The 143,427-nt window shown below is 37.8% G+C and overlaps 10 protein-coding genes and 2 pseudogenes across 15 annotated transcripts; 8 read left to right on the forward strand and 4 right to left on the reverse strand.

The window, feature by feature from the left end:
• The first annotated feature begins 28,887 nt into the window (after positions 1-28,887).
• LOC110761595 (uncharacterized) lies at positions 28,888-29,916 on the forward strand. The gene has a single exon (XM_021964093.1). It carries the CDS (start codon positions 28,888-28,890, stop codon positions 29,914-29,916), a length of 1,029 nt encoding a protein of 342 aa, XP_021819785.1.
• Positions 29,917-30,140: 224 nt separating this feature from the next.
• On the forward strand, positions 30,141-30,914 carry LOC148294917 (uncharacterized). Its single transcript, XM_088252303.1, has 2 exons — positions 30,141-30,482; positions 30,600-30,914. The coding sequence occupies exons 1-2, from the start codon at positions 30,141-30,143 to the stop codon at positions 30,912-30,914; spliced, it is 657 nt and encodes a 218-aa protein (XP_088108429.1).
• A 9,822-nt stretch (positions 30,915-40,736) lies between these two features.
• On the forward strand, positions 40,737-41,635 carry LOC148294918 (uncharacterized; annotated as a pseudogene).
• Positions 41,636-61,131: 19,496 nt separating this feature from the next.
• On the forward strand, positions 61,132-66,639 carry HY2 (phytochromobilin:ferredoxin oxidoreductase, chloroplast / phytochromobilin synthase (HY2)). Its single transcript, XM_021964056.2, has 8 exons — positions 61,132-61,534; positions 63,194-63,310; positions 64,482-64,576; positions 65,040-65,133; positions 65,244-65,375; positions 65,572-65,676; positions 66,150-66,200; positions 66,267-66,639. Exons 1-8 carry the CDS (start codon positions 61,328-61,330, stop codon positions 66,453-66,455), a joined length of 990 nt encoding a protein of 329 aa, XP_021819748.1. The 5' UTR covers positions 61,132-61,327; the 3' UTR covers positions 66,456-66,639.
• Positions 66,640-66,740: 101 nt separating this feature from the next.
• Positions 66,741-72,184, reverse strand: LOC110761570 (NAD(P)-binding Rossmann-fold superfamily protein). Its single transcript, XM_021964055.2, has 9 exons — positions 71,838-72,184; positions 71,337-71,449; positions 70,974-71,027; positions 70,774-70,858; positions 70,444-70,549; positions 68,766-68,852; positions 68,519-68,616; positions 67,486-67,595; positions 66,741-67,055 (listed from the first exon to the last, which is right to left on the reverse strand). The coding sequence occupies exons 1-9, from the start codon at positions 72,130-72,132 to the stop codon at positions 66,990-66,992; spliced, it is 1,014 nt and encodes a 337-aa protein (XP_021819747.2). The 5' UTR covers positions 72,133-72,184; the 3' UTR covers positions 66,741-66,989.
• A 122-nt stretch (positions 72,185-72,306) lies between these two features.
• LOC110761602 (protein FAR1-RELATED SEQUENCE 5-like) lies at positions 72,307-76,434 on the forward strand. 3 transcript variants are annotated; one of them, XM_021964099.2, is made up of 5 exons: positions 72,307-72,464; positions 73,573-73,702; positions 73,843-73,925; positions 74,040-75,993; positions 76,125-76,434. In XM_021964099.2, the coding sequence occupies exons 3-5, from the start codon at positions 73,868-73,870 to the stop codon at positions 76,246-76,248; spliced, it is 2,136 nt and encodes a 711-aa protein (XP_021819791.1). In that variant the 5' UTR covers positions 72,307-72,464; positions 73,573-73,702; positions 73,843-73,867; the 3' UTR covers positions 76,249-76,434. The 3 variants fall into 3 exon arrangements, with proteins under 3 accessions (XP_021819791.1, XP_021819790.1, XP_088107891.1); XM_088251765.1 differs by adding an exon at positions 72,631-73,144 and having other exon boundaries at positions 72,321-72,464; positions 73,843-75,993; XM_021964098.2 differs by having other exon boundaries at positions 73,843-75,993.
• Positions 76,435-77,515: 1,081 nt separating this feature from the next.
• LOC110761605 (indigoidine synthase A family protein) lies at positions 77,516-85,292 on the forward strand. Its single transcript, XM_021964104.2, has 14 exons — positions 77,516-77,711; positions 77,842-77,938; positions 78,313-78,423; positions 78,754-78,836; positions 80,327-80,386; positions 80,518-80,578; positions 81,997-82,103; positions 82,207-82,284; positions 83,008-83,053; positions 83,160-83,280; positions 83,386-83,471; positions 83,672-83,755; positions 84,929-84,978; positions 85,064-85,292. Exons 1-13 carry the CDS (start codon positions 77,637-77,639, stop codon positions 84,949-84,951), a joined length of 1,032 nt encoding a protein of 343 aa, XP_021819796.1. The 5' UTR covers positions 77,516-77,636; the 3' UTR covers positions 84,952-84,978; positions 85,064-85,292.
• A 3,025-nt stretch (positions 85,293-88,317) lies between these two features.
• LOC110761589 (uncharacterized) lies at positions 88,318-102,462 on the forward strand. 3 transcript variants are annotated; one of them, XM_088252052.1, is made up of 21 exons: positions 88,318-88,646; positions 88,819-88,878; positions 89,509-89,565; positions 90,538-90,672; positions 92,129-92,191; positions 93,929-94,105; positions 94,884-95,015; positions 96,002-96,068; positions 96,201-96,400; positions 97,058-97,242; positions 97,853-97,925; positions 98,135-98,209; positions 98,297-98,407; positions 98,572-98,614; positions 99,841-99,934; positions 100,635-100,737; positions 100,839-100,934; positions 101,086-101,118; positions 101,577-101,694; positions 102,046-102,130; positions 102,216-102,462. In XM_088252052.1, exons 1-21 carry the CDS (start codon positions 88,563-88,565, stop codon positions 102,337-102,339), a joined length of 2,115 nt encoding a protein of 704 aa, XP_088108178.1. In that variant the 5' UTR covers positions 88,318-88,562; the 3' UTR covers positions 102,340-102,462. The 3 variants fall into 3 exon arrangements, with proteins under 3 accessions (XP_088108178.1, XP_021819778.1, XP_021819779.1); XM_021964086.2 differs by having other exon boundaries at positions 90,601-90,672; XM_021964087.2 differs by lacking the exons at positions 88,318-88,646; positions 88,819-88,878 and adding an exon at positions 91,159-91,246 and having other exon boundaries at positions 89,506-89,565; positions 90,601-90,672.
• Positions 102,463-102,562: 100 nt separating this feature from the next.
• On the reverse strand, positions 102,563-103,602 carry LOC148294919 (uncharacterized; annotated as a pseudogene).
• A 1,532-nt stretch (positions 103,603-105,134) lies between these two features.
• SCL3 (scarecrow-like 3) lies at positions 105,135-107,674 on the forward strand. The gene has a single exon (XM_021964091.2). The coding sequence runs from the start codon at positions 105,975-105,977 to the stop codon at positions 107,397-107,399; it is 1,425 nt and encodes a 474-aa protein (XP_021819783.1). The 5' UTR covers positions 105,135-105,974; the 3' UTR covers positions 107,400-107,674.
• A 689-nt stretch (positions 107,675-108,363) lies between these two features.
• On the reverse strand, positions 108,364-112,946 carry LOC110761604 (wax ester synthase/diacylglycerol acyltransferase 4-like). The gene is made up of 5 exons (XM_021964103.2): positions 112,626-112,946; positions 111,807-112,376; positions 110,442-110,792; positions 109,807-109,944; positions 108,364-108,868 (listed from the first exon to the last, which is right to left on the reverse strand). The coding sequence occupies exons 1-5, from the start codon at positions 112,809-112,811 to the stop codon at positions 108,707-108,709; spliced, it is 1,407 nt and encodes a 468-aa protein (XP_021819795.1). The 5' UTR covers positions 112,812-112,946; the 3' UTR covers positions 108,364-108,706.
• Positions 112,947-131,126: 18,180 nt separating this feature from the next.
• Positions 131,127-139,560, reverse strand: LOC110761586 (wax ester synthase/diacylglycerol acyltransferase 4-like). Of its 2 annotated transcripts, none has more exons than XM_021964077.2 (5): positions 139,294-139,560; positions 138,469-139,038; positions 135,482-135,835; positions 134,345-134,482; positions 131,127-131,514 (listed from the first exon to the last, which is right to left on the reverse strand). In XM_021964077.2, the coding sequence occupies exons 1-5, from the start codon at positions 139,477-139,479 to the stop codon at positions 131,353-131,355; spliced, it is 1,410 nt and encodes a 469-aa protein (XP_021819769.1). In that variant the 5' UTR covers positions 139,480-139,560; the 3' UTR covers positions 131,127-131,352. The 2 variants fall into 2 exon arrangements, with proteins under 2 accessions (XP_021819769.1, XP_088107518.1); XM_088251392.1 differs by having other exon boundaries at positions 134,345-134,500.
• Between the last annotated feature and the right edge of the window lie 3,867 nt (positions 139,561-143,427).

A 143,427-nucleotide genomic window follows, 5' to 3' on the forward strand; every position in this document is an offset into this window, starting at 1 on the left:
TCTTGCTAATTTACCCATACTTTATCAATGAATTTGTTCATGCTGCAGCTTTGGCCATTGCGAGGGTGTGCCACCATGTTTGGGTCTCTAGACCCCCTCCCTCTTTGGTCGGTGTACTATCAAGAGATGGCCTACTACACTACCAATTTGATTTTATTTTTGGCTTCCATTATCTGTCTTGGAAATTGTTGTTATGATGAGCCGTTTCTTTCTTGTTTTTTTCTTTTCAATGCTTGAAACAATTGCCACGTACTAAGAGCTATGGTGGGACTGCATTGGTTTCTTCCATAAAATTTTTTGGCCTCCATTTGCAATTTTTAAGCCCTATATGTAGGAACATATGATTTTGTTATAAAAACCCACATTCTCCAACAACAATTTAGCTAGCATCTCGGGGTTTACAGCTAACCCCACATTCTGGTGTTGTTATTTGGCTTGGCTCTATCACCATGCCACTTTACTGGTATCTCCCACCCAAATAGAGTATACTTCTAGAAGGTCTTGAGGATCTCAACTTCGTTCCAACAATTGGATAATTTGTCCCTTCTTCCCCAAGACCCAGCTTTACCCATTATCTTTTTTAATTCTAAAATATATATATATATATATATATATATATATATATATATTTAAAGCCTTTCGTAGGGGCGGAAGCGCGTGCGAAGAGGCTATTAAATTTTTTTTTTTTAAAGTAGATAAAAGTATGTAAAACTCTGATAAAAGTATATGAAAGTATATCTAAGGGTCAATTTGGCATTGCTGTGCTGTGAAAATAATCGTTGTCAGATTTGCTGTGAGAGAAATCAGTTGTAAGAGAAAGCTGTTTGGCGTTTGGTAAACTTTTTGTTAAGAGTGTTAATGGTACTAATTCCCGCCTAATCAGAAAATGATTCCCGCATAATCATTAAACCTAGCGTCTTTTCGAAACTGATTCCCGCATAATCAGAAAATGAAAGCACCTCATTAGCTGCTTTCCCTGATAGCCTTCTCTCACAGCAATTTTTAACAATAAGTGATTTTCTCATAGTTTACCAAACGGGCTGGGCTTCCCAATTTTTTTTAAAAATCACTTAGAGCATCTCCAGGAGCATCGCTACTCCCTTATCCCTAGCTATTTTAGCGAAAAAGAAGGAAAAACAACCCTCCAGCAGCTTCGCTACTTCTCTCGCCATTTTGGCTATCGCTATTTTGGCTCGCTACATGTAGAGAGGAGGAGAGAGAAATTCAAGGCTCGCCAAACCCAAAACTTCATCGTTTCTCTCTATTCTCTATGTCAAAGTCTCCATTGCCATCTCTATTCTCTCTGTCAAAGTCTCCATCTCAATCTCTATTTTCTCTGTTTCTCCACCCTCTTTGAACTCTGAAGTGGTGTTTCCAGGTGAGATTTGAAAATTCCCATTTAATTACTTGAAATTTGTATATGGGTTTCTGGGTTTCTAGGTTTGAAATTTGATATGGGTTTCTAGGTTTTTGCTTGGAAAGGTTTGGGTTTGTGCTTCAAATTAACAAGTTCGTCTGCAATTTCTACAATTTGGGTTTAGGGGAAAGTATTTGGGTTTGTATATGATACAATTTCTACAAGGGTTTAGGGGAAAGTATTTAAAAGTACTTGAATTGTTGGATAAATTCTGCTGCAATTTCTGCAAATTGTGCCATCATATGTCTTTAATTATTTTGCTTCTTTGTAATTTTATTTTTATGGTTTCTGTTTTCCTATGCCCAATTTGTGAATAGATCAAGGAGAAGGAGAAGGCCGTAGCAGAGGAGGTTCATAACTGGGAGCAGCAAAACAATGGCCTTAACCTGCTACAACAGCCGCTTCCATGTTTAAATATGAGGTGATTAATTTGCTAGGGCCTATCTTTCTCTAGATTTGCAAATTGTGCTTCTGTGAAAAAAAATAAAATTAATGTGCTTCTCTACAACACGACCTTCAATAGAACCACGACGTCTTGATGGTCGTCCTTCATTGGCTAGATTCGCTGCTTCTATACGTGCAAGCAAATCATCTTCATATTGGTCATCAAGGACATCGTTGTCGAAGACAATACTACGTAGAAAACGACTTGCTATAGAACGACGTGCCATAAATAATAGTAAGAACTAATGAGAAAATGGAATTCAAATAAAATAATGAGAAATGAAGAAGGAATTTGTTTTTTGTTTTTGGTAGATGAAGGAAAATGAGTGAAGATATGTTCTTATTTATAGTTAGACAATATGTCATTTTGGAAAGAAAAAAAAAACTAGCCGTTAAAAACTAATCGTTAAAAACTAGCCGTTGGAAAAGTAGGTATGCTTAAATGTTTAAATTTTAAGAAATAATAAAATATTTGAGGTTAGCTAAAATAGAGAGTCTGCTGGAGGAACCACCTTTTAAGTGGTTAGCTATTTTAGCTTTCTAGCTACTTTAGCTAGAATTTGGATAAAATTTGGAGAGTCTCCTGGAGATGCTCTTATTACCCCAAATAAGCAATGCCAAATTAGCACTTAGGGCCAGTTTGGCATTGCTGTGCTGTGAAAATAATCACTGTCGAATTTGCTGTATGAGAAATCAACTATGAAAGAAAGCAGTTTGGCGTTTGGTAAACTTCTTGTTAAAAGTGATTTTGGTACAATAATCCGTTTTCAAGTGTTTGGTAAATTTTTATGTGAAAGTGCTGTGAGCTGTGCATAATGACTCAGAAGGGCATGAGGTTATTATTTAAGATTGCAATACCTAAACTCTGAATGTTATGACCGGACTCACAAATAGATATAATAACAACTCAAAATTGTTATGACCAATTGAAATTCACATATGGATATAATAACTCAAAATCTTCCCATCATGCCGCTAGTATTCAATGCCCTCCTTGCCTAGTTATCCATCAATTAATGTCCAATTCACTTTGACCCCTCATTATCACTTTCCAGATGCGTTATGTGTGCTCATACTGCCTTGTTTTTGTTTTTGTCAATTAATATAGCATTTTATTGAAACCCAGAAGGAAAGTAACAAAATACACAAAGATCCAAAAAAAAAACAAGGAGATACAATTAATATAGCATATATGCACTCCTTTCCATATATTTTAAGTAAATTTAGAGATTAAAAGAGTATAGATTGATGATGTTTTCAATAATCCTCTTTCAAGAAGGTATGATGAGCCCCCTCTTTCCAAATGCGATATGTGGTTCATCCATTAGAACCCAGAAGGTAGGATGAGTCCCCTTTTTTTTTTTTTCTTTTCTGTTTTTATAAAATCAATTCATAGCATTCCATTGAAACCTAGAAAGAGCGTAAAGAAAATACACCAGTGATCGAACAAACCCAATAAATTCATAGCAACCCGCCCTGAGGGTGATGCGGAGTAAAACCTTGTTTGAGAATACAACCTAGAAATGAAGGGAGAAATTTTTTATATTTTAAAAAAAAAAGATGAGAAGCAAACCTTAGATCTAGGTAGCAGGAATCGTGGAGACAAAAAGGTGTGAAGAGAAGATGAGGAAAAAAAAAGAACAAGATGAAGAAGAAGAATAACTAGGTACTGATCGTGAGGGAAGAGAAAGGAGGGTTCAACAAAAGTGAAGAGGACACTAGATGTCATTTGTAAAAGCCTGGGAGGATAATTTGGGCATTTACGAAACATTCATTAAAGAGCAAACTGCTTTCCGCATAAGCGGAAATGAAATCACCCTCCTAGCAGCTTTGTCAAATCGTTGTGGCTGACAGCAATTATGCTTAAAATCAGATTATTTTTTCATTTACCAAACAGGTAGGTGGACGAAAACTTTCCAAGAAAGTGATTTTTGCTCCAAATAAGCAATGTCAAACAGGCACTTAATGTTATAAAGTATGTAAAAGTCATTAAGAATCTGTCAACTCTATAAAAGTCACTTACTTACAAAAAATCTTTAAAAGTTAGAATTGGATACACCCCCCTAAATCATGAAGCTATAAACAAGCCCCACTTCCATGTTGACTTTTTGACTCCCCAATTCAAATTCTAGATTTTTTTACCCTTGTCAGTCGCAATTGCCCTAGTAGAGGAAAGAAAATTTGGAAATTTTCTTTTCTCCCCTCCCCTCCCCTTAACTTTCTCAACAACCAAACATAGGAAATAAGTTAAAAGCAAAATTAAAAGGAGATACATACATGAATATATTACAATTTGATTAAGGACTTTCTCATTCTCTGCAAATATTCCATTACAATTTATCTTCCTCAACCCTTAGCATCATCATCACAATTAACATCAACAATAACATATTAAAATTACACAAAACTAAAAAAATTTAGAGTTGGTTTAATTCAAGAAGAAGATGAACTTGGCCGAGATCTTTGGATCCACTAAAGTCTCCCTTTTCAGCTTCAACCCTAGAGATTTCTGTCTTTGTACCTCTCAACCTTGAAAGTCCTTGGTATCCAGAAGGAAGGTGATTCTATCTACCAGCCAAAAGAAACACAATATCAAATTTAAACAAAAACTCACACTAACAATAAACAAAATCCAGCTATCCAAAAAAATTCCAAAAACCAAAAGACAAAAGGACTAGAAAAAGCAAACTGACCTTTGATATTGGAAGAATCCCCAATTTCTAGGGTTTGAACTGATGAGAGAGAGAGAGAGAGAGATAGAGAGAGAGAGAGAGAGGGATGAAGAGAGATGGAGCAAGAGACCTTCAAGCTTCTGCCATGGAAGCTTGAGCGAGCTCGAGGGAACTAGCAGCGAAGCGAGCTTGAGATCGATCGAACCAGTAGTGAAGCGATACAAAAATTCAAGAAAAACTCATTTATTTTGTTTTCAATAACAAGGGTCTTTCTGAGTTTGTTTTGGAATTGGATTTTTAAAAATGGACCTACCAAACGAATTTTTTGGACTTTAAACAAATAATGGGAGATTGGATTGGAGTTGTGAAAACTTTTAAATAGTTTCAATGATTATGCATGTGTTTCTAAATTTTAAAAATACATATTAAAAGCCATGCACTTTGTATGAAAACCTTGTGGATATGCTCTCTTTCTCATGCTTACTAGCTTGAATAGCTTAATCCCTTAAGAAGTCTCCCTTTATTATTATTTTTTTCCCTTGATATTCAATTCTTTTGAAAAAAAAATTCTGTCTTTTGAGTTTTCTTGTTTTGATTGCCTCATGCTCAGTCATGTAATATTCAGACTCGAAGAATCACGTAATTATGCATTCAAATTCTCGCCATTTTCATTATATATATATAGGATATTGCTATTTTATCAGACAGTCGGATTGTTAATGAATTTGTAGTTGTAATTGACATTCTAAGAACCTAATAGTGGCTGGTAGCATAATGATAAAGAGAACATTAAATACATATATTGTGTGTGTTGCATATCTATCGATGTAGCAAACTTGAATATCCATGATGAATCTATTGTTGATCTTCATCTTAATTGTAAGCCTCATTTTCAGCTATTGTTTGAAGTTTCTCACTTGTTCTTCTCCATTGAGTCTTATACATTTGTTTAGATACTATGTTGTTATTTTTGGGTTATAGTTTGTGTTTTTAATTAACACTTGTAATTATTTATTTGACAAGTTCTGAATCTTGCATTCAAGCAAAACCTTTGGCTAGTGATGCTTCTCATACTTTTTTCCTCAGGTTCAAAGGCCTTAACCACCACCACCTTATGAGGAAAAGCTTCTCTTCAACCCAAACGAACATCGGTGTCCAAAGAGGAGATTGAGGCCATTTTGAAATGAGGAACTTTTCTTTTTTGTCTCAAGAATTTCTACACTCATGATTTGATTCATCAAATTTCCGTGCAATGAATTCTACAGTGTTAAGTGCTTCCTCTGTTTTGTGATTTTAAACACTATTGAGGGTTACAAAATAATCAACTTTGTAAAAAAGATAATGCTTGCCTCTTGACTGGCTATTGGTGCGGCATGCATCTATTGCTATAAAGTGGTAAAAATGGCTAAAGTGGCTAATGTTGTGAAAGTGGTGGATTCACGAGTTTCACCAATAGTTAATAAAATTATGCTAAGTCAGCAGTCGTGAGGAAATTTCTCCTCACCGTTTAAGAGACAAGTATTGTTTACCTAAAAGCTATGGTCTATGATGAATGGTGATGTTTTTGATCTATGAGTTATTAATGCTATGGTCTAAGAGACAAATTTATTGTTTGTCTTTTCTTTAACCTATAATGCTTATCTTTGTTTACCATGTTTTTCTTATTCCTGGTTATATTTGTCTTTTGTATAGAGGATGGACTCAAATGAAGTTGACAACACTCATTCAAGTTCTAAAAGTGATTCATCATCTCATTCAAGTTCTGAAACTGATTCATCATTCGATTTGGATGATTCACTTGGAGAATTGCTTTTAATTATAAAACTAAATGAATAGTACTCGCGTTTACATAAAGAGCCATGTATGACTTCAGATAGGTTGTTTGATTTTCCTAGAATGGATAAGAACACATTTACGAACTTGTGTTCGACATTGAGGGGCTTGGATTTCTTACAAGATGATAGATCAATTTGCGTCGAGGAGTCAGTGTGCATGTTTTTGCATACTATTGGGCATAGAACTCATAATAGGATGATTGTTGAGAGATTTCAACATTCTAAAGAAATCGTGTCGAGACAGTTTAACAGAGTTCTCAAAGCAATATGTCAAGTTGGTACTCAGATAATTCAACCTCCAAATATGAATGTGACACCTCCTGAAATCATGGGGAATCCTAATTATCACCCGTGGTTTAAGGTAAATGTGATTAACTTAACTACTTTTTTTCTTGTTATATAGTTAAGTACTGACATATTATGGAAATCGAACCAATCTGGTCAGACCGGTAGCCAAACTGCTTTGAATGGTAATGGAAAAATCATGACCGTCGTAGCCACCGACAGTGGTGGTTTACCAACTTTCGATATCATCAATTACGACAGTCAATCCGGTTCGATAATGGGCCAATTGTTGATGAGAGTATTTGGCTTTTAGCCTAGTTTTTTGAGAACTTTTTGGGCCAGTCGTGGCCCTTTTTTTAGCCTAGTTTGAGGAAAATTTTGAAGCCCAATTTATGCCAGTTTCTGGGCAATTTAGAAGCCTCATTTTAGGCCAGTTTCAAGTAGCGTTGCGCACAGTCCGGTTTGGCCCGGTTCTCACCCAAAACTGAAACTTAAACTGCGCTATTCATTCAGTCTGGTTCAGTCCAATTCTTCATTAAGTTGGCTAAAATGATTGAACCAATCCAGACTTGGTTGATTTCGGTTCGGTTTCTACTCAATTCTCAATTTGGGCCTGAGCCTTTTCTTTTTGGGGGTTTCACTAAAACACCCAAAATGGGGGCTGAAATTATAAAAAAAACCCAACACTCAAAACACTTTATAAACACACCAAAAACCCATCATTACACACACTCAAAATCCATTTATAAACATACCCAAAAAATATACAATTGTTGATTTTGGGGTTGATTTTGGGTGTGTTTCTATGTTTAAATAGTGTGTAGGTTTTTTTATAAATACATGCCTAGGATTGGGTTTATTTATAATAATCTATTTCTTTTTCTGTCTTTTTTGGTTTTTCAGTGTTAACATCCAAAGCCCATTTGATTCAGTTCTTGTTTGTGGGCTTTTTAAAGCCTACTACATTGTTTATTTCTTAAAAATTGAATCCAACTACTTTTTAAGTTACACCTCAACAAAAAATAACACAATAAATTCAACAACGATAAAATACATAAAAAAAATCCATCAACAACAAAATACACAATAAAATCTTGCTGGAATTGCTAAGATAGACAAAAATTGAATTGCTGCTGGAATTGCTGGAATTGACCTCTTAAAAAAAACGTAATATTAAAAAAAAAAGCCAAGTATAGCAAGAAGAAAAATATGTCAATCACCCACAGCAACATGAAAAAACTACAAAAACACTACATAAGACATGACTTAATGACAATCCAATTCTCATATGCATACCTCTAATACATAGTCTCATTGGAAAGTAACATGGGTTGAATTGTTTGGTGCGAGTGAGCTCCTAAGATCTACAAAATATTAAACAAAAGTACATTAAAACATTATGCAACTATATATACATCATTAAATCAAATAAAAACATAAATTAATAGTACCTGACTCAATCGATTCATAAAACTCCTTCCCTTGAATGGTTGGCTCATACTCTAAAGAGGAGATTGCATATGATTTTAACTAATTTTTAGCACAAATTAAGGCCTCCACATTCCTAGGAGTCAATGAAGCACGAAAGGAATTTACTACTCAACCACATGTGCTAAAGCATGATTCTGAAGCTACTGTTGATACTGGGATAACAAGTACATCCTTTGCAATACGTGACAACCCCAGATATTTAATCCTATTCAATTTCCACCACTTCAAAGTATCAAACTCAGGAACTAATTTTTCAATAGGATCGGTTATGGGATAACATACTTTTTATAGACTTTCATTATAAGATCTTTTACCTCATTCTTCTTCTTAGTAGCATCTTCTTTTACATATTGACTTTTCAAGACAAACTCTAAGTTGCCTAACTTGAATCGAGGTTCAAGCACAAGTTCTACCAACAAAAGTTGTTTCACTTTATCAATGTCACCCCAATACTTCTCAAATTTTTTCTTCATGCTTTTTGCCATATCATTCAATACCTTGGAAGTGGGTTTCGATTTCCATCATATCATGTCCAATGATCAAATCCACATTCTCATCTTCCATTACAATCAAGTTCTGAAAGGTGGTGTGGGAAGCCGAATGTAAAGAATGACTCATCTTCAAAGTGGCTTCATAAAAAACCTTTAGAACATTGACAAAAATAAGAGCATTGCTCCAATCTTCATCATTTGGTGGTCTTACCTGCTTTTTATGTTTATGAGAAGCAACCATTTCCTCATCTTCCTCAGCCGGTTCCTCTTCACCAAACCAATACCTAAATAGGTCATCATCATCCTCTCCCATTCTCACAAAATCTATTTCAAACCTCAAAGCGGCATCCAACATCATATATGTAGAATTCCACCTAGTTGACACATCCAACACTTCAAGCCATTTGCAATCAATTTGCTCATTCTTGACACAAGTCTTAAATTCCTCTAACCTTTGTGGAAAGGATCTTACATACTTAACCGCATTCCAATTAGACAATATACTTTTGTCTAAGCTTTTTAAGCCATCTCTAACAATCAAGTTCACAATATGAGCATAACACCTAACATGCAAGTACTTGCCTCCTAACACAACCTTACCATTTCTCCAATGAAGCATATTCAACCTCAAGTATTCTAAGGCCTTTGTGTTTGTAGAAGCATTGTCGGCCATGATTGTTAGTATCTTTGTCAACCCCCAATCAAGCAAACAAGTCTTTAGGAGTTTAGGAGCAATGACACAAAAATTCAAAACTCCCTCGTGCAAGTTCCACTCACCATTAATAAAGTGTGTCATTATCACCATGTAGTTGGTGTTTTAAACACTTGTTCAAGTGTGACAGGACCCGCCCCGAGCCTCGAATTCCTCGGAACTCGAGACGAATCCTGTGGAAATTCCAACATCACACCGATGCCGGGCCCACTTACTAAGAACCGAGAATTTCTGCCGAAAATTTCGACAGTCTCTCCCCTGTAAATTTGACTTTTCCCAAATTTTCAACATGTTAAAAAATAAAAAAATAAAAAAAATCACAGTTTATATCCCAACAAGCAGCACACACAATGCATTACACACAGTTTACAGAATAGGCTTCCAACCTCCAAATAAATCAAAGCAAAACCACTATTTAATAGAATTCATTCGAATGATAACTGAGAAATAAACAAGCATTTAATCTTGCTCAAGTTTAAATCAAGCTTCAGGCATACCAACATATTCAAAACCGAACCCAACGATAATGATAAATAGGGTTCAAATCCAATAACCACCTCAAAAATCCATTCACATACTCAGAAACGATCAAACCTTTTTAATTATAGTTTATTTCGCGGGTGCACCTAGGTGAGACCCCAGGCTACCTACGTACCCTTGGGTAAGGGATCAAGCCACACGTAGTTCTTTCATCCATATTCACGAACCCGAAAATATACAATCAATTTCAGTAGTACAAATAAATTATATTCTCGAATTATCTTTTTCCTTTAATTCAAATCACATCACGCCAAACATAATTCTTTTAAAATATTAATATTTTCCCGACATAGTAAAATAATCCATTTTTCCTCTCTTTGTTACTTTATTACACGCCGGAAAGTCCAATGCCACGCGTAATAAAGTAACAGGAAGCCAAGTATACGAATTCTTTATCACACGCCGGATAATCCAACGCCACGTGTGATAGGCTAATAACATAATCACAGTGTCTCATACGCCGGAATATTACAACGCCACGTGTGAGACCCGATAATCACATGCCTTTCCCACACGCCGGAAATTTCCAACACCACGTGTGGGAAATTCATAATAAGTTACAGTGTCTCACACACCGGAATATTCCAACGCCATGTGTGAGACCTGGTAATCACATACGTTTCCCGCACGCCGGAATTCTCCAACGCCACATGTGGGAAATCCATTATCACACGCTGGAATTCTCCAACGCCACGTGCGATAATCCATAACAAAGCACAGTGTCTCACACACCAGAATATTCCAACGCCATGTGTGAGACATGATAATCACATATTCTTTCCACACGCCGGAAATTTTCAACGCCACGTGTGGGAAGTCTAGTATTTGAGAGATAAACCGAATTCACAATTAAATAATACTAATACAAATATATTTAAATTTCCCAAATTTTCATTCGAACAATATTTCATGAATATTCATTTACTTACTGAAATAATGCACATGTAAAAACAAAGTTCACTCACAATCTAGAAATCTACTTATAATTATATATATATATATAAATATTCCTTCCATCATCGTATAAATCCCTAGTAGATTGCATGGCAATTTAATCAATGAGAATAATGCTATTTTAAACCTACGATCATTCACATGAGCATAAATTTCATAAAGATCCTAAAACAATTTAAATAAAAATCAACACTTATTTCACATAAATTCCATATTAAAAGAACTAAACACCCTTGAAGACAAACGTCCACTTAAATACTAATACTCAAAACCGAGACTCTAGACTCGTTTGCAAGTTTATCCTAATACCTTTCGAAGGGTAAAACTACCTCGGAAGACTCATGGTCAACCAAGACTCAAACTGTCCAAACTTGGTCAACCGGGCCCGCGGGGCCCACGACCTCCGTTTTAAGATCCGAAAGTTCCTATGGGTTCCACAACGTTTAGGATACACATCATGCAAGTTTGGTCCAGATCGGATAGTCGGATCACTCGCGATCGCACGATCGGACGGTTATCGTAAAACGAAAACTTTAGCTTATTGAATTGGAACATCCGGGGCTCCGATTCATGATCCGCGAAATTCTACATGATCCTAGGAATATCTAGATCAACACTTATTAAATTGGAAGCGATCCAACAGTTCTAACATATCGAACCCAGAAATTACACAATATGTAAAATCCATTCGGGGTTCATACGTTATCCGAATTGAGATCCGCAAATTTATACGCGCTTGTGAGAACCAGGAGATCATTTTAGGACACAATGACAGGCCAACACATGGCCCACACCCCACCCCACGTGCCGGCAATGCGTGAGTGTCCAAAGAAATTTCCGGTGATTGGAAAAACTCCAAACCACCGGCCAAGCTTCCTACTCTAGGTAAAACACCTAATTTGGAACCACTTTTATTCTTGGACCTACCCCAAAAAGTGGCCGGAAGTGGCCGGAATCGGAAGCCGAAACTGGTAGATTTTCTATCGCTTATCTAACTGCCAAAACGCAAAAATTTCTCAAACCTAACACAACCAGCAGCTAGAACAGCTCAAGAGGTTCAAAATCCATACCTTGATCGCCAAAAATGGAGGCCGGACGGCGGAGATCGAAGCCGGAGAAATTCTGTCAAAACCGGCGCGATTCCGAGTGTTTTCCGGTGACTAGAGCGGCTGGTGACAACAGAAGAGGGCTGGGGTTCGACGGCGGGGCTAGGCCGGTCGTTTTGGGTCCGGTCCCGGGGCCATTCGTAGCCTGTAGCGGTAGCGGTGGCTCGCTGTGCAGAAAACGGGAATAGGGGGCTGCTTGCGGGGAGAGAGAGAGAGAGAGAGAGAGAGAGAGAGAGAGAGAAATTCTTGTTTTAAAACCAGTTTTTGCCAAAATTACAAATTTTGCCCCTAATTGAATTTTGCTCGTATCTCTCGTTATAACTCGGATTCGAGCCTGTTACATGTCTACAGACTCATTTTAACGTGCTCTACGCAATAGTATAACCGGAAGTCCCAAATTCCTTCCTGAACTTAAAATGACCTTTTTGCCCCTTTTAAAATTACGTAAATATTTATTATTTTCAAAACCTTTAATTAATGCAAATCATTTTATTTTTATTGTTTATTTCAATTTATTTTATCATTCAAATTTATTTCCTCTTAAATTAATTAATTTATTTCTTTTTCGGACCGGGATGTTACTAAGTGTCTGTTGTGAGGCACACCCTATGCGGTGCTAAATCTTCCTTCAATTTTTCTTTCATGGCATCATACATGGTCATAAAATGTCTCACAAGTGTCCTACGAGATGACACTTGGAAATGGGGGTCCAATGAATCACAAAACTTCCTAAACCCTCTACCTTTGACCACGCTAAAAGGCAACTTATTCATGAACCAAGGTGGTTGATGTGAGTGGTTCGGCACTCTCATTCCTTATGAGAGGTCAGGGGTTTGATCCTTGCTCTCGTATGGAGTCACCACTTTGGCCAGCACTTTACTCCTTATGGGCCGACCCGGTGTGAGCGGGGATTAGTCTGGGTTGTGGTTAAGGCTTAAAGGTGCCACCCATAGTTGGGGCCCATTTAGGACCACCACGTGGTTTCAGACCAAAAAAAAAAAAAAAAAAAAGGCAACTTATTCATGACCACCCATTCTACACAACTCCGTAACCAATACTCCTTAGTATGGCCCATTGATGTAAGAGACCAAGTGCCTGGTTGAAAGACAAGGTCCTTTGCCTTTTATCCTTACCAACCCTCCCAAGGTACTTCTTACATTGAGTTTCAATATGCTTCCTCAAATTTGAAGTCTCATTTAAAGTGGGTTCAGCGACATAATGACTAGTGCAATATTTGCACCTAGCTCTCCTTTTTAAAGATTGAAAATTTAGTCCCATCTTCCTTGACAAACTCTACTATGTCCTCATACTTCTCAAAGTGATCCCATACATACGATTTTTCTTTGATTGATTTTCTCCCTCGGAAAGGATGTAACGGTGGAAGACCACCATGTTTAGGTGGTGTTTGTGTTTCAGTTGGTGTCTGAGGTTGAGTTTGAATAGGTATAGTAGGTGACGGTGATGATACAGATGCGGAAGAAGAAGCTACTTCATTACAAGTCGGCATCTCAACAAATTGGTCCATTACAACCTAAAAAATGAAAATTAATTAATTAAAACAATTAAAACACCCATTAAACATGCCATTACAACCTAAGAACAAAAACTAATTAAAAAAAATAGAACTAAATATGCTATTTCAACTTAAAACATAAACTAATAAAATGTTATTTCAACTAAAGAAACATAAACTAATAAAAACTGAAACTACAAGTTGGCAGCTTAACATGCTTTTTTACTTAAAAACATAAACTAATTAAAAAAAAAATTAAAACATAAACATGCTATTACATAGATGTACTCAATTTCCAGCAAAATCAAAGAGATGTAAACATGCTATTTTAGCAAAATCAAAATCCCTAAACTCTAACATCAAATCTGAAACCTCAATCACCCTTGAACTGAAGCTAACTCATCAAAATTTCAACTTTACAATAATGCATCAAGACCTGCGTGCAAGCCAAACTTGTTTCATATGAGGCCTCTGAATAATATTTTGAGAAAATGGGTCAAAAAAAATGAGGTGCTCATAAAAGAGTGTTTAGAATCAAAAATCTGAACCACGTCAAGCAACACCTCCCCCCCCCCCTTCCCCCTAATTTCCAATGGGTACCTAAACAAAGAGAAATTAATTAACAAAAATGTAACAACCCGATCCTTAATTAATTTTTAATTAATAAATTATTATAGGAAAAGACTATTTTGCCCCTAGAATATTTTAACAGGTATAAAAGTTAACTTTTTGACCGGGAAGGAATTTGGAAATTCTAATTGGACCGTTGTGTAGAGCACGTCGAGATGAGTCTGTAGACACGTAGTGGGCTAGAATCAGAGTTGCAACGAAGAAATGAAGATCAAGAATAGGGCAATGGCATAGCCCTAAATATTATGAAATTTAGAATTTCTTTTTAAACCCAGAATTTCTTCACTTGGGCAGCTCGACCAGCCAACTTCATATCGTGATTCCTCCCAGTCCTGGCCTCTGTTTCAAGCAAGACCGATCCCAAACGAACCACCACACTTCCCTCTTCCCACCTTAGCCCATCGTCGCCGTTATAGTTGCCGGAATCAGCCACGAAACATGCGATTTTGGACAGATTTTTCTTAAAATTTCACCGGCCGTTTCTCCCTCCTCCGGCCACCAAACAGGTCGATTAAGGTATGCTTTTCCACCTATTTTTCATGCTCTAACTGATGGTTGGGTAAGGAATTGAGCAATTTCTAGCGTAGGTAATCCGATTTTCGAATTGGATTTTGGCTCGTTTTGGGATCGCGATTCTGGCCACTTTCGCTTGTTTTTCAGGGTAGGTCCAAGAACAAAAGTGACTCCAAATGAGGTTTTACACCAAGGGTAGGAAGCTTGGCCGGTGGTTTGGAGTTTTTCTGGTTGCCATAATTTAATTAAGGCACCCACGCACTGCCGGCGCGTGTGGCGGCGCGTGGGCCAAGTAATGGACCGGCAATGTGTCCTAAAGTGATCTCCTAGTCCTCACGAGTGTGTAGGTACTTTCGAATTCCAATTCGGATATCATTTGAACCCCGAACGGATCTCGCCTATTGTGCGATTTCCGAGTTCGATACGTTTGAACTGTTGGATCGTAGTCAATTTCGTATATGTTGATCTAGGTAATTTTAGGATCATATAGGATGCAACAGATCGTAAATCGGAGTCCCAGATACTCCGAAATCACGAACCTTAGGGTTAGGTTTACAGGAACCGTCTGATCGTATGATCGTGAGTGATCCGATCGTCTGATCGAGACCAAACTTTTGGGACATGTGTCCTAGGCATATTGGAACCTTTAGGGACTCCTGGATTTGTGATAGGAGGTCTTGGGCCTCGCGGGCCTGGTTGAACAAGTTTAGGCATTTTGACCCCTCAGTTGACCTTGAGTCTTTTGAGTCAGTTATATTCTTTGAGAAGGGTTAGAAGGACCATGTAAACGAGTCCTGACCGGGAATGAGTTATTTGAATCAATTTATCAGAAAGTTGATATAGGGGCTAGGAAATAGATTGTGAAATAAAAGGAAAGTATTGATATAAGTTTGGGATACGGTTTTTCAAACCCATCACCAGGGTACCCCTTAGTTGCTTGAAACAGTGTCAATTATAAATAATGCCCCACGTGTTTTAGGGACCCTTGAACCATGTGGTGCGAGGATTGCGGCTTGGATAGAAGTGGTATCTCCGAGGCCTGCGAGGATTATGGCTTGGATAGAAGTGGTATCTCCGAGGCCTGCGAGGATTGCGGCTCGGATAGAAGTGGTATCTCCGAGGCCTGCGAGGATGGAATTGACAGTATTAATGGAACTGATGGATCAGGAACGGGGGTATGCCTAGTTGGAGAGAGTTTCAGTTCTGAGATACTCTTAAACTAAAATAAAGGGAGTTCAGTGTATGACATATTTATATTCAGTATAGGATTTGATATGAATATTTGGAAGAACTACGTGTGGCTCGATCCCTCGTTAAGGGTACGTAGGCAGCCTAGAGTTAATAGGTGCAGCCACAAGATCAAGTAATAAAAAGGTAGTCCAGTTAAGTTATTATGAAATCTAACATTGTTTTGGGGCTGTTCTAAGAAAATGGATTGAATGTTTATTCGATTTATTGAGGCCTGAGGCCAGAATGATATGATGCTTGATTTCTGGATATAATTCGATACATGCTGGCAGTTGGGTTATATATATTATATATGCTTGTTTTACAGGTGGAAATTTTTGGGAAATGTTCAATTTACTGGGGAGACTCTGCCGAATTTTCGGCAGAAGTTGCACTTGAATTTCATTGAATTTTGGTTAGGGTCCTATAAAAAAAGGTAAAAATAGTTGAAACTTAAGAAGAGAAAAGACCAGAGAATAACAAAGAAAACATACTGATTTGTGGTTCTGGTTGGTGTCAAAGATTCAAAATTGCCCCTCCAAAAACCGCTAGAAGAAGGTGGTCTCAATCAACAAGCGGCGATGAGACGACAACGACAAGACGATTCCCACCACCAGCGATGAGACGATGCGCATCGGTGGTGACAATGATTGGCTTCTTCAAAGAATGAGGGTTCTGTTGGAATAGAGGAGTTGATGTTATGAGCCATATGTTCAATGACAGGACCCGACCCAAATTCCACTTTGGAATCCGAGCCGAACCCTATGTGTGTCCGACACCTAGCGGGTGCTGAGCGCAAATGACTTAATTGCCATTCTACACAAAATTCAATCTATTTCAAGTTTGACTTCTGTCGAAAATTCGGCAGAGTCTCCCCTATAAACTAAACATTTCCAAAAACTTGTCAACAAAACGTTACATAACCCAAGCGTTCAGCATGTATCGAATTATATCAAGCATCATCACATTCTGGCCTCAGGCCTCAATATTGAAAAAATCACTCTACTATCAAAATTCGATTCTAACTCTTAGAACATCCCTAGAACAGTATTAGGTTTCAAATAACTTAAGTGGACTACTTTTCAATCACTTGGTCTCGTGGCTACACCTGGTAACTCCAGGTTGCCTACGTACCCTTTTACGGGATCAAGCCACACGTAGTTCTCTCACTTTTGTATTATACTTGTTATACTTGTACAGAAACCGAATATGTTCGTTTATATTTATATATCATTTCATATGTTTGCATAAGTCTTCACACCAGTTTAAAACATTGTAAAACAAACCTTCCTCTTCCACCTAGTTGTGTCTATTATTATCTGTCATTTCCTCGTGTCTCAGTTCGTGACACGTCCTCACAGGTCTCGGTAACACAAGGTCACTCGAGCCGCAATCCTTGTAGGATTCAGGGGACGTTTAGTCGACTTGATCTGCATTCCTCGAAATAGTTCATATTCAAACATATATGAGTCACTTATTGAATTTCCTCTAGTTCATTCACCAATATATATATAATTTATACGTTATTGGCTTAAATTATATATATATATAATAAATAAAGATGAAGATAAAGATAAATTAAGGTAAAAACAAAGATAAAAATAAAAATAAAATCAACAAGCTCCGAAGACCCCTTTATCTTTGCTTCAAAACTTACTTAAGACTCATATATATATATATATATATATATATTCATCTTCATTTGTAAAACAATTTATCGCTTAAAAAAATAATAGTGCTGTATAAAATCCTCCATTTTAGTTTAAAAGCATCTCAAAACTTAAATTCTCTCCACCTAGGCGTACCCCCGTTCCTGATCCGTCAATTCCATCCTTGTAGGCCTCAGAGACACCAAGTCTATCCGAGCCGCAATCCTCACAGGCCTCGAAGATACCAACTCTACCCGAGCCGCAATCCTCGTAGGCCTCAGGAGATACCAAGTGTACCCGAGCCGCAATCCTCGCATGCCTCAGGGGACCGTTGGTAAGCCTGAGCCACATTCCTCGCACCACACGGTTCAGATGTCCCCTAAACACATGGGGCATTGTTTATAAATGACACTGTTTCAAAGCAACTAGGGGGTACCCTTGTGGTGGGTTTGAAAAACTATGTCCCAAACTTATATCAATACTTTCCCTTTATTTCACAATTCATTTCCCGACTTTTATATCAACTTTCTGATAAATTGATTCTCAACTGTACTTAAAATATATATATGCCACAATATGATAAAAACCAAGGGCCATGATTCATCATTTTCAGATACTGGGTACATTAGTAATCTATAAATAACTATCTATACTCAATCCATAACATGACCCAGATAACTCATTCTCGATCAGCACTCACTTACATGGTCATTTAAACACTTCACAAAGGATATAACTGCCTTAGAAGACTCACAGTCAATCGAGGGGTCAAACCGCCTAAACTTGGTCAACTAGGTTCGCGGGGCCCACGACCTCCGATTCCTGATCCGGAAGTTCATAATGGTTCCAACATACCTAGGACACATGTCCTAAGAGTTTGATCTCGATCGGACGGTCGGATTGCTCACGATTGCACGATCGGACGGTTCTTGTAACCCTAACCCTAGGGTTGGCATCTTTGGAGTATCCAGGACTTTGATTCACGATCTGTCGAATTCTACACGATCCTGGAATTACCTAGATCAACATATATGAAATTGACTATGATCCAACGGTTCAAACGTATGGAACCCGGAAATCGCACAATAGGTGAGATCCGCTTGCAGTTCAAACATTATCCGAATTAAAATCTAAAAGTACCTACGCGCTTGTGAGAGTACAAGGATCATTTTAGGACCGAAAGTGGTCCCCGACACCTGGCCCACACGTCGCCCACGCACCGGCTGCACGTGGGTGTGCACAGCAATTTCCAGCGGCCGAAAATTCTCCAAACCGTAGGCCCAAACTCCAACCCTAGGTGTATAACCCTGTTTGGAACCACTTTTGTTCTCGGACCTACCCCGAAAAATAGCCAAAAATGGATGGAATAGAGCTTTCAAAATTGGCCAAACCCTAACTCGAAAATTAACCCACCAAACCTAAAAATCTCTCAAATCCTATAAAACCATCAGGTAGAGCATGGAAAATGGTCGAAAATCCATATCTCACTTGACTGGATTGGTGGCTGGAGGATGGCGAACAAAGGCCGTGAAAATCTGTCAAAACCGACGGGTTTTGCGACTATTTTTGGCGGAGTCCGGCGGCGGTTGGCGTCGGGGTTGGTCGGTAAAGGTTGAGAGAGAGAGAGAGAGAGAGAGAGAGAGAGAGTGAGAGAGAGTGTGTGTGTGTGTGTGTTTGTTTTTTTTTTTTATTCAAGAAAAACAGTTTTGAAAATTACCATTTTGCCTCTACACTATTTTTAATCATATCTCTCTCATTACAACTCGGATTTGAGCCCACCACATGTCTACAGACTCGTCTCGACGTGCTCTATGCAACGGTCCCCTTAAAAATTTCCAAATTACTTCCCGAACTTAAAATGACATTTTTGCTCCTTTTAATATTAAATAATATTTTAATTTTCAAAAACCTTAATTAATTCAAATCATTTTATTTTATTATTTATTTCAATTTATTTTCTCATTTAAACCTATTTCCTTTTATTTTAATTATTTAATCATTTCCGAGGTAAAATTGTCTTTTTCCGGAATAATTTAATATTTAACTATTAATTTAGGACCAGGTTATTATTTGATGATATCGATAGCCCAAGTGTTACAAAACACTTATGGCTATAATATGTGGCACCTGATTTTGCAACCTTGTGGAAGCTCCAGTATTTTTGCACCATGTGTGATATATAAATAAATAAATAAATAATTTTTAATTTGATTGGTCCAGTTTGGTCTAGTTCGATTTTTTGAGGTATAGAATTGGAACCAGAACCGAATAGAATCGGTTTGGTTCAATTTTTTTGGACTGGATTTGACTTTTTGGTGAAGACAATTTTGTTTGTGCCTAATAAATCACGGCCGTGAGCTGGCTGAAGAAGCCCCTTTTCTCGGCCCTGTCACTTACTCGTAAAACTGAAACGCAGCGTTTCGCCAAGGTACTTTGCCTTCCTGAAGACAAAAGAAAAACGCCAAAGCATGTTCATCTCGGCCTCGGTTGCGGGCCGAGGCCGAGGCCGAGCAAAATCGCGGCCAGAAATATTCAAGTCAGATCATCACGTGATAGTAGGGACCCATGCTTCATTTAATGAAGTAGTGCCTGTTTAATGCAGCAAACCCACCGTCCACAAATAAGCATTTAATGCGCGAGGGAAGGTGGGAAGTGACTGAAGTCAGGATTTGGTGATGAGGATCAGAGTGATTAGACGTAGACATTCTCACAAGAATTCTGACAGCTTGAGATATTAGGTCACCAGCTGTCAAGGCCATAAATGCGTCTCCACGGCCAGAAGCGCAAAACCCACGATCAAGAGCGGCGGCCGAGATTCACCGGGATTTATGGGGTCACAACACCATGCTTCACGATCCCAAATGTCGATTGGACTACCCACTTGCTCTAATCAGGCTCCACCATGCAGATTTTCAGCCTCGATTACTCCTCCAGGAACTCTTCCTATAAATACAAGGCTCAAGCTACATTCAACAAGTTCAAACACCAAACCAAAGCCTCCCACGGAGCAACTTATTTTTTCCTGTAATGCACTTTCAATATCTTTACTTGCTTTCCTAGGAGTAGTGTTAGACTGTAAGGAAAATTCATTCATCAATATATCATACGACCCTTGATTTTCAAGGCGCCGGAGCACCATCTCTGTTGTTCGTTCCCTCACCCCATATATCATACGACCGTCGCTCCCTGAGCGACGCGCCGGAGCACCGCCCAAAACCCACCACCAACACCATCACTCAACGGCCTTGTAGTTCAGGCCGTGAACCTAACAGCCAAACTAGTTCCTCTCTCGGCTACAATCGTTTGATTAGAAGACGAGTTCAAACAGGCGCACCACTTATCCATCCTACACTCATCAACATCTCGACGCACGGTAGACCGTGCTAGCACGCCCGCGCACAACCGCACCGCACCCAAAAGCAGGAAACCGCGTGTCAACGCATATCCTCTCGGCCCGGAACTCCAGGCCGTGAGATTTGCGCGGCAGACAAATTTTTTTTCTATTTTTTCAGCTCGATTTGGTTCGGTTGTCTGGTGCTTCGGTTCCGATGCCCATCCTTGGTTTCTGGGCAATTTAGAAGCCTAGTTTTTAGGTAGGTTTCTGACCTGTTTAACACATATGGATATTATAAGCAAAGCTCATCATATATCCAATCCATCATAGACTAGTCACTAGTGCAATGAAAAGTTAGTTAAAGTAATCACCCAATGAACAGTAATTGAAGACCGAATTAATTATCCTTACAACTCAAATGTAAACAAAATACAAACTAAAGTTAATTCAATTAGAACCCAAAATAAATTTGCCTTGCAAACCAACCAACCACAAGATGGTTGTTTTGTCCAGTCTTCAACTCCAAGATAGTGAAGAAAGTGGAGGAGGAGTTGGATGTTGTGCTTGTGATGTAGAAATAGAAGCTTGAGTAGTTTCGGTTCCCATAACATCTACAAATAAGAGTCAAGTAAACAAACTCATTAATTTAATTTTTGAACAAATAAAGTACCTAAAAATACAAATAAATTAACATTTACTTACTTGCTTCAATTTGTTCAAGCTCTCTATAGAATGCAAGCTCATCTTCTGTTAGTTCATTGAAGAAGCAAAATTCCTCCACCCTAAGCCAATCACTTGAACATACTAATGCCTCCACAATTTTAGGAGTAAATGAACTTCAAAAAGGATCCACAATCCTCTTTCCTAAGCTAAAAGAATTCTCACTAGCAACGATTGAAGATGGGATTGCAAAGATATCCTTGGCAATCTTTGCATGCAAGGGTTGGATATCTTAATTTATTACCTTTCCACCAATACAAGAGTTTGAAGTGCTTGTTCAAAGGGTTTACAAATGAATCGATCAAATACTTTTCCACCTCATTGGATATCTCCACAAGTTGTTCCGCTTTCCTTTGTTGCACAAGTTCTTGCAACATATGAGCTTTTATAAAGAGGAGATTGCTTGCATCTCTTCTCTAGGTGAGTTTTTAAACCAATTGTCCCATTTCTCTTAGAATGAGCCGACATCTCTAGCTTGCAATAGTTGCATACCCCAACTACCTTATCTACCCCTGTTTCATCCCTCTTCTTCACCTTCTTGAAGTGTAACCTGAAGGGAATATTGTGAGAACAATGTTGTGTAGAGATTTCTAAAAACTCTACAACCAAACTTTGAGAGTATAAACCACCTAGCATGCCATATCTAATATGAAATCAAAGTAAGAGCAGATGCATTAAATAAACTAGGGATTCATGCAAGTCTCATTTGGTCCCAATCTTTATAAGTCTATGAACGTGTGCACCAAAGACTCTCTAAATCCTATTTGAGAGAGAGATAAGATGGTCATACCCTTGGAGCGAATCTTGAAACCAAGAATGGTGTTCAAGTAGAGGGAATGGCCCCTTTGTTGTTGTCTCTCCCTTTGATGTTGATTCTCCACCTTGTATCTCTCCCAATAGGTACAAAAATATGCACCTCCCCAAAGCTCTTCACCAAGGATTGAATTGGATGAGAGAATGAGTAGACAACAAGTGAAGAGTGGTGCTAGCACCCTCACTTGATGTGATAGATTGAAGGGGTTAGGGAGAGAGAGCTAAATGTTTTCCCTCTTCCAATTTTACCAACTTGAAAACCCTAGGATGATAGGATTCCATAGCTACACACTCATTGGATAAAAAATGTCACAAGAGTAACAAAAATGCCCCCAAACCCTAGTGTAGCCACACCCCTTTTTGTTTGTCATCTTTTGCTATCTTGGTCCAACACATGAATCCTATAATGTGTCACATATGTGCCTAAGTCCATATGGTCAAATCCCTTTTGAATTTCCAAGTCATATGGGACCTTTAATTAAAGTTTCATAACTTTAATTGAATAATTAAATAAATCTAATCAATTTAATTACTCTAGTGACTTAACTAATTCAATCACTCACTTGTCTAACAAGTGTTGGTCCCAGTCATCCTTAGTTGACTGTGTCAAGTGTCGAGTCAACCATTTGACCTTTGACCTTTTACTTATGACTTTGACCTTTGACTTTCACATTGACTTTGACCAAGTCACAAAATCATTCATTCTCTTCATAATTTCCCAATTGATTCTTTTTCAGTGTGCGATCTTATAGGTTCTAATTAGCGAGGTAGTGGGTATGAATGATTCACTATGAATCAAGTGTGAATTGTATCCCTCCATACAATTCTCCCTATTGGCGAAGGCTAATTATAATTAGTCCTTACAGGGCTTCCACAAGCCATGAGTGACACCTAGCAGTATGTCATGGCTACCTAAGCTAAAAAGAATTCATTTAGAGAACCTAGTCAGTTTGTGATTAAAATGCAATTCGATACTTCTCTAATTCAATACTCTATGTCATATTCTTGGGATATGGTAAACTTGTGTCAAAATCCCTAATATGACATCTCTAGATTATATGATTCAATTTGATGAAATTGCAAACGTTCTTGTTTCAATTTCCATCCAATACTTTGGCCAAAGATTCATGAATCATATCTTTAGAGTATTCTCTCTTCTTACTAAGAGCAGAGATTCCTTGTTGTACATTCATCTCTCTCTGTGTACACGCTGGGAATCTTGAGGAACACCTTTAAGTCACATCATTTTGATATGACCATATAGTGCTCTCAAAGAGAAACAACATATACACAAGACAACTATGATGTCTCAGGTCTAAGGATTAATTTCCATAGAAGAAGTCTAGAGTTGATCGCGTTGTGTGAACTCCATCTTCTATAGAGCACCCATACATCTGTCTCAGTGTCTCTACACGAATGACTTGAGACTAGTCATCCTCCCAATTGAGCTGACATAATGTGCACCAGTCTTTCGGGTCACCATTGTCCAATTGGTGATCCTATAACCCGGAACATTTTAGGATACAATATTTTTATGTATGGAAAGGTCTCGTGCATCTAACTTCTTTAGACCACTTTCCATTTATATCTTAATCCATGGATGTGGGAACCAAATTAAATCATAACCCTAGGTCAAATAATTCCTTCCATTTGGGGATTATTTGACCTAATTGGGAATTATTCAACCTAATTGGGGGGAGCGGATCCGCTGTCCCCAAATTGGTGTCCCCTCCATGTCCCCTCTCTAATTTGCTGACACGTGTCAACTAACATAACAGGGAGTTAACTCTGTTAACTTTTTTATTTGACAATTTTAACAATTAAAAAAAATTAAAAGCTGCCAAATAACCCAGCAGCCAACGACTTCCTTGCTAAACCCAGCGAGCGTCTGTCTTCTCTTCTCCAATTGCAGCCAACCCAGCAGCCAGCGAGCGTCGTCTTCCTTGCTAAACCCAGCCATACCCTCTCTCCTCCCTCATAATCTCTGCATCTTCTCCACCATCAACTCTCAAACGCTTGCAAAACCCAATTCTCCTCCCTCCTAATCTCCTCCATCAGCTTCAACTATTTGTGCAAGAGACATGTTCCTATGTGACCTAAAAAAATGGGTCTTACAAGGACCAGAAGTAACATGCGTATGCTCAGGCACAAACTCAGTAACACAATACTTATCATTTAGCCGACAACTAATTTTCATCCTTGCTAGACATCCAAATCTTGTCTCAGCACGATGAGATTTCACACTGCCATCACACTTATTCTTTTCACGCTTACCTTCAGCAGAGCAAACAAAAAGTCTGTCTCTCAACTTCCCACATTTCTCTTTATGAAATTTACTTCATCTAATACTAAAACCAACACCATATGCATATGCATTGTAAAATTTAAAGGCTTCTTCTTCTGTTTCAAACTCCATGCCTGTTATAGGAATTAGTTTTTTCTGCATGTTAGAATGAATCAACTCTATGTTTTCGTTACCTTGTGTAGTTTCTGATAACTTTTCTTCATTACTTTCACTGTCTGCAAAAGCATTGAAGTCCACACCTGTTTCAAAAATTAGCTTCGGACTTGCTTGAGTTCCATCATCGTCTCTGTAATTATTTTCCCCGTTCATGTCCTTGAGAAAATTGGCAACACGTAATTTATAAGATTTAAATTTCTATATATAAAACAATAATAATAAAATAACAATTAATTTAATCGAGACAGGGATTGATTACTATATATGACTGGGTTTGATTCCTATGAAATCAAAAGGTTGATTCCTATGAGGGAGGAGAGTGGGTATGGCTAGATCAAAATAGCTACTGCAACCTATATATATATTGAAATTTGGACATGTAAGTAATCATGGAACAAACGATACATATACAGTTGGTTTTAGTGGGACAAATATGGCCAGTCAGTCAGATTCATAGGCACGTTAAGTACGACACCACACCACACCCCCATGTTATATACGAAAGCATCAGCATAATTCCCACCTACAAAGCATGTGTACTTCTACAAGGAAGCCATATTCTCAAAGACTCCCCAATAAGATTAGTCACCATAGTTTTGAGTCCTTCAGTGATTACTATGAATATGAAATCAAACATATCATGAAGATAAAACCTAACAAAGAAAATTGAACAAATATTATATAAGTTTCCAATACACAGCGCTTTGCTCACCTCCATCCACGCTTCAACAAAAGGTATAATAGATTGGTTTAATGGTGCTGCAATTTCCAAACAGAGATTAGGAGGGAGGAGAATTGGGTTTTGCAAGCGTTTGAGAGTTGATGGTGGAGAAGATGCAGAGATTATGAGGGAGGAGAGTGGGTATGGCTAGGTTTTGCAAGGAAGACAACGCTCGCTGGCTGCAATTGGAGAAGAGGAGAAGACGACGCTCGCTGGGTTTAGCAAGGAAGACAACGCTCGTTGGCTGCTGGGTTGGCTGCAATTGGAGAAGAGAAGACAGACGCTCGCTGGGTTTAGCAAGGAAGTCGTTGGCTGCTGGGTTATTTGGGCAGCTTTTAATTTTTTTTAATTGTTAAAATTGTCAAATAAAAAAGTTAACAGAGTTAACTCCCTGTTATGTTAGTTGACAGGTGTCAGCAAATTAGAGAGGGGACATGGAGGGTTTGGGGACAGCGGATCCGCTCCCCTAATTGGGAGTTACTCAATTTAATTGGGGATTACCCAATTAAATGGAATGTTACCTAATTAGGTTGAAGATTGATTTGATTTCTACAACGATTCTCAATTAAAGGAAGAGTTACCTAATTAAATTAGGTATTGATTTGATTGATTACCACAATTAGGGATTCGATTTATATCCCTAATAAATCAAATCCCTAATTAGTCAAATCTCGCCAAATTGGGGAGGAATAATTCCATTCCATCTACGGAATTATTCCTATGAAACCCTAGCTCCCGAGACCTCTATAAAAGGATGGCCACACACAAGGGTTGAGGTACGTCAGAATTACTACTAAAACTCTGCATAAATTTTCCTCTCAAAAACCCTAGCCGCCTCCTCGCTCCCCCTCTCTTACAAAAAGCTCCGGCCGCCCAGTTTACACCACAAACACATATATCTCCGTACCCTAGTTAGCTAGTGTTTTTCTTACAAAACTCTTGAACTAATTTAGGCATCGGAGGGCCTTTGGTGAACACCCCCCGGGTGTGGCCCTCTCATTTGTTCTATTTTGCAGGGAGAAAGAGGCAGCGAAGAAGAAAGAGGAATCTTTCCAATCGAATATTCTCGTGGGGAAATTTGCTCCCACAAATTGGTGCTTTCATTGAGAGATTCGAGATAGACTCAATGCAATGCTCTCGAATCCAAATTAAGGGAAATCTGTTTTTCCCCCTTCATTCATTAATTCCATCACCGATTCAAAGCCTAGAGGAATATCTCCTCTCCGTTTGGCGCGACTAAAGAAAGACACGGTGACAAAAATATCACCAAAAATAAATCAGAGTTTGGATGCAAGGCTTTGGGTACGAAAAATACCAAAAATATGCTTTTGGTCTCATCTCCAAATCAGCAAATAAAACAAAAAACAGAAAAGTTGGATGTGCGATGGGCAGTCACCACATGAAGGTCCTATGCAAAGAAACAAGTTGTTTCTTCTCCGCGTGATGCAACAAACAAAGAAAAGAGAATTTTGTTCTCTTTCAAAACCGTTTGGGTGCCTTGATCAAATTCGAAGACACCTATTTTTGGAACCAAACCAAAAATAATGCAAGGAGACCGACCTTCAATCTCCAACCACAGCAGCTCACATCGACTGCCAACGCGCAGCTCAGGCTGCGTCGAAGAAATTCTCCAGCCACTGCCATTCACGAGTCGACGACTTCCGTTCATCGCTTGGCCACACAGACAACACCATCGCACTCGTGGTGTCCAAACTGCAGACTCTAACGGAAAACTCCATGACCAGACGCTGGGACCTCACTGACAAAGCTTTGGAGAAGATGACAGCCACAACCCAGCATGGTTGGGGACCTTCCCGGCGTTGCCTTGCGTCATCGCTAACACCAGTGATTTCCCCGGCCTCCAATCTGCACAAACCCGGAGAAATGATGCAGCTCGCACCAGAGAAATGGCTGACGGGCAGTCGGACGTTTCAGCCGGAACTGGCCAGAGTCGTCGACACCGCCGTGCTCATCGGCTCGCAACGTCGCTACCACCATTGGGACTAGGAGACTCGGGTCTGTCGGTTTGTTGGGGAACCCAGCCTCTTCATCGCACGGTCGGCAACTGAGCTCCACGCCTACGTTGTTCCCTCTCATCCATTTATTTCCTAATTTAAATAATTCTCAATTATAATATTAGTATTTAATATTCAATTATGAGTTAATGCACTTTCCTAATAAATATTAGTATTTGATATTTATTTTGATTTAGTGTATATTCTTAATAAATATTAACCATTAATATTTTATTGCTTGAATTATAAAACATGCCTTATTTAATAATTTTATTATTTTATTAAGGCGCAAGTAATATTACAATGAGCATATAATGATGTTTTTATTATGCCCGCTAATTACATTCATCATTAATGATCAGGAAAATACCAAATGAGTTGGTGGCTAACCTACGAGTCCTTGGTCCACCCGATCAACGATTCTCCGGTCAACCTGATCCACGATCCGTCGGTCAGCCTGACACATGGTCCTTCAAAGCGAGGCCCGCAACCTCCTATCACGGCTACCTCAACGTCGCCATGTCAACCCAAGGCCCCGTGGCCGGATCTAGCCACCCTCATGGCACCACCGCCGAGCATGGTGGAACCTCCCATCAAGGTGGGCTCGTTACCACCGCCGACTTTGGCCCAATCTTGGAGCAACTTCAAGTGTTCCCTTTGTTGCCTCCACGCTCGACGCACACTCCCGCGTACACCTCCCTTGAAACCCCAGCCCGTATGCAATTGGGCTCCACACACTTCTCTCCTCCCGATCTACGAAGTCAAGCAGACCTTAACCTGAGAGTTGACCAGCTAGCTCAGAGAATGGATGACCAAAGCAATTTGATGAGGCAGCTCCTCAACCAAATAAATTTGGCTCAAAACCTTGGCCTTGGACCACTGGGAGAAGAGAGAAGGATGGACGAATACGCCGACAAGCAGCTCGACGGGTGCCGAGCAGGTCGAGCAGGAATGAGCAGACAAGGAGAGGGACAACAACGTGATCAGCTTGCCAACATGTCACAAGCATCCGCAAGCCACACTCAGAGCAACGTGCGAGAAAGGCTCGGTCCACAACTTGACATCCGCGCCCGCCTGGGCCTGCTGGGAAATGTTCTTCAAAGGCTAGGCTCCCAGGGAGGTCAACATGACAACCCTCACAGTCATGATCGCGAGGAAAGGCGCTCCGCTGCTCACTCTCGAAGAGCCGATTCTCGTCGACAAGCTACGGAAAATCACTCGCAAGCGCAGTCCACCAACAAGCCGCCTTGGCAACGCAGTCGAGAAGCTCGAACCTTGCGAATCAACTAGGAGGTCAATCAGCGTCGCCCAAATCGCGAGGGTCACCAACGTGTCCAACCAGCAATGCGTGTAGAAGATGTTAAGAAGCTTGTGAATGACCAACTTCGAGACTTGAAAACCGACGAGAACTTCGAAGATGCACTACGTAAGGAGATGGACCAGGCGAACTTTACACCTTTCACCCCCAAGCAATTCTCCACGCCTTCGTTTACACACTTCAAAGGGGACTCATGTCCCGAGAGCCACATAAAACACTTCAAAAGTGACATGATCCTCCACAAGGCTGACGATGCGCTGATGTGCAAGGTGTTTGCAATGACCTTGCGAGGAGCAGCCCAAGACTGGTTCCATACTTTACCATCTGGGTCGATCAACAGCTTCAAGGAGCTGGCATACGTCTTCGTCAAAGAATACACGTCTTACCGGACAATCAAGAAAAACCCTGACCACCTGTTCAACCTACGCAAGAAGTCCAACGAATCCCTTCGAGACTACATCAAGAGATTCAAAGCAGAAAAGGCCAACATCGTAGGATGTGACGACCGGATCGCGTCCTTTGCTTTCAAGAAAGGCCTTCCAGCTGAACACGACTTATACTGCGAGCTGATTATCGCTCCCAACCAGACTCTGGCAGAGGTCTTCGCAACCGCGGAACGCTATGCGCTCTGGGATGATGATCGAATTGCTACAAAAAAGTCTACTAAGCAGGAAGATCAACCAACCAAGCGGGCAGGCCAAAAGAGTAACGGGTTTGGCAACAGGAACAAGGACAAGCGCAGGTCGCACCCAAAAGAGGACGCTACGGCAGGAGAGAATTACACCAAGTTCTCCATCCCCATACACCAAATCTTATCCCAAGTGAAGGACAAACCTTGGGTAAGAAGGCCGCCGCCCTTGAAGGGAGATCCAGACAAGAGGGATATCAGAAAATACTGTGCCTTCCATGAGACACACGGACACACAACAAACAACTGCTTTGCTTGGAAAACACACCTTGAAGAACTCGTGAGAGAAGGTCACTGCACGGAGTTCATTGCGAAGCAAGCCATCCAGCGGATAGAGGATTGCGACACCACCAAGGAGCCACCTTAGAAGGCATAAGGATTAACATAATCCTAGTCGACTCCGAGGAGTCTAGGCTGACCAGAAAAGAAAAGAAAAGGGAGATCAAACAGGCCATTGTGATCTCCCAAGTATCGACCGACCTTCCACCAGCGGAAGACGACCTTGTGATCGGCTTCCAGAAGAAAGATCTGATCGGCCTCGACAAGCCACATAACGACGCCCTTGTTATCAGCATTCAAATCGCTCAGGCCATGGTCGACCGAATCCATGCAAACGAGGGCAGTGCAGCCAATATCCTACAGTTGGCTGTCATCCAACAGATGGGCTTGGAAGCAAAGATCAACAAAACAGCCAAATCGCTGACTGGCTTTCATGGTGCAACAACGGTTACCGTGGGCATGATAGACCTTGACGTCTACTCCCCACCTGTAATCAGCTCGCAAACATTCATGTTCATCAATGAGGTCTCACCAAATAATGACATTCTGGGTAGACTATGGATCGGCAAAATCAACCCCATCACCTCCACCACGCATCAGAAAATCCGCTATCCAATCCCTGGTGGCGGTGTTGGCCAAATCAACAGCGATCAAGTAATGGCGAGAAGATGCTCGGCTCAAGGGCTGAAGAAAAGCAAACAAACGCAGTTCATCCCTGTAAGTCAGGCAGATCTGAAGGAAGCTGAACAACCGAATCTTGCTCCTTTATAGCAATTAAATGGTCAGGGCCAGGCCAAGGAAATTAGTCCAGAGATCTCGCCAGAAGAAGAATGGAAACCCGAAGAGGACGTCGAGCTAATACCATTGGATCCTGACCAGCCACATAGAAAAGCGCAGATCGGCTCGCACCTAAGCCCAGATGAGAAGGTGGAGCTAACCACCTTCCTCCAGAACAACAAGGACATATTCGCATGGTTGCCACCTGACATGCCCGACATTGACCCAAAGATCATCTGCCATCGACTCCACATCAACCCTACCAGCAAGCCAGTGGCACAGAAGAGATGCAACTTCGCTCCAGAGTGAGTCGCTGTCGTTGAAGCCAAGATCGACAAACTCCTAGTGGTCGGCTTCATCGAAGAAGTCTCCTACTCGGAGTGGCTGGCCAACGTTGTTCTTGTGGCAAAACAAGAAAAATGCAAGTGTAGAGTTTGAGTCGATTACACTGACCTCAACAAGGCATGTCCTAAAGACAACTTCCCATTGCCGAGAATCGACCAACTTGTGGATTCCACCTCCGGCACTCAGCTTCATGGACGCCTACTCGGGCTATAATAAAATCCTGATGCACGAGGATGACAAGGCGAAAACCTCTTTCATCATCTAGAGAGGGACCTACTGCTACAAGGTTATGCCTTTTGGCCTGAAGAATGCTGGAGCAACCTATCGAAGGCTCGTAAATAAAATCTTCAAGGAGCAGATTGGCAGAACTATGGAAGTCTACGTGGATGACATGCTGGTCAAAGCCCCCAAATGTGCAGATCACATCGAAAACCTCACCGAGGCATTCAATCTGCTACGCCAGTAAATGCACGTTTGGTGTATCGTCCGACCGATTCTTGGGATACCTAGTCACGCAACGAGATATCGAGGCACACCCACGACAAATCAAGGCCATTCTCGAGATGAAGTCACCTTCCACAGTGAAGGAAATACAAAGTCTGACGGGCAGAGCAGCAGCCCTCAACCGATTCCTCTCGAGATCTACCGACAAGTGCAGACCATTTTTCAAAGCTTTGAAAAAAGGACAAAAAGACAAGTGGGATGAGGAGTGCAAAGTAGCTTCTCAGAATCTGAAGACTTACCTCACTTCACCTCCCCTGCTCTCAAAACCAGTTCCAGGCGAGGACTTGTTCGTGTACCTGGCAGTGTCCAACTCGGCCGTTAGTGTTTGTGCCTAATAAATCACGGTCATGAACTGGCCGAAGGAGCCCTTTTTCTCGACCCTAGCACTTTCTTGAGAAGCTAAAACGCAGCGTTTCGCCAAGGTGCTTTGCCTTCCTGAAGACAAAAGAAAAACGCTAAGGCATGTTCATCTCGGCCTCGATTGCGGGCCGAGGCCGAGGTCGAGCAAAATCGCGGCCAGAAATATTAAAGTCAGATCATCACGTGATAGCAGGGACCCATGCTTCATTTAATGAAGTAGTGCCTGTTTAATGCAGCAAACCCACTGGCCACAAATAAGCATTTAATGCACGATGGAAGGTGGGAAGTGATTGAAGTCAGGATTTGGTTATGAGGATCAGAGTGATTAGACGTAGACATTCTCACAAGAATTCTGACAGCTTGAGATATTAGGTCACCAGCTATCAAGGCCATAAATGCGTCTCCACGGCCAGAAGCTTAGAACCCACGATCAAGAGCGGCGGCCGAGATTCACCGGGATTTATGGGGTCACAACACCATGCTTCACCATCCCAAATGTCGATTGGACTACCCACTTGCTCTAATCAGGCTCCACCATGCAGATTTTCAGCCTCGATTACTCCTCCAGGAACTCTTCCTATACATACAAGGCTCGAGCTACATTCAAAGGGTTCAAACACCAAACCAAAGCCTCCCACGGAGCAACTTATTTTTTCCAGTAATGCACTTTCAATATCTTTACTTGCTTTCCTAGGAGTAGTGTTAGACTGTAAGGAAAATTCATTCATCAATATATCATACGACCCTTGATTTTCAAGGCGCCGGAGCACCATCCCTGCTGTTCGTTCACTCACCCCATATATCATACGACCGTCGCTCCCTGAGCAACGCGCCGGAGCACCGCCCAAAACCCACCACCAACACCATCACTCAACGGCCTTGTAGTTCAAGCCGTGAATTTAACAGCCGAGACTAGTTCCTCTCTCGGCTACAATCGTTTGATTAGAAGACAAGTTCAAACAGGCGCACCACTTATCCATCCTACACTCATCAACATCTCGACGCACGGTAGACCGTGCTGGCACGCCCGCGCACAACCGCACCGCACCCAAAAGCAGGAAGCCGCGTGTCAACGCATATCCCCTCGGCCCGGAACTCCAGGCCGTGAGATTTGCGCGACAGACAGTTAGCTCAGCTCTCATTCGAGAAGAACTAGGGGCCCAACATCCGGTATTCTACACGTCAAAAGCTCTCCTCGATGCAGAGATTCGCTACCTGAAATTGGAAAAGCTTATTTTGGCCCTTCTAGTTTCCGCAAGAAAGTTACGACCCTACTACCAAGCTCACCAAGTCATCGTCATGACCGACTTTCCTTTGGGATCAATACTTCACAGCCCTGACGCTTCTTAGCGACTCGTGAAGTGGGCTATAGAACTAAGCCAGTATGACCTCCTCTACCGGCCAAACACTGCAATAAAAGCCCAGACTTTAGCGGACTTTGTGGCAGAATTCACCTCATCAGCTGAAGAAGAGAAGCTGGTGAACCATAAGAAGGAAAGTTAAAAAACAGACGGCACATCCATTGAACCTGGCCAACCCACAGACATGTGGCAATTACGCGTAGACGGAGCGTCGAACCACAAAGGAGCGGGAGCAGGCGTCATCATCATCACATCAGATGGAACCTTATTAGAGCAAGCCATCATGCTTGGTTTCCCGGCCTCGAACAACGAGGCAGAATACGAGGCATTGCTCGCTAGCCTGCGCTTGGCAAAGGAGTTAGCGATCAAAAAGCTGGCCATCTACTCAGATTGCCACTTGATCACGAATCAAGCCTCAAGTGCCTCAGGCAGAGAACGCGCATGCAAAGGCCCGGGCAAGCCTAGGATCAGCGCTGGATACCCAATTCAGACACTCCATCCCGGTTGAACACCTTGATCGACCAAGCATTGAAGAAATAGAGCCAATCGACGCAATGCAGATTGACGAGGACCCCAGCTGGCAAGACCCCACCATCGACTACTTGATGAATGAAAATCTACCAACAGACAAGTCCGAAGCCAGAAAAGTCCAGCAGAAGACCGCGAGATACTACATGCACGGCGACAAGCTCATTCACAGATCATACTCCGGCCCTCATCTCACCTGCATAAAGTACCCTCAAACACTTGAGGTTTTTTGCAAGATTCATGACGGCGAGTGTGGCAACCACTCTGGGGGCAGATCACTCGCCCAGAAGGCTCTAAACATAGGCTACTTCTGGCCTACCATGTGCCACGACTCCATCGAATATGTCAAGAAATGTGATCGCTGCCAGCGATACAAGCCAATTCCTAACCTGCCAGCCAAAGTCTACCATCCGCAAAACAGTCCGTGGCCATCCATGCAATGAGCCATTGACCTAGTGGGGCCATTGACCTAGTGGGTCCATTGCCACTGGCGCCTACTAAGAAGGACATAATGATCGTTGCCACCGACTACTTTACTAAATGGATCGAGGCCGAAGCTCTATCCTCTACTAAAGAAGCTGTTGTGGAACGATTCATCTAGAGAAACATCATCTGCCGGTTTGGCTGCCCATAATCACAAGTTACCGACAATGGCTCACAATTCATCGACAAGCAAATGACTGAGCCCTGCACATTTCTGAAGAAGAGAAGCAACTACTGCAAATTCCAGAATGTGCCACAACAAAAGACGGTTGCCCATAAGCAGCATCCTTCGGGAGACGCAGGACGACGACCAGAAGCGTCCTTTGGGAGACGCAGCCTGCAAAGAAGCATCCTCAGGGAGACGCGGGGTGTGCCAGAAATTTCCTAAGGGAGGGTATCCAGGTTCCTATCCGTTTCCTAACGGAGGCAGGATAGTCACATAGTTGCCCATAAGCAGCGTCCTTCGGGAGAGGTAGGACGACGACCAGAAGCGTCCTTCGGGAGACGCAGCCCGCAAAGAAGAGTCCTCAGGGAGACACAGGGTGCGCCAGGAATTTCCTAAAGGAAGTATCCAGGTCTCTATCCGTTTCCTAAGGGAGGCAGGATAGTCACACAGTTGCCCATAAGTAGCGTCCTTCTAGAGACACAGGGTGACGACCAAAACATCCTATGGGATATGCAGAACATGCCCGGAGTCCCTCAAGGGGGGCCCTGGCACTTATAAATCTCCAAAGAGGGATGCGCAATCAAAATACAGGCTGATTACACAAGCAGTTCACAAGGCAGTATGCAAATTGAAGTTGAAAAAAAAATAATGGTAACTGAAATTTCCATAGCAAGCTGACCAACCGGCCAAGTTCAACAAGAGGAAGACGGTCGAATAAGACCAATTATTCTAAACAAGAAAGCAGACTACAAAAGCTGAAAAGAGATAAAGAAGTCCCCATCTACTCTGAGACGCCGGCAGGAGACCCCTGATTTGCAACCTCTTCGGCATCAACTTGATCAACCATGCCTCCAGCAGCTTCGCCTGCTTGCTCTGCAATGTCTGCCATCATCTCATCTACTGCGTCCTCCTCAGCTCCATCCACTCTAGGTGCCTGCTCTTCAATTCCTTCTTGCACATGGAATAAGTCAGGGCAGAGCGTCTCGATGTCTGCATCTTGAATTGCATAAAAGGGAGTAGTCCCATCCGCACAGTGCAGGTAGCCCAACTTGTACGCATATATGACGGCTTCAAACTTGGATTTTTCAGCAGACTTGTGGTGAGCATGGAACCTAGCCAAGAGCTTGTCATAGCTATGGGAGATGTCAGCATTCTTGCGCTCAAGACGGAAAAATGCATCTTTCCGACTAGCCAAATCAGCAGCAGAAGAGCTGAGCTCAGAATCCTTCTTAGGATGGGAGCTTTTCAGCTCCGATATCATCGCCCTCAAATCAGACATCTTCTTCTCATAACGGGCCAGCTCGACAGAAAGCTTGCTAGCCAGCTCGACATTCCTCTTCTCCAGCTCGTTGAGCTGAGCAGAAAAGGGGGCAACAGCAGATGAGTTTCGAATAGTCTCAGCAGCAAAAACTAATCCTTTTTTAAGCAAATGGAGTGTCGCTTCCCTTTGTTTTTCCAAGGAAAGACTCAAGAAGGTGCCAAGATTGCCGGCCTGGCGGACGTGGTTAACCAATTCAGCATAAGTGGACGAGCTTGACCGAAAGTTCGTCTTGAGCAGATCAGACACGCCTGCACCTCCTGTGGGGTTGGGCTTGTCAACCTTGGGACCAACAGCTGACGTTGCAGAAGAACCCTTCGCCCGGGCAGATGACTCTCTCATCTTCTTAGCCTCTGCCAACCTCGCCTCCAAAAAAGTCAATGAGGCAGAATCAACTCCACGCTTGACTGCCCGTGTCTCAACAACCAGGCCATGAGCAGACCTCCCGCTTCGATCTCCATCCTTTAACTAATGCGGACGACTCGAACTACGAAGAGGAATATCTGCATCTCTTTGACGCTCGGCAGAACGGGATCGAGCACGAACTACCTTACGAAGTAGATCATGATTTTCAAGCTTGTCAGCAGGAGGCTCGGATGACGATGGAATAGACCCCACTTGAGTCTTCTCAGCAGAATTGGACTTTGGCTTCTTCCTCAACAGAGACACATCATTCGCACACGAAGTCGCAACTCCATTCCTTGAAGACTTGACATCATCTTTCCTTTGGGCAGATCATCAGAATCTGGACCATTCTGCTTCCATCTCTCAACATGACAGACCACCAACTTCCTCCCGATACTTGCCCAGCTGAACAGGCTTGCAACGCATGAGGCCAAGCATGCTTCAGCCTAGACCTGCGACGATATGCAATAGCTAGTCCACCTACGCGCACCTGCTCTACCACGGCTACCATACCAGCCGTCGCCTGTCACGATGACAACTAGCCGGACTTCCCCCAGCTAGCCTTCGCAGCAAAAAAGAAGAAAAGACGAAGAAAAAGAAATATACGTGCTCGACTTACCTTTGGATGCACGGCGACTCCTCTCTTCGACAAGTAGTACAAATTCTCCAAGATCTCTCTCAAGCTAGAAAGTAGAGAAGTTAAGTTTGCAATGTGAAGAAGAGTGAAGAGAAGCCCTGCATTTACACAGGTTGGGCATCCTAGGTCAAGAAGGAATCGCAAGCACATTCCTACTGGGAACCCAACTCCAAGAACAGTCAAAAGCTCACTCCAATTGAGAACCCAATCTGCAAAAGGAGTTCAAATCACTGAAGGAAGCCCAGTTACAGCTGGACAGCCTAACAGATAATTTACATCTCCTACATGCCACCACGCGCCATGCAGAAGCTGGGGGGCATTTGTGGGAACCGAATTAAATCATAACCCTAGGTCAAATAATTCCTTCCATTTGGGGATTATTTGACCTAATTGGGAATTATTCAACCTAATTGGGAGTTACTCAATTTAATTGGGGATTACCCAATTAAATGGAATGTTACCTAATTAGGTTGAGGATTGATTTGATTTCTACGACAATTCTCAATTAAAGGAGGAGTTACCTAATTAAATTAGGTATTGATTTGATTGATTACCACAAGTAGGGATTTGATTTATATCCCTAATAAATCACATCCCTAATTAGTCAAATCTCGCCAAATTGGGGAGGAATAATTCCCTTCCATCTACGGAATTATTCCTCTGAAACCCTAACTCCCGAGACCTCTATAAAAGGATGGCCACACACAAGGGTTGAGGTACGTCAGAATTACTACTAAAACTTTGCATAAATTTTCCCCTCAAAAACCCTAGCCGCCTCCTCTCTCCCCCTCTCTTACAAAAGGCTCCGGCCGCTCGATTTACACCACAAACACATATATCTCTATACCCTAGTTAGCTAGTGTTTTTCTTACAAAACTCTTGAACTAATTTAGGCATCGGAGGGCCTTTGGCCAACACCCCCTGGGTGTGGCCCTCTCATTTGTTCTATTTTGTAGGGAGAAAGAGGCGGCGAAGAAGAAAGAGGAATCTTTCCAATCGAATATTCTCATGGGGAAATTTGCTCACACAATAGACTTGTTACTTTGTGTACGTTATGTATCTGTTTGGATGTGATCACGAAATTTTGGCCAAGTCAAGTGGTCTCAATTCCAAGCCATGTCAAGGAGACCAAATATCAAACCTAGTCAAGTGGAAACCCAAGAGTCTAGCCAAAACAAAGATATTGTTATTCATAATAGCAATAGTCAAATAATAAATAAATAGAATGGCAAGACCCACAAGCTTGGCTTGGGGCTAGCCAAGGGGTTTAAGAGAATGAAGAATTCTCACCACCAAAAAATAAGTTGGAGTTTAGGTTTCCTTCAACAACAATGGCAGTTGGAATAGTAAAACGAAAATGAGTTATTAAGCTGAGATTTTTTTATCAAAATTATCTATGTTCTTAATAAAGTGTGAGATTACCTGTTTGTTGGGTTTGTTGGCTGTTCCATAAGAATCTGCTGTTTGATTAACCCCTTCGTTGCTACAGCAGCTGGGTTTCAGACCCTTGTGTGATATCAAGAAGGCCAAAGTTGGCCCCCACGTTGATATTTGTTTGAGTTGCAAAGTTGGCTAGTCAAACAGCAAACTTGTTGCTGATCAAATTGCAAATTTCAATGACATTTTTTGGATATATATATATATATATATATATATATTATAAACTAGTTCCCATAAAAAGTTGGCTATATATATATATATAATGTTATATCTATATATTATAAACCAATTGACCTTTTTGACTTGGTTGAGGGAGTGGCTTTTAAAAAGGTAGTTGTGGGGATGGCCAAATAGTTGGCTGAAACCAAGTCAAGATCTTGGCTTCCCATGTGGTGAGTTGGCTGCAAATGGAAGTCTTGGCTGAAAAGTTGGTGTTTTGGCATGGGTTTTAAAATGGCCTACGAGCTCTCTTTCTATATACATATATATATATATATTAATATTGAAAGCTAAGAAATCATGTAGACCTTCGCCAAGTTTCTTAGATGGACTCATTGAAATTCCAAGTCACCCAACATCGATGGATTATGTTCAATCAAAATTAGAGACTCCGGAAGCCACATCGTCTCACCAGATGTTAAGCCCCAGTCCTCGGAGGTCCAAGCCCGACCCGCGAAAGTGGGCCCAAAACCTCCGAATGTTTTCATGCACGTGACCAGATCCATCCAAGGAAAGCAATCAAAGAGGGTGATGTCAATCTGGAACATTCCTAAGGAGGAGATAATCAAGTGATCAGATTTGCAATCCGATGATCTCATTCGAATCAATTTTGCGAATTTAGGAAGCCACACAAGGAAATATTTTGAACGAAGTTGACCTTTGGCCATTTAATGGCCAGCACATGGGCTGACGAATGCCCCTATATAAACTACATCAGACAAAGAGCAAAAGACCCCCAACATCAGACACAAAACCTACTTTTTGTCTTTCAATTTTCTATCCCTAGACTAGGTCTTTATTTTCCAAGCAAGTAGACTAGATCAGTTCTTCACTTCCGTTAGTGTAAGTTTAATTTCTAGCATTTTTCTTTACGTTGTTTTAAGATTCAAGCTTACCGCTTTATTTTTAATTGTTATCGAATTCTCTTTAAGTTTAATTTAATTTCATATTGCTTTCTTTTATTGTCTTTATCATTTATATCACTCTTATTTCGTTCTTCATTTAATTTACGTTTATCTATTGGTTTGATTTACTTTATCGCACTTTAATTCTTGTTTTTAAGTTCAATCGCATCTTTTAATTTAATTTGCATCATTAGCATTAAAATCTCATATACAGGACTCTGATTCTTGATCCGTGAATTCCTACATGATTCTAGAGATATCTAGATCAACATATTTGAAAATGGAGTCAATCCAACGGTCCAAACATATCGAACTCGGAAAACGCCTAATATGCGTAAATCCGATCGACCGTCAAACGATATCCAAATTCAAATCCGAGTATACCGTCGTGCTCGGGACAACATGGGAATCATTTTAGGACCAAATGGGTCACCCACACATGCCCCACGCCCAGCCACACGCGCCGCAGCGCCCGGGTGTCTTGAGAAAATTCCGACGACTGAAAAATTCTCAAAACACCCATCAATACCTATACCTTCGTGATCAGGACAACGAGTGGGGCAACTTTTGTTCTTGGACCATAGCCAAAAAGTGACCAGAACTTGCTGGAATCTCGAGCCGAAAACTGACCAAACTTTGGATTGTAAATCACGTTTCAAAACTCAAAAATCAATCATAATCAACCCAACCATCAGCTAGAGCACGTTGAAAGAATGAGAAAGCATACCTAGATCGACAAAAATGGTGATCGGAATCATCAAAATGAACGCTGGAAGTTTTGGGTAAAAACCAGTCGGTTTTTGTGACTTTGTCGGCTGTAGTAGCGGCTGCTACGGTGGGGGAGGGGCGAGATGGAGAGAGGGAAGTGGCCCATTCATTTTGGGACCGGTCCCGACGCAAGTGGTGGCTGAATTTGGCGGTGGTGGCCCAAAATAGTGGCGGCTATTTAAGGGGGATTTGTTCGTGCGAGAGAGAAGAGAGATCGTGAGGGAGAGAGAGAGAGAGAGAAATCTGATTTTTTTTAAACCCAACTTCGAAATATTTACGGTTGTGCCATTGCACTTCCATTGATCGTAACTTTTTCGTTACAACTCTGATTTAAGCCCACTACATGTCTACGAACTCACATTGATGCGCTCTACGCAATGGTAACATTCATTTCCCTAAAATCCTACCATATTAAAAAGTGACCAAAATAACCCTATCCCCAAGGGCAAAATTGTAATCTCATAATTAATTAAATTAAAAAATTTGAACGAATAATTAAAAATTGGGTAGTAATGTTACATTCTAGGTTAGCAACAAATGCAAATGAAGATGTTGAAATGGAAAATGTCTTTTTTCCCAAAAGCGTAGATATGGAAGGTGATGGATATGAGGAATTCTAGAATGAGTTGTATGAGTTCATGAATGTCATTGATGATGGAGATAATCCCTTGTATCCTTGTTGTCAAATACACATGAAGTTTCCTACACTTGTAAGATTGTATAATTTGAAAGCTAAGCATGGGATGACTGATTCGTGTTTCACCCATTTGTTGATAAAGATAAGGAGTCTTCTTCCCGATGGTAATCAAATACCCTTATATGTGTATGAAGCGAAGAAAACTATGCGTGCTTTGGGAATGAACTACAAAAAGATACATGCGTTCCCTAATGATTGTATCTTACATTGAAAAGAGTATGATGATTGTATTAACTGTCCTACTTTTGGTTGCTCAAGATGGAAGTTAAGAAAAGATTCAATTGTACATATTCAATCTTTTAAGACAACAAAAAAATTAACTTGGCATGTCGATAGAAGAGTGAGTGATGGTATTATGCATCATCCAGCCGACTCCTTGGCTTGAAAGTTAGTCGATCATAAGTGGCCAGGCTTGCTCTTTCAACTAATGGATTCAATTCGCATGACTCTCTAAGTTTCAAGTTCAATTGTTGGCTAGTTATACTTGTGAATTACAACATTTCTCTCTCCTTATCCATGAAGAGGAAATTCATGATGCTAACCTTATTGATTTCTTATCCTAACCAACCAGGAAATAACATAGATGTGTACTTGGCTTCTTTGGTAGAAGATTTGAAAACTCTTTAGGATGGTGTTCGAAGGGTGTATGACATGTATCGAGGAGAGTACTTTATGCTCAGTGTTGTTCTAATGTGGACTATGAATGATTTTCCAGCATATGGGAACTTATCGGGATGCATTGCACATGGTTATAATGCATGCCCAATATCTGGTGATGAGACCAAGCCCCACAAGTTGGTACATGGTAAGAAAATGACATTCATTTGTCATCGAAGATTCTTGCCTTGCAATCATCCATATAGGAAGCAAAAGGTTACATTTAATAACAATTAAGATTTCATGCCAGTTCCATTAACTGGAATTCAAGTATCGGAAAGGGTTGAAAGTATTAATTGGCCAAAATATAGGAAGAAAGTGTCGCCTCTTAGATTTGATGATGATCAACGTCCTTGTTGGAAAAAGAAGTCAATCTTCTTTGAACTTGAATATTGGAAGTATAATCATGTTCGACATATTATTGATGTAATGCATGTCGAAAAGAATGTATGTGATAGTATTCTTGGTACGTTGCTGAACATTCTAGGGAAAACCAAAGATGGGGTTGCGGCTCGTTTAGAATTGTTGAAAATGGAAGTAAGTTCTGATTTAAAACTTGAGGATGAAGGAATAGGAACACGCTTACCATAAGCTCCATGGAATTTTTTGCAAGAAAAGAAGAGAGCAGTATGTAATTCATTTTGTAATATGAAGTTACCTGAATGTTATTCATCAAATATCAGTAGCCTTGTAAAGATGGAGGAGCTCAAATTGATGGGTATAAAGTCTCATGATTGTCATATATTGATGGGTCTAAAGTCTCATGATTGTCATATATTGATGCATCAATTGCTTCATGTGGCTATAGGTTCAGTGTTGGATAAGCCAGTGAGGTATGCAATAATCAGATTTTGTTTGTTCTTGAATGCCCTGTGCAAAAAAAATGGTTGATATTTCAAAACTTGTTAAAATTCAAGAGGATTTAGTAGTTACCCTTTGCTGCCTTGAGAAGTACTTTCCACCATCGTTCTTCGTCCCATAGTACATCTAACCGTGTACCTTATTAGAGAAGTTCAATTATGTGGACATGTTTATTTTAGATGGATGTGTCCATTTGAAAGGTTTATGAAAGTGTTAGAAGGGCATGTAAAGAATCGTAATTGTCCCAATGGTTGAATGGCAAAGTATTATATTACTGAAGAAGCATGTGAATTTTGCACGGAACATTTATTCAATGTTATTACTATAGGCATCCCATCAAGTTAGAATCTGAAAAATTCTAGTGATTGCAAGCCTTTATCTTGTGCTTCCATAAAATTAGTAAATCGTGTGCTATTAGATCAAGCTCATTTCTATGAAGAGGTTTCTGTCAATTCAATTAAATTTCTTGAGAAAATGAAAATTTGATAGTGAAATAGGAGAACATGAAATGAGAAGGAAAACGGTCGTTTGTCCAATTTTACTCTTCACATATTAGTTTGAATGAGTTTTCCAATTTTACCCTTCAGATATTATATGATACCCAACCTATTTAATGATCATTTTAAGTCATCCATAAGTGATTTGTACTCAATTTTAATTTCAATTATTCTTTTCCCACATTCTCCACTCTGAGTCACTTACCCTCAGTCACCACCGACCATCTGCCTTTGTCTTTCTCTCTCTTTATCCATTAGTCCCTCCGACGACATCACCCTTATCGAGCACTGCCCCTACCTCTCTCTCTCTCCCCCCCCCCCCCCCCCTCTCTTCGACAATGTACATCACATGAACAACATAGGGATGGAATTCTGTTATTGAATTTGGGATTAGACATTCAATGTCAAATGTTATAGATCAACACAGGGATGGCAATGCTCGTTTCCAACAAACAGCGCCAAATTGATGCTTGGTTTTCGCACCACCAATAAGAGTGCATCCAAACCTTTAGGTCAACCATTCCTCAAGAGTGTTCCCTCATGTTTTGAAGAGCACACTTTTGTAGATTTCCTTTTCCTTGCACTTGCAGCAGAGCTGTGCAGGGGATGGCTCTGATTTCCTATAAAGGAAGATAGGCATAGGTCATTGCAATGGTGGTGGTGGATTCACCAACCACCATCCGATGCCTAATTCAAATTCTTCCTCAAATGAGGACTATAAAGTTTTATACTTAAGTCTGAAGGGATTTTGAGTTATTACATCTTTAGGTGAAAAGTACTACTTTTTATATTGGAAGTGAAGGACCTCTTTTTCGTCCTTTTTCGATGTGGGCTGTTGGTCATGTGATGACGTGGCATCTTTGGATTGGATGGTTGGTGGGATTCTAGCATGTGTTTATTTCTTCTTGGGAGCAACGCGCGCTTCATGGGACACATGGTGGGCCTTGTCCTTGGTGTTATTGGGCCCATCAAAGGTGAGGTGCTTGGTTCAGCACGTCAGGCTACAGTTATGTTTAGTTGGTCTGTTAGGCCAAAAGGAAACCTAATGGTATGTGTAGAAGCAAGAAATTGATAAACCATGGATCTTGTTAACTCATTCAAATTCTAAATTCTAAGTAGTTTAGTTAATATCTAATGTTGTGCAATCCCCTTGTAACTAAGGATTTGTTTGTAATTCAAGTACTTGTATAGATATGGGTCACACAACAGTAAATAGAGCACAATAAAATGAGGGTAAGGAGGGGGCAAGATTAGATGCTTCATTAGCTTAGCTTTTGTTTAGGTAGTAATATTTTTGTATAAATGAAAAAAACTAAAGAGATTCATTCCTTGTTTGCTTTACGTCTCCAAAAAAAAAAAAAAAAAATACCTAGCATGTCTTCCCTCCCTTCTCCATGTCCTACAATTTGTGTGGAGCAACCTCCTTATGAATCTCAAAGAGTTGAGTCCAAAAATGTGAGAGTCAAGTCTCAATGAGTCTATTGTGATCAAGAAGTTGATACTAATTATCTTGAGCGTGCTTCGGGATTACGTCATCAAATAGACACCCTAAACCTACTCAACGTGATATTGTTTGAATAGCATAGATTTTCTTAAGACCATGTCAACCAAAAGAAAATGAATATCCATCCCACTTGGTTTTAGTATTCTATTCATAATAAAAGCATCGATTTAAAGAGGAAACACAAGCATCGATTTAAAGAGGATTGTTATAAGTAATACCCTTGGCTTGAGTTTTTTTTTCATAATAAATAAAGTGTTTCGCTTTCCATACTTTATTTTTACTATTGATCATGCACACAAGGCATTCATTGTAGATGGGTTTAGAAGTTGGAGAAGAGTTCATGACGAAGAGTTTGTTTTCCTTACTCATGTAGGCATTATCAATTCACCACATCATTTTGCTATGCAAAATTAGATGGATATAAAGAACCAAAGTCACCATATTGACAGAGTAGTGCAACCCCCACAAGAAATTGCAAAAAATCGGTTGAGGCTTACAACCACAATTGATGCCATTAAGTAGTTAGCAAATCAAGAAATGGCTTTTAGAGGTGATGATGAATCTTTTGCCTCCTCTACTCTAATAAGGGTATTTTCAATAAGTTGATAAAGCTTTTACAAGAATGAATGAAAAAGTTGAAAAAATTTGTGTTACAAATGGCTATGCTAGCAAAGTGAGGAAGATGATACACAATGAAATTGGGGAAGATGAGAAATTTTGTATTCTCGTTGATAAAACACTTGACTACTCTAAGAAGGAACAAGTGACTATTATTCTAATGTTTTTTTGGTTGTGATGGGCATAGTCGAGAAAGGTTTTTTAATATTGTGAGTGTTCATAACACCAATTCCTCAATTCTTAAAAGTGATATTTGTAAAGGGCTTGATAAACTTACTCTTTTAGTAAGCAACATGCTTGGTCAAGGATATGATAGTGCTATCAATATGTGTGGTGAATCAAGTGGCTTGTCGATTGTATGTTACGTCACATTGGAAGAGAATTTGCTGATAATATCGATAATGAATCGACAATTAGTGATTTTCACTCTGTAAAGACTCGAAGGGTGCAACTTATGTAGTGTTGTTTGTATTTGCAATGCATGTTTGTTTTTTTGTCATTTTTATTTTTACTAGTTTATATCTATATCTACTATATGCATTTTGAGGGGCATGACTCATTATGTCCCCAAACTAGGTGTTAGTCTTTTCTTATCAATGAAATTCACTCGTATAATTGAGTTTTCTGTCTTTTTAGTAGGTTTGTCCCCTGAACATATAGCGAATCACCTTGAAGGCATCAAGCAAGGTGCATTCATTATCTTCCATCCAATTCATAACAAAGAGGTCGCAATCCTATTCATTATCTTAGGTTCGGGCCTAGTTCAGTAGTACAATGTTGAACTTTGTGAACTCCCATCCATTTCGAAGTTTGTCATAATTTCGTCGATGTGCATGTTGTCAAGCGCTTTCACCTAGAAACAAAAGGAATGAACATTTCTTGTTAGTATGAAATGAGATTATCGCATATGGGTTTCTTTCTTTGGTTTCCTTTCCTTAAGGACATGTTGCATCTTTGGTAATGGACATCACTGGATTCAATAATTTTTCACCAAATTTTGACATTGAACGTTCAACCTCAACAAATAGTTGTTTGCCTATACTATAACCACCTCCTCGACCATCGATTGAATGTTTACACCAGAAACTTGCACATTCCTAACATGTTTTTAGACAACCCCAACAGTAGAGCCTTCAAAATCATTGTGCTTTGTGACCCATTTAATTAGTTTTAGTGCCAACCTATCATCCTATACGACAACATGATGCACTAATCTATCAACATATGTATCGAGGACAAACATAACAAACCCCGACTATGAAGTTATCATTATGGAGTTTTGCATTGTGCCAGCTTCCAAAAGATGTCAAAGATTTGGCAAATGAACATCCCCTCTGATGTTCGGAAGCCCCATCACATGTTCAAAGTCAGCATCACTTACTTTGAGGAATTCTTCATGTAGTGGGATGGAAGAACTATTCAGATGAACCTTTCAACAAGAAACTTACAGAATAACCAGTGCAATCAAGTGCAAGACATAGTTGTTAGGGTACCAAACTGAAATTGATTTATTGCTGCCCTCTTCCCTACCAAAAATTTTAGACCTGACTTTGTGAAATCATTCTAGACTACTGTTGGGGTCTTTTTCCGTCGGAAGGCTCATTCAAGCTTGTTGATTCTCAGACCACCATATAGTGGTGAATCAGGCCTTCATTGGCTCTTTTTCTAAGTTAGTGAGAACTAGGCCCAAAGCATCCCGAGGGAGAAGCAAGCCTAGGGGAGTACTCTGTTCTTCTTCCAACGGGTGCGTGTTTTGTGCTGATATTTCCGACAGCTCGACGAAGAGTTGAAGATGACTTGCTGATGTTTCCGGCAACTTGACGAAGAGTTGAAGATGACTTGCTGATGTTAATATGAGATTATATGAGCTCGGCATGAGAGCTTAGAGTGTGGGAGCTAAAGACCCACAAGTTTAGCAAATGAGAATGCTTGTGCTTGGCTTGGTGTTTGATATGCTTAAGTTTGGGTGTTGAGAACTTATTGTTTGAAGCTATGGCTATGGTGGTTTGATTGTTTGGCTGTGATGGTTGTTAGGATGCTTATAGCAGTCAAATAAATGAGGTTTCAAAGAGTATGGCTGAGGAAAGAAAAGCTTACACTATAAGAAAAACACCCTTTAGTGACGGCTAAAAAGTGTCAGGAAACATAATACTTGACGGCTTAGAAAACGTCAACGATGCCATTGTCAGGAAAGGGGTACCTAATTTATTGACACCTTTGAACCATCAAGTAATTGTTCCCCTTGACGGCTTTTAACCGTCAAGTAATCTCTCTTTTCTTGACATAGTTTAGCCGTCAAGAAACAAAAGACTAAAAATAAATTAAATAAATTAAATAAGCTTCTTGACATAAAAGGCTGGAAATCGTATACTCACTGTAATAATATGAAATGAATGTTACAACATTCAAGTTATCTATAAATATTATTACAATTACTATATGAATTAAAATTAAATATGCTAAAAGGAAAAAAGATATCTAGTAATAAAGTCTCAATTATAAGGAATTTGGCCCTTAGAAGCTTTACTTTCCTCACAACACTTCCAAGTAAGCCCATTACCAGACTAATACTTCCTTCACGGTTGGAGCCACCAAAATCATACCAATCTAAGAAAATATGAATTTATGGATCAAAGAGTTATCAAGACAAAATCAATTGACTAAATGAATTTGATGAACAACCTGTTTTCAATTAGTTGTCCCTTGCTTCAGACATGTTGTACACAATAAGAAAGAAGAAAACCCATATTACCTTGATCAACATATATCACAAGAAAATTGCGTCTTCCCCCTCTTCATATATGGCTGCAGAAGTTCGAATGGGGCTGCTGATTTCGGTTGCCCTATGATTAAATTAAACAAAACAACCATTGCAGTAATTTTTCTTTTGTAAATAAAATACAAAATAAGGAAAAATGGTGAGCTCATCACTCTTTATGCAGTACAACACCAAGTGAACATCCAATTGTCAGTTAGTTGCTTTTATTTGCCTTGCACTTGATGTACACCAAAAACAGAAAGCACAAGGCCAACCAAAAATTTCAGAGACTAAAAGGAAACTAAAGAAACTAACAAATTGGGAATTCTCTTAGATAAAGACAAAATGAATTGACTAAAACATAATTTAAAATACAAATAAATATTCACATGCTTACCCAACAAAAAACAAAGAGATAAATCTGCGTAGAGATCATTAGATTTGTGGGAAGAAAATAACAGTCTCTTGACAAAACAAGTCATGCTAGCATCTGCAGGCTCAAATGAAGCAAGAAAAACAGTTTAAAAGTTAATGTGTAAATCAATCATAGCATGAAAACATTGTACCCGACATAGAAACAAGACAGGAATAACAAGAAATTATGAACTTTAACTCCTGGGTGTATAAGAAAACCAAAATTTGTAGTTTGACTCCTGTTGCAAATGATGATGCATAATTAATTTTAAAAAATTACATACCATTTTCTTTTACATTTCAAAAGAAGAAAAGGGAAGGATGAGCACAAATGCCTCATTAAAGGGTTAGTGGCATAGTATTTGGTTTCTTTGAGTCAGTTTAGATCGTGGTAACAAAGACATGATATTTTAAGTAGTTACATATCCTTTACAATATGGATCATAAAAACATATCCTTTACAATATGGATCATTGAAAAGTTATTCATCTACACAAGGAAAAAGTAATGTTTTGATGGAAAGCAAGGAAATTAACTCATTAAAACATATATTTACCTACTTTTTGGTTTGCTGAAGGTTTAAGACTGACATCGGGGTCGCACTTCTTGTTTGACTGGCTCAAACTTCACAATCCTCATCATCTAAAACTTGTGAAAAAATCATAGTAATAAAAATCTTCATTTATTAGTATAAAATCCTCAGCCATACACATGCTGCACCCGAGAATAACTAGTCCACGAGTATTGTATGCTTTCCCTAAATAGAAATTGACAAACTGAAAAATCTGCAAAAATCTCAGCTAGAGACTGAAATCTCATATCAAATTATAAATTAAAAAACTCAAACCTAAGTAGTAAAAGTTGTAACATGTCATATCATAAATTAAAAAAACAATAACATTATAACATGCCTAAACAAATATGTTTGACCCCAAACACATAAAAACTCAAATAAGAAGAAGAAACAAAGAATGGTACAATCTTAGTTCCTAATTATTTTTCATCTCCTACATTATTAATATATAACACAAGGCTCAGAAATAATATTGACTACAAATGAGAGAGCAAAAACACACATGCAATGGAACAGAGGATTCTCATGACAATATAAGTAAAGTAATATAAAAATCATAGGGGTTTCAGACCTCAATCATAGGAAAGCCAACAGACAAATCTAAGTATGGAAGATGGGACAATGATGTTTAAGAACTCAATTATACAGGTATACAAATCATAACAACCACTAATGTCTGTATGTCTCTCCAAATGCAAAAACCTTAGTGGATCCAATTTTCATAAACCAAAGGCGCAAGGCTTTTGTTTTCAACAACCATTAATCACATTCCACCCATGTTCCTGCCACAAAATTTTAAAAAACAAATGGAAATAAAAGAGATATACTTTGATTGCACAAAAATAAAAGAGGAGTCAAATTCCAGCGAAAAGGAAAAAAAATTAAAGAAATAGAAACAAAAAAGGAGATCCAGTTTTGTGGTGGGCTGAGATGGAACAAACAAAAAACAAAGGGAAAAATAGTTTGATGTGGTCTATTGCATAAAAAAAGAGGGAAATCAGCCACTTCTGTAACAACCCAAACCTTAATTAATATTTAACTATTAATTTAATAGAGGAAAAGACTCAGTTACCCTTGGATTATTTTATTTGATTTTAAGTTGACTTTTTTACTGGAAAAGAATTTGGGAAATCTGATTGTACCATTGCGTAGAGCGCGACAAAATGAGTCCGTAGACACGTAGTGGACTCGAATCGGACTTATAACGAAGAAGTTACGAGCAAAATACGAAAAAGGGCAAATTGGTAATTTCTGAAAATCAGATTTTTTAAAAAAATCTATTTTCCCTTCTCTCTCTCCTCACTCTCTTCTTCCTCACGATCAGAACCCCTCCCCGCCTCCTTCTTGCTCCAGCCGATCACCCAGCCACCTCCAGCCGCCACCACATCGCGCCGGACCGGTCAAGACTTGACCGGCGTTACCCCCGCAGCCCGTCCGACGTCTTCCCCGACCTCCAGCCGCCCTAAGTTCATCGGAAACAGCTCGGATTTGGCTGGTTTTTCTCCGAATTTCAAGCCTCTCGTTCTCCCTCCTCCGGCCACCAAATCGGACGAATTAGGCACCCGGGCACCAGGTGACCCGCAGGAGGGACCTTCAAAGGGTCCAGCTAGCTCAGAGTATCTGTGAGTGGACTTTTTGTTTTATAAACGATTTATGCAATATAATTTCATTATTTGATCTTGAATAAGTTTTACTGAATACAGCTTTTCTAGCATGACTTGATAGATTTAAACATTTCTGTTTATTTGTATGCTGCCTAGTTGAACATGATTAAAGGGATTTGGAGAGTCAGAATTGAGGTATTACCAGATTAAATGGCAGCAAGATTTAAGGAATAGTTTTATAAACTTTAATCTTTTTCAGAATCATTTATATATATTTATTTTAAACCACCATAGGTACCCAAGATTTATTAAGGTTGCCTTCAGTATAATAAATGTTGCCTCGGAAATAATGTTGCCTTCGGAATAAAATTATGTTGCCTTCGGTTACATTGATGTCGACGGACATCCAGTTTCCTTCAGATATGTCAGCATGCTTGACACTGCCCCACGAGTTGCGAGGACGCCCGGACCGTGAGGTGCGAGATTGCGGATCAGGGTGACCAAGTGTCCCCTGAATCCTGTGAGATTGCGGATCAGGTTGACCAAGTGTCCCCTGAATCCTGTGAGATTGCGGTTTGGGTTGACCTTGCGTCACCGAGACCTGCGAGAATGTGTCACTCCGGTGGCATGAGAATGGAATTGACGGATTATAGAGGAATTGACGGATTGCTAAATGGGTACACCTAGGTGGTAGATTATAGTTGATTTCAATGCTTTCAAGATTTCATGTTTGATTAAGTATTTGAATGATTCTATAGATATAATATGAATGCATTGATTTCAGTATGAATATATATAAAAGAAATGATTTAGTTTTATAACTGATTTTATAGTGGGGTTAGTATGTTCTTATATTATTTTCTAAAGCTTGTTTTTGGTCCACTCACCTTTTCAATGTTTTGCGCCCCCAAGCAGTAGCCGTGCGTCAGTGCGCCACCACTGGGCCGAGACCACCTTCCGCCACCTCCTTTGCCTTTGTAGGACTTTGTATAGTTATTTTATCCTTGTAATCGTTTCTGACTAGATGCTCTGATATGCCCTTGAACACTTGTTTAACTGTTAGAATGTAAATATTTGCATGCTGGCAGTTGGTGTTTATTCTTCTGTTTGTTTGACAGGTGTAATTTTGGGTTTGGTCCGATTTCATAGGAGACTCTGCTGAATTTTTCGACATAAGTCAAACCCCAGTTTTGGTTGAATTTTGACTAAAAGGGCAATTAGGTCATTTGTGCTCGGCACTTGCCAGGTGTCGGACACGCATAGGGTCAGCTCGGATTCCAAAGTGGAATTTGGGTCGGGTCCTGTCAACTTCTCCCATTAAAAGGAAAGAAAAAGCAAACCTAAAATAGAATGAAGCATTTCATACAACCAAAATAACAAGCAATTGTGAGAATACCTGGCCTGAAGTTTCTGGACAATAAAGAACCCAGTTCTACAAGGTAAAAATGGGTGTTAAAAGTTTCAGATTTTCGCCATTTTCAAGACCCTCTGGTTCGGTCTTCCTAAATATCTAGAGATTGAGACAGATTTGAGGAATGAAGGCTTACCCATAAAATTGTATGAGATTGAGATAAGAAAAAAGCTAATTGTTGTCATCCAAGAGCAAGAAGCCCTTGAAATTTGTGTGTTAGATCGTCTACTTTGAGTCTCTAATTTGGGAATTGAAGAAATAGTGGAAGAAGTTAGGGATTCTGATATTTGGGTTTGAATTTGAAATGCACGAAATGAAAGAATTAAATTTTACAGCTTGTGATATGTGGGTTTCTGAAGAGAGAATGAAAAGGCACGACACTTAAGAAATATTTGGACCAAAATAGAAAGATGCCGCGCACGGCTCTAGCCTCCATAGTTGATGGTTACAAATAAACGTCAAGTATAGATAGTGTAAATTGACGTTTTCCTTATAAACATCAAGTATATATAATGCGAATTGACGTTTTCTAATAAGTGTCACCATAACATGATGTATAATTGACTGTTTTTAAAAAGCGTCAAAGCATAGTAACAAAGTTGATGGTTTTGACAACAACGTCACTAATGAAGTGTCAACTAAAGCATGTTTTCTTGTAGTGTTAAGACTTTGAAGGCTATGGTGTTTGTGACTATGATTCTAGAGAGATTTATGAGTTCTAGAGGTAGGAGGATGGAAGGAAAAGCTTGAGGCTTGAAGGCTTGGAAGGGTATGAAGAGGAAGGAAAAGTTTGGAGTTATGCTTGGTGAGGCTTTATAGGAAAGATGGAGGATTTCAAGGGTGAGAAAGTAGAAAACATGGTTGTGATGGTTGAGGAATGGCTGGGATGGCCGCTGGAATACTTGCAGTAGCCGAAAGGAGGAAAGAAAGTGGTTTGATGGTTGCTGGGGTGCTTGAGCAACTAAGAGATGTTGGTCGATGGCTGCTGGGATGCTTGCAACAGCCAAAGGATGGAGGTTGATGGCTGGGATGACCATTGGAATGCTTGCAGCAGCTGATGGAGGAAGGAAAGTGGTTTGATGGTTGCTGGGGTGCTTGAGCAACCAAGAGATGTTGGTTGATGGGCTGCTGGGATGCTTGCAGCAACCAAAGGATCGATGTTCATGGCTGAGATGGCCGTTAGAATGCTTGCAGTAGCCGAAAGGAGGAAGGAAGAAGAGTTCTCGTGGTTGCTGAGAGGGTTGCAGCCACCAAGAGAGGTTGATTTTGCCTAGCAAATGCCTCCCAATTTATAGAGGGTATGGGTTTTCCTTTATTTTCAATAAGTAAAGGGAGGTGCTGGAACCAGCCTATTTCCAATAGTTAAAAGGGAGCACTAGGGCATGCTATTTTCCAGCAGGTGAAGCTAGGTACCATGAACTGATTATATCCTATGGGTAAAAGGAAGCGCTGGAATTGGCTTGTTTCCAACGGGTAATAGGGAGTGCTGAAAAAGACTTGTTTTCAACGGGTAAAGCTAGGAATTTGGAAAATGACTATTTCCTATGGGTAAAAGGAAGTGCTTGAAAAATATCTCATTTGCTCACCTACATTGGAGAACTTTACGTAATGAGCTTGGACTTTGGTGCTCCCAAGTAGCTAGCCCAAAGTCTCTATTATCCAAGAGCTTCCATGGGCCTTGTGGACCTCCGTAACCTTCCACACCACAATCCCTCGTGCAAGCCCCGTAAACCACATGACTTGGGTTCATATGAGCTTGATAGGTTATTGACATATGAAAAATGTATTATTGGCTTCGCATGGCATGGAAACTATTATTTATTTAATGAATTAATTCCCAAAATACAGCTTTGATTAACGCATGGCCAACATTATATGTTATATTGGGCTTAAAATGTCTTTGGGCTTGTGATTTTTTTAGGCCTCAACATTAGCCCCCTTGATTATTGGGGCCAGGAAGTGGCAGTGAGATGGGGCAAATAATCAATTTCAGCCCAAAATAATTGGCAGTGGCATGGCATGGTTGGTTCTTCAATATGCATGAAATATCCATGCTGCTTGCTTGGGCGTAGTCATTTTGTTTTTCTTGGCATGAAGATTAGCATGGTTTCAGCAACTATTAGCTTGGTCATATATATATATATATATATATATATATATATATATATATATATATATATATATATTAAATGTAACGATGAGCAACTCAAGGATAACCAGTTAAGAGTCTTTGAAATCACAGCCAGGTTTTTTTCGGGAAGGTTGGAGGGGTCGAAATGGTCCCGCTTAAAACCCAATCTTCTTAGACACCGAGGGTGTCGCCTTGATGAACTTCCTAGACACTTTAATATCGGAGTTTACTTACTGGGGTTACCAAAAGTTGGCTTATTTTGCGACATGACATAGGAGATAAGGCTTGGTTGAATTTTAACCCAAAATAAGTTAGCTTGCATGATTGATGTGCTGATTTGGGCATTGCTAGGGCATGATCTTGAGCAATATTGTCGTGAGAGCGTGATGTTGTATGGTATTGTCGCAAGAGCATGAGTTCTTCAATTTGCTTGAAAAGCCTGAATTGCATGGAATGCTTGAATGAAATGAAATTTCTTGGCATGTGGATTGGTTTTATGCCATGTGAATTTGTCAAATGCTTGGTTGATGAGTTTGTTTGTTGTTTATGCATCATCTCTCTACTTTGCAGGAGTTTCTTCAAAGAAAATGAGAGCATGCAAGTCTAAGTGTTGAAGCATTAATCTTTATCAAATGAGCATCCCTTTCTAGTGTCTGATTCTTGGCTAATGTATCTTTTTCAGACTTGATTGAGAGGCTCCGAAGCATGAGAAGTGTCATCTTCTTACTAATTTGCTAGGAATTTGGCAGCATGAAGGTGAGTTTTGGTTGCTTGCACCTTGACTTGCAATATGAAGACTTCTGGAGGATTTGAAATTGGCAGGAGGTTATGTAGGGGCTTTTTTGTTCCAGCAGCTACTGATGGGCCTAGGCTACTGTAAAGAGCCAAATGTGTGAAATTGCCCCTTGTGTCTGAGTTCAAGAATCAGACCCCAAGAGTGCTTCGAAATGGTAGTTGAGCCTTAGGAAACACCTTGGTCTTCTTCACCAGTGAAACCAACGATTGCTTACAGATAAATTCTTGGCTTGGCTTGAGAAGCTTGTGGCATGGAAGCTAAGCATTCATGAGTTTAGCATGAGAGAGAGAGAGAGAGAGAGAGAGAGAGAGAGAGAGAGAGAGAGAGAGTAGATTTTTTATGAGAAATAGAGGTTCAAAGCAAGGAATTTCAAGAGAATTTGTTGGGGCAGAGAGACAGAGAGACAGAGATTAGGGTGAAAGAGTGGGTGCTTTGAGCAATTTCTGACAGCTTGACGAAAGCTCCGTTAGGCTCTGGAATAGCTTGCCATAAGAGAAAATGGGAAGAGATGGAGGAATAGGGCTCGAAATTGAAGGGTTCCAGGGATGAGAGGTGATGCTTGCTCTCTCTGGATGTGGGTTATGAGAGAGAAGGGAAGAAAATGGAAGAACAAAGCATGAAATTGAAGCTTCCAGCAGAGAGTGAGAATGCTTGCTAGCTTTGGAAGAGTTGTGGGAGAGAGAAAGAAGATGGAAGAACAGAGCATGAAATTGAAGGGTTCCAGAGGGGATGCTTGCCTTCGATGAGTTGTTTTTGCTGGGTAGAAAGTGCCTCCTTTTATAGGCGCTGGAACCCTCAATTTTATCAAGCTACCCTTTCCCCTTTTCCTTCACTTCCTTCCATTCCATCTTATTTGGTGAAACTTTCCCAGCCTGAGCATATAGGCATGAAGCCTTTTGGAGTTCCAAGACTTTCATGCAGCTGGACTTCTCCATGTGGGTGAGGCGCCACCCACTTTTTCTTCTTGTTTTCTCACCAAAGCTTGCAGAGGAAAGAATGGGTAAGGGTGCTAGTCAAAAGGTGATTTACTTTCATCAGCACATGGGTTTGCTCAGTTTTGGTGGTTTGGCTTCGATCTGGTTTTAACAAAGATGCTAGATATTTCCATGATGTTGAATATTTTATAAGGTGTTAGGTTGTGCTATTTTGTTTCCAGCGGCTTATGAGTTTGCTGTCAAGCTGCTGGAAGTTTTGGCTGATGTGGGATTTTTTCAAGTGTTGTGGGCCTTTTCTTAAGGTGATGGGCTATAGGGTTTTCTCTCTCATACTTACCCATATGTTTGGGCTCAAGGAATGGGCTTGAGTTTTGGTGTTCCCAAGCAACCCAAAACTTCAACTCCTTGGACCATCAATGAGCCTCGTGAATACTCGTAACCATCCATACTACAACCCGCTCAGCAAGCCCCAGACATTCTCGTGGCTTAGGCCCACTTAAGCTTGTAGCGTGGCATGTTGCTTATTTGCTTGGCGTGGCAGGTGTGCAAGCGCATATGACGAACTCTTGTGTAACCAACTTGGGTTTTTTCCCAAGTTAGGTGTCTTACTGGGCTAGAAATATATTTGGGCCCAGCCTTGGATTTTTTGGGCCTCAACAACTACATTGAGTAATTATCCGTATTTCAACTTGAACTTCATCTAGTTCACCATTTGGACCTTCAGTGTGAACACCGAAAACTACCTTCTAATTAAGGTTTAGTTTCCTCCATTGATTAACTACCTTTTTTCTTATGTGAACATAGAAAGTATTGTTAATAACAATATGATGTTCACGTTTAGAATCAACTATTTATTGATACGTAATCATATTTCACCTCAATACCCAACTTCACACCCTTATTTTGCATCATTGCATCACATTGAGTTCTCCTAGGATTATTTACAATTAATCAACAAACCAATACAATATTTAAAAACCATATTTCTATTTTCCACATACGTGTATGTTTACACTTACTTGAATCTAGAAAAAGACATTTTGGCCAACGACAACGTATTTTTCTTCATTCTCTTCAAATTTATGTTTCCCGTTTCCTTGGGTAGTTTTTGTTAAATAACTTAACTTATTAACTTGAAAGAATAAGTTTTTCGTTAAGTATCGTCACACATGACTATCCAAGCCAATATAGACTAGGTGGAGAACCTTTTTTAGTTGGAATTATCATGAAATACGATCATTCTTTAACTCAATGCTCTTGATCACATCATTAGGGCATAGAATACATGTCACGCCCCCTAATGTGAATTCACAACTTAGATGATTATTCAAGTCTGGTTAGATATGACATTCTTAATCAGATCCAATGCTTTGGCCAAAAACTTCTGAATCATGTCATCAAAGCATTCTCCCTCTTTACTGAAGGTAGAGATTCATCGTTGTATACTCATAGGTCTTCATGAATTAATCGAGGATCTCAATCATACCTTACACCATGTCCAAAAAAAATAATATTACCATACAACATGATCTAAGATTAATGACACCTTCATAAGACTACCGTGACACCTTCCAAGGTATGCCTTGTTTACACAAAGGAGAAGACATCCTTTGCCTTTCAATTGCTTTCCTCACTTGTGTTTCACGTGATAGCTAATGGGAAAGGGATGAATCAATTTGCATGTCATTCCTCTATAGCCTTTGGATTAAACCACATCTAGCAATCCAAAATTTTGATGTACTGATGCATCATATGTATATTATAATTTTTGCTTTTTGAATATGTTAAAAAGTTATTAAAGATTAAAGAATTTTTTAGTAAGAAAAATGACACGACATATTAACAAGAAGCGTAATGCTAGGGACACAAAATTTATACACCAAATACGATCCCCAAATGAGGTGGCATAGATCATTTGAGACCCAAATATAGCGACTCAAATTTGAAACCCATGAAATGAAGGTCAAATGCAACTTAGAATTGATAGAGTATTCAAAGATTGATACTTAAATGACAAAAGCTAACAACAAGAGAATGATAGGAAAATACTAGAATTTTTTATTGGTCATCATCAAGGTATTAAATATTGATATTATCGGTGATATTATCCCGATAATATCTTATTTTGGGGGGGGTAGCAACTAACCATGGTGTTATCATCAATATACCTATATTATCCCGATAATATCTGATTTTTGGGGGGCCGATATTTTAGCAACTAACCATGGTGTTATCGTCAATATACCGATATTATCCTGATAATATCGAGGAGATAACTTCAACATTATTATGAATGATTTGGGCAATATATCGAGATATTATCGATAATATCCCGATACGAAACCCAAAAGAAGATGACTCGTTATCTATACCTTCGGACTCTGTTGGAGTAGGAAGTAGTAACTATGGTTATACTCATAACCAACCATTTCCCTACCCTTCATATCCCATTCCTATTGGGATGGAATCAAGCGACTCATGGAAAGAATCCGAGACTCAATCTTCAAATGATTTTGCTTATGGACAACATTAACCAATCTCTGATCCATATGGGTGGCATGTTAACAATTACATGCAAAACTATTTTGGGGATTTATCATTTGATGACTACTCTTCAAAATATACTTACTCTACACATAGAGATGATGAAGATAGTGAAAATTTTGAACCTCATAGGAACTCTATATGGTACTAAGTCACTCATGTATCTTACCATGCAATATATAAAATGTAAAATATTGTAGTAATTCATTATATATAAATTGATTATGGTGTGTTTAATCTTCTTTAATTAATTACTACATATTTTCTACACTTACAGTGTTTGCCAGCTCGCTATATAATCAACTTAAATCAGTTAAATCCATCATGCAATGCATTTCCTTCCAATTTTTTGTGATAAACTATTAGATAATTGACTAAATAAACATCCTGCAAAATTTCAATAAAAATTTCCAAATTTTTCTTACAATTTTCGTGGTTTTTATTCAATTTTTACCTATACCGATAATATCCCGATATTTCCATCGACATTTCTGTGTTTTTGGACTTCCGATACCACCGATATTTTAAACCTTGGTCATCATGAGATTAGAAATAGAATTCTTGTAGGAGCAAGAGGAACACGAGGTTGGTACCCACAAAATCCAATATTTGAGCACCAAATCTTCGAGATCAATGGTTTTGATTTCCTTGTTGATTGATTTAAAAAGTAATTTTTTTTCTCTATTCCAAATTTCTAAATTTTCACGTATAGACCCGTACTACAATGATTTATAAAGCTTGAAAAGAAACTCATATCTCCCTTGGACTTCAACGACGTCAATAAACAGATCTGGTTTGACAATGAGCGACAACGAAGAGTGGAGGTTTTCTTGGGAGATAATGGTTTTTATTTTAGGGGTCTTTAGATCCAAGCCCAAAAGGTTTGGCTTTTATCAGGTTTTACCCATGCATTTGCTTGTTTTTTTTTATCTAGACCCACAAGTATTTATATCTCATTTTTTATGCCCATTTTGCCCTTTTAAATAAATATTGCAAGAAACTGAAAATTATGATTTTACGCATCTTTTATTCTAATATATATAAAGCAAAAGGCAGAGAATGGTGAAACATTCAAAATATCAGAAAATGCCCTTGGTTAATGCAAATATTAAGAATTGAAATTATTAATTAAATGAGGATAATATGGTAAATTCACACTTTTTCATATTTAAAAATAAATAAAAAATAAAAAATAAGATAATGGATCCTATTTTTATGGAATACAACTACCCATTATCTTTTTTAATTCTAAAATAAATTTAATTTTTTTAAAAAAAAACCTCTCGCAGGCGCGGAAGCGCATGCAGAGAGGCTAGTTTTAATTTAAATTGTGAATTCTAGACTGTGTGTATTGTCTTCATAATATCCACCTACAATAAGAAAAAATTCATCAAAAAAGTGATTGACTTTCATATGAAGTAAATACATAATGGACAACAATTTACCACCGTATGTGGAGTTAAATACCTAGGATGAGATAAATACAAAAATAATTTACCTGTATATGAGTTACCTCTTATACTGTGATTAAACTAAACACATCTGAATTTACTTGTTAAAATTTTATTACCTAACAAGTAGAAACCGAAAACCCTACTTATTTACCTAAATTGTATGAACACTCATGCATGTTTGAAAACTTGTGCACGGTTGTGTTTTATCACCTCCAGAATAGGTATCAAACCCACCATGAACCTACACACCTAGTATATCATACCCCAAAATAAAATCCAACCTCCCCAATATGTAAACAAATGAAGACAAAAATATACCAACTGAAATTAAAAAAAATAAACTAAACAAAGGACCCACCTTTAAACACACCAACGCCAAGTTTAAGTCTTCACACTTCATAAAAGCCTTATAGTTAGGTGTATAAATTACCTAGGAAATTTTTTAGCAACATGAACAGCCATGAACAATAACATCGACTTTGCAAGTCCTCTCTCTCTCTCTCTCTCTCCAAAGATTTCAATATATTTTGAATAAGGTGTGGAGTACCAATGGCGAGAGGAAAAAAAAAAAGAAAAAAAAGAAACCAACTTGAGATATGCTAAAATCAATGTGAAGGTATAACCTTAAAGAATAATGTTAGTCTTACCACATTTTTGTACTACATTCTCATGTCACCTTATGTGACAATTGAGGTGGACATCCACATCAATTAAAATTATTTGTAGTTTTGTTCCGTTTTTAATGTGGTTATCCACCTAAGCTGCCACAGAAGGTGGTATGAGAATGTGGTATAAAAATGTGGTAAGAGTAGCATTACTTAACCTTAAATGTGACAATTATTAAAAGAATAATGCTACTCTTACCACATTTGTATACCACATTCCTATACCACCTTATATGGCAGATGAGGTGGATAGCTACATCAATTAAAATTATTTAGTATTTTCTTTTCTTTTATGATTTATTAAAACAAAACAAAAACTGTTAATTAAACTTTCTTTATTAAAATACACTTCATTGACTTAATTGATGTAATATATGATATGGACATGTCACATCATGTGGTATAGAAATGTGAGATAAAAATGTAGTAAGTGTAGCATTACTCTTATTAAAAATGTTACACTAATAAATATTGACCTAAATTTAGTTTGTTTCTCATTTTTATTAAATCATACAAGAATTAAGGGGAAAACCCAGGGTTTTCCCCGATGAATGTTTGAAGTTTTGGGTTAATATCTAATTTATTTAATTAGTTCCAATTAGAAAAATTAAATTCCAATAAGCGAATTTCATTAATTAACGTGTCATTATCACATAAGTTGCCACATCACGTGGTGAGCTAATGTAGTCAATTAATCGTGTTCAAATAATTTTGATATAAAAAAAAAAAGTGTTCAAATAACATTTTTACAAGTATGATCTAAAAATAAAGACTTCAAAAAATAACAATTTGTTGAAATAAAAGGCACGGTTTCCTTTTTGCTTTACAATGCTTTTCCTATCATTTGTTTTGTTATGTACGGTTCGAATGAGGGAAACGTAGGCCTAATTATTGAAAGGGACACAACTTACATGGTGGGTCTCTCGGTAGATTTTCTGCTCTCATGGCTCTAACGCACTGAGTAGTGCTGTAGTGGTAACTGGATAAAGCTGAACCGAACACAGACTGAGAAACAACCTCACTATCTTTAGCAGCACCAAAAAAAAAAAACAAAAAAAACTTTAAAGAAAAAGAAGGAAAAAGGAAGACTTAAAACCCCCCAAGGAGAGGTTTATTATGCTGCTGTTGGTGGATGCTTCAGTGCAAGTTTTTCTTTCTCTTCAATGGAATGTTGTTCTACTTTAAGCTTTTGCATACCCAAAAGACCTTTACCGTTAATCAGAACAGCATTATTTAGTAGCATTTGCAGTAACAGTAGGAAGCAGCATATGCCCATTGTCCAACTCTCTGCAATTTCTTACAAAAAATTTATTAACTTTGCTTTGGATGAAACCAAACGCCACACCCATTTGGCACCTTCTCCCTTGCAGGTATGTACTCTCCTAAAACTGATATGGGTTCTTCTTAGATTGGTTTGATTTGAATTGTTCCTTTTGGTACTGAAAAACTTAGATGAGTAAATATTATTATTCTTTTAATTTCCAAGTTACTAAATGCTGGTTTTGCTACTCAGCTGTTTGTTGAAAATACAAGATGTTTGCTGCTGGATCGCCATCTGAAAAATTATTCGGCCTTGTTCTTTTCTTTTTGTGTGCGTTAATTTGTGCATGTAAAGATAAATTGATGCTTTTCTGGTACAATAATCAAATTATTTCGTGGGTGTTGTTCCTATTAACTGATGACTTAATCCGTGAGAAGAAGCAGATAGGGAACTTATGGTATGAAGATCAGTAAATGCACTTATAGGAAACTAATATATGAAAAATACTACTAAACACTTCAGACTTTGCTTGGAAGTCATAAATGAACTTAATCGAGTAGCTTCTTCCCATATTTTAACTGAGCTTACTATGTTGGCTGATGCTGATTGCCAATGGTGTGGAGTGCCAAGTCATTCCTTATAATCATTGTCGTTATACATCGCCAATACAAGTGCTTAATTTAACCGGATTGTTCACCATATATGGGAGAAAGGGAATACTTGGTATTAGAATATAAAATATCTCTTGGCCCCCATTCTAATAGCTTATGTTTTTAGAAGTAGTGGTAAAGCAAAATAGCTTTTGTGGTCGGAAAATGTTGAGTTCAAATCTTTCAAACTACAATCTCCCAATTTGCTCCTCTGGTTTGGAAGCTGCTTTCAGTCCTTCCATTGGGTGCCAAGTCACATAACTGATGATCCTTTCTGAGGTTTCAGGGATCTCTTCTTTGAGTCTGATCTATGATTAAAGGGCCAGAAGGGGCTTGGGACCTCAGGCAAACAGCTAGTGCTAGGCCTGAGTACTCAGGTTGAGCTAGTATTTGGGACCTAGATGTGAGCATTGCGAGTGCTCAAGTCAAGATGGACCTCAGGTCAAGCTACCATCTTTTCCTTTTGGCGACACCCAAGGTGATCATCCTCGACCAAGGTGAAAGGCATTGTCTAGGGTGCTTGGGTAGGTGGTTGGGTCATTCAGTCCTATAGTTGAACTAGAGGACTATTTTGGCTCTATGTGGCTCGTCCTGATTAGTGGTTGATTTTTTTTCTCAACATTTCCAAAAATACCGAGTATTTGTACTGTGTTTTATTGTTTTTATGAATAAGTTCTGTTTCATAATAAAAAAAATTATGCTTAAGCATGCGCTTTCTTGGTACACTTCTCTATCTTTCACAGTGTGAACATAGTTGGCTGAAAGCACCGTAGTATTCAATTATCCAAATCCTGTCAAAAAACGAATTGTATCCTCAGATCATGACATTGACATGTTAGCTGATGGAACATTGATTGTAGATGCAATTCACCAAGAATAGAATTCAATTGTATTGAACTTATGCAGCTTTTTCTTATGCATTATTTGGACTAGATCAGCTTTCAAAAGGTTTGCAATTTCATGTTGACCATTTCTTGAACTATTTAACTTTTTTATTTTTGAGAACTCTTTGATGCTGTGATAGTATACAATTATGAATATTTCACCAATGATTATTACCTGTCATAATGTTTATTATTTCTGCTATTCATGACTAGCATTCCATTGTGTGTCATCAGGAAAGATATAATTCTCGGATCTCAATGGATGGTAAATCAGAGATTGAAATGTTGTCATTCGAAGCTACTAAAGTTAGGCTTCTACGTAGCCTTTGCATTGAGAATCAAACAATGCAGGTATCATGCTGTAACTTGTCACTTTGTTTACCCTATATTGTGAGCTATAGAAGAGCTCACAGTGGCTCCATTTGATTTAATAATTTTGTTTTGGTTTATTTGTTATTGCTATAATACTGGTGCAATGATGTCAACTACCTAGTACTCCACCATTGTTATATTTTCAAAATGTATGTCACCTGCATATTAAAATAAAGATAGTTCATTTCGGGGTTGCGTGTTGAATTGATGGATGAAATCTCTTACAGATCAGTTGGAAATCATCTATAGGATGATACATATGTACTACAAAATTGTTGTGTGTGCAATGTGTTGTAGCCCCATTCATACTCATTTTCTTGACAAGAGGCTGATTGGTTTTTATCTATGGCAATTTGGTTACTGACTAGTTTCAGCATTAAATTTACCTTGTCATGCGAGAATATTTCTCACTCTTGACACTATGAAGGTACTAGAGTTTCACATGATTTTGTTTAGCAATTAGAATTAGAAAGTGAACCATAAACTGAGTTGAAGCCATATTCTTATTGAAATTTTCTGTCTCAAAGGTGAAGATTTTTCATGTGATTATTTTTCCTTTTATTTATTTTTGTTTTACCTGTAAATAACAGTTCACATATTGCTATTTTTTGTTGAAAAAAAAAAAACAATATAAATGTAATTTCAATTGGTATCCCCGTAATCTTTGCTCAAATATCTGATATCACAAAAACAATAAGAGAAAATTGGAAGTTAGGCTAGTAGAAAGTATGTCTCCTGAAGGTTTAGTTATTTGTTCCTACTGATAACTAGTTAGGAGACGGTGAAATTATCGATTTCAAGTTTCAACATACACATTACATGGATCATGAATTAAAAGTAACCAATGAATAATTGATAACATGATATTTTGCTCTAATACTATAATAATTGATAAATAACCAATGAATATATCAGACCAAAAAAGAAAAAAAAACAAATGAATTTAAAAGCTGAAGCTGCTAGGAGATAATCTGAGAATTAGTAAGATCTTGTTCATGGCCTGAGAATCTGTAAGCTTGATGAGATTAGGTATGGAAACCTCAATTGACAGGCCTTCCTCAAAGCATGTGCATATTTTGTATATTTTGTTATGATCTATAACACAATTCACACTTTGGCCAATAACTGTTGTATCATAAATCATGTGCAGGTTTTGGATTTTGCTGTCTTCCCAGAACCAGAATTTGATATGCCCATATTTTGTGCCAACTTCTTCAGCAGTGCAAATACGAACATAGTTGTTCTGTAAGCTCTTATTTATTAATTGTTTAAAAGTAATCATAGGACTACGGTTCTTTTATGACAATATCATTACATTAATCTTAAACATCATTACTGATAGTGTTGTCTTCCCTCAACTGAGAATTATCCAAACCAAGTTACTGTTCTAAAAATATGTAGTAAAACATACATATTATTGCTATAAATTAGCTCAAACTTTAGTACATCTATTTATAGAAAAGAAGTCCAACTTTCTGTTGTGATACATTGGTAAATTATTTGTCTTTTTTTGTTGGGCGTGCTGCATCTAGAAACTCCACCATTTACTCTCTTTTGATGCCGAATGACACTTATAGTATGTTTATCTTCCCAAAGTGATAATTTTAGTACATCATAACTATATTTTTCTCGCTGAAGCTGTTTTGGTATCATGTATAAATATTGAATACTTTAAATTTGGAGCTTACCCATAATTGATCATTTATAGGGACCTCAATCCCTTGCATGATGTCATCAGTCAAAGAGATTACAAAGAAAAATACTATAAAGGCCTAATACCTCTTGGCCTTAAATATGCTGAGGTAAGTAGAATGATTCGAACTAGAACTATAATGTAAATGCTAATCCCGTGGTTATTTCCAAATCCTTTCTAAAAGATATGGCATCGTGACTGAACACAGATTTCATGCAGCTTTTACCCTGGGGAGGAAAGCTTACTAGCGAGTCATTAAAATTTTTTTCACCAATTGTGATATGGACAAGATTTACATCAAGCTCCTACAAATATGATGTTTTATATTCTGCATTCATGGATTATTACAAGGTATAAGTTTGATGGCTTTTATGTCCCAAAATTTTAGTTTATGATATTTTCCCTATGCTGCTAAGTGGAATTGAATATCAACATTTATATGGTACTTCCTATATCAATTAAACTGTAGAGTTCCAAGTTCTAACATATCAATTAAACTGTAGAATTCCAAGTTGTAATGTGTTAGAACTTCCTCTTGCTCCTGCAGGCGTGGCTTGAGCTGATGGACCAAGCAGTAGTGGAGACAAATGCCTCTAAAATTATGTGTAATCGTGAAGCACAACATAGATATCTAACATGGAGAGCAGAGAAGGTGATTAATGCTCTTTGCCAGGTTTATTGTTACATGCATCCCTTCTTATGTATGGATTCCTTGTGGTTCATATTAGGACCTTGGAACGGATTTTTTGGGAAGTCATAGTTCATGTCTTTGGTTTACTCACTCTCAAATCTAAAAATTCAGTGTTTTAAGTTAAAAGAACAAAGAAAAGGAAAGCAGTTATTTTCTTCGAATGTCAGTCTCACTTATAGGGCCTTCAGAACAGAACTGTTGTTGAATTCATAATGGAAATTCAGTATGTTCAATATTACCAAACAAGTTGTACCCAAAAAAAAAAATTTCTACCTAATAAGTTAAATTATAATAGAAAATTATTTTTTTTCAAGAAATTTTTAGATATCAAATGATAGTTATGGTGGCTCTCTTGATTGCCTTTGACTTTTACAGCTTAATCCCCTATTATCTGTTTTTGTGACTTATTTTGTTGAGACAACATGTGACATTAGGATCCTGGGCATGGACTGCTAAAAAAGTTGATTGGCGAGACACAAGCAAAGGTATTGGACATTGATGAGTTTGATTTTGTTACATGAGTGCAGTTTCTGACTTAAAATAATCTCTAGGACTTGCTGGTGAACTTCCTCTTTAATGGAATTGATGAACTAGGAAGCAAAAGCTTCCTGGATTACTTTCCTGAGTACTGCTGCGAGGACGGGACTATAAATCAGAGTCGCAGTATAATTGGAAAGTCTTTTGAAAGTCGCCCTTGGGATAGGAAAGGAGAATTTATTAGTAACAGTTTTGAAAATTAGATTGCAGTTCTGTGTTCCAATCTGTTGCACTTTTTTTCCCTTTGTGGATGTTTTTCCTTTCTCCTTTTGGAATCCAGATGATGTATATAGTAATTACTTTTGCTAAAACAGAAAACGCTAAACGGACTCTGTTGTGCAGTTCAATTATTTCAGTGACAAGGTTGGGCCAGTTTTACTTTGTGCAGTTGAATCAGATTCTGTCATTCATATGAGAATAACTGAACTGTGCCTTGAAGGCGAAGCCAAAAAAAAAACTTGCAAAGAAATGGTACCAAAGAACTCAGATAAAAGCCACAAGATACACTACTTTTCAATGTGCAACATTTGGGAAATGTGATCACTTTTACAGGTTGAAATGCGCATGCATAACTGTAAAAAAAAAAAGGGGGGGGAAGGAAATTATACAATTTACAGATCTAAATTGAAATATTACATAGTGATTATTTACAATATATAGACAGACAGATCATTGCTTATATTTCTTGTTTTCAAGCAATTCATAGTATACATGGATGAATCGGAAGCAGAGTACAGTTATTGAGCTTGGGCAGCTTTGAATAATTCCCTCCACTTTTGCTGATCACTTCCTGGACCTTCTCCCTGCACAGTACTAGATTTTACTACTGGAAAGAACTTCAAAGCATCAGAATATGGTAGGGTTAATTGGAATTAATTCATATAAGGGTCTAACATAAACACTGGCCTCCTTGTTTTCTCTATATCACATGCCCCTAGGTCTCCAATGAACTATGCAACGATATCAAATGTGTTCCAAATGGTAAGGGGTCAAACGCAGTGTACTTCTCTAAACCAAGGAGAAAAGGAAAGAAAGGAAAGAATAAAGGCAAGCAAGCAAATCGTCTAACTTCCATTCATCTCTATAAATTCAAGTTCATTCCCAAACATCAATATAAGTAAAGACTGAATTCTGAGTTCAAATGCCAAGGGACGTTGAAAAGCAAGGCCAGATATACATTGTACATTTACCCCTCTATATTCTGCAAGACTGCAATCATATCCGGAAAATTACCTCAACTGAATTAACTTCAAAAGTTTTTCCTTCAGTACATTCTATGTCCAATGCCTGTATGCAAGCTTCAGCAACAACGAGTCTGCTAACCTCTCCAACTAGTTTATCTCCTGGATCCCATAAATGATTAAACCCATTAAGATAAAGACATAAGATAGGAAGGAATTTAGTTAACACCATATCCCAAAATCATGCACACAGACAAGATGATCCCTGCCTAAACCAGAAGAATTTGCATGTATGACAGGAAAATCTAATATATTGGTATCTTGTGGAAAATTCATTCAACAATTATTTATTTAAATCTCCATATATTCAACTCAACTCAATTAAGCCTTCCCACAAATTTAAGGTTCAATGTGTGGTTTGATGCGAAATTAGTTACTAGCTTTTGATCAATGTTCTCAGAACCAGGTTCACCTAGTAAGGGAGCATCGATTAAATTAGGTTTCTGAGAGCCTGGGACAAACAAATCTAAGCAGCAGCAACATTCATGTGAAGGTATATGAAAACTTATGAACAATGCCCATCCTAAAGTATCATGGAACCTTGAATTCCCTTTTCTTATTTCGACATTAAAGACATCAATAACTGAATAAACTGTTTCGAATAGCAAGTCAGTGGTATCAAAACCCCTAAAGGTAACATTTGATGAAATAAGCAAACAAAGTAATACTACTCATAATTGCCCATCGTCCCTACTCTAATGTTTTAAAATAGCAGTTTCCAATATTCAACCTTTCCCCTCCTCCTCCCTCTCTCTTCGTGGTTCATGCTAAAACAATGATGGCAATTTTCTTTCCAGCCAAAGCAGCTTTTGTACCAGTTGGCCATGTTAAGGTAGTGATCGTTAGCTAGTGATTTAGTTCCATTAGCTCAATTTACAGAGCAGCCTTCATCTGTTTGGCATTTCTTAAGATTTTGCAGTGCTAAGACTAAATTTTTGGTATAAGACCATAGGACCTATAATTGAGCCTTAAGAACTGAACCTGCAATCTATCTATGCAATGCTCGTTGAAAATTGATAGTGTACCTTGACCTATTAGGACTGCACGGCGTTGGCCAGCTGTAGCTTTCAGCAATGTATTAAGATCATATGATGTGTAAGGTCCATCTGTCAATCTACCAGGTCTGCAAAGCAAAAAGTATAAATACGATATAAGCAACAATTTTTAGGGATATAAAGCTGCTTTTCTCTAAGCGGAAGCCTGCCATAATTACTATGGCAGTTTTTTGGCTTCTCAGTAATAAAAAAAGTTACATAACTAATTTACACAAACCTGATTATTGTAAATGATAGACCAGAATTACGAAGAATATCCTCCCCCATCTTCTTATATTTGAGAACACCAAAAAGGTTCATAATGCTACAAAAATAAAAGAATTTAAATAATTAATCCATGTGAGAAAGAAATAGAAGATTGAAAAACCACTTCATTGTGAACTAGTTGGATGTACAAGATGGTTTAGTTCGGAATTAAGCTTACGTGACACTTTCAAACTGTTCAAAGCCATAATGATAAGAGATATAAAAACCCCTACATTAATCCTGAAGAACAGCACAGGCACAATATTGTATCTGCAACTATGACTAAGAAATAATTTTTAATTGCTCTGAGCACCATTTTGTAAAAGAACAATATTGCCTTTTAAGTTCTCTCTCTCTCTCTCTCATGATGTAGGACAGGAATTTTGGCCTTTGATTGCTGCAAATTGTAAGTAGGTAAGGTATAGAAGCTACTAGCACCACACCTGTAGGTCTCTGGGCATTGCACCTAGGATGGGTTGCAACACAGTCCTAGAGAAATACATAAGCTTCGCTGAAATTTTCTGTAAATTTATTCATGGCTCAAAAGAAGGGTTCAAAAGCCTTATGTGGAGGTCTGTGAGACTGCCTATTAAATGTAATGCATTGCTTTGTACCATACAATGAACCCACGCATACCTGAACCATTATTATTATAATTATTATTATTTTGTTGGTATATTACATTGAACCATTGTTAATCACCTAACGACCATGTATTTACCCAATACATGAATTCTAGGTGCCCACGTGATTGTATGAGCTACATGTGCTGCATAAGCCAGTAAAGTGCCTAGAACCAGAATCAAGCCACTGGATACTTTCCTTATCCCTACAACTAGCATGTCTCCTATAAGGAAGGGACTGTTGCAGTCCTTTCCTCCATTCCATTACAAATAAAAAGGCATGAAGAAGGGTAAAGTTAGCAACCTTATCCGCCAAATTGAGGCCACACTTTGCTCTCTTCATCTTCTCCTTGTGAAGATACTTTCTTTAAGGAAATCAGCGAGGAGCTCACTTTGGAAGTCTAGACAAGATAAACCTGGGGATCCTTGTGTGTGCATCAATTTGTGCAGACTGGTGGCATAACCAAAAACCTTTTTGGAGCCATAATAGCATGGAGGTATTGCTTGACTCATCAGAGGAGCCATTGGTGCAAAGGCATGCTTGGAGAATGCAGGCCTAGAGGTGGATGTGCAACCCTCTCAATTGATAACCAAACCTATTCCTTATGTATAAGGTTTAACCCTAATCCTATACATGTTCTAGATAATAGATCTAATAAGGTTAATCAAAGTAAAAATTTTAAATTTTCTTATGATAGGAATATTGATCCCAATAAATGTTATATCAGTCTTTGGTTTACCATTATGGTCTCAAAATATTGCAACTATTTTCGAAATTTCTCTGCACTGAGGAAAATAATCTATTTTATGTCTATGCTTGAGAACTTCAACTCATAAGTTTCGTTTACAAGAGTTTCCTTGCTGGGATCTTATTACGAAATTATGAAAATTTCAGCACCAACGACACAATATTTAAGGGCCGCTAATATTAATTAAATCATTAAACATAGTTTCTTGCCAGTGCTCACTCAACCAAAAGAAACGCACTGGTTTTATAACTCAACATCCATAAATAAGTTGTCTTACCTCCATGGCAGTTCATTGAACTTGGTGACACCTACTGATGATACAAGAACAACTCTCTGCAGCGAAGAGGGCAGTACAGATACAAGATTTCTCACGCCCTCCCAATCTTCATTAAAAAATTTAAAAGTCAAATGCGCGGAAAGCATATGTATAGATGAGCAAGCAATCTTTGGTTGTGTGCGTGTTCATGTATAGCTCATCTATTTAATCTATTCAGATGTAATCTGTTTTTCAGCCTGCTATATCCAAACAGAAAATAAATGATGCATATGCCTTAGATGCAGGTACTTGCTCACTCATAAAGCTAAAATTTCAAAATAGAACTCTAACCAACTCTTTCTGGTGTATTATCCCCTTCCCACCGCTTTGAAGGAAAAGCCGTAGTTCCTGTGCAGCAAATCACATGTGTGACTCCCTAAAAGAGAAGACATTTTAAAATTACTCATTCAGAAATCATTAACCCTTGACCCATTATCAATACAGAAAATAGGAAAAAAAAAAGTATACATAACTAATGTAAAAGCGCAAACCTCAAAAATAGATGGATCTAGATCGTCTGCATTCCGAGTGTCTCCTTTGAAGACCTATCAAGTTTTTATAGAGCTATGATACCCACTCCTCAGGAAAGGAAACAAGTTTTAAAAAAAGAGAATGTATTTATGCTCTAAAACTAAGCTGAAAGAAGACATTGCTGAGAATATAAATCCAGATGTCAAATGACACCTTCTCACCTCTAATAAATCCAGGGCTCAGTTCAGTCACAATTTTGCATCTTAATAAATAAACATATATAGTCAATTGATTTCAGGTTCGATGCTTTAACTTAACAGAAATATAGCAAATATTTGAGTGATAGAGATCTCTTGAATAATTACTTACACAGAAATTGGTACCTGCAATTTCTCTTCATCTTGTTCACCAAACAACGTAGTTGCTTTCTCAGGGTCACGCAATAACAGGCGTGCCTTGATATTCCGGTTGAGCAACGAAGCCACTACCAGCTGACCTGAAATGAGATTAACAAAGCACCAAAATTTACAAAGTTCCCAATAAAATTCACAAAAGGGTATGTGCAAAACTAAAAACCTTGGAGGAAAACCGTATCATTTACTCAAACCTGCATCCCAAAAAGAGGAATAATTGTTTGATTTAAGTTCACATACTTCACTAGCATTTCCACAATCACAAGACTCATTTTGCTATATAACCCACATAAAGAAACAGCAATAACACAAACCCCTCAACGGAATTCAAAACAAATTCAGAAGCAAAAGAAACATATATATATATATATATATATATATATATATATATATATATATACATATATACATATAAAGAGCACTATAAGCAAATGAAGAGCTACAAACGAGAGAAGGAACAAGTGAAAATACCAACACCGCCGGTGCCTCCAATGACGAGAACGACCTTGGAAGAGGAGGAAGGAGAAGTTTTGGAATCACTGGTGGAATCTGAACTGGTGGATGGGATCACTTCCTCTTGGACAGCAAGAAGTGCTGGCGATGATCCTCCATTAGAGCTCGAAATGGTCCTCGAATTGAAGGAGGGATTTACATGAAAACTATAAGGTGGAAGAGTAAAAAGAGGTATTTGTTGAAGGTGTTTTGGGAATGTTCTAGCTGGGGTTGGAAGATTGGGAATGGAAATGAGTGAGAGTCTGGAAGCCATGAGCAAGAGAGAGAGCGCAACAGCAGAGGAGGGAAAGAGAAGATGAAACGAGCAGTTATAACTTATATGTAAAAGACTTGTGGTGGTTGTATTTCTGGCCGGCAATTACCAAAATGTACCCATGGCATGAAATTACCAAAATGTCCCCCACAAATTACGCACCTTAGATGCAGACTGCATTATTAGCCCCATGATCAAACTGGACGGCTTAGATTTCAAGTTAGAGATTGAACTTGTGAGCTCGAAACCTCGATTTCTTTTGTTAAAAAACAAGAGGTCTAAGATTTGGCGGCAACCACATCGAAGGCTGAGTTTTGAAACTCCATGTACAGGTAAATTATTTCATCTATGTCAAATTTGAGATTATTAATGATGCGTTAGTTGTAGTTTGCATTAGCCTTGGATTTTAGGATGTGGCCTAAAAATGTGCCCCCAAGGTGTTTGACGAATTGCCCCAATGAGTGCATTTTTGTTCATGGTGTTCATGATTGGATGCAGCAACGACTGTTTTCAGCTTAGCTAGATGCTCGGGGAATTGCCTTCCCACATGGGTACAGCTTGCCAGGCTCAAGAAATGGGCCTTTGTTTAGTATAGTGGTGGTGGGGATGCAAGAGAGGGGATGGGAGGACGGGTTTACCCGGATGGGATTAATAAATGGGAGGCAATTTGGGAATGGAGTTTGGAGTTCTCCAAAGAAATGGGTTCTATGGGAGGAGGAAGATATGTCAAAGGGACCAAACACTTTGCCACCGAGAAGCATCAGACAGTCTAGTTGAATAGCAAGTACACTGCCTTGTCGAGTTTGGTTCCAAACACAAAGAGGGTTTACCGTATATACTAAAACTTGTGTAGAAGAAGAAGATCAATCTATTGTTGATTGTGTCCAAGCTTCTTGATGAAAGGTCTTTTTTGTATGCAAGTGCTATAGCCCAAAAGCTCATTGAGGTTCTGGAAAAACAACATGCAGTACCGTTTGTAGGGATGCATGAGTTGTTCCTTTGGATATATATGGTAGTATATACCAAGTCTTTATAATAGATACTATCTTTTATGTTGTTCTTACTATATGATGCTGAATTTGAAAAGTAGACGATAAACTTGGTGTGACAGACGCATGAAGGGGAGTATATAGAACTTATATACTTCTAGATTGGCATGGCTTTAATTAGTTATATTAATTACTATAGAGTGAGCACTATTATAATTAGCAGCTATATATACGTGCCCAAATTTAATTAGCTATACAATAACCACGCATTTTATATTGGAAATCATTTCAAATGTTTGAGCACTATTAATTCTCAGCATGATTGTCTTTACATATATATTTATAATATACTTGGTAATTGGTATTATTTCATTCAAGTTATATTAATGAATAACATTTATGTATAAAACTTGCTGGAACAAAATCATGTGGATTTTTCATGTTTTTTAAGAATGGTGCTGGAATACAAGAAGTAGCAGCAATGCAACTGAACTGGAAGCAGCTTTCAGAAAAGGTTCCATCCTGCACCCAAACCAGCGAATCATACTTAAAAAGAAGAAGAGGTTGATACTAGCTTAAAGGTAGAAAAGTCACCGGTCTGGACTATGTTTCATAATATTTTATTAAGTTTAATTAGTATGTATTATGATTCATTTGACTTTGCAAATCATTAAGAGGATTTGAATAGACTGATGTGGTTTTAAATTGATGTCATATTCAGGTTAATATCAAAATTTGTTGGGAGAATGGATGAGAATGCACGTGTGTGGGACCTAACTGATAGTAGCGATGCAGATGGTGATGGTGTGGATCCTGACATTTGTGTTATACCCAAACTCAATACTGAGTCCATACCAGAAGTTGGGAAAGAGTTCGATTCACTTCAAGATGTTTATAATTTCTATAATAATTATGCAGAGAAGGCAGGATTCAGCATACGCAGTCATTCAAGCAAAAAGGATAGACTCACGGGGGAGATAAAAAGGAAAGAATATGTATGTTCTAAACAAGGTACGTATTGTAGACCCGAAGCGGAAGGCAGGGTAAGGAAAAGACGAAGAGTCAAAGTACGACAAGATTGCAAGGCTAGGATTGGGGTTGTGAAGTGTCCTGAGTCTAACAAGTACTCTATTTCATTGTTTGAAGAGGTACACAACCATTCATTGACAACCCCAGATAAGGTGCATTTGTTGAGATCTCACCGTGATGTTAGAGAATCAAGAAAAGCACTCAAAATTGACCGACTTGGTGTAGTTAATATACCTACTCATCCACCAGTAAGTAATCTTGAGGTACAAGCAGGAGGAATGGAAAACATTGGGTGTATAAATAAAGATTTCTACGATTGGGAAATGAACATGCGCACGCAACTGCTGGAGCATGATGTAGAGCTGCTGAGTGAGCATTTTGGGGCTGAGAAAAGAAAGAATGAGTCTTTTTATTTCAAGATGGAGGCAGATTCTAGTGGAAGGCTGACTAATTTGTTTTGGGCAGATTCAACATCTAGACGAGCTTATAAATTCTATGGAGATGTGATTGTGTTTAATACAACATATAGCACGAATCGTTACGGATTGGTATTTTCGCCGTTAATAGGGGTGAGTAATCATGGGCAGACTATTATCCTTGCATGTGCTTTCTTAAGTAAAGAAACCACCGAATCTTTTGTGTGGTTATTTGATCAATTTAAGAATGCCATGCCCGGTCCACCACCCAAAATGATCATTACGGATTATGATGCAGCCATGACAAAGGCGATTGTGCAAGCTCTCCCAACTACATACCATAGATTATGCGTATGGCATATTTTGAACAAATTTTCTGAAAAGGTAAATCCCCCAACACTCAGAGACAGATTCTCAAATTTAAATGCTTGCATATGGGAGATAGACACAACAATAGAATTTGAATCAAAATGGCTTACCTTGATTACAGAAAATGGATTAAATGATCATCCTTGGTTGAGTTCAATATATGATTTGCGTGATAAGTGGGTTCCAGCCTATGTGAAACATGTTTTCTCTGCTGGAATGTCGAGTAGTAAGCAACCTGAAAGCTCACATGCTTTCTTCAAGCCATATGTTTCACGAAAGAATTCGTTGATGGATTTCGTAGTACGATTTGAACGAGGCCTTGCTAAGCAGCGGCATGAGGAGTTATATGCTGATCATGTTGACCGTAATGAAAAACCTGCAAGCCTTTTGGAGACGTCAATGGAAACCCAGGTGGCAGGCTTGTATACAAAGGCGCTGTATCAAAAGTTTCAGATTGAAGAATTGAAGAGCCTTAAATGTTTTCTTCAATGTACAACGTCGGATGATAGACAAAGGGTTTATAAAGTAACTGAGAGGATAAAACCTGGGGTTTCTAAAGTCAAAGAAGTTGTGTATGATGTATCCGCTGATCTAGCTTCTTGCAGTTGCAAACACTTGGAATTTTGTGGAATTCCATGCAGGCATGTATTGGCTTTTCTAAAACATGAGCAAGTCGAATATTTGCCAGATAAGTATTTATTAAAAAGGTGGATGCAACGAGCGAAGTCTGCATTGGTGTTTGATTGCGATGCCATTAAAATTAAAGATCACGTTGACAGGTGTGTTTTAATGAGGAGATCTACATTGTCTAAACTAGCCATTACTCTAATTGATTCTGCATCAATGTCCGAGGAAGCTGGGAAGTTACTGTTAGAAACTTTACAGGGTGTGCAGGAAAAAATAGAGTCTATGGGGCAGGCAATTGGGCATGCACAAGGAAGTGGTAAAGCCGTGGCGAGCGATTCTCAAACAGTTACTTTAATGGATCCACTTCGAGTGAGAGTGAAAGGCAAAGAGAAGGCAATGGGCAAATTGAAACGATGGTGTACTGAGTGTAGGTCGGTTGATCATGATAGACGCAATTGTCCTACATTGATTAACTAGTCCGAAATGCAAATTAATATTTTTTATCAATCTTCCACATGAGTGCTTTCATAGTAAGTTCTCATTCTGTGTTGTAATGATGCAGTTCTTTCCCTGGAAACAATGACGACACAACTCAGAGCATGCCGAACACACAATCTAGTCCGATCCTGTCCTTGATGGATGAATTTGACATTTATGCAACTGCCAGCTCTCATCCCGTTTTGTAGTTGGCTGATTGTGTCAATAAATTTGATGTATTGTCCATGTATGTTTTTCATCATTGAACTGGTTTTCTTTGTTTAGGGTTGCAGGTTTTGTAGTATTGTTCGTGTGTGTATCCGAACTGATTGACCATTGTTCTTGTAACCTGTGTAAGGAAATTGCATTATGGATACCAGATTTTCTTCCTCTCATGACAACATTCCACTTACAGATTCATTCATATTCTACCATCATGACAGCGAAAGATGATCACAAATCTTTCAGAAAACATCCCAAACAGATTCACAAACCACTTATAAGATGTTTCACAAGTATGTGCCTATAAGATTCCAGCAGAGAAAACATCCCAAATGATCATCCTTCTTTTGTTAATACAAAAGTTTATTATTTTTATTTTTTCAATTGCAAAACATGGGTGCTCTCCTTTAACAAGGAAGCAACTTTTGTTAATACAAAAGTTTATTATTTTTATTTTTTCAATTGCAAAACATGGGTGCTCTCCTTTAACAAGGAAGCAATTTGCTATGTCATGGGCCGAGTAGTTTGTGGCATTACAACTTAAAAGTGCGACCCCTAAGAGCATTTCCACCACACCCCCTTAGTCCGGGCAAGAGGGGGCCTAGGACCCCTAAGAGCATTTCCACCACACCCCCTTAGTCCGGGCAAGAGGGGGCCTAGGCCCGTGAAGTCGTTTTCAGCAGTACAAAACAGCCCAGGCAAGGCGGGGCTCCACCAAGCCCTGGCAGGCCCGAAGACAAGAACATCCCGAGTTGTTGTCTAAGGACTGTGACGTCGGTGATGGCATCAGCAAATAAAAAAAAATCTGAAAAAATACCAACATTTTCATAATTTTTATTTATTTATAAATATCTAGCCATATTCTTCACTTCCCACACTAAAACTCTATAAAAATTATTCTCCTCATATCTCATGTGAATAGTGGTTGCCATGGCAATAGGTGGAAAACCAACAAAAAATTTACTAGGGCAGGCACTATTCATGTGAATAGTAACAACATTTGCCTCCGTTTGCCTTTTGTCATGGCAAATGAGTGAAAATGCTGTAACACTATGATATGGATTGAAGGAAAATACTTGGAATAACAATATGAAATTTGGGCTTATGAAGCAACCCTTGACCTCTTTAAGTGGGGTTTTTGGAACTCAAAGTTATCTGGTTAATAACTACATTCAGTTGTACAACTTTATATATGTGTATCCTACGGAAGAGCAAAAGCTCTACAGCCAGCCACTACCAACAATACTAACTACAAAATAAGAACAACTATATCCTATAAAACCCACTACTTGTCCCATCTTAAAACACCAAGCAGAGTCCTAAACTACAACAGGAAATATAATATTACGTAACACGCTACTGCAAAGCAAAGGGAATGGCGTCGTCTTCTTCGGCTCTCTCAAGACTCTCTAATCTCCGCGGACACTTACATCCCTCGCACTCAAATAAGGTACCTAACACTCCAATCATACCTTCCCCTCTTTTTCTTTCGTTTAATCATTTGGTTTCCTTTTTCTTTTTGACATTGTCTACCAAATTTCACATTTTTAGAATTTTTATTTTCCATTTTCTTTTTTAAGGGTGGTGTGGGGTTTATCAAGATTTCTCCAGAGGTTTCTGAAGCTTTGTCAAATGGCCATGCTGTTGTTGCTCTTGAATCCACCATTATTTCCCATGGTAATTCTCTCTCTCTCTCTCTCTCTCTCTCTCTCTCTCTCTCTCTCTCATTATGTAATTTGTTGTATTTTCAGTTGTTTTCCTTTTCCTTTTCTCCCATGATTTTCCCTTTTGAGTTAATTGAATGAAACCCAATTTGGATTTTGTATGCTATCATAATTCATTTGATTTTGATACATTATACATAGCGCTTTGACACAATGGTTTGAGTTACTTCGAATGACATGGTTGCGGGTTTGATTCGTGGAAAGAGGAGTATGGCTCCGTACTGATAGCTGATTATGTGTGAATAGGTTCATGGACAGTGCTTATGTGTATGTGAGGAACTGCACTTTTTGACTTTCTTGCTGAATTTTGTTTTTCCTTATGTTCAGGGATGCCCTATCCTAAGAACTTGGAAACCGCAAGGCAAGTTGAGGCAGTTGTGAGGGAAAATGGAGCTGTTCCTGCCACGATTGCTATTTTGGATGGCATACCTTGTGTAGGTGTTTATATTTAACTTTGTTCTTCTGTTTTCTTGATGAATATTTACGCTTAGAGGTAGCTTTTGTTAAATTCTAATATATGTCTTCTTATGATTGTGCTATGATTTGCCCCACTGGTTACAAAGCGAAATTTGTCCCACCGAATTACAAACTAGTGGGATAAAATTACTTAGCGATTTCAGAAAATACTATACAGTATTCTTATGGAATGGTATCATTTGCTAAGAGAATTTTTGTCACAAATTAAATTATTACTCTGGAGGGTGCTTGATGACATGATTCTTTTCTTTTTGTTTTTCCTTTTTGTTGCCTAATTATTTCTTTGTGTAGGTCTGAGTATGGAAGAACTGGAGAAGCTTGCCAATCTCGGACCCAGAGCTCAGAAGACAGCTCGAAGAGACATCGCACATGTTGTGAGTAACTGATGCTTTGCACTTATTCTATCTGATATCCAATATGATCAATGGAACATGCTGAACTCTTAGTTTTATATTCTGTGTTGTGCTGCTAGCCATATATGGTGATAGCAGAAGACGTGCCAAGAAGTTGACAAGTTTAGACCCACATAATTTTTGAAAGCCAAGGATTAAAATATCGGCCATGCAAATAATATCGGGCCTCCAATTTACGGATATTTCGGGGGATATATCGTTATCGTTTTAGGTATCAGAAAAAAATCAACAAAAATGACAGATATAGGCATTGAAACACATAATTTTAGTGTAAAACTTTCATAGATGTTATGTACATTATCAATGAATGTATTGAACAAATAAAACTCAAAATTTACTAATAATAAGATAATACATATGATGAAATATAAGTGGTATGTAATGCGCATTAATGAAAACTTTGAAAATAAAATGTTGATTAGAATGGATAAACCATGCATAAATCCATAGTTTGTTTAAACATTGGATTACAATTTAGATAAGTGTCCATCTACATAAATGAAGAGCTTCTATGAGGTTCAAACAATGAGGAACAACCATATAGATTCATACAATAGTCATAACAAGTCATGTAACCCGAGCAGTTTGTAAGCCATGTTTGAACATAGTGCACATAGGTCTCTCTTGTGCTCCCTACTGTCCTCCCATGTATGGGATAGTTAGGATTAACCCAACTAGTAGATCCATAATCTGTTTCATCATCTTGAGCTCCATAACTAGTTCCACTATAATTAGACATGACATAACTATAGCCATCATAAGATTCATTTGAGTTAGTACTAGATCTAGTTCTTATGCTCATAGATCCAAAACTGATCGCCATGTCCTCTTCAGATGGATTGGAGGTATGTGGGCAGTGGACTGTGCATTGATTCTTCATATTAATAATTTATAGGGTTCTGAGCAAGGATTAGCTATTTTTAGGTTTCAATTTGCTTCAATTGCCTTCAAAACTTCCGAATTTTTTTTGGGTTCTGTTATGGGTATCGGGAAATATCAGGGATATCGGCAAAATATCGGGGATATCGCACTTATCGAGGATATATCGTCGATATAGGGGAAGATATGGCCTTACCCCCCAGTATCAGTGTTGACAGTTGAAAATACCGACATATTGGCCGATATATCGGTGTATCGGCTGATATTTCAATCCTTGGTGAAAGCACACCTCAATACTTGTACCACCATAAAATGATTATTTTGTTGGCTTCAATCAGTGGCATTGAACTTACATGTTCAAAATCATCTGCTACCTATACTTCTGTTTTTATTAGCATGCTGGTTTCTACATAAAATAACCTTCATAGCCACATAGTTATGAGGTTCCCTACTCTGTTATGATGTATGCTCAAGAAATTTCTGACAAATGGAATTCCTGAATCGTCGCTATAATTTCTCCACGGTCATTTCTGATGCTAAATTTACAAGATGACGAGCTGACTCTTGTTTAGGTGGCAACCAGAGGGAATGGAGCAACTACTGTTTCTGCAACCATGTTTTTTGCTTCTATGGTAACCAATCTATGATCAGCTTTCCCGGAGGACTTATTTTCGTGTTTACTTTATACAAAGATAAAGAAAGCTATTTCTGTCATTATATTAATGAATGTTTTTCTAATACTTAATACTGCATATTCTTGCAGGTTGGCATACCATTGTTTGTTACTGGAGGGATTGGAGGAGTACATAGACATGGCGAGCATAGTGAGTTCAATGCTACATATATATTGGTGTTATTTATTACAAACAGTCCATAAAAGAAACCGACTTTGTTCATGTCTCCACCCATGCTTTTGGATATCAAAAGTCAAAGAGTCATGACTTCATATGGCCATATTCCTAATATCTTCATTGTTGATGTTTCTCCTAATCCAAGCCAATTCATATGGCTTCTGTGTTACTTGAGTCTATGGCTCACCAAATGGTCTATATTGGAGTACAGATAAGCAACATAGTAGACAAAGGACTCTAATGTAGGACAGATTAGGAACCCTTCTATGTCGGCTTGTATCCTTGGCCTTCTTTTGGAGTAGATTAGGTTCTAGATATTATGTAGATGGCAGAACAGGTTTAGGGTTTTTTATATCACATTCTGGCTGGGGAATTTAATAGGCAAACAGGGGATGACTTTCTAGAAATCCGGATGTATGGCTTTTCTAGGAAGCAGCAGATTATGGGTTTTGAGGATTTTTAAAAGTTTACTTGAGGGTTTTGGTATTCAGGTTTAAATTGGGAATAAAAAAAATGGCTGGGAAATTTAGTAGGCAGATAGGTCCTGCTCTCTGGAAATCTAGGTGCAGGGCTGTTCAGGGAAGCAGCTGATATATGGTTTTTCAGGGCTGTTTAAAATGGTTATTTGAGGTTTAGAACTTTTGGTTTAATCGGGTAAGAAAAATATCTACTGATGATGCTGCAAAGAAGTCAGAAAAAGAGGGATTTTGGGACCCCTCTAGGGATGTGAACACTAACTTATGAACTGTTACAAATACATATGCATACGCAGACTCCATTAACACATTCTGCACACTCAAAATAGTGAATATCCCATTGCCCAATGCTAAGTTAAGGACTAGAATCATTAGGGTTTAGGGTTAACTGAGACTGTTCAGAACATAATTTTTGAAACCATATAAGATCCATTGTCATCTGTTGTCACATATTGGCCCTATAGAGATGAAATAATTCTTGGACAACTTAACATGCACAAACATGTTGTAACCATTGCTTTCAAAAAAGTTATCCATTGAATTCTGTGAAAAGAAATAGAAACCAACAGCAGTCTACAGTATCTTTCTTACCAAAATGTATGTGAAACTTTAACTTGTGGATAATTACTGCTCATATATAAAGGCCCCTAGATTTCTATAGCTGGAGATTATCATTGTAAGTCCTTTTGCCCATTGTTGCATAACTTCGTCTGTGGCTCTTATGTGCATGCTGCAACTCAACCAGATAAGACTCGCATGTTTATCTTGCCTCATATGGTTCATATAAAGAAATTGATATTTATTTGAAACTCTACACCTTGGGCCCAAAAAATGTTTGCAGACTTCCGTTCAGATGTTAAAGGAGTGTGTTATGGTGCGATATTAATGTTACAAAATTTTATTTTCCTTTTGCAGCAATGGACATATCCTCTGATCTTACTGAGCTTGGAAGGACACCAGTAGCTGTCATCTCTGCTGGTGTAAAATCAATATTGGATATCCCAAGGACCCTTGAATATTTGGTCTGCACTAAACTATCTCATGTATATGATTGCAAGTAATAGAGCGCAGATTGTCAACTATAAATAACTGTTTTGTTTTTTTTATTGAAAAAAAAAAAAAAAGGAAACTCAGGGAGTTTGTGTTGCTGCTTATAGGACCAATGAATTTCCAGCATTTTTCTCTGAAACAAGTGGTTGCAAGGTATTGATGGTCAACTCTCTTTCAAAATGCTACATTTCTCCATCTAACAACAATAGTTTGATCAATGTTGTTCTATCCTCAATCAAATTCGAGTTTAAAAATGGCGTTTAACCACAATTTTGCCGTACGTGCTTGTGTTTTCCGTTTCCGCTTTTACCATATTTTCTATGGAATAAAACCCATCCACGTGAAGTTGAGTTCACTTGATCATCTTGATGGCTAGAAAATGATCAGCGAAACCTCTTTAGAGGTTAGTAGGAAGAAAAACTGTCCCTGATTGTGCGTCTGGAGCAGACTGAATGTTAGCCTCTCTCTCATTGCGATATGTTGGCCCAACTGCTAGGCTCATGAGCCTTAGCACAATTGGCATGGGAGAGGTGGGGTGGGGATAAAGACCCTAGGTTCAACTGCTATGTTCAGTTCTCAAGTAACTGGTCAACTGAGGATCACCGTTTTCTTTGGTTACAGTGGAGCACCATTTTGTTATTGCTGAACTGGGACAGAATCAAAGAAACACATGTCTCTCTGTTCAGAGAAATGCTAAGTGTGAAATTTAGAAAACTTTATGGTGATAATACATGGAAGGAAAGAAGACTGTGCTCAGCTTATATGCAAATGCAGAAAACTTTATGTTGGACCAATTATGCCCACATGTTTAACATAATTTGTTTCAAATATATATCTGACTGATGGCTTTTGTTCAATCATGACTTGAAAATCTAGGTGCCTTGCCGTGTAGATACCCCAGAAGACTGTGCTCAGCTTATAGGCAAGTTACAAAAGTGAATTCATTTATTTTTCTAGAAGAAATTATATGCAAAATTTAAAGTAATACCCCTGTTGTGAATGTTCTTATTTTATTTTTTGTTTTATAGATGCGAACCTGAAACTTGAGCTTGGAACTGGAATTTTGATTGCCGTTCCAATTCCTAAAGAGCACGCAGCTTCTGGAAGGTTAATTGAGTCTGCAATAAAGAGAGCTCTTGAAGAAGCTAGGTAAACTGATTTTCCTCTCATCAATAATCTACTGTCACCTGTTTCTGTTAATAATATTTTTTACTCATCTTTTTAAATATACTGAAAATGAATTTGCTTTGTCAGGGATAAGAACATAATTGGAAATGCTGCAACTCCATTTTTGCTTGCAAGAGTGAATGAATTAACTGGAGGAGCTTCTCTGGCTTCAAGTATCCTTTATCTATTATTCTTTGCACAATAATATTGATATGTTCATTTTCTGTGTCCTAACATATGGTGGTGACTTTTCCAAGTCTAAGATGTATTGGAGGCTGTCTTGGAAAGCATTTCTTAGGCATTGCAGTATGAAGAATAATGCACTTGTTGATGTTGTTTGATTTATCAACTCAGTTTCTTAACCAACAATTAGACATTGCACTGGTGAAGAACAATGCACTTGTTGGTGCTAAAATTTCCGTAGCACTTGTGCAGATTAAAGAACGTGAAAATAAAGGTGGGCAATTCTTGTTTATTTGCCATTATAATGACAAGAAAAATCATGTGTGTATTATCAAAGAAAAATATTTCTTTAGGTATGTAAGTAATGAATTGATTCATGACGTCACATAATAATTGGGAAGGGAAGCCACCAAGCAGTACTGAGTGGCTGGAGAATGGTTGAAAGGACAACGCATCCTGTTAATGCCTGTCACTGGAGGAATGTTATCATCTGTGGACATTGTCCTATCAGATTTTTGTAGGGAGGTGAAGTTGATGGCAGATTTTTAAAATGCTTTGCATGAGGCTGTGCTGAGGGGCGGATGGAGAGGATGAAGTTGGATGCAGCTTTGCAATCGTAAGCAGTTGCATGTTAACATCTTTCTATGTGGCTGTACTGGAGGGTCCACTTTAGTTTTCCTAGCATTGCAATTTAGAAAGCAAATGCAACACCATAGGTGGAATCTTTTGTATGGACAGCCACCCGAGAGAAGGTTTACCTATTGCGGATATGATTGTTAGAGGAAGGGTTTGCGAGTAGATGAATATGCAAGAAGGTTGAAGAAATGGTGTTTCATTTAGTTAATTCATTGCCTAGTTATTTGGAAATTTGGTGCTATATTTTGAATTTATGGTATTTTTGGTCCAGATAAGGTAAAGACAAGATAACATGGTAGACTGTTTTAAAACAAGAATAATGATTGAATAGAACTAAAAAGAATTGAAGTGAACCTCCTTGTGCATCTTACGGTGTTATGTTTAGGAAGAAACAGTACAGCTTTCCCTTTATGAGGTGGAACATTCCAGCTTGGACATAAAAATTATTCTTTGATTGGTTGAAGAAGGTTCATTCTTTATCGTTTCCTTCTTTTTAGATTTGTCTTTCCTATTTTCTGTTTAAGTTATTGCATCATGTACACTGTTGGCATGGCATCCCCTTGGCAACTTTTTAGATTTGATTGCCAAGGATTGAAGTATATCATCTAATGGAATGCTACCATCACTCTGATTATCATATTGGTGTACTCTTTGAGAGGATGCTTAGTTACTGGTATTCTAAAAACCATCAAATTATGCATGATTTTACTGATACAACTAAGATTCCTTGTAGCGTGCACGATCTTACTTGATTTCACTAGTGCAAGTAAGCTGCCTATTCACTTATGAAAACTGGATTGATTTTCGACAGGTGGTGTGAAGACGACGCTATAGGCCTCAAAATGTTTCAACCCAGATCTGGTAACCAGTCACTTGACAAGCTCAGTAATTTTTGTTTTGTTCATGGTCATTTGAGTTTATAACTTTCAGTACGTGATAAATGCAGTGACGATGAAATGGCCAATGTGTGAGTTTCTCATCCGAAAATGTACATTTAGTTGCTCTCGTCAGAAAATGTACATTAGTTGCCATGATACCCATTTAAGCTATGGTACAAGTATTCTTCGCTGAACACTGCATCTTCCTACCCAAGAAAAATAATTACACTCAAAATTGTGTTGGTTGGATGGTTTATATGCATTTCTGATTTTAATAAAAAAAAAAATTTGTGAACATGCATTTCTGAAATGTCCCTTCATATTTTGTCAAGAAGAAAAAAAAGGGCAATTTGATCCTCTCAATTTCATTGCTCTTTAATTTGTGTACTCATTTTCTTGGCACTTTGTCACTTCCTCGAAGGCAATTTAAAGCATTTTGCCGCTACTATGGGAATCGCTTTACTTTGTGGACAAAATACTCATTAGAGGTCTCTCAAACGTCAGTGTACACTTGTAGGAGATGTAACATGTTAAAATTGAGAGCATTTTTGCTCACCACCAATTAAGGGTGGTAAGCATTACCGCAACGTCAATTTCCGTTTGATAAGTGTGATTTAATCTATTTGTTACACGAATTTTAAAAGTTAAACTCATCCAACCACCATTAGGTTAAACTCATCACAGCCAAGTAAAAATGTTGTCGTTAACATTAATCACAAATTTGAAGGTTTCATTCCTAAATCGCATGTTCTTATTCTCTAATAAACTACAATTTGGCTGATTTCATCATAAATTTCTACACCAGAGGGAATTTGAGAGGTGAATACAAAATTATCTTTCTATGTTCGGCATTATTGAGGCCATTATCATTGAAAATATGTAAATTTACGAAACTTTCATCTTCCTACCGGATAAATGACTATAGGATTCGCAATTTGATAATATGAAATGCAGGATAAACGACAATAGAGCAATATATTAGATGTTTCATAATGAAACTGCCAAACAAAGAATTTTTTAAGGTTAAAAGTCACTTTTGGTCCCTGTAATTTGGCACTTCAACCACTTTTGACCATGTAGTTTCAATTTCGTCAATTTTGATCTTGTAGTTTCGTATTTATAGCAATTCAAGGACAAGTTAGTATTCCTGTCAATTTCTTTGATGATGCAAGGGGCAATTTCGTCAACCCAAAATCCTTGAGCATAAAAGCTCTTCTGAAACTCCCCTAATTTCATATTAGGGCTTGAAATTGGTCATTTGGGTTTAGGGTTCTTCAAAAATTGGGATTAGTGGTTGAATTTCGAGCCCTAAAAGAAATATAAACATTCAGTCTTTTAATTAGTGCAAATATGTGCACAAAGTTATGTATTTCTTGGTTTTATTTCTTTTCTTTTCTTATCATTTTCATGTGCATTGATATTCGGAATAGGCTTAATTGTTTTGTTTCATTTTGCAATATGTTGTATATTATGGTGGACCACATATTATGAAAAATAAAGGAGTATTTAACATGTTTGAAAATGAGATGTCTCTTGTTGGTTGTCTTGTTGTCATTGGTCGAGACATGATCCATATGTTGGCTTCTGAAAAAGATAAGCGCCGGTATTCTCGATATCTTCTAGGTCTTATAGAGAAAACATCAAGGAGATATATGTGGCTTTTGATTATAATATCTGTAGCATTAATCATCTATCAATTCTTTTGGGCTACGCATTAAGATGGTAAAAATTGTAGTCGGGCAATTTTCTGGTTGGGTTGATTAGAATCAAGTCCCAACAATTATTCACTTTTTGAGGTATTAAGTCAACAAGCCTTCTTAGAGCATCTCCAAGGGAGATGTCAAATACCAAACATCAAATTTTATTTTGATGGCTGATGTGGCAATTTGACATCTTACACAGCTTTACACTCCACCCGATATGTCAAATTAAATTATTATTTTATTACATTTTAGTGTTGATTTATTTTTAATTAAAAAGAATAGAAAAGAAAAAATAATAAAATATTCATTTGACATCTTGCTTTTGGGATGTCAAAAATAACATCTCAATCTTCAGCCTTCATTCCACATCAGCTTTGACACATCGGTTGGAGTGTGTGAGATGTTATTTCTAGCTGTTAAATTTCTATGTGGCACTTTTGACATATCGGTTGGAGATGCTCTAAGTCCAAAAAAACACATTAAAAAATTTGAAGTATGTTGATTAAGTAGTAATGGTATGAAATTCTTCTCAACATGGGAAGTGTATACTATGAGTTAAGTATTTCATTTTCAATGAAACTCTCTCCTACATGGGAAGTATATACCCATGAGTTAGGTATTGCATTTCCAACCGATTTGCTAAAATGCCAGGTGGAGTTTTAACGGTAAAATTTGACATCGTAAAATGCACCAACAGGAGTTAATGTTGACAAGGATTTGAAGGCTGGCATTTGAACGTTATTGACAGCAACCAAAGTGAGGCGTCATTTCTTATTTTAATAATTTTTTTTACTCGAGGGTTTCATCTCACTATGAAAACAAGAGTTGTTCTCTTTTGTCTTTAATTGAATTTTTTACTCTTTCACATTAATGTGTGGCTCCAATTTCAATAAAATAATAAAATTGACATATTAGTTGGAATAGGATACTGGATGTCAGATGCAACATCAACAGTCAAAATCAAATTTAACATTTTGAATTTTACATTTTCCTTGAAAATGCTCTGAGAGCAAGTCCAGCGGCACAATTTGTTGGGGGGAGTTCAACCTGAGTTCAAGCCCGAGTTTGTTGACATTAGTAGCAAAAAAAAATTAAAAAAAATCTAAAAAAATACAAAAAAATTCAAATTTTTTAAAAAATAAATACTTAGTCATATTTTTCACTTCCCACACCAAAATTATATACAAATTTATCTTCTCATATCTCATGTGAATAGTTGTTGCCATGACAATTGATGGAAACACCACAACCTTTTGCAAGGGCAGCCACTATTCACACGAATTGTAGTTGCCTTAGCCCCCACTTGCCATGGCAAAGGGCAAACTGCTGGAAGTGCTCTTAGTATAGATAGGCCCACAAATTATTTATAAAAAAAATTAGAAGTAAAAAAAAAATGTCCATCTTTCTCTCTCATGCCTCCTCTCTTTTTTCTAATTACCCAAGCAAAAATAAAAAAGACAACAAATTAATCAAATTCTAAAAAAAAAGGGATCAAACCCATAAAAAAACTTGGTAACTTTAAAATAGTAAGTGAAAATCACCGAAATTTTTTTAATTTTTTTAATTTTTGGTCTGAACCGAAAATTTTATTTAAAATGAACAAAAGCGATTTCTTTTAACAAAAGTTGACCCTAGTGGTGCTAAACCGGGCCTTGCGGCCCGGGCAGACGAAGGGATTCGGAGTAGCGTTCAAGTTCGAATCTGCTCCCATATAAAACCCTGGTGGCGCTCTCTCTCTCTCTCCCCCTCTCCCTCTCCCTCTCTTGCTGAAGCTTAGTTCCCTTCTTCAGTTGCTACCAGTCTCTCTTCCATTTGTCTAAAGAAATCGCTCTTTTTCTCTGTCTCTGTGAGAGAAGAAGAGAATATGAGCAGTTGGAAGAGTCTTCTTCTTCGAATTGGCGAGAAATCTCCCGACTATGGCACCTCCTCCGACCCCAAAGAACACATTGTTCGTACCACCTCTCTCTCTCTCTCTCTCTCTCTCTCTCTCTCTCTCTCTCTCTCTCTCTCTCTATGTATATGCGTTTATTAAGAGTTTCAAAACCCTACTTCCCTTCATGTTCTCAACCTTTTTCATTTCTATGTAGTTTGGTTTGTTGATTATTGTCTTGGATGTGCAGGAAACTTGCTTTGGCGTGCTTCGCCGAGAACTGGAGCACTCTCCCAACGAAGTTTCGCAAGTAATGCTAATTTTCTTTTGTTATCTTTCCATTCCTACATCCATTTGTAAATGCACACATACATTGTACAAGCTCCAGCTCCCTGCATTTAGGTTATAATAATTTCTTTTATTGATCGTAATTATGTAGAGAAATGTTGATGAAAAAGAAAAGAAATATGGAGTCTTCAAGTTTTCGTATGAGTTTGTGAAAATAAAAAATCAGAGCTAGGATATAGGTTGGGTGGAGGTTTTTAGCTTTTGCTGGTTTTGATTTTAATATAAAATCTAAACATCTCCGACGAAAAAAGTAAAAAAAAAAAAAAAATTTATTCTTTCGCAAAACAAATAGGTCAGTTGATATGGTGTTCCGTTTACCACCAGAGATGAAAGAAGGGAAGAATTTAAACTTCTCACGTCTTCCACCATTTCCACTTATGAGAATGGAATGGAAAAGAAAGAAAGAGTAGAGAGAACAGCTTGCTATTCTTTTTTCTGGAGAGAACTTCATATTTTCCATTCAAACCCAACACAATTGTCTCTTTAATATAGAAATTGGAGAAAGAATAACATACTCATAGATAGTTGTTGTTTTTGCATCATAAGTGCTTCTGCTGTTATACACATTAACTTTGTCTTTTGCTCCTGACAGTTCCTTCTCCAGTGTGCCGAACAATTACCTCACAAAACTTCTCTTTATGGGACAGTGGTACGGTGTATAATTCTAATTCTTCATTTCTGCTGGTGTTTTTCCTTTCGTCGCCATAGCATGCAAATGCATGTACATAAATATTTACATTTGCAATGGTTTTTGTTTTTCACTTAAGAATGGTTTGTTTGGCTTCCTCATTATGTATACATATGCATAAATGTTTCTTTAGTAGTAAACATGTTAAATTTAAAAGATAAACTTTTTCTTAGACAACAAGTTTGAACTTTGAATGTTATTAAATAAGCCTTGAGACTGACTTTGACTAAATTAGAAGGTTCCATTTCTGATTACATGAGGATCAACATATATAGTCACTGTAAGTATTTATCTAGGGCACCATAAGGGTTCTACGCAGTTGTCAGATCATGAACTATATTAGCACAATCACATTGTTAGCATATACTACAGAAAAAAAGCATACAGAAGAGTGCTTTGGACTTTGGTGATGCAATGTTTGGAATTACTGGTTGCTGAAGAACAACTTTACTATTAGTTCTTGAATCAGCCATCATTAATTTGGAAATGTAGGGGTTTAAAAAAATATATTTTGAAGAACTTTTTGATTAATTGCGTTGTATTCAGTGATCTTTTTGACTAAAAGTAAAGGTTAATAATAACATGTGGATGCACAAATCTAAATGAAGGGTTTTAGCTCCACCAGAGTGATCTTCGTTGCATGGTGCATGTTGCACCATACATGGTGGATTCCTATACTGTGAAAATACAACAAAAAATCGAAGAGAATACAACAAAAACTACAGTGCGCACTGGTTTAATGTAATGTCTATTAGGAGTGTCCTATTCTGTACCACATGTGTATAGTATGTTGTATTTTCTATTATTAGTTATCTCAGAGTCTACTGTATGCATGTCTATAAAACATATAACTTACAATATGCGTGTTCTTGTATTTTTGTTTCTTCTAATTTCTTGAGCTATAGTTGTTTCTTAAAATAACCATCTGTTTAGTTTAATGCCTCAGGTTCTTTATTCAGTCACTTACTCTCTCTCACTCTCTCTGCCCCCCTCCAGATTGGCTTGTTAAACTTGGAGAATGAGGAATTTGTTAGGAAAGTAGTGGAGAACACTCAAAGTAATTTTCAGGTGAGTGAGTGCATGGTTAAAATGATCTGCATATATGTTTCCTTACAATAATTTTATCTCTGGCATTTCAGAAATTTACCAAATGTTGCTTGGTTTTAATGATCGATCTTTGACCTGATATATGTCATATTACATCTATTTTCTTTAATTGACGCTGTACATCATAGAATGCATACACCTTGCATATTTTTCCTGTGCTGTTTTGTCTTCATTTTTCTTTTATTATTGCTGCTGCTGTTGTTGATGATTACAGAATGCTTGAATCTTCTGTCTGTGAAAGGACTGCCAAAAGAGTTTAATTACTTTGAGTTTGGATTTGTCTTTGACTGTGATAAAAAAAAAAGGGTCAGGCCTGCCACTGATAGATTAAATGGAAGTGCCCTCTTAGTTGATGACTGTGATCTTGAATTAACCTGAGTTTGCATTATGCATTTTCTGTAATCTAATAACATATACCTGGAAATAAGAACATGATATGTTCTGTAGGACAGTACCTCTATAACCTTCTGAAGAGACAGGAGTCCAAACCTGGTGGATGAATCATGACCCGTGTATCAGAGTGTGATTAACAATGGTATGAGTATTAGTTTGGATTATTTCTCATGGAAAGGTCAATACTGGTGATATGGTTTAGAAGAGAAGATCTTTGTTTGCCGTTCTGTCCTTTGATTTACTATGCGTAAAATTCAGGGGGAATGTGTGCATAACTTAGTTTTGCATTGCCCAGTAGTTCCAGTATTGTGTTCTGCCTCTTCTTTGCTAGAGAGGCACGAGGTTTTGGGTGCTGGGAAGAGGGGTGATGTGGACTGATGGCTGCATTTTGGGTAGTTTAGTGGGAAAAGAATTGTAAGGTATTTGACAGATCTATGGGTGAAGACTGAGGCAGTAGTAGTGTTATTGGATATAGTTTGTTTTGTGCATCTTTACGGGATTTTGTTCATACTGAATTATGGGAAATTTGGTTCTTTGCAATCTTTTCAGACTGGAAAGCTGCTTTTGTTTAGGAATTATAGCTGTGATTGTATTATTTGGTTTCATCGTTTGATACTTATATGCTCCGTCCTTAGGGGATATCTTATCCTCCAAGGTTTGTAATAATGCAATTTGAGCTGCCCATTTATGTTGGTTCCTTATTTATAAACAAAAGGAAAGAGATAAGATCGAGTGAATTGAAATAGTGGGATAAAACAAGTGAACATCTTGTCCTATTAAGTTGTACTTTGGTTTCTTATTGAAAAGAGAGATACGAATGAGTGAATTGCAATAGTGGGGTTTGAGCTGCCCATTTACTGATTAGGTTAATGAGATTATTTTATTTGTGTATGATGCTATATTTGAAAATAAAAAACTGTTAGATGGTTATTTTCATCTTCTTTTGATGTATCCTTCATTGTTTTTATTGATGAATTTTTAAAAAATGATCTCATCTTTTTTGTTCTTTGTGTTTGATTTCCAGGATGCCTTAGATTCTGGAAATTGCAACAGGATTCGTCTTTTGATGAGGTTCCTGACTGTTATGGTATGTATCATGTTGCTACTGGTCTCTGATATGAAATTCAGGAAGAGATTGAGAGCACAAGAATAAAACCACATTTTATCTCATTTGTCATAGGCCTTAGTTCTTTCTTCACTTACTCGGGAAATCTTTCAATTGATCGAAATGTGATGGTTGTCATTCATATGCTGTCAACTTAAACTTAGGGACATTTCTTTCCACGTTTGGCTCTTCATTTAGATACAGTTGTATCTTGGCAGCAGTTTCTAGAAGTTCTTTATTAAAAAAAGGTGTGAAAGAAAGCAATTTTTAAGTTTGTTATTGAGATCGTGTACAAGGTACAGAATTCTAAAGCTTCATCTCCTACTCCCTTTTGTTCAATTTTCTGTTTTCCATTGTTTTTGCTTCCGCTAAACTACCTAAATACTCCATTCACCCATATCCTACATCAATGAATAGAATAGGACATATAAATGAAGTGTTAGCTTTTATATTTACCGATGATAACATTGAACTTCTACCCAGGTTAATACTCAACAACTACTACTACTACTACCCACATTATTTTAACCAAAACACTATCATATCTTTCCCAATTATCTCCACCAATATTAAGTTTTGGTTTTCCCCTCCCCCTAGTACCACTTGATAATTTTTGCTCTTTAGAATCTCTTCCCCCTACTACCACTTTTCCTCATCCTGAATGGCTATTCTCAATTCATCCTTCTGCCAAGGTATGATGTTCTCTTGGCAGACATAGGTGGCCAAATCGTGATTTGGACTTTACATCCTGACAAAAATCAACCTGATCAATGTTTCAGATTCAGAGTCTGGCAAGCTAGGAAGCACGGATACGCTGGTTGAGGTGCGTATCCCGTGTCCGATACGCTGGGGGATATGATACGCTGTGGACACGTACGGATACGCAATGGATACGTATCCGAATCAACGGATACGGTCAACAACAAAAAGATACGCGTATCTGACATTACAGATACGAGTATCCGATGTTTAGGATACGCGTATCAGAAAACGTCTCCACTTCTTCTTCTTTCAGATCTTCCTTCTTCTTCTATCTAAATAAGAAGCCCAGATCTTTCTTCTTCTTCTTCATCCGGCGGTGCCCCCACTCATCAATTCTTCTTCTTCATCCTTAAGAAGCCCAGATCTTCCTTTTTCTTCTTCATCCAGTGGCGCCCCCACTCATTAGATTCTTCTTCTTCATTCTTCATTGTCGGCGCCGTCGGGTTCTCTTCTCTATTTTCATTTTGTTTTCTCATGCGTGCTTCTCTGTTCTGATTGCTGGTCTTATCCTTTGGACAAAAGGATTTTGTTTGTTTAATACTCACAGTTTCACCCACACCCCACGTGATCGCTGATCTTATCGTTTTAACAAAAGGAGTTTGTTTTGTTTGTCTTATTAAAAGTAATGATATTATAACCAAGTGGAAGTATGTTAAAAGTAATAATATTATCATTTTTATGTTATTTAAAATATGTTTTAAATTATATATATTGTTATTTTTATGTTTTTATATATTTTTTAAATTGCCGTATCCATGACGTATCGTATCCTACATTTTGGAAATTGACCGTATCCCCGTGTCGTGTCGTATCGTATCGCCGTATCCGTATCCGTGTCCGTGCTTCTTAGCTGGCAAGAGAACATTCTTTATGTATATATACACATGTATTCCTGCATGAGTGCCTTACTAAAGATATAATGTTTTCCTTTATGGTAACTTTCTTCTTGATCTATAGATGTGCAGTAAAGTTATCCATCCCAGTTCTCTGGTGGTTGTCTTTGAGACATTATTATCATCAGCTGCAACAACAGTTGATGAGGAGAAAGGGAATCCCTCCTGGCAATCGAGAGCTGACTTTTACATAACATGTATTTTATCATGTCTCTCTTGGGGAGGAGCAGATCTCATTGAGGTACTGTTATAATGGTGCTTGATTAACAGAAAAAAAAAAGTTGCTCATAGGTAGCATGTTGGCAATGTATTTCTCACAATACAAAGCTTATGTGCCTCCATTTAATTTTTAATTTTCGAAATATTCCTATATTTTATGTCTGCTTATGGACCTCATAAATTGTTAAGGTTTTGGTCTGTCGCTAGAAGTATGATTTATTGGGAACTTATTAGAGTAAAGATATAATTTGTTGCCTTCTTACTATAAATTTTTATTGTAAAATACTCTAATAGAAAGTAATTTAGAGCATTAAAAATTACAGTAAATATTTACGAATTCTTCTCCCTCTCTGTTTTCTTTTTTCTTTTCCTTTTGGTCTGTCTGTCTGTCTGTATCTGTCTCCCTCAGTTGGCCATAACAGAAACGATAAAAAAGTTGAGTCTTTACAAATTATGTGTCTTATTTTCATTCCAGCCACGTACTTTTAAAATGGAATAATTGACTGTGTTCTTAAGTGGTGTCTCTGTGATGTTTTTGTGCTCGATCTGAACCTGAAAAGTTGATTTTTTTTATTCTGGCACGTAAGGATGTACACTGTCACATGTTGTAGGTATGTCAGAGGGCTTTCTGTTTCTCAAGCACATCTGACACAGTGGCCCTTTAGTCATGGTCAAGCTTCATAGGTGGCAAGGCTATAGTTGTTTTACTCTTTGGTTCAACATTAGGCTTGCATTTTCTATTGTCCGTTTCATTATTAATTTAAATATATCAATCATGATTTGTTATTGTCTCTCTGCAGCAAGTCCCTGAGGAAATTGAGAGAGTTATGGTCGGTGTTGAAGCTTATTTGAGCAAAAGAAAGCGTGTTTCTGACACCGGGTTGTCTGCTTTTGAGGATGATGATGAGAACGTGAGAGAACCTAATGATAAGGTATAGCTTATTAAATTTGACATCATATTCCCTTTTCTCTGTAAACTTAAAATATCATTTGGTGATTCATTTTTGAATGTATCCCAGTATCCTGGAAAATGTTGGCCTTTTAGTTTCTTAGCTTCTAGTCTGCAGGAATGGACTGTGATTATGCACTCTGAAGTTGAAATTGTGTTAGAGATGGCCTAGTGATGCTTGTGTGGAACTTCCCTTTTAATCTATTTTGTATTCCTTTCATCAAAAGGATATTAGTAACATGTTTCCGTTTTCCCCATCCTGTTTGAACTTTATTAATCGTTGTTTTGCATTATTGATCTTCAATATTGAAGATAATTTATTTGAGTAATTTTTTGCTAATGAGTAGTTATTAACGTATTTCTTTTTAATTTTCTATATGTTAATTGAACCTTCCCTCCACATGCATCAAAATCTAGTTTTGTTATTATTTAGTTCAAATAACTTTATTATAATTAATTGGAACTCATTTTCTTTGTAGGGCCCACTTAAAGCATATTCTTGATCCTCTATCATAGGCTTTGTTTTCTAAGTTATTGAATATCATATCCTTCATTAATTTTCTTTGTTATATGACCTTTTCCCATACTTTCATAACGCGACTCATCAAATTAATTCCTCTATAATTTCCACATTTGGTCACTCTCTCTCTCTCTCTCTCTCTCTCTCACACACACACACACACACACACACACAAATAAATTGGTACTATGTTCCCTTTCCTTCACTCATTCGGCATTGTACCGTGATTTAAAATTTTATTAAAATTTTTGTTTGCCACTCAAATCTTACATTTCCAAGAGTTCTCCACGCCACCATAGCTATTTTACGTGGTCCTTGAACTTTAATTTTCCTTGTCTTTCAATACATTTAACATGCTCCACATTGCTAGTCAACCTGTCTCTTTTTCATTGTTTTACCATGTAATGTAATTTTATCCCAATCGCTCTTTTCTTAATCTTTTCTGGTAGGATTTCTTGGAAGATTTGTGGGGCCGAATACAAGTTTTATCTAGCAATGGATGGAAACTTGATAGTGGTAATGATCAAATTTCCCACAAATTTCATTTAAAGTAAAACTTCATTGTTTGATCGACATTTGTTTTTATCTTATGTTTTGTCATGATTTTTATTTCACTGTTTGATCAAATTCTATGTTATCACTTGGTAGTTCCGAGACCTCACCTTTCATTTGAAGCACAGCTAGTTGATGGAAAGTCTCATGAGTTTGGACCCATCAGCTGTCCTGACCAACCTGATCCGCCTTCAACAATTTCTAGTATAACGTGTGGTAAACAAAAGCATGATGCAGAGTTAATATATCCTCAAAGGATACGAAGGCTGAATATATTTCCTGCAAGTAAAACTGAGGTACTTTGCAATCTAAGAACTTAATTCTCTTCTGTGTAAACCAGTATTTTCAAATGCATGCAAGTAAAAGAAATTTCTTCTTGCAATAGCTCTTGGATGATTTATAGTGTAATGCTCCTGTTCAAACTATTGAGTGTTTCTAAAACTATTTTGTAATCCATTTACATGATGCATACTTGAAGAAATTTGTTCCTAGTGTTTATTACCATTGTTAGATCTGTTTAGTATGTAGTCTAATTATCTGAGGAAGTTTTTAAATAGTGTCACGGTTTAGATAAGGGCGATAAATTAAGATGTATGACAACAGAGCTGAGAATTTGGTGGCATCTGGTACTGGTACAGTTGAGTTCCTGACTTTAATATAAGTTTTAAATGGAAATACTATCTGACATAATTGTCATTTCTACGTTATTATTTATTTGACCGACTTGGAGTTACTAACTTATATGATATCCACTGCATTCTTGTGTTTCTGCTTCTTTAAGTGCACTCTTGAAATTAATTGTGACTTACTTTCTCATTATAATTTTGCGTAGAATTTTAATTTGGTGATTGACTGTCACCGAAATCTTAAGAATGTACATAAATATTTACATTTGCAATGGGGTTTTTTTTTTTTCACTTAAGAATGGTTTGTTTGGCTTCATTGTTATGTAGATGGAGCAGGAAGAGGATGACTTTGATGATGAGCAGGAAGAGGAAGAAGAATCAGAAGATGAAGAGGAAGAAGAAGAAGAAGATGGAGAAGAGGAAGAGGAAAATGGTGACGGTCAAGATGATAATAAAGATGCTGAGATGGAAGAACTTGAGAAAGAATACGTGAGTCTTCGTCATCAGGAGCAGTAAGTTTGTTATGCTTTTTGTTTTTGTTTTTACGTTTTAAGTTTGTTATGCTTAATTAGAATTAAGACATATACTCTATTGGTATGTGTGAGTATATGCTACTGTTGATTACATTGACGTTCTGCATCAAAGTTTCAAACTATTTTAACGCTATAATATTGCATAAAATTGCATTTTCATTGAGCACCTAAATAATATGAAAGTTGGGGGGACACGATGAGGAAATTTAGTATTAGGTTGAAGTAGTCATTAAATAAATTACATAATTCGTGCCCATATCTACGGAAATTGAATACTAGGCTAAGTTTTAGTAACTTTTCAATTTAGTTATTGTAAAAGGACAAACCAACAGGAACATGCATACATAAGCAAATCCTAGTAAAAAATGTATTTAGGCCTGTATCCGGGTTATATTTAGTTGTATGTGTATGCAAGTTGTCGATTCTTGATAAACAACAGAAGAATACATACCGAGACATATTTTGAAGTTAATTTTTGAACTAAATTATATATATATATATATATATATATATTAATCTCAGCTGAAATATGAAGTTAATTTTGTTCTTCATTTTTTCTTTCTTTCTTTCATTCTTTCCTTCCATGCAGAGATATTTTAAAGAATCTAAAGCATCATAAGGATGAAGATCTTCTTAAAGGTCAAGCAGTGAAGAACCAAAAGGTGTGTTCTTTGCAAACAATGGCTCTTTTAATATCCACAAAATATGTTTTATTTGTCAATGTGAAATTATTGTTCCTCATTTAATACTTCTTTTTATGTGTCACCTTAAAGTTGACAAAAGGATTTATATAGCGAATTATAATCTGATTGTTCTTCATTCTTACCCTTGTTTCTATGTTTTTTTTTTTTTTTTTTTACTTTGTCGGAAGGCTCTTTGGGACAAGACTCTTGAGTTCCGATTCTTGCTTCAGAAAGCATTCTCAAGTTCAAATAGATTACCACAGGTCTGTTTCAGCAGTTTTCCTTTTCCCGTTTTCCTAGCTTTTTGTCATGTTAAAATATTATGTTCATACTTGAGAGGTTATCTGCAGGAGCCAGTTAGGTCTTTATTTTGTGATTCACATGAGGGTGTCAATGCAGCATATTCGGATCTAGTTAACTCATCAAAGAGAACTTTGGATTCTCTAGTGGAACTAGAAGAGGTATGACTGTTATACAAATTTATAATGTCTACCTGGTATTACTTGGTGGTTACCTTCATAGCTTGTAGTAATATGTTTAGTAATTTATACATTATTATGGTTTGCTAATATTGGCATCTGTGTATACTAACATTTATCACATCATGTTACTTTTCTTGTTACAGGCTTTACTTGAAAAGAACCCATCCATTGTTCAAGCAACAGATAGTATGTATAAACTACATTCATCTTACTTTTGTATTTATTTTGTAATGCAAATTGGCCCTCTACATCAGTGTGGATAAACTACCATTTTCTGTTAACAATTGCCAATATGTGAAAGGTTTTGCTATGCTTAGTGTATTCTGTTTTCTGCGTTTGAAGTTTTTAATAGCCATTTTGTTCCTCGTAAAGAGTGTTTAACTTATAAACAAACAATTAGCTAAGATAGAGTTAGATCTGATCAAATCGAACTTTAAGGAAATGCTTCAAGTTTCCTCCCTTTTATATGATTGTGGTGTTCCACAAATTTGAGAACTTCCCCTGCAATAGTTATTCACTACAATTCAGAGTATAATTAGTCATATTATGTTGGTACTAAGTTAGTTACTACTAAGGATGTCAGGGTGTCAATTGAGAGGAATGCTATAGCCCACAATACAATTGGTAGTTTAACGGATAGCTATAGGTCACGATCAAAGTATACTACCAGTCGTCTAAGTACAGGTGGAATAGCTCATTGTGGAGAAATCTAATACAATTGTTCTGCTGGGAGTGCTTATTCAACTTAATTGATTGCAGGGGGGAAAAGACAGAGAAATGATAGGGAACCGTAGCCAAGTGGTTGGAGTGGGCTCAGCCATTTCCCAAGCTCAGTCCAAAATGCAGAGCATTGAGCTTGAGCTCGAACCAGCTCAATTTTCAAATCTAAATCTTTGCCCTTCAGCTTTGGGTCAGCTGAACTGGAGTGATGTTTGCGCTGAGTTCTGATCGAGTTCGAGTCAGCCCAGTAGCTGATGGTTTTAGAGCCTATTAGGTGTGAAATTTAGTGTGGTCCTGTTGGTATGAAAAAATAGTTGTCTTTAACAAATTTTAGACACTTTGTGATTTGATTACAGCCTTCAAGGTAACTTCACTTTAGTCACCACTCCAGGGGCAGGTATTTGTTACAATGGTCAAAATTATAGGCATAGAAACCAAATCAGATTGGGCCATGTTTTGGTTGATATGAGGGTAGACCAAGATCAGCCTGAATTTCAAATCTGGCCTAAAAAGTCAGCCCAAAATCCTTCCAGCTTTATCATATAAAGCTTAGTCCGATTAAGCCAAACAAATCTGACTTTTGGGCTACCTTAGTCTAATTGACTGTCCTAGTTTGTGCTATTTTCACTTTCATCAACTTCATACTGCCGTGTACATTTATTGCTTGTCCTAATATGTTTCCTGTTCTTAAGGTGAATCTGCTCGGTCAAAGCATTCAGAATCATCTAATAACGTTGATGCTGATGGTGATGAGGATTGGTCATGGATTTCTCAGTTGCTTTCAAGGTACTCGGATAATATTCTAGATAATTTGAGAAGAAGGATCATACTCTGCATATGCTCTTGTTTTATTGAACTCGATCTGAACTTGTGTAAAACTGAATATATTAAATTTTGAGTTCATGCAATACCTTGCTGATCCATTTAGAGCAGCAAAAAGAAACTTGAAATTCTTATCCTTGTTTTCTTTTGGAATTTCTATTAAATGGTAGATTCAAGTATCTTAGTATTTTTCTCTCTAACTCAATACTATAGTGTATATAATTTTTATATTTTTTTATTAGGTAGTTGACAATTAATACCTCATTATATAATGTTATGAAGCTTTTCTTAACTGTTACAGATGAGATGTACCAAACAATAGTATTTAAAGTCGGTTGATATTTTGAATTCAACTTATGGAAGTGAAGTATATTAGTATGTTTGCTAAAGGGGCCGGCAAAAGACCAAGAAATGCATTTATCTTCCTTAAAAATTCTACGGTGACATGTATACACTGAGATGTAATTATACTCGTGGGAAATTCTACTGTCAAAAATCTTATACTAGCAGTCATGCTGCGACAACTTCCTTTGCATGATTTATGGCATTTTGTTCCACTATGTTGTTCAACATTTCATTATTTTGTGCATTAAAAGATTTTAATGCAATTCATTCTATAAGGGTAACTTTGTCTAACTAAGACCTTTCATGTTGTATCTTGTAGCATAGCTACTTTTAGAAACAAATCAATAGACAAATGGCAGAGGAAGACACAGGTGACCACAGGTGCTGCTGCTATTAAAAGCCAGCTGCATGCTTTTAATCAGGTTTGGCCCTATGATCGAACTTTGTAATCGACCCATGAGTGGACTTATAGCCATGCTTAGCCAGATATTCAACAGGAATGAATTTTCCTTTCCAATTGCAGAATATCAGTGAACAAGTTGCTTCTTATATGAGAGATCCAAGCAGAATGGTTAAGCAGATGCAGATGAGGCGATCGGCAGTTGGTGTATTTGGCATTGTAAGATACTAAATCTTCCCTCTAAATTGAGTTCCCAAGGTTGCATGGGCATGCTCAGACAGAATTGTGCTTCATTTATAACATCATAACAAGATAGGTTTTTCTTAATTTTGTACATCTAGTAATTAATACCTGACATATGGATGGGCAGGTTCCTGAGGGGGAGAATACTCCAAAGGGAGAGGTAATCCTACTCTTCTGAATATAATTGGCTTCACTAATGCTTGCTAATTTGAGGACCAATCTGTAGATTACATCACAATTTAATGCCCCATGGATTTTAAAGTTTTCCCATGTTGCAAATGAACATCTATTGTGTTGGATGGGTGCCAGTTTATAAAATGCTTGAACAATTTTTGGGTTGTTTGGGGTGTTTTCTTCAATTTTCTTCACATGGCACCAGTGCTACTTCATGAGTTTGTTCCTTTGACTGCTATATACGAATGAACCATGCCATCTGTGTGTGTGAGGGCTGTTAGTTTTTTTAATACTCATCATGCGTCATTAGCCTTAATTGTATCTTTTAATTAATATTTTGCTTTGTTTGCCACTTTGATGTGCTTGTGAGGTTTGCATCAATTTCCTCCTTGATATGTCATGAAAGTGCACAAATTGATTAATTTTATTCCTTTACTCTGTTAGGAGACACAATGTGATGTTGGTGCACAAGCTGATGGCGACCCAGAACTTTTAGACGACTCCGAGTTTTACCAGCAATTACTGAAAGAATTTTTTGAGACAATTGACCCAACATCTTCTGGTAAAACTATTGGGGCATCCCATACTTCATACATGAATCTTTTAAATGTGCGCTTATATGGTTATACTCAATCTTTAAGAGTTCCTGTAGTTCAAAACAACAAATGCAATCAAATTGCATTGAAAAATTCTTGCATTTTCAATTGTTTATTATTGTATCTCCCCAAGTGGTCAAAGTCAATAATTTCACTGCATTTTCTCCATTATGGTGGGTTTGGAGCTTAGTCGATCCTCAACTCTATTATTCAAGTCGCTAGAACGTTCAAAATAGAGCGGTCTGACATAGTTGCTTCCTGTTATTGCCAGCATATTATTTAATGATTCTGATTTTCCACTATTTGGTTTTCCACAGAGACGGCCTTTTATTCTCTGAAAAAGTTGCATACTAAGAAGAGGAAGATTGTGGACAGACGAGCCTCTAAGAGTCGCAAGATAAGGTATCAGCAGTATAGGTTAATTCTTTGCTTCCCTATGTAGACCTGCTATGATTTGTTTTGGAAATTAATAAATATGCTTTTGCAGGTATAATGTTCACGAGAAGATAGTAAATTTCCTGGCTCCGGAGCGTATGACCCTTCCCACTATGGTTCCAGACCTCAATAATTTGTTTGGGTTGAAGAACCAGAAACGAGCTTCTGTAGTATAGCGTATAGGTCTTTGGATCCAAGCTCTGAAATTTTGTTTGTTATTTAAATGATTCCCTGGAGCGTTCTCATCCATGGCTAGATTAACAAATCTGCAAATAAATTCGCACAATATTGCAATTAAACCTGCAAACTAAACCCAGAACCACCACCTCCAAACCCACGAACCCAAAATCCTATTTTTATTTTTATTTTTATTTTTATAATTTAGTTTATTTTGGAAATAGTTGGAGTAAAATCATCAAATGCGTCAATAAACAAGTATGGTCCATGGATCAACAGGACACAAACTGGATCCTCAACTCCTTTGCGTGATAGCAATGTTCCATACGTACTGAAACAACAACTTGATCGCCAACTTCTAAGTGCTCATCCTTAAACATCCAGTGGCTTAACCATATCATGTGTCTTCTCCTTCACCTGGGGGTTGTGGTACCACTTCAGACCCTTGCTCTTATTTCTGACTCTAGTAATATTATCGAAAAGAAAACCAGAGCCAGAACTCGCATAGACAGCACAGACGATCAAGCCTTTAATTTTGTGATCATTTGAGAGAGAGAGAGAGAGAGAGAGAGAGAGAGGCGCACCTGGACGAGACTCCAATCACCCTTTACTGAAATAAAAGCTGGTTTGTGCATCCGAATGGGTGCCATGGATTCCAACAAGTTGCACAATCCCAAGAGGTTGATCATTTCTTCATCAACACTACCAATGGTTTGTAACTTGTACATGTACTGCCACTCAACTAGGTTGTAGTTGCGATCAAGTGCGTATGATGACACTGACGAAAACGATTTATATGTTATTTTCTCCAATTATATGCAATCTCTGATATCCAAGTGGGATAGTTTTGGTAACCCTAGAAGCGATTTGAGAATCGTACACTCATTTAAAAAGAGTGCACAGCCTTGTTAATCCTTTGATACAATTTGGTAGGCTACCAATTGGATTATTCCCTGGATTTAGTCTCTACAATGAGGAAAAATGACTAAAATCCATAGGAAATGCATCATCCTAAAGATTGCACCCCCAAAGACTTAATTCCACCAAAGAGCATGGTAAAGAACCCAAGATACTCGAACTTCTAACCATAATTCACTTATCGGAATTCCATCTGTCTCAACCACTTTTAACGAGCCCATGTTCCTCAACATCTCAATTGAAAACTCATTAAGATTTGAGCAACCAGATATAATAAATGTTTCAAGTGATTTTAGCATACAAATGTTCTTGGGAAGCATCCTGATCTTTTTGCAATCTTTCATATTCAAGTAAATAAGTCTCTCTAGGTTTCCAATGGATCCATGGACATAAATCAGGCTTGTGCAGTCTACTAGAACCAACTTCTCTAGATTTGGGCAATATGAGAAGTCAATGGTTTTTGTAAGGGAATGAGAAGTTTGACATAAATCAGTCAATGGTCCTTGAACAAAATAAATGTGAAACTTCATAGAAAGCAAAAGAAGCGAAGGCATGTTACATTGTCCTTGTTCTTTAAAATATTACAACAATTAAAGGGATAACCAATCTCTAATTACCTTTTGCCTTTTACCTTTCACATATATGCTTGCTATTTTCTTCTTGGTATTTTTCAACAACTTTGATACACCAAACTTATGATATCCCATCATCTTTAAGGTCATAAAAACTGATGACACGCTCTTTAACGTGCATTGTCAACATGGCACTTCATGATTGGAGTTATGTACATGTATTTGAGTACTTGGCACACACTCAAGGACATGACATGGTATGTTTCAATTCAAATATTAAATCATCACTACTTTTACTTTTAACATAACTAGTAAAATAAAGGACTGGTTTAAAATACCTTCGTGAAAAACAAAAAATAAAAAGGAAACAACGAAAAACTCACCTATACTATTTGATGTTGTTTACTTTTATTTGTAATATATTTTCACAATACGTGTATCTATATATATAAAGCAAAAGTCTTTAATAATATGCGAAAAGTTCTTGTATTAAAAGTAATAAATATATACGTACGTAATCGAGAAATGTACGGAAATAATGATATTAAGTTCTTATGTACACAAGTGCAGGTCTAAAAATTTCAGCATGTTTTCTCGGCAAGCAAATATGGTTGCAGATGCTCTGACTATCAATCTCCAATACAACGATTTAGTTCTCTAATCTTCCCTTCTCTGTTTCTAAAAAAGTCAATTTTAATATTCGGAATGTAGGGATCTGAGAATTGAACAACCTAAAACTTTAAGTACAAAGATAAACGCTCAACCACTTGAATTACAATCCCCTTACGAAATATTTTCAACAATGTTAAAATCAAAATAAATTGGAAGTGTCTAGGAGTCATCCAGATGTGCCACCCCGGGAGTCCCCAAGTAGGGATAAACTTATCATGAACTTTTGGTCTGTTGCCTAACCTCCTTGTCTCTTTGTCTTAATATAAAGGAGGGTAATACCAAGTGTATGGTCATGGCCATTTGGGAAAAAAACAAAATGGGGTTTTGGAAGCACATTGGGAGCTTTCTTGCAATTCCCACACTTACCCCACTAGGAAACAAAACTTGGGGCCTTGTTTGTCTTTGTTAGGGCATGTTTGGATCCATGCAACCTTTGGGAATATTAACAAGTCTTTGGGCCAGCTTTGATTCCTTATCCACCTTAGGTAAAGACAAAAAACAAATAAAGTGGGGGAGGTTTGGGAGAGAGAAAGTGAGGGTGAGAGAGAAAATAAGACAGGTTTTAGAGAGAGAAATGAAAATGAAATGATAAAAGAAATTAAAAAAAACTGCTACAGAAGGCTCATCCTCTCACAAATTCCATGTTCTACTTTGGACTGCAGGACAACAAAACAATAACGACAAAAGGACTCTCCCACGCATTGTCGACAACGTTGCCATGAAGTCCTGTCCTCCAAAGCTCACAGCTTTTAATTAAGATCAATTGAGCTAATAAAAACAGAGGAAACCCAGAAGAAGCCCGCATCAGCTCTGTGCATAACGAGGGATTGAAGAGGATCTCCTTTGAATTCTCATGGGATTCTTCATGGGTTTTTGATCAATTACAAAACCCAGTAAGGATTTGGCTCATCTTCCTTCGCTTGGTTAGTTCTGGTACTAGTTTGTTCAGCTGCTTTTGTTGGTTTTCTCTATTCTCTTCGTAACTGCTTAGCCCTTAGGTGACATCTTTTGTGAATTTTATCTCACTTGATCAAAGATTTCTTAGCCAGGTTAGCTTGTCTAGCTTTTGGTTCAGAATAAATTGCTGATAATTTTCTTTGATAACGGATTCCCTCTTACTGATAAATTCGAAACCCCCTTTCCGATAGTTTGGTCTGTTCTTTGCATATTTATTGTGAATTTGTGATACATTCTTTAAATTCTTAGCCTTTTAGGTGCTTTTATAGAAAAGTGCTCTGGTTCTAAATTACTTTTATTACCTATTGTGAATGCCTCGTTGAGAGTAAGCATTTTTCTGAAATTATGTATTCATGCAAATTTGTTTCCTGCATGAGCAGTAGAATATTTCCTTAGAACTCTTGGACTTATCTTATCACTTACCAGTTCCATTGTGAAGTGATATTGATCTTTCTCTTTCTGTTGACACTCATCTAATTTTGTTCCCCAATTACCAAATCCTTCTTGTTTGTTATATGACACCAATGTTTCAAGACGAAGGGTCATCATCTGCAACTTCATCTCCTCTCCAATTCTTTTCCATGATGTCGCTTTCACCTAGTTTAGGATCACCATACCCATGGCTTAAAGAGCTAAAATCCGAGGAGCGGGGTTTGTATTTGATCCACTTGTTGCTCACTTGTGCAAATCATGTTGCCACGGGAAGCCTTGAAAATGCAAATGTTGCCCTTGAGCAAATTTCCCAACTCGCCTCTGCTGATGGTGATACCATGCAGCGGATTGCTGCATACTTCACTGAGGCTCTTGCTGATCGAATCCTCAAAGCTTGGCCTGGTCTTCACAGGGCCCTTAATTCCACTAAAATATCTTTGGTTTCTGAAGAATTTCTAGTTCGGAAAGTGTTTTTTGAGATGTTGCCATTCCTAAAGGTGGCTTTTGTGCTTGCAAACCAAGCTATTACTGAAGCCATGGAAGGGGAAAAGATGGTCCATGTAATTGATCTCAATGCAGCTGAACCTGCACAATGGATTGCTCTTCTTCAAGTTTTAAGTGCAAGGCCTGAAGGTCCACCTCATTTGAGAATTACTGGTGTTCATCAACAGAAAGAGGTGCTAGATCAAATGGCTCATAGGTTGACCGAGGAAGCAGAAAAACTGGATATCCCTTTTCAGTTCTGTCCCATAGTCAGCAAATTGGAAAATCTTGATATGGAAAAACTTCGCATCAAAACTGGTGAGGCTCTAGCTATCAGCTCAGTTCTTCAGTTGCACTCCCTTTTGGCGTCTGATGATGAACTCTTGAAAAAGAAATCCCCGTTAGCATCAAAGAGTTCAAGTGGAATTCCCATGCCAAGAGTATTGCAAATGAACCAAGGCACCCTGGGTGAGTTGCTAGAGAAAGAGATGGGCAACGGGTATAGTGCGAGTCCTGACTCAACCTCATCATCGCCACTATCTTTGACTGCTTCGGTGAAGTTGGATAGCTTTCTTAATGCATTTTGGAGCTTGACACCAAAGGTGATGGTAATAACCGAACAAGATTCTAACCATAATGGCTCCACTCTAATGGAGAGGCTATTGGAAGCTCTGTACTCATATGCTGCATTGTTTGATTGCTTGGAGTCTACAATGGCGAGAAATTCAATAGAGAGACTGAAGGTGGAGAAGATGCTCTTTGGGGAGGAAATAAAAAACATTATAGCTTGTGAGGGATGTGAGAGGAAGGAAAGACATGAAAAGCTTGAGAAGTGGATTCAAAGGCTTGATTTAGCTGGGTTTGGAAATGTACCTTTGAGCTATTATGGAATGCTGCAGGCAAAGAGGTTGTTGCAGGGCTATGGTTGCGATGGTTATAGAATGAGGGAAGAGAATGGTTGTGTGTTGATTTCCTGGCAAGATCGACCCCTATTTTCTGTCGCAGCTTGGAGGTGCAGGAAGTAGAATATGGAACATTGTCATGGATCTCATGGTGTTTGAGTTTCTCGTCTAATTACGAAGAATTTTGTTCATCTGCAAGTGAATACTGCTAGGAGTGATACAAAGGCCCTCGTCTTACCCAAAAGAAAGGAAAAGAATGCTGGCCCTCTTGTTTATGTGTTTACATTTCATTTGTTTAATCTTCTTTTTTTCATTTTAATTCTAATTGAACTAATACTGACCTTTGGTCTTTGTGTCTATATGCCTAAGTTGCTAATGGAGTTTGTTGTGTTATGATATACTTTTTTCTCTCTTCTGTCTAATAGAAGTACTTCAGTTATTTGAGAAGTATTTGTATAACCTCATGTTTAGCTTATCTCTGTGTGTGTCCAAGTGGTGCCTGCAATTTCAAGTAGCATGGTCTTAGACTGAATGCCTTTTAACATTTTATCGATCCAGTTATTCTGGTTTCGGCTATATCATGTAGCATTGTTAATGTAATTGTTCTCCAGGGGAGCCTCATAAGCAATTGGTGTGTGTCCATTTGGTCCCTGCAACTTCATCAAAGCAACTTTCTGGTGTGGATTTTTAAGTCATACGCACGATGAGAGTGAAATTTTTTTTGTTTCTCCTTTTCAAACAACACAACCAACTCTCGACGACGATGAGATTTGAATTCAAAGTTTCATTCAATTAAGTGAAGACTAAATGTCACTAGGCCAAATGGTTGTTGTGGGGGAGAGAGAGAGCACAGGAGGTGATTAAAAAGGATTGTTGGATTTAGTGCCTTATCTTTTGCTTGGTTAAAATTTAGAGTGGTGATTTCCCCACTCCAATTTTGTCCACTTACACTCCATTTTATAACTGAAAAAGGAGTGTAAGTGGTCAAAATGGGAGTGCGGAAATCATTACCCTAAAATTTATTGCCTCATACGGAAATTTGAAGAAAAATTTTCTACTTCAAAATATTTGGCCTCTTGCAAGCGTGGACCAATCGAAAAGAGCCTGTTGTGATTGAGAATATTTACATTACCAAATTTTACATCAACATATATGCAGTAATAACGGCATCAATGTACCAAGATAGGAAATAAACATTGTAAAAACCTTTTAAGAATAAACCCCATATTGATTTTGCAACAAGTGCACTTGTAAAAACGAAAAAAAAAAACTTTTTAAGTCGCACGAAGCGCATGTGATAAAAAAATTTTAAAAAAAAAATCTGCCACGCATGAGAAGCGCGTGTGAAGACGCTAGTTATTATAATTTAATCTGGTTATATTCATCCATATTTTGTAACTGTCGGAACAAGTGACTTTTTCTTTGGTTTTCTACGCTGCCTTTGCAGGAGGAATTTGGTAAGAGGCTTCGAGTATTACCCTAAAGGCATTTTGCATGGACGCCTTCAATTTGTGAGAATCTATGAAGCCTTTTTCAGCTCCGAATGCAACCCTCAGCTTTCCCATATAACTAAGTGCCGTTATAGTAAGACACTGCATGGATAAAACACCATCAAATAAAACATCATGAGTGTAAATTAATAAAATTGAAATTATATCTAGGGGGTGTTTGAACCGGCCTAGCTCAAAATTGCAATATTAAACATAATCTATCAAAAGAAGAAGAAGAAAAAAAAAGAGAGGCTTGTGAATTGTAAAGGGGTCAGCATTTGAACCGGCCTAGGTTTAAAAACCAAACCAGTTGGATCAGTTCTAGTCCCGGTTCTTGTCTTCAAAAAATCGGTATAAATCGAACTAGACTGGTTATGTCAAGTTTACCTATTCATTTATATCCAAAATTATTAGTAAGCCTAATCAATATTTAAATAACATTACTAACTCCAAGTAATATCTATATATTTTAGTTCTAATTTATACCAATATAATTAACTACTCTAGCTGAATTTCTTTTTCTTTTCAGTGAATCATATCCGTTTTTGTTGCACTTCCGTCTTTCTCCCTTTTCCACATATTTCTTTTTATTTCTCTTTCTATTTCTCTTCCTTTTTATCTCTTCACATTTTTCTCTCTTAATTTATCCGTTGTACATATTTTTCTCTTCTTTCTATTTTTCTATACATCCTATTTCTCTCTTCTTCACATCTTTATATTTTTATCTTTTCAAACTGAAAATTGGGCCGAATTGAATCGAAACCACATAACGGTTTAATTAGGTTCTTCTAGACACTTTCTATAAAAAAAAACTGAACCAAATCAGATCATGTGTAAGTTCTGATTTTAGTTTCAATTCGAGCGGAAAATCGGACTATGCCTACCCCTAATGTCTTGTCATATCATTCTAATTTTATTTGGTGGTGGATGCTCATATCTAAGGTATTAAATATAATTGTTTTTCACGAATTAATTATAAGAACTAAAGTAACTGCATAATTATATTTCAAAAAATAAAAAGTAACTGCATAATTAAGTACCTGAGGTGGACCGACCACCATATAGTAGAAGCCACAAACGGGCTGATTGGCCAAAGCCATTTTTTCAACTGGCCCAATCATATTTGAGATTGTCATGCTCGAGTTCTTGAGTGTGCCATGGATGTATCTAGCTGCTTCCTGCAAACACAACACCTTATAAAACACTCTAAAGTTTCTTTTCTTTTCTTTTTATTTTTCGAAAGGAATATTCTGAAGTTCTAAGAGAGACTAATAGATTTTTGGTATATTAACGGGCCGCGGAGATTCAAATTTAGGATCTCTTTCACGTTAAAACGATAGTTTATTAAAAGTTAGTTTGTTAATAAGTACATTTAAAGTGTTTTGAATGGATTACGCAAACTTGACTTATGAGGTCTTCATGCCCAAATTATATTTCCTACAAAACATTCTATATCGTACTTACATTTTAGTATGAAATGAGATTTTAGCAACGTAACATATTAGATATCTAACGCTAATACTCATAAAAAAAGGAAATTGAGAAGATGGTAATTAGGACATGGAAAAGAGCATATATAATAAAGAGTACTGATTTTCCAACTTCTTTTTTTATTCACTTACACTCTATTTTTCTAAACAAAAAGGAATGTAGGTGGATAAAAGGGATTACGTACCTCAGGGCCTCTAAATTTCTTCAAAACGTCCAACAGCCAGCTAGTGAGGTAGCCAGCGGCAGAACTTCTCTTTTTCTTGATTATTTTTTGTGCTTCCCAAACAAAGTCGAGTGGGTTTGAGATTTCAGTCGACTTGGGCACTGACACGTGCAAGAAGCCAAATTGGTTTCCCCATGACATCTCATCACTATTGGGTTCGATCATCTCCTTGATTGGCATGTAACCCTCGATGTTTCTGGTGTTGAGCAGCACCAACGCCGTACAACGTTCATTGCTTGATTTTTGGGTAACCTCTTGCATGTATATTCTGGTGCCCAAGAAGATGATTCCGGCAATCACATCATTTGTCGTCTGCAATTGTTCATGCCAATTTCATTCAAATAATATAATCACTATTAAAAAGAAACTAAGAAAAGAAAGGGTTTGTACAGGAGTTATAATCCTAATCAAATGTTTGATGTTCTAAAAACACTACATGGATCGGAATTTTGAATTTATGCCAGGACACAACTGGAAAGCTCAATTGTGTGTGGAAATAAATGTTTTGAACGCAAATATGACAATCCAATTTTGATCAGAATAGCAAATTTCACTAGAAAAAGTTCTTACAGGGGACAACCAACACGTCTACAAAACAACCAAAGCACAAAAGGGGAACAAAGTCCATCCGCCAAAAGATGCAAAATTAAGTAGATGAAAACTGGACAAACAGGCAGAGTCCACATCACTAAAATTAAGCTCACAAAATTACCCAAAATAACGAAAACCCTAATATAACACATAAGCCTAATGAGCTATAGATCATGTAACGTATGAAAATCCTAATATACTACTGTACTGCGTATTTGTGTATTTCCCGGTAGCTGCCTGTTACATTGACAAATCAATGTCAACATTAACTATTAGTACAGTACGTAGTTTTTGCCAAAGTTAGAAAGTGGAAAGGAGGAAACTCACACACACAGTACGATGGGGACTTGAAACTCACCAAAGGCTTGGGCACTTGTGAAAGTTTATTATCTGAGGTACTCTCCAAAATTTAATGAATGCACCAACATTTTTTTGCAGTGCCAACTCTCCAAAATTTAATGAATGCACCAACTTTTCTTAGTTTATACTGCAGCAATTTAATTGTCTGTCTTTAACATTTTATGTGTACTCCTATATTTTTTTGGGGACTTTTAACATTACTATCACTGGAACAACATTAGAGTGCCCATCCTTGACCATCTAATGCTTTGCCGCTAATTAATTAGGTTGGAAACATCTTTTCCCGATCAATTTTTTTTTTTGTCGTAGATATATGTTAATGTTCAATAAAAACAGAAATCATTAAAAGAAAAAAAAAATGGTACATAATCTTACCACTCCAAGTTTGTTCTTGATCAGTTTGATTTCATCAATGGAGAACGTCAAGGTTGATAGTTTTATTGGTCGAAACTCAACTCCATCTTCCCCAGACCTAATCGGAGTTCGATCATCTTCGACGAAATTGCTCTTCAAAATGCTCCAACTGAAATCCGATACAGTTTGGAAAACTGAAGAGAAAAACTGTGACACAGTTTTAGTCTTGTGAGTGGTTTGTGGTCCTGAGCTCTTCAGGGAAGGAAATGTTAGAGGAACAGAAGGGTTTTGAGCACTTTGCAGACAAGAAAGAAGAGCACCCATTAGAGAGTAGCCATCACCTAGGGCATGGTGAAGCTTGAAAATCAGGGTACCAGCTGCGTGGCTTGTTGGGTACTTGAGAATGTGAATTTCCCATAACGGCCTGTTTTGTGGGAATTTTTCTGCTGCTATATTTGATATGTAGTCATCAAAATACTCATCATAGGATTCTGGTGACATTTTAGAAGGAAAAATGGGGACATGAACATGGTCTTCAAGCTTCACTTCAACCCTCTTCCATTGTCTCTTTTGATCTACGTTGTCACTTACCTGTTTAATAATTTCAGATAATTCATATCAAATCTTTAGTCTTTCTTCTTTTTCTTTTTTCCGCAATAAGCCGGTGGTTTTCACACTCCCATTTTATCCGATTGCAGTATTTGAGTAAATCAAATGCTAATGAGTAAAAAGAAGAGGAGACTAGTGAAAATTGAACAAAATAGGAGTGCGAAAATCGCTTCCGTTTCCAATAAAATGACAAGAGAGAGGAAGAGATCGAGAGAGAGAGAGAAGACAAACCATGATAGAAGAGAAGCGAGGGTTGATGGGGAGGAAGACATCTTGAAGCAAAGAGAGAGCTTGGGAATCATTGATTGGAAGCTCAAATTCTAAAACAGCAAGAATTGCAACAGATAAGATAGAACTGTTGAAGTATTGGCCAGTGGGGCTCACTGGCTCTACTTCTCCTTCCTCCCTAAACTCCATTATTGTGCTTCACTCTGCCTCCAATGAACTTTGATTTCTCCAGTTACTCTTCACCAAAACAGAGAGTAGATATTAATAAACTGAGTATTTGCTGCTTCTAATTAATGTGTGCAAAAACTAGGTAGGAAAGTCGACACTCATTTATTATTGAATAGAGCTTCTCATCACAACAATTTATACAAGAGCGATGGTAGACATACCACATTATTTAATTACGAGTTTTAATATGAAACTCACATAAATATCGATTTTTAATGTTTTAGTAAAAACATGGGAAATAAGAAAAGAAGAATAAATTAGAATAATTCCAATACACATTCGTAATAAATAAACACTACAGGTCTCTCGGTTGGTTCGCAATCACCACATCACACAATATGTGATGGGTAAATGTGAGAGAAAACGGCATGAATCACGATAATGGATAATTGCTCCTTACACAACATGTGATGCATAAATGCTAGAGAGGCAAGTGCAATGCCAAAGTTTTTCTTTTGTCTTTTATTTTTGAATTCAGAACCTTATGAAGATTAAATTGCACAAGATCAAATAGTCATTGACTAAAATTGTATATTTTAACATTTATATACAAGCCTATTGCTATTGGCCACCTAACCTCCGTTTAGCGCAGTTTTAGTGATCCAACTTCAATGTGAAGGCTTTTTGTACTAAATAGAAGAACCGAATTTCCACAAGCCTATTGCTGTTGGCCGCCTAACCTCCCTCTATTAAATGACGTAGGTGAATTAGGTAGGTCCCTGGAGCAGGGTTGACTATAAAAAAGATGACAGTTGATCCCACATTGTACGGCAGTGTAGGGTAGGTCATCAATTGGACGGAGAGATTAGGGCAGCAGGAAAAGAACAAGTCATATGAAATAATTATCTTTAAATTAGGAGAAAAATTTAGTTGCAACGCTATTTTTGGCCAATAATACTCTGTTACATGCAAGTGTTATTATGCGTGTCATAACGTAATTGGCTGAGATAGCAAAATAGTGATATCCCCATTTCATGGAAGTCTTTGTACTAACAATCAGGGGCGGTCCTACGCCAAGGCAGAGTAGGCTGCCGCCTACTCCAAATTTTCCCAAATAAATAATTACCCATATACAATCATGTGGGGCCCACTTTAGAAGTACATTGCCGCCTACTCTATTATTAAGATATATGATTTATACCCCACTTCAAAAGTACAATCATGTGGCTCCTAGACTAAACAAGTGGGAAAGAAAAAATAAAGAAAAGAAAAACATAGCCCCCAAGGTTTATACCTATTATTATTATGTATGACCTTTTGACATAAATTGTTAAAAATTATCCTTTGTTTTTCTCTTTTCTTGGCATAGACATGTATCACACTTTTTTACTACTTGTGAGTTTTTCTCTCAAACTCCATATCAAATTTACTTTGTTTAATTTATTTAATTACAGTTTGTTAATCTTTCTCTTGTTTTCTCTCTAACTATGTTCTTTTTAGTCTGTGAAATTTTGATTTCTTCTTTCTATTGATTTTATTGGGCTTTTAGAGATATTTGCTAATCGCTTTCAACTCTAAGTATGTACTTGTCTATTCCTTATAAAATTTCTTGCTTAGTATGTAATTGTATGTCCCTTTGTTGCACTTGTGAACTTGTGTTGGTGAATTTTAATTTTATTTTATGATTTCAAAATATGAAAATTAGTCGAGGACAATTATGATTGTAATGAATAGATAATATGGTTTTTTTTGGGTTTTTTTATGTCTTGTGAGAATTTGAATTTTTATTGTTTATATGTTGTGAGAAGCCCCCACACATATTAAAACTTTGTTTCGTATAGAGATGCATATTTGAGGGTAAGGCTTAGTATGTCACTCATGTCTAGTTAGGTGTATATTTTTATGTGTATTAATGAAATTCACTCGTACCGTCGAGTTTTTAACATAAGCTTCGCCTACTTGACTTTTGAATCCTGGATCCGCCACTCAAGTGTTTAACAAATAATCAATTATTACTACATCCTTCACAAATGTCAAGTTGTTCAATGAACACATTCAATATTTTTTCTAATTTTTTTTTTATAAATATTTTCTGCTTAATTCTCGCATTAATCTTGTAATTGGTTCAACAACAGGCTAATTTACATGTGTAGGTGTTGAGACTACATCTATTGGCAATTGGTTTTTTTAGAAGAGAAAACGATATTTCATTAATATAAACTCAATTCATGTTACAACCATTGACACTGAGGATAAGAAAACGCATGAATCACCCTTAGGCCAACACTACGTTGCTGCAAATTGAATGATTCATCAACATCAACCTTATGACAACTTTCAGTAGGCAAGGATACCATGCTCTCTCCACTAAAGCAGTTGGTACCAGTAAAACTAAAGTCAATGTAACAAGTCGTAAGTACCGTACATATGAAAGGACTCGACCCAAATTTTACTTTGGAATTCGTGTCGAACCCTGTACATGTCCAACACCTGACAAGTGCCGGGCATGAAAGACCAAAATACCCTTTTTTCCCTATTCCAAAAACTGCTTTAGGATTTGACTTCTACTGAAAAAATCGGCAGAGTCTTCCTTGAAAAAGGCTCGAAACCCAGAAATCTACCTACACAGCAAACTCAAATAATTTCCCAAGCGTTCAACAAATCCAACTTAACAAAATCGAACATAAAAAACCAATAAACTTGTGGCTGTTCCTAAGTTAGCCTAGGTTGCCTACGTACCCTTACTGAGGGATCAAGCCACACGTAGTTCTTTCTATCATGAATCACAATTAAGATAGTACATATAATAATAAAAATCAAACCAACGATGAAATCTTAGAATCACTCTTTACCTTGATTTCAACTAGTTATATAATTGAATATCATGCCATGAAATTATGTACTTAACTGTTCAATTAGTATATCATTGTACGTCCAAATACTTACATAACCAAACATTTTACCAAAAAGTCATACATGCAATCATTTACGTAGTGCATATATCTTGTAATCACCCACCAAGGGATATATGGGAACACTATCAAATCTGAAGGCAACAGGGGAAAGGGGAAAGGGGAAAGGGGAAACTAGCTAACCACCTGTGTAAACACGTCGAGCAGGTGGCTAGGGATCCAGCGCCAACCCTGTGTAGATAATATGATCAGGGTGGTGAAGAGTATCCTGTAACTTTACCACACGTTGGTACTGCACTATTCTCCACGTAAATGTACCTCAAACATAATCCATCAATTCCAATAATATACCGTCATTTCCCCTCGCACCACACATGTGGCCACATGTGTGATACATCCTCGCAGAACTTGGGGGACACGAGGTCGACCCGAGACGCAATCCTCGCAGAACTCAGAGGATACATGGTCAGCCTGAGACTACATTCCTCGCAGAACTCAAGGGACACATGATCAGCTTGAGACCGCATTCCTTGCACCACACGGTTCGGCGTCCCCGCAACTCGTGGCCACATTGTCATACACACGTAGGCAAACTCAAAAACAACCATATGTCTGAAGACAATCCAAAGGCAACCATATGTCCGAAGACATTCCGAAGGCTACTGTATGTCCGTAGACATCAATATTTCCGAAGGCAACCAATATTTCCGAAGACATCAATATCTCCGAAGGCAACCAGTATTTCTGAAGACAACACAATCCAATTATTAATCCATTTTAACACATATATAAAAATAAACATAGATAAATCATGCTCAGAAAGTAAAAGTGATAAAAGAACAATTCATAACCAGTTAATAAAACTCTCAAAGGAAAAATACCGTTTTAAAAACAAACAACCAAACCATAAACACCTCCCAACCAAAAGAGTCTTGATCGGGCCAACGAGGCCCACCATCTAGGTCAATTAGGCCTGTGGGGCTCATAACCTTTGATTTCCACTCCGAAAGTTCCTATACGTCCAACAAGGTTTACTAAACAATTCCCGAAAGTTTGATCTCGATCGAGCGGTCAGATCTAAGCCAATCACACGATTCGACGACGATCGATTTGCCTAAACTTAGAATCATTGACTCGGAGTATCCGGGACTCTGATTCTTGATCAACAAGTTCCTACACGATCCTAGAAGTACAGAGAACAACATATTTGAAATTGGGACCGATTGAACAGTCTGAACCTATCGAATTTGGATATCGCATAACAGGTGCAATATCCGTTCGACTATCAAACGATAACCAAATCCAAATCCGAGCATATCATCGTGCTTAGGATTACAAGAGGATCAATTTAGAACTTAGTGGACCGCTCAATGACTAGTGACTAGTCAATAATTTATTCTTACTAAAAGGAAAAAAGAAAGAGAATTTCCACTAAATTTTTTTTTTTATACTAAATGAAAATGGCGAAAACCCATTTATGAAAGTCTTTGTTTTTTTTTTGTTTTTTGTTTTTCCTGGGAGGCAGGCTAAAGCTTTGAGGTAGTTTGCACTAAGGAAAATCTAGCTATTAGTAATAGACAAGTTGGTACCAGTAAAACTAAAGTCAATGTAACAAGCCGTAAGTATTGTACATATGAAAGGACTCGACTCAAATTCCACTTTGGAATCCATGTCGAACCCTGTACGTGTCCAACACCTGGTAGGGGTCGGGCACAAAAGACCAAAATACCCTTCTTGCCCTAATCTAAAAACTACTTTAGGGTTTGACTTCTACTGGAAAACTTGCAGAGTCTTCCTTGAAAAAGGCTTGAAACCCAAAAATCTACTTGCACAGCAAACTCAAATAATTTCCCAAGCGTTCAACAAATTCAATTTAACAAAATCAAACATAACAAACCAATCTTAAACTTGCGGCTATATCTAGGTTAGCCTAGGTTGCCTACGTACCCTTACTAAGGGATCAAGCCACACGTAGTTCTTTCTATCATGAATCACAATTAAGATAGTATAGATAATAATAAAAATCAAACCAACGATGAAATCCTAGAATCACTCTTTACCTTGATTTCAACAAGTTATATAATTGAATATCATGCCATGAAATTATGTACTTAATTGTTCAATTAGTACATCATTGTACATCTAAATACTTACATAACCAAACATTTTACCAGAAAGTCATACTTGCAATCATTCGTGTAGTGCATATGTCCTGTAATCACCCACTAAGGGGTATATGGAAACACTATCAAATCCGAAGGCAACATGGGAAAGGGGAAACTAGCTAACCACCTATGTAGACAAGTTGGGCAGGTGGCTAAGGATCCAGGCCAAACCCTACGCAGATAATATGAGTAAGGTGGTGAAAAGTATCCTGTAAATTGTACCACATGTTGGTACTGCACTATTCTCCATATAGATGTATCTCAAAAATAATCTATCAATTCCAATAATATACCGTCAATTCCCCTCACACCACATATGTGGCCATATGTGTGATACATCCTCATAGAACTCGGGGGACACGAGGTCGACCCGAGACACAATCCTCACAGAACTTAGAGGACATATGATCAGCCTGAGACCGCATTCCTCGCAGAACTTAGGGGACACATGGTTAGATTGAGACCGCATTCCTCGTACCACACGGTTCAGGCGTCCCCGCAACTCGTGGGCACATTGTCATACGCGCGTAGACAAATCCGAAAACAACCATATGTCTGAAGACAATCCGAAGGCAACTGTATGTCCATAAACATCAATATTTCCGAAGGCATCCAGGATGTCCAAAGACATCAATATTTCTGAAGGCAACCTGAATGTCCGAAGGCAACTAATATTTCCGAAGGCAACACAATCCAATTATTAATCCATTTTAACACATATATAAAAATAAACATAGATATATCATGCTCAAAAAGTAAAAGAGATAAAAGAACAATTTATAACCAGTTAATAAAACTCTAAAAGGAAAAATACCGTTTTAAAAACAAACAATGAAACCACAAACACCTCCCAACCAAAAGAGTCTCGATCGGGCCAACGAGGCCCACCATTTATGTCAATTAGGCATGTGGGGCCCACAAACCTCTAATTTTTGCTCCGAAAGTTCCTATAGGTCAACAAGGTTTACTAAACTATTCTTGAAAGTTTGATCTCGATCGAGCGGTCGAATCTAAGCCAATCACACGATCGGACGACGATCGCTTCGCCTAAACGTAAAATCATTGACTCAGAGTATTCGGGACACCGATTCCTGATCAACAAGTTCCTACACGATCCTAGAGGTACAGAGAACAATATATTTGAAATTGGGACAGATCGAACTGTCTGAATCTATCAAACTGGGATATTGCATAATAGGTGCAATATCCATTCGACTATACGATAACCAAATTCAAATCCGAGCATACCGTCATGCTTAGGACGACAAGGGGGACAATTTAGAACTCAGTGGACCGCCACACAGTGTACCACACTCCGCCACCCGCCGTGGGCAGCGGTGGGTGTCTTGAGACGGAAAATCTCCAAACCACCAGCCAATACCTATACCAACAGATTCAGACTAACTATGGGATCAACTTTTGTTCTTGGACCACGGCCAAAAACTGACCTGAACTAGCCGGATCGAAGCTGAAATCGTCGACTAAAAATGGGTATATAAATCAATCTCCAAAACTCCAAAATAACCTAAACTAACTACATAAACAGGTAGAGCATGATGAGGGGATGAATTTCCATACCTCACTCGACGGAAACAGCTGCCGAAATCGCCGGAAATGGCACGAACACCACCGGCGACGAAAAGAGGGTTTCGCTTGGTTCTAGTCCAAAATCACAACTAAACTTGGAGTTTCAAATGTGTAATGGGCATGGACGTGTAGAGGAGGAAGAGACGAATGTTTTGTGGGCCGTGGTGTCGCCAGCCATGGCCGAACGGAGGAGAAAATGCAAGCCAAATAGGCCGATCTGTTTCGCAAAGGAGGAGAGGATCGCCCGAGCCAGCCGAGAGAGAGATGTTCCAGCTTTATAAAATTTAGAAAATTAGTAAAATACCCATTCCTAGACATAAAACTATAAATATACCATATACTATTTCATGTATATAAACACACCCAAAATAAACCCAAAAATTGACAGCTGTGGATTTTTTTAAATTTAATAGCAATGTTGAATTATTGTTTTGCCCTTTTGCCCAAAATAAACCCAGCTCTGAGGCTCAATTAAGATAATCGACGATTGCTCCTTCAAAATCTCAGAGCTGGTCTGTGAGAAATCGACGAGTGCCCGATTTTACTAACCTCACCATCGGAGCCGAAGCTCTAATTTTCATTGCTTTCTGGATCTCTCACTCGCTTTCTCACAAATCTTGCAACTATTTCCAGATCTCATAGCTTAATCTCTCGCATCTCAGTCACAGGCAAGGTCGTTTTATAACTCAGGAGGTGGACTCGGGTCCTGATCCATGAGGCCGACTCTTTCCTCCACCGACAATGATGCATTGGGGAGGCCTTTTCTCCGTTTGGTGCAATCATCGAATCGAAGATCATCAACGACCGTGAGACCGAGAGGTCCAGGGTCTTCAGCTTCGTCATCTTCAACAACGAGAAGGTCATGAGGGACGCGGAGGATATGGCGGCGTTGTCTACGGAGGTGGCGGTCATCATGAAGGCGGTGGGGACAGCGTCTCGATGACGATTCGGTTTAGGCCACTTAGGTAATTTGTATTGATATTCATTTGAGTTTTGAATTGTGATTTTAATTTCTTTTTGTTTATAATTTGGATTGATTTCAGATTCGGTTTGGTTGTGAATTTGATCTTGTGTTTTGGTTTGAGCTGTGGTTAAAAATCTGTGATATTGGATTCGGTTTTTGATATTAATTGAGGTATCCTTTTTCAGTTGAATCTGAGTATATTCATGCTGGAATGGTGTTATTACATTGCTTAGCTCAGCAGCTCTTCTGTTTCAACCATCAGTCAATAGTCCTCATTCCTTCCTAGTTCCCAGTTCCCAGTTCCTAGTTCCTAGTCATAATTGAGATACTACTGCCTTGCCTTGTTTTGCCCTTGCTCCTTACTTTATTGATGATGGTTGATGTTGTCACATTAGCTTTCCAAATTAACTATTACATTTCATGCTCTTTGCTTTCCAAATTTCTAATGAATATGCATCCTGGTTGATGATAGTCTTTAGATTGCTCAATATTTATTAAAAAATACTGTCATTTTCCCCATTTTGGCTATGCTTTTTGTTTCTCTTTTGCCTTGCCTTTTTCATATGAGAAGGAAGAGATTGCTCGCCGATGGTGATTCAAACTAAGAATATATATTGGTAGAAAACTTTATATTGAATAGATTCTGCCTGCAGCAACTTATTTTAAACATTAGCTGATTTGACCAAGCAATCTGTTTTAATGAGTTATGCAAGCATGACATGACAAGTTGCTTGTGAGTTTGTTTCTTCACTTCAAGTGCGTATTAATTTGTGTGGAAGGAAGGCTTCAATTTTTCACATTGTAGTGTACAATTGCATTCCTACTCACCACCATTGTCACTCCTTAGGATCTTGATCTTTCTTCTGGTTAGATTCTCCACTTCCACCTTCCACTCTTTGAATTTGGGGAAGACCTCAGATTTCTCCTTCATGAAGTAGACCCAAACCTTCCTGGAAAAATCATCCAAGAAAGTCACAAAATAGCGAGCTCCACCTTTTGATTTAACCGGTGATGGACCTCATACATCCGTGTGAATATAATCTAGCACACCCGTGCTTCCCTCCTCTTTGTTTCGTTGCTTGAAAGCTACCTTTGATTGCTTTCCCATGGTACATGATTTGCAGAACTCAAGCTTGCAACTTTGAACACCTTTCAACAACTTTCTGTTGTGTAGTTCCAGCATGCCCCTTTCACTCATGTGCCCTAGCCTCAAATGCCAAAGCTAAGTTTCATCCTCCGAGTCCTTGCTTGTGGATACAGCTGCTCCACCTGTAATTGTTGTACCACACAATCTATATAGACAATTAGGTTGAACTTCTCCCTTCATAACCACAAGTGAACCTTTTGAGATTATGAGTTTCCCTCCATTAGCTCTAAATGAATAACCATTCTTATCAAGAGTTCCAAGGGAAATGAGATTCTTACGCAACTTTGGAATGTGTCTTACCATTCCAAGCGTCCTAACAGCCCCATCATGCATCTTCACCTTGATTGTACCGGTGCCTTTGACTCCACAAATTGAGCCATCCCCCATCATAACTTCACCACCTTCTTCTTTCTCATTTGTGTCAAACCACTCCTTGTTTGAGCACATATGATATGAGCATCCGGAATCCAAAATCCAATCGGAAGAGGAACACCTTGAAGAATTAGCAAATGCATTAGTTTTAACATTGTTATTAACACATAAAAGCTCACCATCACTTTCTGTGACTTCCTTAGCTGTGTTTGCTGCATTCTTCCCTTTGTTCTTCTTCTCCTTCCAAATGGGGCAATTCTTTTTCCAATGCTCTTTTGACCCACACTCGAAACAACCTTCTTTTGCCTTGGATTTGGACCTTCCTCTGTTGCCTTTCTTGCCTTCACGCTTCTTTGAACGGCCTTTCTCTCTGGTCTTTGCAACTAGACCTTCACCTTGAGAGTTTTCTCCTGAACATTGAGCCATCCTATGGTGTGTCATGATGTCTTGCATCACGGGCTCAAAATCTAGAGTAACCTTCCCGAACATAAGAGTGGTTCGAAAGTGCTTATAGGACAGAGGTAAGGATGTCAACAACATAAGAGCCTTATCCTCTGTACTATAATTAACTTCCATTCTCTACAAGTCAGCAACACATCTATTGAAACTACTTAAATGTTCCATTAGATTACCTCCCTCCTCCATCTTAAGATTTAGGAGTTCTTCCTTGAGGAAGAGTTTGTTGGACAACGACTTCCCTGCAAACATCTCTTCGAGCTTCTCCCATGTTTGCTTCGCTGTATCCTTCATCACGTTGATGAGCACCTCATCGGAGAGGTAGTTTTCGATGGCTCCTCTAGCTAACTCGTCAAGTACACTCCACTCATCATCAGTCATGCTTGTTGGCTTCTTTTCCTTGCCAACCAACACAACATGGAGATTTTGTTGTGTAAGGGCTGACTTCATCCTTCGTTGCCAAAGTGTGAAGTTCTCCTTGTCTGTGAAAGGCTTTAACTCCACCTTCATGCTTGTTGCCTGTGGTTGTTTCAGCTGCTGTGAACTGCCACCACTCTCAACTTTCTTGTCACTTGCCATCTTCAACACACTAACACTCCAAAAGAAGAACTAGCACATCTGCCAACACAGCTCTGATTCCACTTGTTGTGAATTAGGAACTAACTTACTCCCCTTTAGACCTTTTTGTTGATGGACTTTGGACAAACTCAATGATGGATGAGTCTTACACACACACACAGAGAAAATTAACCAAGCACAAATGACACAAGTGTTTATAGAGGTTCAACAATATGCCTACATCCTCTTTGGTGATCACCTTGAGAAATTTCACTAATGAAGATAGGTTACAACTTTGGTTTACACAGAAACCCTCTTAGAACACTACCCTCACAATCTGTTTCTCTCTCACCCTTTGCTCAACACCTTGATACAATAGAGAACTCTCTCCTCCCCTGGTTTTCACTTGACTCACTAGTTTCCAGCTACTTCAACTCTCTCACTTCTATCTTGCTTCTTCTTCCCTTTTAATAGACAAGCCTTTGGACTTGAGAAAAGACTCCTTCTTTCCTCCCACGTTCTGCCCTTGGTTACCTGACTTGGACCACACTTGGGCAGACCAAAAGCTATACAATATAGGCTGCATGTTCAGCCACCCTATATAGAACCATAAGGTAGGTACTCTTCGAAACAAGTCAACAACTATCCTTTAATTGCTCCCTCAACTTCCCAGCAGCTTGCCCCCTTTCATTTAAGTTTGGAGTGACCTAAAATGACCTTGCAAGTAGGTAGGAAGCGATAGCACCCGGACAGAGGAGTTGAGATTTCCCAAAAAACGAAACAGTACGACCAGGGCGACCGGTCGCATTTTGGCAGAGTCGTAAGCGACCGGTCGCATAAAGCTGGCGACCGGTCGCCATAAGATTTTGCTCCAAACTTCGAATCTGCCTGAAGCGACCGGTCGCTTTTAGGCAGAGTCTCCTGCGACCAGTCGCTTCCTGTTCTGTCTCCGAGGCTTGTATCCTTTATGCAAGCCAATTTTCACAACAAAGCTTACTTTCAGAAGTTATGAAGCTGTGCTATAGTGAGGTAGCTGGTTTACGAACATGGGGTTTTTGCAGTTGTACATTTTTACCGTACCTATTATGCAAAGGAAATGATGTAGTTGTTAACTTCTAATAAGTGGTATGAACTGTTCATATCCTGCAACTGAGTTGATTTCTATAACATAGTATTAACAGTGTACTTCTATAATATTAACAGATTTTTCAGTAACAAAGCATGCTCTATATTTTTCTCTATATATAGCTGTGCACTTGATGTTTATGATATGCAGAATGTGATTTTTACTAGAAACATAGTTCTATGACATAGTATTAACAGTGTACTTCTATGACATAGTATTAACAGTGTACTTCTATAAAATAGTATTAACAATGTACTTTTTTTTTTCTTGCAGAGGTATTTCCTTTTGCCTTTGCGATTGTTTTTGGTGAAACTATGGACAATTGGAGGTGGTTTCTACAAAGGATATTGGATGTCTTGCTGGGTTTTTTTTTGAGTTTTTTGTATGAAATGGTATTAACAATGTTTTCTATTGAATTGTATTAACAATGTACTTCTATGAAATGGTATTAACAATGTACTTCTATGAAATGGTTTGCGGAGGTTCGGTGGAGAAGGAAGAGTTGTAGGGACATGCCCTTGGTTTTTGTGATTTTTTTTTTAAAGTTTGGATTTAAAAAAAAAAAAAATCTGGGCTAGGCTTGTTTTGGGTTTTTTTGTGTCTTTTGTATTGGTTTTGTTTTAAGTTAATCAATGGCAGAGATGTAATTTATAGGAAGTTCAACACTTTAGGTGTTTTTTGGGTATGTTTATAAAGTGAATTCCATATTTTGGGCTTTTTTATAAAATTGGGCTGGGGTTATTTTGGGTGCTTTTTGATTTTTTTTTTCTGTTGGGCTTGATAGTGGCAGTGCTGTAATTTATTGGAACTTCATCACTAATTTGTTATTTAATAAATGGGTTTTGGGTGTGTTTGTAAAGTGTTTTCTATGTGGGTTTTTTTTTTTTATAATTTCAGCCCCTATTTTGGGTATATTAGTGAAGCTCCCTATAAAATTTGACTTTGCAAAAATTATGGTTGTGCCACTTCACTTCCGTAGATCATAATTTCTTCGTTTTAACTGCGAATTGAACATGCCTGTTTACGAACGCGTATTCATCGAGCTCTATACAATGGTGCTACTCAATTCCCCAAATTCCTTTCCGAACAAAAAGTGCCCTTACACCCAAGGGCAAAAATGTAATTTCAAAATAATCAATTGAACAGTGATTTTTGAGATGTGATGTTACAACATACATACATTTTTTTATTTTGTGTACTTATAATTTTTATTTCATATATATATATATATATATATATATTTTACAAGTCTGTAGTACATACATACCATAAAATCTACCATATTATACTTGGTTGCTCAATGACTCGTCAATAATTTATTCTTACTAAAAGGAAAAAAGAAAGAGAATTTTCACTAATTTTTTTTTTTATACTAAATGAAAATGGCGAAAACCCATTTCTGAAAGTCTCTATTATTATTATTAATTTTTTTTTTTCTGGGAGGCAGGCTGAAGCATTGAGGTAGTTTGCACTACGGAAAATCTAGCTATTAGTAATAGACAAGTTGCACTAACCAACAACATGCCTCTCTCATGCATAGGCTCTCCAGTCTTCAGGCCTTGGGAACGATATAAAGTTAACCTGGCCCAAATACATTAAAGGAAACATTATTAAATCTTTGTAGAAGTATAAATTAATGGACACAACAAATATTTTAAAAAAGAAGGGTGAACTCACTTCCACATTTGGTTAATGGTGCTACTTTCTTGTTGTTGGCGAGATATATCCTATTCTATTAGGGTTTTATTTATTTTTTCCTTTTGTATAGATATTTTGTAATTAGGATTTCACTTATTTCCTAATTCAACCCTACTAGGGTTTGTAATCTTGTATTATAAATACCTCCTTTCGGAGAATGAAATGAGATCTGAAAATATTCTACCATATTGTTTGACTTGGCATCAGAGCCGACTTTCTGGTGACCTGTGTGTTGTGCCCACCCGTGTTCTACTGTGTGCCCTAATTTCTTTCAGGGTTCTTGTACCTGTACCTGTGCTGTGTTTGTGCTTCGTGTTGTGTTTGTTTCCGCTGCTATCATGGGTGATGATTCCAAGGTTGTGGTTGGTACTAGTGTGTCTACACTGAACGAGGCACGTCCATCGCGTGATTACTCTACCCCGATTACTTATGACAAATTGGATGGCTCCAATTATGCCTCTTGGTCTCGTGGTGCGCGTATTACGATTACTAGTCGTCGTATGGCAAGTTGGATCAATGGGAAGAAGCCTGCTCCGTCTCTAGATTCCGATGCCTATGCCGAATGGGAAGAAGATAATTGTCTGGTGCAGTCATGGCTTCTCAATTCCATGACTAAACCAGTTCGTGCCTTGTTTGAACATGGTGATACTGCTTTTGATATATGGGAGGCTGCTCGAAAGACCTATACTGTGACTCAGAATAGTTCTCGTTTGTTTCAACTCCGACGGCAGTTCATACTTATAGGTCAGAATGGTGAATCTGTGAAAGTGTTCTATGAAAAACTCCATGCTATCTGGCAAGAGATTGATTGTTTGCGTCCGCATGAGTTTAGCTGGTCTACTGATGGGGCACGTCGTTTGAAAGAAATTGAAGCTGATCGAGTTTATGATTTTCTTGGCGGACTTGATCCATCATATGATGGTGTCCGTAGCCGTATTCTTGCTCTTAGTCCTGTCCCGCCTCCTCTCGAAGCCTATGCTGTGGTTATGGAGGAAGACACCCGTCAGTCCGCTATGCTTGGAGGAGGATCGCTCAAGGTTGACCCAGCTCGTCAACGCTCGGTCGCCCAGCACGACGCGACCGGTCGCTCTCCGTCCAGAAAATTTGGTTCTTCTACTGGGTCTCGTCCTTCTGGCTCTACTCCTAGATTTCTTGAAGGTCCGCCTAAATGTCGCCATTGTAATGAGAATCATTACTATGAGAAGTGTTTTAAGGAGCATGGTTACCCTGATTGGTTTGCTGACTACAAAGCTCGTATGTATGGCCCCAAGGCCACTTACACTGTGACTCCTGATAAGGCTCGTCCTCCGGCTCCATCTGCAAATCTGTGTGCTTCCGATACTATGCCAGGTATGGGTTCTACTCCTTGGATAATTGACACTGGTGCTTCTGATCATATGACTTATAATGATAATATGTTTGATGAGTTGTTGCATAACCCTCGTGACCCCTATATTACTAGTGCTAATGGTTTACCTTCCCCAGTTACCGGTGAAGGTACCATCCATCTCACTCCTTATTTACCTCTGTCTTATGCACTCTTGGTTCCCAATATTCATTGCAATTGGTTATCTGTTGGGCGTTTACTTGATACACTTAACGCGTCTGCTACCTTCTATTCTACCCATTGTTTTTTCCAGGATCTCAGGACTCACGAGAAGATTGGGCATGGTAAACGGATAGGGGGGTTGTATTACTTACAGTTGCCGGCTGCAGCAGTTCGTGGTTGTGTCGCTAATAAAGCTCCGAGTGGCAGTGTCAAAGACAAGCAACAACTTTGGTTATGGAATCGTCGCTTAGGACATCCGTCGTTTGGTTATCTTAGACATTTGTTTCCTTCGTTATTTAGTTCGTGTGATGAGTCTTATTTCAAATGTGAGACTTGTGTAATGGCCAAGAGCCACCGTACTGTTTTTCCCTTAAGTAATAATAAAGCTGCTTTGCCTTTTGAGTTAGTACATTTTGATGTCTGGGGTCCTGCTCGTGTGACTTCTCATGGTTTCCGTTGGTTTGTTATGTTTATTGATGACTGCACTCACTTAACATAGGTGTATTTGATGAAGAATAAACATGATGTTGCCTCTATTCTTCCTGACTTTTGTGCCATGGTGTCTACTCAGTTTCATGATCGTGTTAAAGTATTTCGGACTGATAATGGTGGTGAATATGTGAATCATACCTTGACCCAGTTCTTTCATGATCAAGGTATCATTCACCAAACTACCACTCCATTCACACCTCAATAGAATGGTGTGTCTGAAAGGAAAAAATCATCAATTACTTGAAGTTGCTCGCTCTCTGATGTTGGATATGTCTGTTCCCCATCATCTTTGGGGACATGGTGTCTTGGTCATCGCCTACTTGATTAATCGTACTCCTAGTCGGGTTCTTGATTTCAAGACCCCACTTGATTTGTTGTGTGCTCATACTCCTCCGGTTTCGGTCTCTAAGTTACCTCCGAAGGTGTTTGGGTGTGTTGCGTATGTTCATGTCTACTCCCATCAACGGAGTAAACTTGATCCTTGTGCTCTCCGTTGCATCTTCATTGGTTATTCTACTACTCATAAGGGTTATAAGTGTTATCACCTGCCTACTCAGAAGGTACATGTCACTTTGGATGTCACATTTCATGAAGAAGTACCCAATTATGTTTCTCCCTCCTCTTCAATTCAGGGGGAGAGGGGGAGTGAATTGAAGAGTTTCGGAGTGAAACATATGGAAGATCTTGGACCTGAAGAAGGAATTTCTGGCGAACAGGAAGCGCCCTCCTCTTCAATTCAGGGGGAGAGGGGGAGTGAATTGAAGAGTTTCGGAGTGGAAAATATGGAAGATCTTGGACCTTAAGAAGGAATTTCTGGCGAACAGGAAGCGACTGGTCGCAAGGATGAAACGACCGGTCGCGAACGAATCTGTTTGGATACGACCGGTCGTGTAGAAGTAAGCGACCGGTCACGAATGGATTTTCTTGGAAACGACCGGTCGCACATAGAAAGCGACCGGTCGCCTGCCTCGACGAGCGACAATAGTACGATACGAGTGACGCGACCGGTCGCCAGGAATGTCACAACCGTTCGCCAGATGATATTCTTGGATTTTTCGAGCCTCTCTCAGAAGGACATAACAGTGATACTAGCGACTCTCGTATAGACGAAATTAATACAAGACCCCCCTCAGCCCTGCCATTGCCTCAATCAAGTCGTGATAATGAGGTACTTTCTAGTGATGTGCCTACCTATTCTTTGCCCCCACGTACTACCCGTGGGAAACCTAAAGTGCAATATTCTCCTGATATACATACCAAGTCTAAATATCCCATTAACCATTATATGTCAACTCATCGTTTATCTAAGTCATATGCATCATATTTGTGTCAATTATCTAGTGTATGTGTTCCAACTAAGTTGCAGGATGCTCTATCTGATCAAAACTGGGTAGATGCAATGCATGTTGAGATGGAAGCCTTGAACAATAATGCTACTTGGGAGTTAGTTCATTTACCAAAAGGAAAAAGGGCAACTGTGCAGATGGGTGTTTACTTTGAAGCATAAGGCTGATGGTTCCACTGACCGTTACAAGGCAAAATTGGTAGCAAAAGGGTATATTCAGACATATGGAGTGGATTACACGGAGACTTTTGCTATAGTAGCTAAGCTCAACACTGTACACGTACTCTTATCCTTAGCTGCTAATCATGATTGGCCGCTGTTACAATTTGATGTCAAGAATGCGTTCCTCCATGGTGACCTCAAAGAAGAAATATACATGGATCCTCCACCAGGTATCCTTGTGACCTCTAAAGAGGGTATGGTGTGCAAGCTACTGAAATCATTGTATGGATTAAAGCAGTCTCCAAGAGCTTAGTTCGGGAGGTTTGCTGCATCTATGAGGAAGTCTGGGTATGTACAAAGTAATGCGGATCATACTTTGTTTCTGAAACGTCGCATAGGTAAATTGACAGCTTTAATAATTTATGTTGATGATATGATTGTAACTGGAGATGATCAGGTAGAAATACAGAATCTTCAGAAATATCTTGCGTCTGAATTTGAGATGAAATCATTAGGTGACTTGAAATACTTTCTTGGGATTGAAGTTGCCAGATCTAAGCATGGTATTTTTCTGTCCCAAAGAAAATATGTTTTGGACTTGCTTGCAGAAACTGGAATGTTGGATTGTAAACCCATTGATACTCCTAGTGAACAGAATCACAAGTTGGGGTTGTATCCTGACCAAGCTCCTACTGATAAGGAGCGCTATCAACGGCTTGTGGGAAAATTAATTTTTTTGGCTCATACACGTCCATATATTGCATATGCAGTGAGTGTAGTGAGTCAGTTTATGCACTCACCTAGTGAATATCATATGGGTGCCGTGACACGTATTTTGAGATACCTCAAATAGGCTCATGGCAAGGGGTTAATGTTTTCCAAGTACGGTAATACAGATGTGGAAGGGTACACAGATGCTGATTGGGCAGGTTCAGCTACAGATAGGCGCTCAACATCTAGGTATTTTATGTTTGTTGGAGGAAATCTTGTTACGTGGAGGAGCAAGAAACAAAAGGTGGTGTCTCGATCTAGTGTTGAGGCAGAGTATCGGGGAATGGCTCATGGTGTATCTGAGTTACTATGGTTGAGGAGATTTTTGAGAGACCTTGGTTTTGGGCCTAAGAAACCTATGGATTTATATTGTGACAATACGGCTGCGATTGCAATTGCTCATAACTCGGTTCAACATGATCGTACAAAGCATGTGGAGGTTGATCGAAATTTCATTAAAGAAAAGTTGGATGAGGAGATTGTTTCCTTTCCGTTCATCCGCTCAGAGTATCAGTTAGCCGATGTTCTTACGAAAGCTGTTTCTACAAGTATCTTTCGCAACTCGCTTGATAAGTTGGACATGCGTGACGTCTTTGCTCCAACTTGAGGGGGAGTGTTGGCGAGATATATCCTATTCTATTAGGGTTTTATTTATTTTTTCCTTTTGTGTAGATATTATGTAATTAGGATTCCACTTATTTCCTAATTCAACTCTACTAGGGTTTGTAACCTTGTATTATAAATACCTCCTTTCGAAGAATGAAATGAGATATGAAAATATTCTACCATATTTGTCACAGGAGCGAGCCACAAAGCCCACCTTCCCCATGTCAATAAGATCTTCTATCTCCTTTTGCTACACCGAGACATTGTCTTCGAGGGACGAAATCTACACTTAAGGACAGTGACTACACGCTTCAACCCAAAACTATTATTCTACTCAAATATCAATGGAGACCAACTTCTACATCCCAAAAGATAAGTATTTTGCTGTAATTTCATTGGTTTGATTTAATATACTCTATCAATGTATATAATATTGAAACAAGTGTATTAATAGTTTTGGGTAGCATCTTCAACCAAATTTTCCAACAAAAAGGTCAATGAAGAATTTTACTTAACTTACAACAGCCTCAAATATAAAAAGGGTAAACAAAACCCTAACCAAGAACTCTAGCTGCCGCGGCCATTGGGGATCAAGATTCGTTCACCCTCGTATTTTTCAATTATTGAAACAAGTGGCTTTTTCTTTGGTTTTCTATGCTGCCTTTGCAGGAGGAATTTGGTTGGAGGCTTCGAGTATTACTCCAAAGGCATTTTGCATGGACGCCTTCAATTTGTGGGAATCTATGAAGCCTTTTTCAGCTCCTAAGGCAATCCTCAGCTTTCCCATATAACTAAGTGCAGTCACAGTAAGACACTGCATGTATAAAACACCATCAAATAAACACCATCTCATTATCTTATTATATATATATATGGGGATTCGTGGCACTATGTTTTCGACATAAATTTTGATATAAATTTCATTTTTATTTATTAGTTATGATAATTCTGAAAATCACTCAATTATCTTTCCCCCTTTTGTTTTCTTATCACTTTCTCTCTTCTCAATTAATATTCTGCGAAACCTCACCATTACCTTCCCCTTGCCATTGTCATCTATACCAACCGAGCATTCTCCCACGACATAAAAAATCTGTCTCAAGCTACCAATATTGAAGAGAAAATAGGATATTACTATTTAACCAAAAAAGAAAAAGCCCAGATTTGTTGCAATATTTCTTCTCTACAGTTTGGTTGGTCTAACTCTGTGTTGCGCTCTCTCTCTCTCTGTGTCTCTTTCTTTCTCTCTGTGTGTTTTTTTCTAACATCTTAATTTCTTACAAGATTTAGCTTTTATTCATTATGCTTAATAATAACATTAAAAAATATATGGCAAAGACAGTTTGCTTGCAGTTCATTGTGTGTGTGTGGGTGGGGTGTTATCCCCAAGCCTTTTTTTCAAGAGTCATAATCCATGGATAACTGTAACAACCAAAAAAATAAGCAGTAAAAAAAAGCAAAAAACAAAGTTGGGGATGGAGAAGAAAAAGAATCAGAAACCTGTAAAGCTTAATTCTTTAACTGAAGAATTCTAGAGGATAGAGAACGATGAAATAGGGAGATTGATAAACATTGACTGAGGATAGAGAAATAAGAAAGAAAAAGTCATAATAATTATTTTCAATATATATTTTTCTTAAAAAATATATAATTAGTTTAGTTAATCTTAGCCATTCATTCCATTTCAATATAATAGTTGAAAACTTGTGTAAAAAATATAGTGCCACGGATCCGACCCCTAAATCCGACCCCATATATATATATAAATTAATAGGAAAAAAAAAGGCCACATAGTTTTAATATTTATAACAAGAACCACCAAAATGTACTCCAAGACAGAATATAACTATAGGCAATGAAAAGAGTATTAATCCATATATATAAAGGAAAAGGCAGAGAATGGTAAAACATTCAAAATACCAGAAAATGTCATTGGTTACTGCAAATATTAAGGATTGAAATTATTAATTAAATGTGGATAATATGGTAAATTCACACTTTTTCATATTAAAAAAAAGGGTCTAACCAAAATAGACCCATACAACTAAAATACTCTAGACAATAACCCATATATTTTATTACATTTAAATAAAAACCAATTTTGAATTGGATGCCAAAGTGTACATAAATTATGACATATTTACAAATCATGCCATCAACCCCTCTTTGTTGCTGAATATTTTTCTTCTTAAAAAAATCCCTTAAAGTTAGGATTTCAATAATGTTTTTAACTAGGCATTCAACGTGGTTTCTATTTTTTTTAATCCATCAATTTCCTCTAGAGTCACAATTTGAACCCGTGCATTAATTAGGGTTGACTATTTCTCTTTTTTCTATTGGGGAGTTTGTTAGCATAAATATATATTGGTCTCTTTGATAGTTGTGTAACAATTTTTGTATACTTAATATATCTAACATATCTAGGTACATTATAATTTTCCAATATACGTAGATAGGTACATTATTTAATATACAAAAATATAGGTATATTATTTATATATAAAAAAAAATAGGTTCATTATTGAATATGGTCCATTATAAGCAAATATACGTAAATATAGGTACATTATTTATAAGAAAAAATAGTTATACAAAATATTTGTAGGTAAATTAATGTTCCTAAAACAAATTAATTTCTAATCCATAACAATTATTAAATTTGAAATTTTGATATAAATAAAAGGAAATAACTAACCAATTATTATGAAATTGAAACAAAATATGGTCAGGTTGTCAGATTTGGAAAAACAGACCAAGTTTTAATTATATATTTTGTTTACAAAATATAACCAATCATAATTAAAAAAAAAACATAATAGGTATATTAGAACCAATCAATTTCAAAAACATACGACACTAATTACACACCAAGTTTTAATTATATATAAAATAAATAAATAAAACTGACCCACAAAACTTATGCAAAATTGAAACACCATTATGACATTGAATAGCAAACAATTTGTTGGAAAAAAAAAATTAAAATGCAATTAGGGTAATTTAGGAATTGAAAAAATATAACATTTAATATGTTAAGCTGGATTAGGTAACTTGCTTAGGTGGATCCTAGTCATTGGGTTTTACTTATAAAAATTGGGTTTAATTTATAGAAAAATAAAAGGATGGGCTGTAGGTAAGGAAAAATGAATTTAAAGGGGAAAACCCAAATTTACTATAAAAAGAATAAAAATAAAAGAAAAATAAGATAATGGATCCTAGTTCAACTACCCATTATCTTTTTTAATTTAATTTTTTTTTTTTTTACAAAAGCCTCTCACAGGCACGGAAGCGCGTGCGAAGAGGCTAGTATCGTTTAAAAGTAATATTAAAAGGGTTTTATTAGCACTCCGAAAAGTTATTATACAATTTTCAATAATAATATAAAGAAGAAAATTGCAAAATAACAATTTTCAATATTAAATATAACCTATCAAAATTAAAAGTTTTAACTAAACAAAATAAATTTCTATTAATTGTAAACAACAATCTCTTGTCATATAATTCTAATTTTGTTTGGTGGTGGAGGCTCATATCATATGTAAGGTATTAAATATAATTATCTTCCACAAAGTAATTATAAGAAATAAAGTAACTTCATAATTAAGTACCCGAGGTCTCAATATATAAATAAATAAATAAAGTACCTGAGGTGCACCAACCGCCGTAAAGTATAAGCCACAAACGGCCTGATTGTCCAAAGCCATTTTTTCCACTGGCCCAATTATATTCGAGATTGTCAAGCTCGAGTTCTTGAGCGTGCCATGAATGTATCTGGCTGCTCCCTGCAAACACAACACCTTCTAAAACACTCTAAAGTTTTTCTTTTTCTTTTTCTTTTTCGAAAAAAATATTCTAGAGTTCTACGAAAGACTAACAGATTTTAGTATATTAACGGGTTAGATTCGAATTTAGAAATTAGGATTTCTTTCGACGTTAAAAAGATAGATACCAATTTACTAAGAGCCAATGTCTGCTCTTGAAGAAAATCCCTAGACCATTCATTCTCATTAGGCGAAGACAAATTGCGGTAAATAATGATGAATTTTGTAGTTTATATTTTGATAGCTTGATTGAATTAAATTTTTGGGCTTTTTGTGGTTTTGTGAGAATCAATCTATAATTAAGTGACTTCTTCTCATGACAACATTCATTGACACTAAACCAACCCAACATTGACCAATAGGGTGTTAGTTGGATGGCCAAGACCTTTTGTGTGCTCCCAAGTGGTCCTGAGTTCAAACTTCCGTGGTACCCGTGTGTGTGAGTTTCCCCCCTCCCCTTTTTTAACTTTGGCAAAGAACAAAAAACCAATTCAACATTGGCAAGATTCATGTTAGACCATATTTTTGTATATTACTATCTTTTGGTGAGTTTTAGTTGTAAACTTTCTATCAATATGTATGATCTAATTTTCAATATTTTTGTTCAAAACTTTGTTTTAGAGACCCTGCTGCTCATTTAGCACATAGCCCCTAAAAGTTCAAAGCCGCCCTGCTAAGAGCTAGTTTGTTGATAAGTACATTTAAAGTGTTTTGACTGGATTACACAAACTTGACTTATGAGGTCATCATGCCTAAATTATATTTCCTACAAAACATTCTATGTCATGTGAGAGTACTTACGTTTTAGTATAAAATGAGATTTTAGTAATATAACATATTAGATATTTGACACTAATACTTATAAAAAAGGAGAAGTTGGTAAATTCCTACATTTTATAGAATTTAAGTGGTTAATAATAAAAATTATGTTTATGTCAAATTTCCTTGTTAATTACGTACCTCAGGGCCTCTAAATTTCTTCAAAACATCCAAGAGCCAGCTAGTGAGGTAGCTAGCTGCAGAACTCCTCTTTTTCTTGATCATTTTTTGTGCTTCCCAAACAAAGTCGAGTGGGTTTGAGATTTCAGTTGACTTGGGCACTGGCAAGTGTAAGAAGGCAAATTGGTTTCCCCATGACGTCGTCTTAGCATTATTGGGTTCGATCATCTCTTTGATTGACGTATAACCCCCAATGTTTCTAGTTCTGAACAGCACCAATGCCGTACAATGTTCATTGCTTGATTTTTGGGTAATCTCTTGCATGTATATTCTGGTGCCCAAGAAGATTATTCCAACAATCACATCATTTATCGTCTGCAATTGTTCATGCCAATTTCATTCAAATAATATAATAACAATTAAAAAGAAAGGTTAATTTTAGTTTGGTACCCTAAAGTTGTATTCTTAAGGCATATTTGTTCTCGCATTCTCAATTTTAACAATTACATACCCAGGGACGGACTTAGGATTTCAAAATAGGGTGGGTTAGTTTACCTTACTGGACTATTAGAGTTTAGGCTCGGCTAAACCCTTATAAGGAGGCTGATGTAATTGATCATAAATATATAAATTTAATTTAAGAATATATCAATTTATTTTATTCATTAGGTTTATTTGACACCAATAATGCCAACAACAATTGATTATATATGCTTAGCATTAACACTAACTATACGAAAAGAATAAAACTCACCTGGGCTATAGCCCAAGTTGTACATGCTATAGGTCCCTTCATGTACATAACCTTATTTTGTAAAATTTTTGCAATGTGAATCTACAGTTACATTGGCTGTTAGAAAATCTGTTAAGTGATGACATGGCACATGTAGAGCCCATATTATTTTCTTAAATTGAATATAATAAATTTTTTAAAACACATTGAATAAAATATTAATAAACAATTAAAAAATAAACAAAAACCTTTTCTTTTGTGTCTCTCTAAACCTCTTTCTCCCTTCTTCCCAATCAAACCCAAGCCTCCTTTCTCTTCCCTAACCACCATTCTCAGCCGCACCCCCCATCACAACACAAAAAACATATATATGGAGCTGCGATGGTGGGCTTGGAGCGCCGCCGCACCACCACCCATACGGGGTAGGGAGGAGGCTGGTGGGTTGTGGTCTCTCAACAACAAAGGGAAATCGGGGGGAAGGGGTCTAGGTGGTTGCTGGGTTGGGGTTTTGGGTTCGTTGGGGGAGAGTTTATGGATGATTTTTTTTCTTTCTATTTTATGTAGTTGCGGGCTGGGGTGGAGGGTGGGGGCCACTGGGGTTCTGGGTTCATGGGGGTTGTGGTTGTGGGCTAGGGGTGACTGTGGGGTGGGTTTGGGGGTTGGTGCTTGTGGGTGGTGGTCATTGGGGGAGAAGAAATCGGTGGGGGGAGAGGGGAGAGAAAGAGAGAGAGTTTTATTTTTAATTTTTTTTTCTTATTTTGTTTGGGTTTTAATATTTTATTCATATTTTAATCAATTTAAATTTAAAAAAAGAGAAAATGTAGGCAAATAATAGAGAGACTAACGGAAACCGTAACGGCGGAACCACATTGTAACAAATTTAAAAGATCTGGGGTATGTGACTGTTAAAATTGAGAATATGGGGACTAACATGTCTTAAGGGTGTAACCACATGGTACTAAACTGTAATTAACCCTAAAAAGAAACTAAGAAAAGAAAGGGCTTGAATAGGACTTGTTATAAACCTAGGCAAATGTTTGTTGTTCTAAAAAAAACATTTGGATTGGATTATGTCTAATCCTATTAGGCCCAAATAGTGGGATCATGAATGACATCGAAAGGGTGGGTGGAAATTTTCAACACGACCTGATACATGATTCGATACCCGCACGGAAAATTAGCGGGTCAACCTACACGATTAAATTTTCAGCTCATTTTCGGGTCAACCCATTATGACCCATTTAATAAACAGGTTGATTTAAAGTCAAACCACCAACTCGCACAAATACCTATGTAACCTGTTTAACAAAACGGGTCATGGTGGGTCAACCCGCCAACCCACTATACCTATGTAATCCCGCCAACCCGCTAAAATACCCGTGTGACCTGCCAACCTGCTAACCAGTTTCTTTGTTTATTCTTAATTTTTGTAATTTTTTTTTTATGTCTTTTAGTTGCTACCACTTAGCATGTCAACCTGATACATGTCTCGAAATTCGCACGGAAAATTAGCGTGTCAACCCGACATGACACATTTATTAAATGAGTCGGGTTTGGGTTGAACATTCTTGACACGTATATGATATTGACTAGACACGAATCTGACACGATACGACCTATTACTAGCCCATGAAATTAAGTTGGATGTGATTAATTATGTTTAATTTTTGCCCCAAAAAAGACTTATTTTATTTAAAAATTAATAATAAATGTGTAGGGAATTTTGAATTTATGCTAGAGCACAATTGGAAAGCTCGATTGGGTGTGGAAATAAATGTTTTGAATGCAAATAATAATCCAATTTTTATCAGAAAGATCAAATTTCATTAGAAAAATTCTGACAGGGCAACCCATGTCTACCAAAGGGCAACAAAGTCCACCGCCCCAAACATCCAAAATTAAATGGACGAAAAGCCGCACAAAAAGAAATAGTCCACATTATCAAAATTAAGCTTGATCTTAAGTCAAATTTACAAAATTACCCAAAATAATTGAAATCCTAATATAACACATTAGCCTAACCTAATGAGCGTTACGACCACAACCTAAGGGGAGAGCTTCTTTCCTTTTCATAATAATCCAATTTTGAAACTTCTTTTTATATATATATCATGTAATTAAGTTATGAACTTTTTAGTTATTTGTATTGCGTATTTGGGTAATCCTTGTTTTTGGTAAATAATTTCATATTTCATAGCAGTTTTTTTGTCGTAGTATGTTCAACAGAAACAGAAATCATTATAATAAATAAATAAAAATTGGTACATAATCTTACCACTCCAAGTTTGTTCTTGATCAGTTTGATTTCATCAATGGAGAACGTCAAGGTTGATAGTGTTATTGGCCGAAACTCAACTCCATCTTCCCCAGACCTAATCGGAGTTCGATCATCTTCAACGAAATTGCTCTTCAAAATGCTCCAACTGAAATCCGATACAGTTTGGAAAACTGAAGAGAAAAACTGAGGCACAATTTTAGTCTTGTGAGTAGTTTTTGGTCCTGAGCTCTTCAGGGAAGGAAATGTTAGAGGAACAGAAGGGTTTTCAGCACTTTGCAGACAAGAAAGAAGAGCACCCATTAGAGAGTAGCCATCACCTAGGGCATGGTGAAGCTTGAAAATCAGGGTACCGGCTGCATGGCTTGTTGGGTACTTGAAAATGTGAATTTCCCATAATGGCCTGTTTTGTGGGAGTTTTTCTGCTGCTATATTTGATATGTAGTCATCAAAATACTCATCATAGGATTGTGGTGACATTTTAGAAGGGAAAATGGGGACATGAACATGGTCTTCAAGCTTCACTTCAACCCTCTGCCATTGTTTCTTTTGATCTGCATTGTCACTTACCTGTTCAATAATTTCGGATAATTAATACCAAATCTTTAGTTTTTAGTTTTTTTCAGTAAGCCGGCTGTTTTCACACTCTCATTTTATCCGTCTGCGAGTATTTGAGTATATCAAATGGTTATGAGAGTATAAAAACAAGAAGTGAAAAATTAATGAACAAAATAGGAGTGAAAATCACGTATGTTTCTAATAAAATGACAAGAGAGAGAAATGAAGAGATCTAGAGAGAGAGAGAGAGAGAGAGAGAGGACAAACCATGATAGAAGAGAAGCGAGGGTTGATGGGGAGGAAGACATCTTGAATCAAAGAGAGAGCTTGGGAATCATTGATTGGAACCTCAAATTCCAAAACTGCAAAAATTGCAACAGATAAGATAGAACTGTTGAAGTATTGGCCAGTGGGGCTCACTGGCTCTCCTTCTCCTTCCTCCCTAAACTCCATTTTGCTTCACTCTGCCTCCAATAACTTTGATTTCTCTAGTTACGTTTCACCAAAACAAGGAGTACATTATGTTGGCCCTCTTATGAATCCTCTCTTCGTTTTTAGGTCCTTAAATTTGTTATTCCTATCTCTACGAGCCAAACTCTAGTTAATTAATGTGTGCCAAACTCTAGTTAAGAAAGTCGACACTCGTTTATTATTGAATAGAGCTCCTCTCACAACAATTTCTGCAAGAGTGATGGTAGACATACCTAATTATTTTGACTTTGTATTACGTCTTTAAAAGAGTAAGGGCTACCATAATAAGTAAGTTCCCCTCCAATGTCTTTCAAAGGTTAGTTTCCCTCCAATGTCTCTACCATTCAAAATTAGGGTCCATAGGTACATTTAATTTTTCAGACTAGTAGCAAAGAGAAGACACTGATTGCGAACAATTCCGGCGCCAATGTCTTTAACTTTGAGTGGTATGCCCTGCATAACACAGGTAATTTATGTGTTATTGTCTCCGTTCTTATCAGCTTTTCATATATCCCAAATTATGCATTTTCATCTACCCCAAATCATACGTTCTTATCAGTACCATTCATTATCTAGATTGGTATAAAATTGAGTAGCACTCGGTTTCATTTTTTTTTCCAGTTATATTTTCATTTTCACACAGTGCTAAATGTTGTTTTCTATCTTGCATAGTCTGTTGTTTTTCTAGCAAAAAGTTGGGTATGTTTTAAGTTGCACACATCACGAGTTTGACGAAATTCCAATATGAGCTATGAGCGCACAAGTGAATTTTGATGTTGTTTTTCTGTACTTTGCCCTTTGAGGTATGATGGCAAAGAATATAAATATGGGAGATTCTGTTGTAAAACTAGGGAATTTGTAGGGAGAAATAAGAGGAAGAAAGAGAGAGTATAATTTGCTAAAAATCAACTTGTGTTTCATTCATATTTGATGCCACTCTTTATAGGGGTAGAGAGACCTAAATCATTTACCACCCATAATTAGTAGGTAACAAATATATTGATAGGTTACAAATATATAATGATGGATATTATGATAGGTTAATAGAGGCTATTATTGTGGGCATCCATAACCTATAAACCCATAACGTATGGATTTATAACACTCCCCTTTGGATGTCCACCATACAATGACATCATGTTGGATGTGCTCAATGTTGCCTCGTTAAAAACCTTGTTAGGAAAAACCACATGGGATAAAAACCTGATCGAAGGAAAAAAGAGTACATTGCACATACATCCAATGTAGTAAAACTGAGGAGTTTCCGCGATTGATGTCTCCCCTTGATCTTCAACAATCTGATTGCTTGTAAAGTCGTCGCATTCCTATACCATCCATATACCAACTTCTGAAATATAGACTTCGGAAGAGTTTTGGTGAAGAGGTCTGCCAGGTTATCTTGGGAACGAATTTGTTTGACTTCAATCTCTTGATTTTTCTTAAGCTTATGTGGGTAGAAGAACTTTGGGGGTATATGTTTGGTTCTGTCACCCTTGATAAACCCTTCTTTAATTTGAGCTATACAAGCAACATTGTCTTCATACATGATTGTCGGAGCTTTTGTTGTTGAAGAAAGATCACATGTTTTCCGAATATGATGAACTAGGGATCTTAACCAAACACATTCTCTACTGGCCTCATGGAGCGCAAGAATTTCTATATGATTAGGAGAGGTAACAACCAAAGTTTGTTTTGTAGATCGCCATGAGATTGATGTATTTCCACAAGTAAACACATAACTAGTTTGGGAGCGACCCTTATGTGGATCGGAGAGATACCCAGAATCCGCGTATCCAACAAGATTTGGACCGTTGGAAGGTTCATTCGAATAAAACAGGCCCATATCAGTTGTTCCACGAAGGTAGCGCAATATATGCTTTATACCATTCCAGTGTCTACGTGTTGGAGCCGACTTATACCTGGCTAATAAATTTACTGGAAATGCAATATCTGGCTTAGTATATTGGGCTAAATATAATAAAGCACCTATTGCACTAAGATATGGAACTTCTGGACCAAGTATCATTTCCTCATCCTCTTTAGGACAGAATGGATCTTTATTTGTGTCTAATGGACGAACTATCTGTTCATCCCTTTTTGTGTTTAGTACCTGTGAAATTGCAAGGTAAAATTCCCCATTAATCCAAAGACCATGGTTGGTCAATAAATTAACTTTCTTTGTGTGTCGAGCGTGCCACTGTTAGCAATTTTTCAATTCTAACAGACTTGAGAGTAAAAATAACTTGCACCCCAAGCTATTGACTTTGAACAAATAATTGTGAATTTGGGTGAGGAATATCTCCCAAATAAGTTCTTTTCTATGCCTTAGACTGGTAAGGACTTCATAATTTATCTAAATAAAACTGGGAAGTAAAGCAAAAATACAAGTGTTTGAAAATAAAAACAAGTTCAAGGAGAACTGTTTGAAATACAGTAAATGAAAGGAACTGCTAAGTCCGGAAATATATCAAAATATTGGACTTCGAATTCTGCCTGAAATGCCATTTCTGAGACTATTTTAGTCAAGCTGGACTGCACTGGATTGTGTGGCTGGACTGGACTGGACTGTCAGGCTGGACTGAATTGGCTGCACCTTCAACTAATAAATATTTGCTGGAAATCGATACCAATGTTGAAATTGGCAGAGCTATAATCAAGTTGAGTTGTGAGTGGCTGGGAATTCTGAGCAGAATCTCAAGCATAGTTTTGAAGGTCCTTGGTACCTTTGTTGGCTTTGCTTCTATTGAAGGCTAGAATGATCAGTGAACTGATTGTTTCTTTTGTATTTGTTTTGTTGATTGTTGGTCGTCGTTTTTCAGTTCTCATCCCTTGTATTTATAGGAATTTTGGTTCCTAAAAATATCTGGAAAATATCTCCTGGAAAATATCAGTTGTGATGAATATCTTTTCCTTGTAACTTGTGAAGAAAATATCCCTCTTTTGAAGGCAAATGGATGTTTTGCAGAGATACTCAGCATGCTTTCTCTAAGAATTCCTTTTGAATACCTTCTGGCCATTTTTGTAACTTCTGCTTCAAAATATCTTAACTGATGAGACCACACGGGTCTATAGTTCCTGAGACTTAAATGGCTATAGGAGATAACTTTTGCTTTTACCTTTCTGTTGATCTGGTCTTAAGTTTAATGAAGGTCAGACCTCAAGTTTCGAAATATGTAATCTGGAAACTTGGGAAAGCTATTTTGGCTTATTTTATCTCTTGGAATGATATGGGCTTCTTTTCCAATTTTTGGCAAGTGGAGCTCGAATAGCCAGTTGGGCTGATGAGTAAGAAATAAGTCCAAATGTATTTTGGCTAGAATGGAGAGTTTGGCCAAAAAGTGCAAATTTTGGTATAAACACTATCATTGGAGTGCTCAACGGGTGGGCATTATCCATATAAAATCAGTTCAAAAAAATTTCAGTGTAAGCTGATTAATGGACAAGAATACCATTGGGATGATGCTTGATCTGCAAGCCCAGACAATATTTAGTTTTTCCAAGGTCTTTCATCTCAAATTCACCCTTTAAATATTCAACAGTTTTAATTATCTCTTGAGGAGTTCCAATTAAGGTCATGCCGTCGACATACACTGCTACAATTGCAAATCCAAAATTTAATTTCTTTATAAAAACACAAGGGCATATGGGATCATTGATGTAGCCTTCCTTAATCAAATATTCACTAAGACGGTTATACCACATTCGTCCGGATTGTTTCAACCCATATAGTGAATGTCTCAACTTAATGGAGTACATGTTCTGTGATTTAGTATTTGATTCTGCCAACTTGAGTCCTTCTGGGACTTTCATATAAATATTAGCGTCTAACTCCCCATACAAGTATGCAGTAACAACGTCCATAAGACGCATGTCAAGTTTTTCTGAAACTGCAAGACTTATTAAATAACATAACGTAATTGCATCCATAAT

The sequence above is a fragment of the Prunus avium genome, chromosome 4 (genome assembly GCF_965620075.1).
Source record: "Prunus avium chromosome 4, drPruAviu1.hap1.1, whole genome shotgun sequence".
In the NCBI taxonomy this organism is placed as follows: Eukaryota; Viridiplantae; Streptophyta; class Magnoliopsida; order Rosales; family Rosaceae; genus Prunus; species Prunus avium.

What these genes read in the sequence shown, in the direction of transcription:
- LOC110761602 (XM_021964098.2), top strand. Translation starts at nt 73,868, where the DNA reads ATGGATGAGAATGCACGTGTGTGGGACCTAACTGATAGTAGCGATGCA. An exon ending in CGATGGTGTACTGAGTGTAG is followed by an intron (nt 75,994 to 76,124) that starts GTCGGTTGATCA and finishes GTAATGATGCAG; the next exon opens with TTCTTTCCCTGGAAACAATG.
- LOC148294917 (XM_088252303.1), top strand. Translation starts at nt 30,141, where the DNA reads ATGGTCGACCGAATCCATGCAAACGAGGGCAGTGCAGCCAATATCCTA. An exon ending in GCCAAATCAACAGCGATCAA is followed by an intron (nt 30,483 to 30,599) that starts GTAATGGCGAGA and finishes GCTCCTTTATAG; the next exon opens with CAATTAAATGGTCAGGGCCA.
- SCL3 (XM_021964091.2), top strand. Translation starts at nt 105,975, where the DNA reads ATGACACCAATGTTTCAAGACGAAGGGTCATCATCTGCAACTTCATCT.
- LOC110761586 (XM_088251392.1), bottom strand. Translation starts at nt 139,479, where the DNA reads ATGGAGTTTAGGGAGGAAGGAGAAGGAGAGCCAGTGAGCCCCACTGGC. An exon ending in CTCGCTTCTCTTCTATCATG is followed by an intron (nt 139,039 to 139,293) that starts GTTTGTCCTCTC and finishes ATTATTGAACAG; the next exon opens with GTAAGTGACAATGCAGATCA. An exon ending in TCAAGAACAAACTTGGAGTG is followed by an intron (nt 135,836 to 138,468) that starts GTAAGATTATGT and finishes GAACAATTGCAG; the next exon opens with ACGATAAATGATGTGATTGT.
- LOC110761595 (XM_021964093.1), top strand. Translation starts at nt 28,888, where the DNA reads ATGCGTGTAGAAGATGTTAAGAAGCTTGTGAATGACCAACTTCGAGAC.
- LOC110761570 (XM_021964055.2), bottom strand. Translation starts at nt 72,132, where the DNA reads ATGGCTTCCAGACTCTCACTCATTTCCATTCCCAATCTTCCAACCCCA. An exon ending in AAGATGAAGAGAAATTGCAG is followed by an intron (nt 71,028 to 71,336) that starts GTACCAATTTCT and finishes AAAACTTGATAG; the next exon opens with GTCTTCAAAGGAGACACTCG. An exon ending in TAATACACCAGAAAGAGTTG is followed by an intron (nt 70,550 to 70,773) that starts GTTAGAGTTCTA and finishes TTTTTAATGAAG; the next exon opens with ATTGGGAGGGCGTGAGAAAT.
- LOC110761589 (XM_088252052.1), top strand. Translation starts at nt 88,563, where the DNA reads ATGAGCAGTTGGAAGAGTCTTCTTCTTCGAATTGGCGAGAAATCTCCC. An exon ending in CAGTTGGTGTATTTGGCATT is followed by an intron (nt 100,935 to 101,085) that starts GTAAGATACTAA and finishes ATGGATGGGCAG; the next exon opens with GTTCCTGAGGGGGAGAATAC. An exon ending in AATTGACCCAACATCTTCTG is followed by an intron (nt 101,695 to 102,045) that starts GTAAAACTATTG and finishes GGTTTTCCACAG; the next exon opens with AGACGGCCTTTTATTCTCTG.
- LOC110761604 (XM_021964103.2), bottom strand. Translation starts at nt 112,811, where the DNA reads ATGGAGTTTAGGGAGGAAGGAGAAGTAGAGCCAGTGAGCCCCACTGGC. An exon ending in TCAAGAACAAACTTGGAGTG is followed by an intron (nt 110,793 to 111,806) that starts GTAAGATTATGT and finishes GAACAATTGCAG; the next exon opens with ACGACAAATGATGTGATTGC. An exon ending in AGAAATTTAGAGGCCCTGAG is followed by an intron (nt 109,945 to 110,441) that starts GTACGTAATCCC and finishes TTGTGTTTGCAG; the next exon opens with GAAGCAGCTAGATACATCCA.
- HY2 (XM_021964056.2), top strand. Translation starts at nt 61,328, where the DNA reads ATGGAATGTTGTTCTACTTTAAGCTTTTGCATACCCAAAAGACCTTTA. An exon ending in TAACATGGAGAGCAGAGAAG is followed by an intron (nt 65,677 to 66,149) that starts GTGATTAATGCT and finishes ATGTGACATTAG; the next exon opens with GATCCTGGGCATGGACTGCT. An exon ending in TTGGCGAGACACAAGCAAAG is followed by an intron (nt 66,201 to 66,266) that starts GTATTGGACATT and finishes AATAATCTCTAG; the next exon opens with GACTTGCTGGTGAACTTCCT.
- LOC110761605 (XM_021964104.2), top strand. Translation starts at nt 77,637, where the DNA reads ATGGCGTCGTCTTCTTCGGCTCTCTCAAGACTCTCTAATCTCCGCGGA. An exon ending in ATCCACCATTATTTCCCATG is followed by an intron (nt 77,939 to 78,312) that starts GTAATTCTCTCT and finishes CCTTATGTTCAG; the next exon opens with GGATGCCCTATCCTAAGAAC. An exon ending in AGAGCTCTTGAAGAAGCTAG is followed by an intron (nt 83,281 to 83,385) that starts GTAAACTGATTT and finishes TTGCTTTGTCAG; the next exon opens with GGATAAGAACATAATTGGAA.